General features: G+C 36.9%; 19 protein-coding genes and 1 non-coding gene across 26 annotated transcripts; 16 read left to right on the top strand and 4 right to left on the bottom strand.

Annotated features, from left to right (window-relative positions):
• Positions 1 to 15,954: 15,954 nt before the first annotated feature.
• Positions 15,955 to 19,866, bottom strand: LOC131026645 (2-oxoglutarate-dependent dioxygenase 19-like). Its single transcript, XM_057956561.1, has 5 exons — positions 19,473 to 19,866; positions 18,594 to 18,835; positions 17,513 to 17,718; positions 16,841 to 16,962; positions 15,955 to 16,424 (listed from the first exon to the last, which is right to left on the bottom strand). Exons 1-5 carry the CDS (start codon positions 19,731 to 19,733, stop codon positions 16,179 to 16,181), a joined length of 1,077 nt encoding a protein of 358 aa, XP_057812544.1. The 5' UTR covers positions 19,734 to 19,866; the 3' UTR covers positions 15,955 to 16,178.
• Positions 19,867 to 20,888: 1,022 nt separating this feature from the next.
• TRNAL-CAA (transfer RNA leucine (anticodon CAA)) lies at positions 20,889 to 20,972 on the top strand. Its single transcript has one exon. It is a non-coding gene; the product is annotated as a tRNA-Leu (tRNA).
• Positions 20,973 to 21,565: 593 nt separating this feature from the next.
• Positions 21,566 to 24,990, top strand: LOC131026634 (pentatricopeptide repeat-containing protein At5g09450, mitochondrial). Its single transcript, XM_057956550.1, has 3 exons — positions 21,566 to 21,730; positions 21,817 to 22,102; positions 23,647 to 24,990. The coding sequence occupies exons 1-3, from the start codon at positions 21,693 to 21,695 to the stop codon at positions 24,544 to 24,546; spliced, it is 1,224 nt and encodes a 407-aa protein (XP_057812533.1). The 5' UTR covers positions 21,566 to 21,692; the 3' UTR covers positions 24,547 to 24,990.
• Positions 24,991 to 25,957: 967 nt separating this feature from the next.
• Positions 25,958 to 29,845, top strand: LOC131026629 (serine/threonine-protein kinase PEPKR2). Its single transcript, XM_057956545.1, has 5 exons — positions 25,958 to 26,069; positions 26,165 to 26,317; positions 26,428 to 27,396; positions 28,646 to 28,942; positions 29,291 to 29,845. The coding sequence occupies exons 3-5, from the start codon at positions 26,649 to 26,651 to the stop codon at positions 29,644 to 29,646; spliced, it is 1,401 nt and encodes a 466-aa protein (XP_057812528.1). The 5' UTR covers positions 25,958 to 26,069; positions 26,165 to 26,317; positions 26,428 to 26,648; the 3' UTR covers positions 29,647 to 29,845.
• A 522-nt stretch (positions 29,846 to 30,367) lies between these two features.
• Positions 30,368 to 32,992, bottom strand: LOC131024743 (putative late blight resistance protein homolog R1A-10). The gene has a single exon (XM_057954281.1). The coding sequence runs from the start codon at positions 32,990 to 32,992 to the stop codon at positions 30,368 to 30,370; it is 2,625 nt and encodes an 874-aa protein (XP_057810264.1).
• A 1,326-nt stretch (positions 32,993 to 34,318) lies between these two features.
• On the bottom strand, positions 34,319 to 38,375 carry LOC131026598 (putative late blight resistance protein homolog R1A-10). Of its 4 annotated transcripts, none has more exons than XR_009102348.1 (3): positions 36,660 to 38,375; positions 35,202 to 36,451; positions 34,319 to 34,729 (listed from the first exon to the last, which is right to left on the bottom strand). XR_009102348.1 is itself a non-coding variant. In XM_057956507.1 (2 exons), the coding sequence occupies exon 1, from the start codon at positions 37,824 to 37,826 to the stop codon at positions 35,232 to 35,234; it is 2,595 nt and encodes an 864-aa protein (XP_057812490.1). In that variant the 5' UTR covers positions 37,827 to 38,364; the 3' UTR covers positions 34,319 to 34,729; positions 35,202 to 35,231. The 4 variants fall into 4 exon arrangements, 2 of the variants coding, with proteins under 2 accessions (XP_057812490.1, XP_057812489.1); XR_009102347.1 differs by adding an exon at positions 34,889 to 35,116 and having other exon boundaries at positions 35,202 to 38,361; XM_057956507.1 differs by having other exon boundaries at positions 35,202 to 38,364.
• A 719-nt stretch (positions 38,376 to 39,094) lies between these two features.
• LOC131026630 (uncharacterized) lies at positions 39,095 to 42,484 on the top strand. The gene is made up of 3 exons (XM_057956546.1): positions 39,095 to 39,725; positions 40,579 to 41,050; positions 42,035 to 42,484. Exons 1-3 carry the CDS (start codon positions 39,175 to 39,177, stop codon positions 42,383 to 42,385), a joined length of 1,374 nt encoding a protein of 457 aa, XP_057812529.1. The 5' UTR covers positions 39,095 to 39,174; the 3' UTR covers positions 42,386 to 42,484.
• Positions 42,485 to 45,870: 3,386 nt separating this feature from the next.
• On the top strand, positions 45,871 to 49,893 carry LOC131026612 (root phototropism protein 3). The gene is made up of 4 exons (XM_057956524.1): positions 45,871 to 46,478; positions 46,591 to 46,660; positions 47,021 to 48,337; positions 49,089 to 49,893. The coding sequence occupies exons 1-4, from the start codon at positions 46,372 to 46,374 to the stop codon at positions 49,638 to 49,640; spliced, it is 2,046 nt and encodes a 681-aa protein (XP_057812507.1). The 5' UTR covers positions 45,871 to 46,371; the 3' UTR covers positions 49,641 to 49,893.
• A 1,289-nt stretch (positions 49,894 to 51,182) lies between these two features.
• LOC131026639 (zinc finger CCCH domain-containing protein 6-like) lies at positions 51,183 to 87,353 on the top strand. Of its 2 annotated transcripts, none has more exons than XM_057956557.1 (4): positions 51,183 to 51,554; positions 85,850 to 86,014; positions 86,268 to 86,392; positions 86,492 to 87,353. In XM_057956557.1, exons 1-4 carry the CDS (start codon positions 51,495 to 51,497, stop codon positions 87,231 to 87,233), a joined length of 1,092 nt encoding a protein of 363 aa, XP_057812540.1. In that variant the 5' UTR covers positions 51,183 to 51,494; the 3' UTR covers positions 87,234 to 87,353. The 2 variants fall into 2 exon arrangements, with proteins under 2 accessions (XP_057812540.1, XP_057812539.1); XM_057956556.1 differs by lacking the exons at positions 85,850 to 86,014; positions 86,268 to 86,392; positions 86,492 to 87,353 and adding exons at positions 52,288 to 52,452; positions 52,703 to 52,827; positions 52,926 to 53,787.
• LOC131026597 (late blight resistance protein R1-A-like) lies at positions 55,673 to 58,755 on the top strand. The gene is made up of 2 exons (XM_057956505.1): positions 55,673 to 58,513; positions 58,586 to 58,755. The coding sequence occupies exon 1, from the start codon at positions 55,880 to 55,882 to the stop codon at positions 58,481 to 58,483; it is 2,604 nt and encodes an 867-aa protein (XP_057812488.1). The 5' UTR covers positions 55,673 to 55,879; the 3' UTR covers positions 58,484 to 58,513; positions 58,586 to 58,755.
• Positions 66,648 to 69,656, top strand: LOC131026603 (late blight resistance protein R1-A-like). Its single transcript, XM_057956512.1, has 2 exons — positions 66,648 to 69,390; positions 69,463 to 69,656. Exon 1 carries the CDS (start codon positions 66,778 to 66,780, stop codon positions 69,358 to 69,360), a length of 2,583 nt encoding a protein of 860 aa, XP_057812495.1. The 5' UTR covers positions 66,648 to 66,777; the 3' UTR covers positions 69,361 to 69,390; positions 69,463 to 69,656.
• LOC131026583 (late blight resistance protein R1-A-like) lies at positions 71,228 to 74,498 on the top strand. Its single transcript, XM_057956476.1, has 2 exons — positions 71,228 to 74,088; positions 74,161 to 74,498. The coding sequence occupies exon 1, from the start codon at positions 71,293 to 71,295 to the stop codon at positions 74,056 to 74,058; it is 2,766 nt and encodes a 921-aa protein (XP_057812459.1). The 5' UTR covers positions 71,228 to 71,292; the 3' UTR covers positions 74,059 to 74,088; positions 74,161 to 74,498.
• On the top strand, positions 76,492 to 79,808 carry LOC131026586 (putative late blight resistance protein homolog R1A-10). Its single transcript, XM_057956483.1, has 2 exons — positions 76,492 to 79,233; positions 79,624 to 79,808. Exon 1 carries the CDS (start codon positions 76,577 to 76,579, stop codon positions 79,199 to 79,201), a length of 2,625 nt encoding a protein of 874 aa, XP_057812466.1. The 5' UTR covers positions 76,492 to 76,576; the 3' UTR covers positions 79,202 to 79,233; positions 79,624 to 79,808.
• Positions 87,354 to 90,996: 3,643 nt separating the features above from the next.
• Positions 90,997 to 94,210, top strand: LOC131026602 (late blight resistance protein R1-A-like). Its single transcript, XM_057956511.1, has 2 exons — positions 90,997 to 93,830; positions 93,903 to 94,210. The coding sequence occupies exon 1, from the start codon at positions 91,218 to 91,220 to the stop codon at positions 93,798 to 93,800; it is 2,583 nt and encodes an 860-aa protein (XP_057812494.1). The 5' UTR covers positions 90,997 to 91,217; the 3' UTR covers positions 93,801 to 93,830; positions 93,903 to 94,210.
• A 4,383-nt stretch (positions 94,211 to 98,593) lies between these two features.
• LOC131024742 (putative late blight resistance protein homolog R1A-10) lies at positions 98,594 to 100,639 on the top strand. The gene has a single exon (XM_057954280.1). The coding sequence runs from the start codon at positions 98,594 to 98,596 to the stop codon at positions 100,637 to 100,639; it is 2,046 nt and encodes a 681-aa protein (XP_057810263.1).
• A 1,150-nt stretch (positions 100,640 to 101,789) lies between these two features.
• LOC131026589 (putative late blight resistance protein homolog R1A-10) lies at positions 101,790 to 104,537 on the top strand. The gene has a single exon (XM_057956486.1). The coding sequence runs from the start codon at positions 101,877 to 101,879 to the stop codon at positions 104,490 to 104,492; it is 2,616 nt and encodes an 871-aa protein (XP_057812469.1). The 5' UTR covers positions 101,790 to 101,876; the 3' UTR covers positions 104,493 to 104,537.
• Positions 104,538 to 107,209: 2,672 nt separating this feature from the next.
• On the top strand, positions 107,210 to 110,987 carry LOC131026594 (putative late blight resistance protein homolog R1B-17). Of its 3 annotated transcripts, XM_057956500.1 has the most exons (4): positions 107,253 to 107,316; positions 107,411 to 108,697; positions 110,421 to 110,472; positions 110,570 to 110,987. In XM_057956500.1, the coding sequence occupies exons 2-4, from the start codon at positions 107,519 to 107,521 to the stop codon at positions 110,632 to 110,634; spliced, it is 1,296 nt and encodes a 431-aa protein (XP_057812483.1). In that variant the 5' UTR covers positions 107,253 to 107,316; positions 107,411 to 107,518; the 3' UTR covers positions 110,635 to 110,987. The 3 variants fall into 3 exon arrangements, with proteins under 3 accessions (XP_057812481.1, XP_057812482.1, XP_057812483.1); XM_057956498.1 differs by lacking the exon at positions 110,570 to 110,987 and having other exon boundaries at positions 107,210 to 107,316; positions 107,411 to 110,155; positions 110,241 to 110,540; XM_057956499.1 differs by having other exon boundaries at positions 107,251 to 107,316; positions 110,421 to 110,987.
• A 1,256-nt stretch (positions 110,988 to 112,243) lies between these two features.
• Positions 112,244 to 114,823, top strand: LOC131024741 (putative late blight resistance protein homolog R1A-10). Its single transcript, XM_057954279.1, has one exon. The coding sequence runs from the start codon at positions 112,244 to 112,246 to the stop codon at positions 114,821 to 114,823; it is 2,580 nt and encodes an 859-aa protein (XP_057810262.1).
• Positions 114,824 to 115,343: 520 nt separating this feature from the next.
• LOC130984929 (peptidyl-prolyl cis-trans isomerase FKBP12-like) lies at positions 115,344 to 117,113 on the bottom strand. The gene is made up of 4 exons (XM_057907641.1): positions 116,817 to 117,113; positions 116,682 to 116,743; positions 115,777 to 115,829; positions 115,344 to 115,564 (listed from the first exon to the last, which is right to left on the bottom strand). Exons 1-4 carry the CDS (start codon positions 116,960 to 116,962, stop codon positions 115,463 to 115,465), a joined length of 363 nt encoding a protein of 120 aa, XP_057763624.1. The 5' UTR covers positions 116,963 to 117,113; the 3' UTR covers positions 115,344 to 115,462.
• Positions 117,114 to 117,754: 641 nt separating this feature from the next.
• On the top strand, positions 117,755 to 122,402 carry LOC131024739 (disease resistance RPP13-like protein 4). Its single transcript, XM_057954278.1, has 5 exons — positions 117,755 to 119,388; positions 119,800 to 120,271; positions 120,374 to 120,540; positions 120,825 to 120,936; positions 122,049 to 122,402. Exons 1-5 carry the CDS (start codon positions 117,755 to 117,757, stop codon positions 122,400 to 122,402), a joined length of 2,739 nt encoding a protein of 912 aa, XP_057810261.1.
• The last annotated feature ends 918 nt before the right edge of the window (positions 122,403 to 123,320 follow it).

Below are 123,320 nucleotides of genomic sequence, written 5' to 3'. Positions count from 1 at the left end.
TCCACTATCAATACACTTTACCATTTTCCTTAAAACCCGTGCCGTCCCCAAAGAGGAACTTATTTTAAGGACGGAGGGAGTATATTGCATTTCTTTGCAATGATTGCTATTTTCATAGGGTGGCGGATTAGCCTAAGCTCCTAATAAGAGATTCAGATATGATTGCTTTCCAATAATAACCACTTCTTATGATATATGGCCCCTAGGAGATGGCTAAAATAAAGGGTTAATAGTGTTTTATTTCCTGAATTTTCAGCGTTTTTCATAAAATGTCTCGACTTTTTATTTTCTCCTAAAAGATCTTGAACTTTCAGATTTTTCCATAAAATGTCCCGTTATACAAAATTCGATGACGGAAAGATGATAAAAAAAATTCCGAATTTTCGGCATTTTTTAACAATGGCGGTCCCCAAAATATTTCTTTCGGCGAGATAATTCATCTTTTTGTCATCGAATTTTGTATAGCGGGACATTTTATGGAAAAAACTTAAAGTTCAGGGTTTTTTAAGAGAAGATGAAAGTTCGGGATATTTTGTGGAAAACGCTGAAAGTTCTGGACATAAAACATTATTAACCCTAAAATAAAAATAATTTTTAAAATATAAAATATGAATCATTTTCAGTTATTAGATTATCAAAATCAACGGTTGATTCATTTTGATTATAAAATTTTCATTGGAAAATGATGGATAAGAAAAGATGAGAAAATATATATTATCTTTCTCCTTTGTTTATCATATGTTTACTAGAAATGGAAAGATAAGAAAATATTGAAAAATATTTTCACATCCCTACCTTGTGATAATATTATCCAACATTTGGAGAGAAAATGAGTGAAAATGGGCTGTCTGAGAAAATATTCCACCTTGCCCGGAAACATAAAAATAAAAAAAATCATCATAGTAAACATGTGAAAATGATTATAAAAAAAAAGATGAAAATATAATTTTTCTCCTTTTTTCCATCAAAGTAAACGCACCCTTAACGTTAAGGGATTAATTGCTAATTAAAAGGTACATTATTTAAAACATTTTTTTTTTGTATATTATTGTAATATTACTAAAAAATTTTGGGGTAGCCGCCCCATGCGTTCGCGAATGACATGTGCCTATGTAAACTTGACAAATTATTGCTACAATAATATAATTAATTAAATTACTAGTTTGGTCGTTCTCAATATCATAGTCAACTATGAGCGCCCAAGAAATTAATTAAATTAACACAATAGGTCAATTTTTTATTTTTTATTTTAAATATCAACTCCCAATGATTCGTTTTTAGAACTTTGTTAAAACAAAAATAGAATCAAATTATGATTTAGAGAATCTCTAAATGTTGGGGAATCAAAAAAAGAATCAAATTATGATTTAGAGAATCTCTAAATGTTGGGGAATCAAAAATAGAATCAAATTATGATTTAGAGAATCTCTAAATGTTGGGGAATGGGAGCTGTACCATGCAGATCACTAGCCCTTATAATATTAGTGTTAATAATGTATTATTTTGAGAGATGATGAAGCGCAATTTGTTGGTGTCACGACCGCACTTGCTAAGGATAGCAAATTCGGGGAAACCGCGACTAAGGGAGGGAATTTAGGAGCGGGAGTAAGAAAGGGGCATATTCGGTTTCTTGATGACTCGACTTGTATAAGGAAAATAATTGAAATTAACTAGAATTTCAACGAAGGCCACAAGGGGACCGTACATAATATTATTCAAAGGGGTACTCAACGAGTTTGAGTACATTATTAAATAGTACATATTGTTTTGACAGATAACATAATGTCTTAGTAAAATCAGTGTTTGCAGCGGAATAATAATTTGAATATATGTATGAAGACATATACTCTACTCTGAGGTACTCATCCTAGATTGACAGAAGCTCCGCTTGCACACTACATCCTCGATCACAGCTCAACCTGCACATTTAAAAATACATGCAGGGCTAAGTACAAAAGTACTTAGTGGACACTTGCCGAAATTTACATACATGCATAATATTTTATTGTCAAGCCTTTCAATAGTAGTAATATACGAGGGTTTTCCTTTAAAGACTCGTATTTACCAAACATAATATCATTTCTTTCATCAAAAACCCGCGCAGGTATTTTATATCATTAATCACCATATCAGTAACTCGTGCCGAGAGGGAGGCCTCCCTCTACGGACACTATGATCGGCCAACCCGCTAGATGACTCACGATCACAAGGTGTACACTAATTCCGAAGGGATTTGCGGTCCCATCCAGAATCCGAATTCGATTAACATCAGATAGGCAATTAATAATAAAACATAAAGCATTTAGGCATTGACAATATCATTTAAATTCATAAGCATAAAGTCTTAACAATTCTAATATATAATTTTAGTTTATACGTAGAAAGCCTACCTGAATAGCAGACTCACGGTTTAGCTCTAACTCTGGTGCTTGACCTTTAATCCGAGAAAATAAAATAAGATTCTAATTCTCGAAAAATCTCAATAAATGAGGATGCGTGAAATGATTATGCATGACTCATATTCCTTTAATTAAATTATGAGATGCTAATCCTATTTAAGGAATTAAAGCTCGTCTTATGAGGTCGGATTATTAATCTTTAATAATCTACTCATCTTAAAATAATCTAATTCACTTACTAATTAATAATTAGTAAGTCTTAAAATCTTCTCTAATTAAACTTAATAGAATAATTATTAAGGCCCAATTAAATAAAATAATCAAGGCCCAAAAGGAATTTAATTCGAGCCCAAAAGAATAAATTCGAAGCCCAGTGCATTAATAATATTAGGCCCAACATCAATTAATTTCTAGAGCCCAACAAATGAGGCCCAAGATAATAAAATCATGAAGCCCAATAAGTGAGCCCATCATCATCCTTAAAATAATTAGTAAATTTTAATATTAATCTTATCTCGTCAAAACCTTAGACTCAAAACATTATCACATACTATCATTTAGGTTCGAAACTATTTATTCGAACATCAACATGCGCATTAATCATAACTCGTTCTATTTATGTCATCAAGTCAAATATTCCGTCATTTAAAAACAAAACCTATAATATTACATAGATAAATTATATCATCATAGATCATGCTTTCTCATACATAAAACAATTTAATCCTTTTCAAATAATCCATATTAATAAGTCGTTTGAAAAGAATTAATTTAAATGAGAGTTTAACTCAAAATATTTTATTTTATAATCCCTTTATAAATACTTGAAATAAAGAACTCCATTTAAATAATTAATTTAAAGGTCAATATATAATTAAATTAATCAAGCTCAATTTAAATTAATAATTAAGAGCTCAAATAATTTAAATAGATATAAGCCCAAATTAATTAGATAAATTAAGTCTATCATGTTTTTCTTTGAATAAGGCCCAAACAATTAAATTAAAATAAGCCCAAATAAGAAAGCCCAAAATTTTCGGCCCAAACCCGGCTCAAACCCGGCCCAAACCCGGCTGAAACCCGGCCCAAACCCGGCTCCCTTTTCTAACCTAAATATACACACACAAACACTCAAACACACACATTCAAGCTTCTCTCTCTCTCTAACTCTCGGACCTCTCTCTCTCGCCTTTCCCTCTCTGTTCGGCTGAGGGCGGCGCCGCCTCCGGCGCGCCGCCTCGCCGTCGCCTCCTCCCCTCCTCTCCTTCGGCCACCGCGACCAGCCACCAGGTGTCGCCACCCTCGACTCCCTCGCTCCCTCGGCCGCTGGAACCAGGCGCAGCAGCGCAACCACGCCGCCGCTCCGTCGCCTCCGCCTCTCCTCCATGGCAGATCCGCCGCCGCCGTTCAACGCCGCGGATGTTCACGGCCATCGCCTGGCCGTGGAAGAGCACGGCCGCCGCCTGCCCGCCCTGATTTTCTCTATCCCTAACTCTCAACTTCCTCTCGATCTCTTTTGATTTGGCTGAATCGGAGCAACGGCGACGTCACGGCTGTCACGTTACTGCCGCCGCCGCCGACGACGAGCCACCAAGGCTCCGCCGCTGACCGCCGTCTGAAAATAGGTACTCAAATTTCCTTTCTCTCCTTTTTTTTTTCTTCCCTCATCCTTTCTTTTTCATTTTCTAAATTAAAAATCGGAAATACTCATCTCTTTTTCTTGGCAGATCGGAGACAACCTCGGCTCCGTCGCCGACCGTCGACCGTCGGCAGCCACCGCGGCTGCCGTCCCCTCTGATTTCGACTCACACACACAGTAGGTTCAAGCCACAATTTAGTTCACAAAATAGCATAGGATTTTGAGCAGAAATCAAATACTGTAAATGCTTATTGAAATCTGAAATTCTTTTCTTGAAACTGAACTAGTCTATAAATTTCAGTTCATATGTGCATATGTAAACATGTTGTGAAATATCTGAACAGCCGTATGAATTGATATGAATTGGTGGTTCTCTGAGGGTGATGATATCTTGAGTAGGTGGATATTAGTCTCTGCAGATATTGTATATCACAAAATTAGGAATCAATTTGGGAAGAGAATGGAAAGATGCAGAAATTTCTTTGTTGCATTACCTTAAAATTGGTTGTGAAATTGGGCTGCAGTAGTTGAAAATGGTGGTGTGAGAGTGGTGAAAGTGGCTGTGGTTTTAAAGAAAAATGGGGTGGTTTGGATGGATGAGGATTGTGGAATTTTTTTCAACTTGCAGGTATGAATACTTCCAGCCTGCATGTATGACTGAAGAATTTCTTCAGCATGCGTAGTAAGAATTTCTTCAGCATGCTTAGGATTCAGCATGCTTAGGGTTATTCAACTTTAATTATTAAAAAAAAAATCTAAGAGATTAATATATTAATTATATGGTTCCAAACTCATTTAAATACATTAAGACATATAAGCCTAATTCTTATTGAAGCATAAAATCCATTTGAGCTTGCTTCTAACATAAATTAAATTACTCATGAGCTTAAGTAAAAATCGATAAAAGATTCATATTTAACACTTCAGTGTTAAATTCTCCACAATAAATTAATGGACTCAAAATATATTTTGAGTGCATCATCTATTGAAAATAAAAAAAATAAATCATCACATATATAAATTATCAAATTCATATAAGTTCGTATTTTATTAATGGATGCTGAACTCTAATTACCATAATCAATCCTTAAATCAGTAATTAAAAGTATATAATCCTTAATAAAAAGTCGGGTCGTTACATACTATCCCCCTTAAAAGAAATTTCGTCCCGAAATTTGCATACCTATGTGAAAAGTTCTGGGTATTTTTCTTTCATCTGGTCCTCAAGTTCCCACGTTGCTTCTTCCGGTCCATGGTGTCTCCACAGTATTTTGACTGACGCGATCGATTTATTCCTTAACTCTTGCACCTTTCGGTCCAAAATGGCTTCAGGTTTTTCCTCGTACGTCAAGTCTGGGTTAAGAATCATTTCATCTTGGTGAATCACGTGTTTGGGGTCAAACACGTACCGTCTCAGCTGTGACACGTGGAACACATTGTGGACGTTTCCAAAGCTAGGTGGCAGTGCCAACCTATACGCTACGGGACCTATTCTTTCAAGGATCTCATAAGGTCCTACAAAACGAGGTCTCAACTTACCCTTAACACCGAATCTAACGATCCCTTTCGAGGGTGATATTTTAAGGAAAACCTTGTCTCCAATCTGAAATTGTAGTTCAGTTCGTCGGGTATCAGCATAAGACTTCTGTCTGTCCTGGGCCTCTTTAATTCTTGCTCTAATCTGGCGGATGGTCTTGATCATCTCGCTTACTGCATCTGGCCCAAGGATTTTTCTTTCACCCACTTCATCCCAGTAAAGTGGTGATCTACACTTCCTTCCATACAGCGCCTCATAAGGTGCCATATCAATGGTTGCCTGGTAACTATTGTTGTAGGCGAATTCGATCAATGGCAGCACTGATTCCCAACTTCCTCCTCGGTCTAGCACCACTGTCCTCAACATATCTTCAAGGGTCTGAATTGTCCTTTCTGATTGTCCATCTGTTTGAGGGTGAAAGGCGGTGCTAAAGTTCAATCTCGTTCCCAACTCTTTCTGCAAACTGATCCAAAATCTAGAAGTAAATTTTGAATCTCTATCTGAAGTAATGGATATTGGTATTCCATGTAGCCGTACAATCTCACGAATGTACAGTTGGGCTAGTTTCTCCGATCCATGGGTAATTGGAATCGGTATAAAATGAGCGCTCTTTGTGAGACGGTCTACTATTACCCAAATAGATGTGTTGCCCCTATTTGTCTTGGGTAGACCCGTCACGAAATCCATCGCTATGTGCTCCCACTTCCATTCTGGGATTTCCAATGGCTGCAATTTCCCATATGGTCGTTGATGTAAAGCTTTCACTTGCTGGCATGCAAGGCAACGCTCTACAAACGAGGCTATATCTCGTTTCATCCCGTCCCACCAAAACTTCTGTTTTAGATCTTGGTACATTTTGGTACTTCCGGGATGAGCGGTATAGGGCGTGTCATGAGCTTCACTCATGATCTCGTTTCTGAGTTCCTCGTTATGGGGAACACACAATCTTCCTTCAAAAAGAACTGCGTTATCCGTTGCCTCTTGGTAGCCTCCTGGCGTGCCTGTTCGGATCTTGAGACGAACTTTTTCCAAGCTCTCATCCGCTCTCTGGGCACTGACGATCCTTTCTCTGAGGTCTGGGACGGCTACTAGAGTTGCAATAATTGCTCTTGTCGTTGCCGGTGGCTGAACCACTTCTATCTTCAATTTGTCAAAATCTCTTATAAGCGTGTCTTCTTGAGTGAGAAGAAGTCCTAACTCGGATTGAGTTTTACGACTTAAAGCATCAGCTACTACATTAGCTTTTCCCGGGTGGTAGTTGATACCGCAATCGTAATCCTTCACGAGCTCGAGCCATCTTCTCTGTCTCATGTTCAAGTCTTTCTGCTCGAAAAAATACTTAAGACTTTTGTGATCAGTGAAGATTTCACATCTAACTCCGTATAGATGGTGTCTCCAAATTTTCAAAGCGTGCACAATTGCTGCCAGTTCCAGATCATGAGTGGGGTAGTTCAATTCATGTGGCCTTAGTTGTCGCGAGGCGTAGGCGATGACCTTCCCTTCTTGCATCAACACACAACCTAGCCCATTTTTGGACGCGTCTGTGAAGATCACGTATTCTTTATCGGCTGCTGGAACTGCTAGCACTGGTGCAGTTGTCAATTTCTTCTTCAGCTCTTGGAAGCTGGCTTCACACTCTTCGTTCCACTTATACTTGATTCCTTTGCGAAGTAATTGCGTCATTGGTCTCGCTATTTTAGAGAATCCTTCGATGAATCTCCGGTAATATCCCGCCAAACCTAAGAAACTTCGGATTTCATTAGGTGTGGTTGGTGATTTCCACTCGCGCACTGCTTGCACCTTGGCGGGGTCCACCTTGATTCCATCTGCTGATACGATGTGCCCTAGAAACATTACTTCTTTCAACCAAAATTCGCACTTGCTGAATTTGGCGAACAACTTCTCCGTCTTTAATGTCTCCAGGATGATTCTCAAATGATTTTCATGCTCTTGGTCATTCTTAGAATAGATGAGGATATCATCTATAAACACTAAGACAAATTTGTCTAAGTATGGATGGAAAACTCGATTCATGAGGTCCATGAATACTGCCGGTGCATTGGTTAGACCAAATGGCATGACAACGAATTCATAGTGACCATATCTTGTGCGGAAAGCGGTCTTAGATATATCCTCTGGTCTGATCTTCAGTTGATGATACCCAGACCTTAAATCTATTTTTGAGAATACACTGGCTCCTTTGAGTTGATCGAACAAATCATCTATCCTTGGAAGAGGATATTTGTTTTTAAGCGTCAGTTTGTTCAACTCTCGATAATCAATGCACATTCTCATGGTTCCATCTTTCTTCTTGACAAAGAGTACCGGCGCTCCCCAAGGCGAGACACTGGGTCTGATGAAACCCAAGTCCAAGAGTTCCTGTAGTTGCACCTTTAATTCTTGTAGTTCCTTTGGGGCCATCCTGTACGGTGCCTTTGATACTGGGGCAGATCCAGGTTCTAGATCAATGGTGAAATCTAGTTGCCTGTCTGGAGGTAGTCCTGGCAATATTTCAGGAAAAACTTCTGGAAAGTCTCGTACTATTGCCACATCTTCCACCTTCTTGTCTTCACTAGCTTCCCCGTTTAGGTAGACGAGATAAGCTGTGCTTCCTTCCTTCATCATCTCTTTTCTGGCTTGTAATGCGGATATCACTGGTACTTTTTTCTTCATACCTATGCCATGAAATTCCGTCGGTTCCTTTCCAGGTGGTCGAATAGAAATTTTTCGTTCACTACAAAGGATGGTGGCGTGATTCTCAGCTAGCCAGTCCATTCCTAAGATCATATCTACGTCCCACATGAGCAGAATATTAAGATTGTTCGCTACCATCTTAAGTTCTCCTATTTCAAATTCTACGTTCGAGCAGACATGTGTGGTGGTAGATCTTTCTCCTGAGGGTGTAGTGATTCTTAAGGCACACTTAGCTCGTTCTGATTCGATTTCTACGGTATTTACGCAAGGGGCAGATATAAAAGAATGCGAGGCACCAGTATCGAACAGAATCATTATGGAAAAACCTTTAAGCTTGCCCATACCTGCCAGGTTTCCCTGGTTTTTCTCGGGTTGGTTTTGGGTGAGAGCAAAGGCTCTCGCCTGCTGCGGCAATGGTTGTTGCCGCCTCTGTTGCTGTTGGCGCTGTTGGTTCTTGTGTTGGTATTGCTGCTGGTATGGCTGTTGTTGGCGGGGCTGGTGTTGCCCTTGAACTGCTTGCAGGGGCTGGGCATAAGTGGCCCTGATTGCCGCGCCCTGCTGTTTGTTGGGGCATTGTGAGGAGTAGTGGCCCTTCTGGCCACACGTGTAGCAACTGTCAGTTCCAGCCTTACAGACACCACGATGTGGTTTGTGGCATTTTGGACAAAGGGGAACTTCATTTTGTCTTTGGCTGCCTCCAGCCGGGGCAGGACCCTGTTGCTTCCCTTGTCCTTGTTGCTGATATTGTCCCAACGGCGCATTTCCTTGCCATGGCCTCTTGTTAGTCTGGTTTTCATTTCCTCTATGGTCGTTCCAGTTGCGCTTCCCTTTAAAGTTCTGAGGGCGTGCAGGTGGGTTGGCTGGCGCTGAGGTCTGTGGCGGAGCCAACCTTTCTACTGGCATCGCAGCTTCGATGTCCAGTGCCCTGTTCAAAGACTCAGTGTATGAGAGTCCACCATGACTAGCTAGAGTCATCCGAATCTCGTGCCTCAGACCGGCACAAAATTTCTCCGCCATTTTCTCATCAGTATCCACCTGTTGTGGAGCATAACGCGATAAATCGCAGAACTCTCTGTCATACTCTGTCACCGTCTTCTTCCCTTGTTTCAGGCTATAGAACTCAGCCTCCTTCTTCTTTCTGTAGCTTTTGGGAATATACTTATCATATAATCCCGTCTTAAAGTCTTCCCAAGTGTATGCTGCCCATTGTTCGGGAGTCAGAGTCTTTCGGCGGGCTTCCCACCAAAAGTCAGCCGATCCTGCTAGTTGGAAAGACATACACGAGAGTCGCTCCTCTTCTGTGCAGTGTAGGAAAGTGAAGATACGCTCCAAGGCGCGTATCCAAGCTTCGGCCTCGGCTGGGTCGCCTGTCCCAGTAAATGTGGGCGGATTCTGTCGAAGAAACAGTTCTTCAGTCCTTCTAGCAGGGGGTGGAGGGGGTGGGGTAGGTTCCCTATCGTTTCGCCGCCCTTCAGGTATTTCATCGCGATTTCCATCATTGTTAACGTTTCTCCTAGGGGGGCGACCTCGTTTAGGCGGCATTCTGCAAATTACAAACACCCTTTTTAATACATTCTATACAGGAATCTCTAAGGTAATTAATAAAGAACTGTTTGTCAAATTTAACTTATTATAACTCCAAAACTAAGATATTAACAGGAACCGTTGCATACACAAGTCACATTATTCAAAGTTACTACATTCTTAACTGACTTGTGAAGAATAAAACCCGTAGAGAAACATAAAACATACACGAGATCGTCGTAGAAAACCCATGCTAGGGTCATTTATATCTCATGGAAAATTGTCTCATCGAGGGCTTTTACATTGTCAACCCAAAATGTAAGTAAAGTCTATCCAGTACTCCTTATGATGTACCGGCTTACTAGTTAAGCAATCACAAAAGGGTTTTTATTCACGGAACGTCCTAGAGACCAACATTTCCGTACTAATGCTAGCTAGAAACAACATAAATAAAATCATAGTTATTGGAACGAATCATCGTTTCCGGAGTACATTCACAAGCTAAAACTATCAAATCTGTGAACTCTGAGTCGCGGTACGACTGTTCCTCGGTGACGCCAGGGGGTCCTCTTCTGGATCCTCCTCGGGGTCCTCCTCCTCATCCTCCTCGGGGTCCTCCTCCTCATCCTCGCCCGGCTCCCAGCTGGGCAACGGAGTCTCTCCCTGGCCCTCGTCTGTCTCCTGCATGATCTGGGCTGAGCGGAAGATATCGTCCGCAATCTCACGGATCGGATCGTCTCTGGTGCTGATCCTGGCCGTGGCACGAGGCTTGATCGGAGCTGGAGTTGGCACGGACTCGGGATGAGTACTCCTCATCGTACCATACGGTACTGTACCATCATCCTCCTGCATAGGGGCTTTGCCCCTATCTATGAACTCCCTCAGGTTGGACATGACTCTGTCAGCGTTGGCCATGGCAGTCGAAAGCCTTGCTTCTGCCGTAGGTATCATTGGTGGTGGAGGAGTAGCAGCCCGGGCTGATGAGTCAGGGGGCGATGGAAAATCCCTGCGAGCCCGTGGACGAGAAGGGCCTGCCTCGTCATCGTGCCTACCACGGCGCCCTAGAACTGAGGTACGTGGTGGAGAATCTCGTGGCAAGGCCATCGGAGACTCAGGGGCAGTAGCGGGTGTCTCCGCTGGCAAAGACGTCCCCACTTGTACGTAGTCTCCCGGAAGGATGTAGGGCCCTAGAGGGGCGCGGCCCCACAAAGTGAAACAGATCTGAAGTTCCGCAATAAAGCTAGGGAAGTCTCCCATGAGGTCGTGGTAATCTTCTCGGCGAAAGATGTAGTGGGCAGAGATCTGCCTAGCCCATCCCTGCCACTCGGAAGGTAACAGTAAGATCAACCTCTGGATACCGTCATAACCTGATACTCCATGTGCACTCGCCTCGACCCAGTGTCTGTGAAAACCTGCGAGGAATTGTCCGAGGTTATCCCCGTGACATGGAGCATAGGTGCGGTAGGACCGCTCGACCTCCTCTGGACTAGCCCATGGGGGTAGTGGTCGTCGTCGGGTGAAAACAGTCCTCGCCATCTAACAAAGGAAATTCTATCGTCAAAAGTAGCACACGACAAGTAACTTAAGGCGATAAGGTTCTAAATATCTAAAATCGGAAAACAAGTTCGGTTCAATAACCATAACGTGCAAAAATACCTCATCATCTAAATCTAGCATTTACACAAGTCATACAGGTTCTTAATACTTAATCACAGATTACCTAATTCGACTATCATATAGTTCTAGTGTCGTTGTTTACCGAACTTAGGGCTTGTTATGTGATGATGATATTTTCTTAAATCTAACAACGAGCACTAAAAGTTTCAACAAAATAAGTTCAAAAGGCCAAGCTAATTCGAGATCTCATCGTAGAAAAACACTCGAATATTTAAGCTATGCCCATGCCATCAACGTACTATTGGCGTTCGTTATGCTGCTCAATCTTCATGCTCGTGGTTTCATCATGCGACCCTTCGTGTGATTCTTCTTTCTCTATTTCGACCGTCATTGTCGATGTCATCGTAACATGAAGAAAAAGAATTAAGGCATCTCCCTAAGTTCTCTTCTATGTTCCGTCGTGAGAGTGAGCATATATAACTTAACAGTTCTAAGTTCTTGTGATTCATACAATAGTCATACTTATTCATGCTTCATACATTTCAAGAAATTAACTTAATTAAAACTTGAAAGTACTTACCATAACCTCCGTTGAGCGTGACGAGATGTAGTGCCAAGCTTTTGTCAACTAGTTCAAAGTGTATTTACTTACTTAATCTAGACTCAACTTAGAAGGAATGAGTAGTACTCAGAGCAAAAGAAATGCTCTGATACCATTCTGTCACGACCGCACTTGCTAAGGATAGCAAATTCGGGGAAACCGCGACTAAGGGAGGGAATTTAGGAGCGGGAGTAAGAAAGGGGCATATTCGGTTTCTTGATGACTCGACTTGTATAAGGAAAATAATTGAAATTAACTAGAATTTCAACGAAGGCCACAAGGGGACCGTACATAATATTATTCAAAGGGGTACTCAACGAGTTTGAGTACATTATTAAATAGTACATATTGTTTTGACAGATAACATAATGTCTTAGTAAAATCAGTGTTTGCAGCGGAATAATAATTTGAATATATGTATGAAGACATATACTCTACTCTGAGGTACTCATCCTAGATTGACAGAAGCTCCGCTTGCACACTACATCCTCGATCACAGCTCAACCTGCACATTTAAAAATACATGCAGGGCTAAGTACAAAAGTACTTAGTGGACACTTGCCGAAATTTACATACATGCATAATATTTTATTGTCAAGCCTTTCAATAGTAGTAATATACGAGGGTTTTCCTTTAAAGACTCGTATTTACCAAACATAATATCATTTCTTTCATCAAAAACCCGCGCAGGTATTTTATATCATTAATCACCATATCAGTAACTCGTGCCGAGAGGGAGGCCTCCCTCTACGGACACTATGATCGGCCAACCCGCTAGATGACTCACGATCACAAGGTGTACACTAATTCCGAAGGGATTTGCGGTCCCATCCAGAATCCGAATTCGATTAACATCAGATAGGCAATTAATAATAAAACATAAAGCATTTAGGCATTGACAATATCATTTAAATTCATAAGCATAAAGTCTTAACAATTCTAATATATAATTTTAGTTTATACGTAGAAAGCCTACCTGAATAGCAGACTCACGGTTTAGCTCTAACTCTGGTGCTTGACCTTTAATCCGAGAAAATAAAATAAGATTCTAATTCTCGAAAAATCTCAATAAATGAGGATGCGTGAAATGATTATGCATGACTCATATTCCTTTAATTAAATTATGAGATGCTAATCCTATTTAAGGAATTAAAGCTCGTCTTATGAGGTCGGATTATTAATCTTTAATAATCTACTCATCTTAAAATAATCTAATTCACTTACTAATTAATAATTAGTAAGTCTTAAAATCTTCTCTAATTAAACTTAATAGAATAATTATTAAGGCCCAATTAAATAAAATAATCAAGGCCCAAAAGGAATTTAATTCGAGCCCAAAAGAATAAATTCGAAGCCCAGTGCATTAATAATATTAGGCCCAACATCAATTAATTTCTAGAGCCCAACAAATGAGGCCCAAGATAATAAAATCATGAAGCCCAATAAGTGAGCCCATCATCATCCTTAAAATAATTAGTAAATTTTAATATTAATCTTATCTCGTCAAAACCTTAGACTCAAAACATTATCACATACTATCATTTAGGTTCGAAACTATTTATTCGAACATCAACATGCGCATTAATCATAACTCGTTCTATTTATGTCATCAAGTCAAATATTCCGTCATTTAAAAACAAAACCTATAATATTACATAGATAAATTATATCATCATAGATCATGCTTTCTCATACATAAAACAATTTAATCCTTTTCAAATAATCCATATTAATAAGTCGTTTGAAAAGAATTAATTTAAATGAGAGTTTAACTCAAAATATTTTATTTTATAATCCCTTTATAAATACTTGAAATAAAGAACTCCATTTAAATAATTAATTTAAAGGTCAATATATAATTAAGTTAATCAAGCTCAATTTAAATTAATAATTAAGAGCTCAAATAATTTAAATAGATATAAGCCCAAATTAATTAGATAAATTAAGTCTATCATGTTTTTCTTTGAATAAGGCCCAAACAATTAAATTAAAATAAGCCCAAATAAGAAAGCCCAAAATTTTCGGCCCAAACCCGGCCCAAACCCGGCTGAAACCCGGCCCAAACCCGGCTCCCTTTTCTAACCTAAATATACACACACAAACACTCAAACACACACATTCAAGCTTCTCTCTCTCTCTAACTCTCGGACCTCTCTCTCTCGCCTTTCCCTCTCTGTTCGGCTGAGGGCGGCGCCGCCTCCGGCGCGCCGCCTCGCCGTCGCCTCCTCCCCTCCTCTCCTTCGGCCACCGCGACCAGCCACCAGGTGTCGCCACCCTCGACTCCCTCGCTCCCTCGGCCGCTGGAACCAGGCGCAGCAGCGCAACCACGCCGCCGCTCCGTCGCCTCCGCCTCTCCTCCATGGCAGATCCGCCGCCGCCGTTCAACGCCGCGGATGTTCACGACCATCGCCTGGCCGTGGAAGAGCACGGCCGCCGCCTGCCCGCCCTGATTTTCTCTATCCCTAACTCTCAACTTCCTCTCGATCTCTTTTGATTTGGCTGAATCGGAGCAACGGCGACGTCACGGCTGTCACGTTACTGCCGCCGCCGCCGACGACGAGCCACCAAGGCTCCGCCGCTGACCGCCGTCTGAAAATAGGTACTCAAATTTCCTTTCTCTCCTTTTTTTTTTCTTCCCTCATCCTTTCTTTTTCATTTTCTAAATTAAAAATCGGAAATACTCATCTCTTTTTCTTGGCAGATCGGAGACAACCTCGGCTCCGTCGCCGACCGTCGACCGTCGGCAGCCACCGCGGCTGCCGTCCCCTCTGATTTCGACTCACACACACAGTAGGTTCAAGCCACAATTTAGTTCACAAAATAGCATAGGATTTTGAGCAGAAATCAAATACTGTAAATGCTTATTGAAATCTGAAATTCTTTTCTTGAAACTGAACTAGTCTATAAATTTCAGTTCATATGTGCATATGTAAACATGTTGTGAAATATCTGAACAGCCGTATGAATTGATATGAATTGGTGGTTCTCTGAGGGTGATGATACCTTGAGTAGGTGGATATTAGTCTCTGCAGATATTGTATATCACAAAATTAGGAATCAATTTGGGAAGAGAATGGAAAGATGCAGAAATTTCTTTGTTGCATTACCTTAAAATTGGCTGTGAAATTGGGCTGCAGTAGTTGAAAATGGTGGTGTGAGAGTGGTGAAAGTGGCTGTGGTTTTAAAGAAAAATGGGGTGGTTTGGATGGATGAGGATTGTGGAATTTTTTTCAACTTGCAGGTATGAATACTTCCAGCCTGCATGTATGACTGAAGAATTTCTTCAGCATGCGTAGTAAGAATTTCTTCAGCATGCTTAGGATTCAGCATGCTTAGGGTTATTCAACTTTAATTATTTAAAAAAAAATCTAAGAGATTAATATATTAATTATATGGTTCCAAACTCATTTAAATACATTAAGACATATAAGCCTAATTCTTATTGAAGCATAAAATCCATTTGAGCTTGCTTCTAACATAAATTAAATTACTCATGAGCTTAAGTAAAAATCGATAAAAGATTCATATTTAACACTTCAGTGTTAAATTCTCCACAATAAATTAATGGACTCAAAATATATTTTGAGTGCATCATCTATTGAAAATAAAAAAAATAAATCATCACATATATAAATTATCAAATTCATATAAGTTCGTATTTTATTAATGGATGCTGAACTCTAATTACCATAATCAATCCTTAAATCAGTAATTAAAAGTATATAATCCTTAATAAAAAGTCGGGTCGTTACAGTTGGTAAGACGCTTCTCCTCCGACCAATAGGTCAGGGGTTCGAGTCATCCTAGGAGCACTAGAGTGTTAGTGTGTTTTTTCCTTTCTTTGGTTGTAATAATTTTAAAAATGTATTATTTTGAGTTTATATAAATTAAATTTTGTAACTAGAGAATGGAAAAGGATGTTTGAGGATATGTACAAAAGTGGTGGTACAAACCATGGAATTCATCCATTTTTATTTTATTTTTACTTGAAAAAGAGAAGCAGTGAGATATATCGTAAATATAAACCATTCTCAGTCTTTAGGTAATGATCATCATTTTTTCTTCGTGATGACTCGAACTCCCAATCTAGTCGTTGAAGAGGAAGCTCATATCATCTGAGTTGCATCTCGTTGTCTTTAGATAAGTTGTTGGTCAAGTTGTCTTGGACTATGTCCTTTGTTTTTCCAAGAAGGATTTGTCGCCAAGGCGGGATTTTGTCAGTTTCAACTCCAAGAAGTCTTTATACTTCATAGAATTGTACATTGCACGGCCATCCTTCTCCACCAGCGGCGCAGCCGGGCCGACGACCGCCTCAAACGACGGTCCATTCAGTATTGCGACGGAAACTCTCTCTCTCTCCTTATTCACCACAGCTCTATGATTCAGACTCTTACACCTTCCGTTTGTGAAAATCTTTCCAAGAAACATAAAATAAATAAATAAATAAATAATCATGAATTAGTATTAATACACGATATATACAAGTTAGTACTTTCTGAAATTAAATACACGTACATGAACAAGAATAACAAAATCTATCACTCATTTTAGTGAAAGATATTTGTACTCTTTGGGCTCACAGGCTCACAGCTCGAGCTGGCCACGTGTCTAACGTTTATAAATTGAGGCAAATAAAAATATTTCTCTAGAGGAATTTATTTTTCTTAATTTGTGAACGTTAAATACCTATTTAATTTTATTGTAAATGTTAGAAGTGTTTTTGCTACTTAACTCTTATAATCACGATACATTGTATCGTATACACATATCTGACATAATTAAGAAAATTTATATATTATTTTCAATAAAAAGGTGATAATTAAAATTACCTCTAGATGGTCATCGACATTAACCAAAATTGAATTTGGAGGATAATGGACGTCGAACCACTTGCCATCATGCTGAATTTGTAGACCCACAACTCCATTATTTATGAGAAATGTGAATAAACCTGATTTATTTTATTTTATTTTCAATAAAAGAAAATCGACAAGAAGTTAGACAGTAATCAATAATTAATAAAATTGTACTATATACTAGGAACAAAAAAATTGTATAGACTAATCCATTATTTATTAAGATGAATTGATAATTTATATCATTTGAACATATTCTGCTTGATTCGTATTCCACTAAAATGATAGAATTGGAGAAATCATAGTGATGAGAATAAAAAACACTATAGTTATGATATATCACAAAAAGTGAATGCCCTTAATTAATTCTAGGGTCAATTGCCTGTAAATTCACGAAGTTTTCATTTTTTTTCGAATGTTTCCCGCAATGACAAAATCTGACAATCACTTATGATTGGACCTTCATTTAATCTATTAATTGACAGTTGGGGATGTGTTTTTGCAGGGTATTAAAAAAGAAGATATTATCATCGCGAGAACATTAAGAAGAAACATCCGGAAAAAAATGGAACTTCGTGAATTTACCAGCAATTAATCCTTAATTCTAATTATGATTTATATATTAATTTAATGAGATAAAGCAACCTGTATCAGTATGCGGTGGGATGCCAATTGCTTGATCAGGCTGAGGGCATGGTGGATAATAATTTCCAACAAATATTTGAGAAGTCGAATCCATCTCTAAAACTTGATCCATATATTGTTGATCCAATTCCACAGCATCACAAATGGCTTCCATTAGCTTTCTACACAGTTTTCGGATTCTTTCACTGTAATCCATCACAGCTTCCCTATCATTCATATACAACATATACCTTAAAGTTAGTTTTTTATTTTTAGGGTTAGCTATTTTTCGTGAGAAATTAATGGGAATAATGAATAAGTCAGTATATAGTGTTGAATAAGGTATTCGGTTAATTGATTTAAAATTTGGTCTCTCCAAGATTCGAACTCACGTTGAATTTCGCCAACTCCAGGTAAATATCAGCCATAGAATTTGAAATTTGTTAATACTATTTTAGCCCTCAATTCACAATCTATTTGTGAATTAATTTTAAATAGGGCAATTCACCGGATGAAATTCAGTGTTCCATAGTTTTTTATGTGCCGTCGTGTTCCACTATTATTTAATAATAATTGTTATACAAACTAAATGTATTATAATACTATGTACTACTACTTTACTCTTACTCCAAAAATTTGAAGGTTAGAAAAAAAAATATGTACCCTAACTTTAGATTTATCAACTCTAATAATGAATTATCAACTAATAAGTAATAAAAGTGAATTTAAATGATAAAAAAATATAATTATATTAATTGGATGGAATAATTAATTTAGTAATTAGAAAATTCAACTAAAGTGCACAAAATTGAAATTGAAGAAATTAAAAATGTGAAAGAAGACCAACAAAAGTTAAAAATGAGACACAATATGTGGCACACTGAATCACAAGTGGATAATTTATAACAATGAATTAATTTGGTCGTGAATTGCCTTATTTAATTTAAAGGTCAATTCACGACCAAAAATAGATTTGTTCATTAATTTAGTCTTAAGTTCATTGATTAAAGACAAAACAGTATTTTAAGCCAAAAAATGATAATTTTATTTGAATCTATCCACCAAAATCCAAATATCAAAGTAATCAAAATCCAAATTTTACCTCAAGAGGTACGGTTGGTGAGGGCAGTGAAATTGGGGATGCACACAGAGCTTAAGGTAATCCCTCCATAAAGTGAAGCTCTGGTTTGAAGCAGTCGTCACCTTTAAATTGCCACATTGAATGGGATCTAAAACGCTTTTCGCTTCGAACTGCTTCTTCACAGAATCAGGCAAATAGAAAAATTCTTTTACGGCTGTTAGCGTAGCATTCATCAAGCTCTCAGGTATCCCATGATTCACAAGCTGCACCCACAGACAAATACATATCATTTTTTACGCAAATTCTCTTGTGCGAACGTCCACACTATGCAGACTACACACGTATTCTAATATATTAGAATACGTGTAAGTATCTTATTAAAATCTCTAATATGACTTTTATAGGTGTCTTATTACGATTGTACCCCTTTTACGGATAGCAATGGACTTGATCTGGACTGGATATTGCTAGGATCAACTTTAGATCCAAAATTTTTTAATTTAGAAAAATGAAATTCAGATCTAGATCCAGATCCAGATCTATAAATGGTATCACATCCAGACCCGGATGCATATTTTTCTATCTTCTAAAAGAAATCCTTAATGAAATAGAATTCATAATAGCACCATAACAATTATTTAGAATCTTTGCTATTATTAAAAAATAACTTTTATATAATCAATAAAGTAATCCAAAATAAGTTTATAATATTATGAAAATACACAATCATCTAAGTGTCAACAACACATTCGAGTTCAATAACATATACTTGTAAACAGTAAAAAATCATAATAGTAAAAGTTCATGTACGTGAAGCTAGTAAAAAATTTTAGTTTATATACAAAATCAAAATTTGGTGAAAGTTCGTATATTTAAACACAACGCAACCCTTAATCTTACGATGAAGAAGCCCCATTCCTGACACGTTGTGGCGAGGTGGTCGATTGCTTTGGACCGTTGATGAGGATCGCCGGAGCTAAGGGCGGAGAAATCGACGACGGGGAGTGCGTCGGCAGTGAAAGCAGAGGACTCATTAGTGAAGTTGAATTTGGAAGGGACGGCTTTCAGACATGAAGAATCTGCTACATCTTTCACGCTCTTCTCAAATTCCAATGGCTGAAGAGAATCAGACCATGAATTTTCAGACATTGCATCTGCCATTTTTTTTGCTTTTTTTTGTGGAGGAAGGAAAAGTAGTTGGCTAGTCGGCCGGAAATTTATTAATCGGTAGTTTATAGCCAATACATATATAATATACTATGACAGCTGGTCGAATAATTGATTAATCAATAAGGATTAATTAATATTTGCTTGTTTGCTTCTTCAAGCTTAGTTAATTAAGTGATGAAGAGGAAGATAGGGGTGAGCAATCGGTTGGTTCGGTTGAAACCGATCCGATCTCCTAAAACCAAATTATCCAAACTTTTAAAAAATATCAACCGATCCAAACCAAAAATTTACCTCCAATCGATTCGAACCATACTTAAACTTCAGTTTTGGTTCGGTTTTCGGTTTAACCGAACTTTGACATAATATTTTATTTTTTAATTTTAGAAACCTATTTCCTAACATTAAAAAAAAATAGTAATATAATAAATTAAATCCACCTCAACTCCAATATTTACCATAAAACTAATCACATACAACTCAAAGAGACATGTTTGAGTTGTGCAAAAACAATGGAGCAAACAAAATATATTGGAATCCTTACAGAGTTGGTTTAATTATGATCAAATTGTAAGTAATATATATATATATATATATATATATATATATATATATATAATAAATTATTAAATTAAAAAATTTCGGTCGGTTCGATTTCATCCGAATTTCTTAAATACAAAATCGATCCGATCAAAAAAATTTTGGTTTTTTCAAAAGTAGAACCGATACAAAACCAAAATAGTTCAAAATCGAACCAAACCGACCAAATATCAACGATTCGGTTTGATTATTTGGTTTCGGATCGGTTTTGCTCACCCCTAGGGGAAAAGCCAAAAGAAAAAAACAGTGTTGGTTGAAAATTGAAATTTGGGTACACTTCGTGTATTTACGTGCATGCAGTTAATTATCTTTACAATCCGGGTACACTTCGTGTATTTGCACTTAAATTGATATTTACCTAGTATATAACCTCCACGATTATATTCTATACACTTGAAAGAAACATAAAATTAGATTTTAAATTCAGTGCAAGCACAAACAAGGTTAATTACGGCTATATACATATTTTATTATGTCTTCTTCCAAAGTGAAATGTACTGAGAAAATTAAAAGCTATTTATTATACTAAATTTGAGAAACAAATATATGGTCAGGATGGCCGAGTGGTCTAAGGCGCCAGACTCAAGTTCTGGTCCTCTTACGAGGGCGTGGGTTCAAATCCCATTTCTGACAATTTTTATACTCCTACAATTTATTTCTTTATTTTCCTTTTTTATAATTGAGGAAAAAACTCTAAATAACTGACATTTACATATTCTTATTTTTTTATTTTTTATTTTTCTATTTTTATAATTGAGGAAAAAGCTCTAAATAACTGACATTTTACATATTTTTATTTATTTACTTTTATTTTTTCTGTTTTCTTTTTCTTTTTTCAGAATTGAGGAAAAAATTCAACAAGCAAATAATAGGCCAATTTCCTACTTAACAAGCAAAAACTCTACATAAAGATCAAATAACAATAAAGAGTTCATCCATAGCCAAAATTTATAAAAATTACCATAAAGGATATCATATAGATTTAGTCAAAATTACATAAAGGACATCGCAAAGTAATCACTTTTATAGCTAATTTAATTTTATACTCCCTCCATCTCACTTATAATGGCAAAATTAAAGTTTTGAGTTTATCTATTACGCAATTCTAATTAAACAGATTTATTATTCGGTCGTCGAATTCCGTAAAACATGATAAAATAAATAAATCAATCAAAGTAATTATTTTTTTTAATAAAAAAGATAAGTTCACATATTGTTTGAAGAATTTGAAAAAGAAAAAAAATACTATGATATCCAAAAATATATTTGAGCTATTGCTAATTGGCAATTTAGCCTTCACAAAGTAGAGCTGCTTCAAGCCAAGGAAAAAACATTGGAGCTCAGATCAAATCAATGGCCGCCGCCCGCTTCCTCTTCCACTCTCTCACTCGGTACATCTCCCCCCTCTTCCTCATTTCCAGCTACCGAGTTTCGCTTGCTAAAATCCGCGCAAAATTGTATTGGATTTTGCCTGTAGGAATGCTCGAAGCGACGGTAGAACCCTATCGAGGTCCATTTCTTCAAGCATCGGAGCGATTAAAGAAGAATCCATCACGGCCACGCAGGAAGGGAGCGTAATTGAATACACGGAAGATGAGAAAGATGATTTGAAGAGCAGAATTTTCCGGCTGCGCCTCCCAAAGAGAAGTGTCACTAATGTTCTGCAGAAATGGGCTGGCGAAGGCCGCCCAATTCCCCTTTCTGATCTCCGTAGCATCACCAGAGACCTCCGCCGCTCGCGCCGGTACAAGCACGCTCTCGAGGTCCCCAAACCTTTCCCCCATTTTTTTTTTCATTTCTGTACTTGTTACCTAATTTGTGTGTGTGTGTGTGACTTTAGATCTTTGAAAAAGATGATTGGTTTCTAGGTTTTGCTAGTTATTGCGCCTAAATACAGGAATTTTCACTCAATTATGATTTTGTAGATGAACTAAAAATTATGTCTTCAAATACATGAATTTTCACCTATTTTTGATCTTTCACATTATTGCCAATTTATCGACGAATTAATGCTATTGTGGTTAGCTAAAGTAGCAAATTAATGTCATCGTGACTAGTTGAAGTGACGTAGACATCCAATTACATCATTTAGGTGGCGTTTACTTTTGAGGATTAGTCTTGATAGATAAAATAGTTAGGCCAATCCCTTGTTTACTTAGACAGATTGAAACTTTGGGATAACTTAAGGCCCTTGATTATTTCTATCATTTGAGTTAATTTTTTTGATTTAAATCCCATTGAGAGGGTAAAATTGACGAAAAATCTTAATCTTGAGGGTAAAAATACTCAATCATGCAAAGTAAACCCCCCCATAGTCCATTGGTCGTTTAAGCCATGCAGCCATTTTAATTTGAGGGAAGTTAACAACTGTGTGAAAAATCAAAAACAATTGTTAGTTTGTAAATTTGGAAGCGGAATTTCTTAGTTCACGTGCGCAATCAGATTGGTTGAAAGTTTGTGTGTTTAAATGCAATTATCCCTTGTTCTTATTACTTATATGCCATGGGAAATGATGTGAACTCTATGTGTTTGTTGGTCGTCGTGTTCGATTGGATTTATTGATCTTCAGTTTGAAAAGGTTGGGGTGGTTTATGTTGTTGCTAATCAGGATTATGATGATATTAAGCTTGAGTCGAGGTGTAGGTTTATACGATAAATGGTAAAAGATCAAGTGAAGAAAGTGTTACTTGACAACGAAGCGCAACTCAGATGGTAAGACGCTTCCCCTCCAACCAATATGTTGGGAGTTTGAGTCACCAAGGAGGGAAATTGGGGAACCATTGTTGATCCTCTTTAAATTAGGAAAAGAAAAGAAAATAGTGAAGAAAGTATTACTTTTGTGAGGTTATTATTAGCTCAAAATGATTAAGCTGAACTTTGTTGGAACTGTATGGTGAAATTCTTAAGCTCCAAGAATATGGAGTCACTCATAAGACGAAGAGATAGAAAATCCTAATTAAAGAGATAAATTGAAGACAAATGAAATCGGAAGGGAATGTGATGGAAATAACGAACCACGGTAGAATCATTTTTGTAAAATGATTGGTGCTGAGAAACTTATCTTTTGGGAGCTTATAAGGCGTTGGAGCTATGATTTTCAAACATAATTATCTTGTTTGCTGCTGGAATGATTCTAGTATGATTATGATGGATTAAACATAATGCGCAAGAGACTATTTATTCATTAGATTATTGCTGCAATATATCTCTTTTTGTTTTGGTACTTGATTGTATTCAGATTGTCTCTCTTACTCTATTTATGGAAATTATTCAAGAATTTCAAATTTTTAATGCTATGAACTTGCAGATTTCAGAGTGGATAGTTAGTCATGAGGAGTATCAAATATCCGACTCCGATTATGCAGTCCGCATCGACCTGATGACCCAAGTTTTCGGCATTGATGCTGCCGAGCGCTACTTTGAAGCGCTGCCTTCCTCGGCAAAAACTAGTGAGACATACACTGCTCTCCTTCACTGCTATGCCGGGTCGAAGCAGGTTGAGAAGGCAGAGGCTCTCTACGAGCGAATGAAGGGAGAAAACCTCTCGTTGGAGGCCATCACATTCAACGAGCTCATGACTCTATACATGTCAGTTGGGCAGCTGGAGAAGGTGTCCCTAATCGTCAGAGACATGAAATCCCAGAACGTTGCGCCTAATCTGTTCACGTATAATCTATGGGTAAGCTCTTGTGCTGCAGCTCTGGACATGGATGAGGTAACGAGGATTCTTGACTCGATGGCTGCTGATTCAGGCTGCGACGAGAGCTGGATCAGATATCAGAAGCTTGCTAAGCTTTACATCACCTCTACTCATCTGGTTAGCTCTGATTCCAGCTCTGTAGTCGAGAGCGAGAAAGGCATCACGCAGAGAGAGCTGATATCGTACGACTTCCTTATTATTCTCTACGGGGGCTTGGGGAGCAAGGAGAAACTCGACCAAATCTGGAAATCGTTGAGGATGACCGGGCAGAAGATGACTGCACGGAACTATGTATGTGTGCTCTCGTCGTATCTGATACTCGGATATTTGGAAGACGTGGGCGAAATAGTCGAGCAATGGAAGCAATCTGCGACTTCGGAGCTCAACGGCACCATGTGTATGAAGCTCTTAGCAGCTTTGGAGGAAACTGGTTTGGCAGATACAGCAGCTGGTTTCCTTATGATACTCAGAGAAAAGGGCTGTGATCCGACGGAGGAAACGCGATGAGGGCGAGGCGATGCGATTCGATTCGACAAATTTGGTGTTAGCTGTAGTTTCAAGAGCAGGCTTCAGTTTGAAGAAGTGGTAATAAGTTTGTAACAGAGTAAGGGATATACACATTGCTCGGGGTGTACTCTCGTGCTGTTAATTTTATCGTTGGACGCGTTGAACTACAACTCGAAGCATCGGAAAACTTGCATTCTTCCGTGCGCTCGTGGCAACTCTTGACTCAATTCAGCTCGATTAGCACGAATCGGAAATAGCCCGAGCCAGATAGGGATGACCCGAAAATCAAGTGGGTTGACCCGATTGATCGAAATTTTCTTCAGTACTTCCTCGTTAAACTTCACTACTCTGATTTTGAAAGATAACAAAAACTTTTATTCAGTTGCTTGTAGAATGTGTTTTGATATTATATCCCGAAGCTATATTCATGATTTCTCTTCTTTATTTTATTTGTCTTTTTAACTCAAGGCTTATTGAAAATTTGTTTGATGCAAAAATTAAATAAAGATAATTATTTAGGAAAATATTTGTTCATTCCTTTTTTTTTTTTGATAAACTACTTAAAAAAAAAATTGTATCACGGTGAACTTGAACCTAGAATCTTAGTCATTGAACATTAATCACTTACTGCTAGGCACACACAATATTCGTCTGTTTCTTGTTTCTCAGGTTGAAACGACATTTATTTTTGTATTTAATACGATGTTGATAGTCTTAATTAAGAAAACATGATTACTTTTTGTTAGAAGAAATTGTTTTCAAGAAAATTTATTATATATTACTCCTTCCGTCTCACAAAAACATGAACAAAGAGAAATGCACGGGTTTTAAGAAATGTTAGTTGAGAGTTAAAGTAAGTGAAAAATGGAACCCACTTTAAAAGGTGTTGTGAGAGTAATGAATTAATTAAGGAAAAGTAGTGGTGGGCCATGATGTACTAAAATGGATAGGTTCATGTTTTTGTGAGACACCCCAAAATGGAAAAACGTTCATGTTTTTGTGAGATGGAGAGAGTATACTCCCTCTGTCCTAAACGAAATGTTCTATTTCTTTTCGGCACGGAGATTAAGAAATGTGTATAAAGTAGATAAAGTGGGTTGGTGGAAATTATTTAAATATTAAGTATAGAGAGAGAGTGTATTGCCAAAACAGAAAACATGACATTTCGTTTGGGACAGTCCAAAAAGAAAAAACAGGACATTTCGTTTGGGACGGAGAGAGTATTTATTTTGAGAGTTCGAGTCATCATCAAAAAATTGATGAATCATAGTACTAATTATTTTGACTAGATTAAATTGATTAATTAGTTAAAATATAATTTTTTAAAGTATATTGAACATATACTAGTAATAATTAAATTAATTGCTATTAATGACGATATTAATGAAGTTTTAATAGAAAATTTATAGGTAATTGGTTTAGCTTTTCTATTTCTATATATTGATAAAGATAGCTTACACTAAACGAAGCGAGTGAATGTATAAAGATCTAACCAATTTCATCCTTTTCCTTCCGGCGACGAGGTTTCCATTACATCCAGCTATAAATTTCATCACCAACATTTGATTAATCTTTTCTTTTTAATTCGAATTAATTATCCTCTTGTGTATTCTTGAAGATTTCATCGGGGAGATATTTTTGTGGGATCACTGCAGATATTTCTAGAATTCCTCGAAGATTGAGCTTTAAGTTTGAGAGAAAGCTTATACCTTGGCCCGTAATCTGCAAATGGGGCGCAGGAAAAAGTACAAGATTTGTCCTAGATTTCAAGGTATGAATATTGGAATCTCTAGGTCTTTTTTTTTATATCTGGAATGTCGTTGTGATGTTGCTTTCTGTTAAAGAACTGTTTTTGATACAACATATTGGCTTAAATTGCAGGATTGCACCAAGAATTGGTGCCCTAGTTACATCGCTTGTGACTGTAATTTTATTGATTGTTATGTATTTAGATGGAAGTGGGTGAAAAGGGATAATCTTGGGGCTAATCTAGGGTTTGATTTTAGTATTTTTCTTTTTTTGGAGAATTTGGGTGGAGGCGGAATTAAGTTGATATAGCTTCTCTATGATAACTTGGGACAGGTTGGGAATATAGGCTTTATATGGAGTGTTTGGGGAAGAAGAGGAAGGGAGCTGAGATCTCGGAAGGGTGCCAAAATGATTTCGAAGAGGAGACTCAATTGGCATTCCGGTGGTCACATTTGTCGCTTGAGGATTATTTCAGAAGGAAAAAGAAATGTAGGGAGGGGGTAGTCTCGAAGATTGATTCACGTAGGAGTGTTATTAATGGAGTTGTTACTGCCCCAGCGTGCGGGGCTGCAAGCTTGGAGTTACCGGGTAGGGGTCTTAAGCGGAAAATTGGTTGTATTGATGCTGTGACTCGGTTAGGCAGGAAGAAGAAGATTGCCCAGGATTATGAGCTGGATAAGACAATAGGGAAGGGGAAGTTTGGATCGGTGGTGTTGTGTCGGAGCAAGGCGACCGGGGAGGAGTTTGCGTGCAAGACATTGCGGAAAGGGGAGGAGGTTGTGCATCGCGAAGTGGAGATTATGCAGCACCTTTCTGGGCATCCGGGGGTTGTGACGCTGAAGGCAGTGTATGAGGATAGTGAGTCTTTCTATCTTGTGATGGAACTATGTTCTGGAGGGCGTTTGCTCGATGAAATGTCTGGAGAAGGCTTGTATTCTGAAAGAAAGGCTGCTAACGTGATCAAGGAGTTGATGCTGGCTATACGGTACTGCCATGAGATGGGTGTGGTTCACCGGGACATTAAGCCCGAGAATATTCTCCTCACATCCTCGGGACAAATGAAGCTTGCCGACTTTGGATTGGCTGTGAGGATCTTGGATGGTAATACGACGTAACCATATTCCCCAATGTCTCTAATGTTATAATCTCCAATTTTTTTGTTGTAATGACCTCATTTAAAATCGTGATGCGGTTAATTACTCATATTTTCTTCCCTTCTGTGAATCTGTGTTTATTTTTCTTTTGTCTCCTTTTGAAATGGTCACTGACAGTTGCTAACTGAAAAATTATCTACTGACTTAAGTTTAGGGCGTTATGGCAATGGTCGCAGAAACATAATGCAGTCTTTCTGAGCAGTTCTTCGACATGGTACATGCTGGAAGTATTTATATTGTTTTCTATTCTTTTCTGTTTCTCTTTTGAATTGCAACTGTCGATTATAGTATCTGGACAATGTTTTTTCTTACTACTAACTGGCTTCTAGCACTGAGCTGACTGTAGCTAGTATAATACATGCTTACGATTTCTAATCTTACCTTTCTGTTACTTCCACAAAATCCTTTTGTTATTGATGTTTGCATAATTATTGTTTTGCTTCTGTCTTGGCCATTACCTTGGTTCTTGGTGAAGCTGTTGTTAATTTCCTTTTTATTGCAGTAATTGCTTCTGCATTTTACGTTTTTGAATTTTAATTGCTTGTGTTTGTAACACCTCTGCAGTTGAGCTACACAGTGAGAAAGTCAATTAGTAGACCTGCATAAATTAAATATCATGTTCTCTTAGAAAGTAAATGGATGTTCATCCGAGTGTACATTAGTTAGATGTTGAAGTGTTGGGACAGTGCTAAGAGCAAAAAGTGATGCTGCAGAAAGTTGTGATCAAGGTTTTGAAAGGTGTTTCTATGCCTCGAGCATTAAACCCAAAAAACAGAAAAAACCTAAGATGCGAGGCATGCGCCTCAGGTTCATTTTCCGGGCACCTTGCACTGAGGCGAGCCTCAAGAACGCCTTTTAAAACCATGGTTGTGATTTGCTCCCCTTGAACAGAATTTCTTCTGTGAAATTGGTGGAACATGTGATGTGATTGAATTTAGGATAGTACGTTCTATTAAGTTTTTCGAAGAGACTAGAGAAAGTGGTACCTATGTTCAGAAAGCAAAAGAGGCGACAGTTGGTTGTAGTGACCAATTTCTTTCGAGGACGATCTATTTTTATTCCTGATCACCAAATAGTTATTAATTTATTGCTCATGTTTGACGAATGGTGCTTCTGCAGTGCTATGTGGAGGAGTAATGAATATAGACGGAATGAGGTGAGTTGAGAACTAAAATATTTTCATCTATGCATTGCAGGTCAGAGACTGTCTGGTATTGTTGGAAGTCCTTCTTACGTTTCTCCGGAAGTTCTGACGGGTGATTACTCCGAGAAAGTGGATATTTGGAGTGCCGGTGTCCTTCTTCATGCACTTTTAGTCGGTGTTCTTCCATTTCAAGGCGATTCTTTGGAGACAGTGTTTGAGGCCATTAAGAAAGAAAAACTTGATTTCATTGGCGGTAGTTGGGAGTCTGTTTCGAAACCTGCTCGCGATCTGCTCTCCAGAATGTTGACCAGAAGTACATCAACGAGGTTTACGGCTAACGAGGTTTTAAGTGAGTTTCTCTTTCTACACATGAGTGCTAAATATCTGCTGTGGTCATTCCAAAGATTATATGCCTTTCTTTTGTTTGTGTGAATCAATAAGTTTGCAAATTTAAATATCTGAATATTAAAAAAAAAAACACCGATTAAAGCGAAGTCCGTTGCTTCAAGTCTTAGTCCCATAAGTAGCTTCTGTGGATACTCAATCATACTGAAATACAATTAGATAGTAAATGCATGATCTTGATAACGTGTTCTATGCTTTCAACTTATTCATCACTTACTGTGGTTTCGATCCACGAGTTGCTATTCCTGCTGTCTGCTGATGCCTGGAATCGCCTCTCGTTTCTTGTATACAGAACATCCATGGATTTCATTCTATACCGAACCTACACTAAAGACGTATTCTGACAGACCAAGTAACAACAGCACGAGGCAGCTAACTTGTATTCGAGGCAAAGAGTCGGAGAGAAAAAGGACAACATCGTCTAACCATCTCCATCTCAGTGACGACTCTAGCTCAAGTTCAACGTCGGGTGAAGTAGCTGGTGGCGGTGAGAGTGAGAGTGGTGGTTTGGTTGACATGTTAGCGGTGGCGATTTCACATGTCGAGATATCGGAGGCGAAACGTAGCAGGATATGCAGCCCCTCGAGGGAGATCCAGCAGGAGTGCTCATCTAACTTGAAGACTAGCAACCTCTGTACAGCATTCTAAGCTCACGGTACAACCATGCTGCTTTCACCACTCATATTCTATAGTTTTTAATGCTTTAACTTCACCTCATATAAAATTGATGTTTGCTTGAAAACGTTGTAAATTATATGTGGTCTAACACATATAGGAGTTTGCTGATATATAAAATTGATGTAAATAACAGTGTTTTCTTCAATGATATCTTGGTGAGGTTTTAATAGTTTGCTGATATATAAAGTTTGATTTCATGATGATTTTTTAATTCGAACTTAAAAATATTACTGATATAGCTTGTACTAGAAATGTTGGGTTATAGTGAGATAATTGTGTTACGCTTTTGGTGGATGGAGGGAGTATTATACTTGCCAGAATCTCAAATTTTTAAGCTATTAAAGAAATACATCTCAATTGATTACACACAATATCAAAACAAAGTGAAAATCATGCATAATAAGTAATGCTTTCACACAAATCCAACTTACAACAATTTTGGTTACAAACTACATACATAATTCAACACTCATGTTTCATGATCCTCAACAAAATCCAAAGTGAAATCCTAATTAATCCTTAGATTCATACAACAATGTGGTAATACAACAATTGAAATTATGTTGTTTGAAAATTGATAGAACTATGACTATAACGGAAATGAGAGAGGCGAAGGGCATAAACATTAAGACGTTATGCTGCAAAGTAGGTAAGACTAACCCGTTAGGCAAGTTGCAGAGTTACTTGACCCTCAAAAAGAAGAATTGACGACAAGTTCAAAGGGAAACATGTTTCTTAATTGATTGGCACAAGCGACAGCTAAAGGATTGCAATCAATTAATTCAATCGTGATCCAACAGTGATCATACGGCCAATCAAGTTGTTCTAATTTGTAGCAATGCTTCATGCTTACACTGTGAAGCACTGGGAAGCTTCCACGTTGAGGTCTCCATCGCACCAAATCGGTGTCTTCGATTGCAAGAACATGAAGTTTCAAAAAACTGTCAGGTGTTATTTCCCACTCCGCGCCTTGAAAGGCATAACATTCTAATATGAGAACCTCAAGATTTGGCAGCAGCGAACCAATATCATTCATATACTCCCAATGATACCCCAACCCGCCCAAATTTAGCACTTCGAGACTTGATGGGAACATTGAAAGAGGAATAGTATTAAACTCATACTTCAGTTCGGGATTCTTGACGCAATATGCAAGTGAAGCCAAATTCTCGAGTTGTGAGATATAACTCAAGCAAACGAATGAGTTGCTTTCATCATCATCAGCGTCACCATCATCATCATCAGGCTTCAACTCTACTTCAATTCCTAATCGTCTTAAATTAGGAATTCTTTTGACAACTTCCCTTGTACAACTATTTGCACTCACACCAAGAAGTGTGATGAGTTTGTTCAAGGAAGCATCAGAATTAGGGGTTGGTAGGTCCCTTCCCCATATCTCAAGATGCTCTAGTTCTTGCATGTCCCAGATTTGCACAGGCATATATGACTGAACTCCATGCTTTTTAATGTTCTTATGTCTTGCAATAACCAAGAATTGAAGTTGAAAAAGGTTGGATATGGAAGGAGGGAGGTCCCCGTCGCAAGTTAGGCCAAGGTACCGCAGACAAACTAGTTTCAAAATTTCAATTGGGATATCGTAAAATCGTACTGTCAAAGCATGTAGTATCCTAAGCAGCTTGAAACCCATGGCATGTATTGGGATTGGATATGAGTGATAAGGACCAACACAAAGGATGGAACGGGCAGTGGATGCACAATCACTTTCTATAGAATCATACACTTGATTGAAGCAGAATAAACTGTTCCAATGCGCACACAAGCGACGCTGGTCTTTTATAATATCGTCATAACTTTGTAAGACATGTAGAAACTTGATCCTACTAGCTTCTACCTTACACACATGCTGCCAACAAGAATGCACACGATACTTCCCCATCAAAAACCAAAATTCCTCTGGCTGTGATGTGTCAAGAACAAGATGATACCACAGAGAAAGTTTTTTCAAACATGTCTTAGAAAAATCTTCAAAACTTTCTTCTCCAATTGGTTCAAGAAACCCCTCAACACTCAACAAATTGTTGAGCGTGATCAGACGGATATCAAGATATGGAGGGGAAGCTCCCATATAGAGAAAAAACATTTTTAAATATTGGGGTAAGTAGTCATAGCTTGGGAAAAATACCTCTGATATTTGATTATATGCATCCTTGAAGACTGAAGAATGTATGGCTACCTTAGTCCAGTATTCTTCTGGGGTCTTGTCGTTTGCTTTTGATAGGAGCTCTGCAATCGTGACTATCATAAGTGGAAGACCTTCGCATTTCCAGGCAATCATCTCTCCTTGTTTTTCAAGTTTAAAAGGGAAACGCTCTTCACCAAACACCTTCTCACTAAGTAATTCCTTACTTTCTTGTGGATTCAAGAAGCGCACTCTTCCATACCCATCCTCCCTGTGTGCTATTTCTAGTCTACTTGTAAGTAAGAATCGAATCCTTCCAACAATATTCTTTTCTCTGAAGCAGTTTGTCAAGCAATTCGCTACTTGTACCTCCCAAACATCATCCAACACGATAAGACATTTTTTACCCTTCAATCTTTCTTTCAAGTGTCCAACTATTTCCTCCTCATTGTCATCTCCTTGGGTAAGCCTTTGGTAAGTGTTGGGATCCACTTGAGCTAGAACACATTGTAATAGTACATTCGGTTCACATTTTCTGCCCACATTGACCCATGCTCGAAACTCGAAATGGCTCTGAATTGATGGATCTTCAAAAATATGCTTAGCAAGAGTTGTCTTTCCAATGCCCGCCATCCCCACAATCGAATAGTTTTTATTGTAATTTTCTTCAAGAAGATAGTTTCTGGCCTTTTCAAGTTCATCAAATAATCCAATCATCTTTGACTTAATTCCACCATAATCAATTCTTGAGGAAATAGGCTCGCCTTCTTCTTCAGCCATATTCTCCATTTCATGAGTGTACTCCACCTCCATCATCTTCATCTTCTCGACGAAGCAATCAACACGGTGTTGCAGGCTGTGCAGATCTACAGAGAATGACAAGTTGCTTCTCTCGCTTTCGAGTTGTGGAAGAATCTGATGCAAGACATGGGATTCGAGCAAATCTTCAAATTCCCAAACTGACTCTTTGATTCGTTCATCCACAGCATTCACCTTCGTCCTGATCTTGCTGCAGCTGGTCTCGTCCAATTTGAGCAGAACTTTCTGCAATCGATCCATCTCGTCGTAGGCAGGTTGCAAGATTTGTGGAGAGTGGGAAACGAGAGAAATGCGAGACGATTGTAGAATACGCTGAATCGTATTCTTCAGAGAAGCCGCTGCACCATAAGCCGCCATACCCAAATTATCAGCTCAGAATGAAATTGCTTTGCTCTGCAATTTTCCTCCAAACTGAAGCTTAAAATCAACTGCAATTAGCCAAATTTCCTAACAAAGAAACAGAGAAGAAGAAGGAATTATAATAAGCAAATAGAGATGAAACAAATGATAGATCTCAGCTCTCTGCTGTACCACTCTGCTGGTTTTGATACAAATTCAGAAACATTCAATACCACATTCAAGAATTTTAGTAAATGATTTGGAAAGATGTGTATAATGTAATGGTAAATGGATCTATTGATGATTTTGAAGGCAATTGTGTAGAAGAATAGTAGCAAGAGATTATGAAGATTGAGCAATCAAGCAGTTGAAAATTATGAGAGCTGCTTCAAAATCAACTTTGCTTTTAATGTTTATCAACTACCAAATTAAATGAAACAGTGTCACTTCCCCACTTCAATTGATAGTTTGTAATATTTCGCAAAATGATAAGAGTTAGAATAAGTCCAAGTACATATATCATTATCTTTTACTATATTCACTCGTAATATTTACGAAAAACTCATATCAAAACTATTTATTAATTACCTAACAAATCAACTCAATGAGATAATTTTCCACTTTATACATATATTTTAATATTTTATAAAACTCGTGTTCTTTCAGTACCGCGCTTATCCTGGACGAAAAGAGTATAATGCAAATTCTATGTTCAACTCTTAGTTTATGAAAAATCTAAGATAGATTCATCATTTAACTAAATAAATTTGAATTTCACAAGTAGCTAAATTCCATTCTTTTAAGTGGAATTCATATTGTTTTAAAGCAAATTTATAGAGGAATTATTTTTATACAATAAATTTAGTTAATCTAATAGCCACTCACTCTGATGCTTTATAGAGGAGTATTTTGCATTGCCTAAAATAATTTTAGAAATATACTACAAAAAAATTTGAGTACAACCGAGTATACTATACAATCGGATTGACCCTGCATCCAGAATAGTGTCATTTATATAATTCGGGTGATGATACGGATTCGGATCAAGATGCGGTCAGGGTCTACGTGTGAGTACAACCCGATTGTATGTTGTACGGTGCCTCATAGACTTATCATTCTAATTCGAGGCAAATAACTAAATAACTTGAAGACTAGCAACCTCTGTACAGCATTCTAAGCTTACGGTACAACCATGTTGCTTTCACCACTCATATTCTATAGTTTTTAATGCTTTAAGTTGACCTCATATAAAATTGATGTTTGCTTGAAAACGTTGTAAATTGTATGTGGTATAACACATATAGGAGTTTGCTGATATATAAAGTTGATGTAAATAACAGCCTGTGACTTAAAATAGAACATATATTATTACCACTACTTAAAGAAACAAATATTTATGTCCAATAAAATTAACATCAAATCTTGATGTCTACAACTCGAGCTCAAGTCAAGAGCACTTCATATGAGTTAGCAACATCTACACAATGGCTTCTGTAGAGTGGAAGAGATGAACCTCATTTTACGAGCACAAACACGCTATCCAACGAGGAAGGAGATCGTGCATCGAAGATCCTTTCAGTTGGCTAGAATCCGTTACTCCAACGAGTCTATCTGCGCCAGCTTCTAGTCCGAGATGACGGTGAGCTTGAGGAATCTACTCGACTTGACTCAGCTCGATTCGTTTGCTTCTTTCTGCGTCTCCACGCGAGTTGGATCCATCTAGCTGCAATTCCACACCAGTAAGGCGATTCATACCTACAACGCAAAGAAGGCAACGAGTAGCAATACGAGCCCAATACTTTCAAGTTACTCGATTCATTTATAGGTTATGCATTATAAAGATGAGTCGATTTTAGTAGACATGAAGCAGTAATTCTTAAATTAAAAAAACCAACGCAGACAGCAGAGACTCACCTGCGGCAGGGGAAGCAACTCTCGATTCAGAAGCAACATAAGTTAGCCTGAACTGCAACACGACGACGTACCCTTCACTTGTAAAACATGTTTTCACATAAATCCTTGAACAAGGGACTAATGTTTTCACACTAATCCAACTTTCAAACAATTTTGGTTACAAACACAATCCAGCACTCAGGTTTTCATAACCATCGACAAAATCCTTCGATCGGCTCTTTCATTTGCCTGAAAATCGATAGATGGACAATCTCAAACACTGTGACTATAACACAAACATTAAGACGTAATATTGCAAAGTAGTAACACTAACCTGTTAGGCAAGTCGCAGACTCACTTGACCTCAAAAAGAAGATTTGACGAAAAGTCGAAAGGAAAACTTGTCTTTTAATTCCTTGGCACAAGCGACGGCTAAAGGATTGCAGTTGCGTAAATGAATGATCTCTATCCAAGAGTGGTCATACGGCCAATCGAGCTGTTGTAATTTGTAGCAATGACTCATGCTTAGTCTACGAAGGTTCGGGAAGCTTCCACGTTGAGGTCTCCATCGCACCAAATCGGTGTCTTGAATTTGAAGTTCAATAAGTTTCAAAAAAGTCCCTGGTGTTATGTCCCACTCTAGGCCTCGAAATGCATAGCATTGTAATATGAGAATCTCGAGATTTGGCAGCAGCGAACCAATGTCATTCATGTAATTCCAAGAATACCCCCCTAATCCAGACAACCATAACGCCTTGAGACTTGATGGAAACATTGAAAGAGGAATCGTATTACACTCATACTTTATCACGGGATTCTTTACCCGATAATGAAGTTTCTCCAAATTCTGGAGTTGGGAGATATAACCCAAGCAACTCAATGGGTTTCTTTCATCATCATCATCATCATAAGGCTTCAACTCCACTTCAATTCCTAATTCCTTTAAATTAGGAATTCTTTTGAGAACTTCCCTTGTACAACTGTTTGCACTCACACCAGAAAGTGTCTTGAGTTTGTTCAAGGTAGCACCATCAGTATTAGGGGTTGGTAGGTCCCTTCCCCAGACACCAATACGCTCTAGTTCTTGCATGTCCCAAATTTGAACAGGCATATAAGACTGAACTCCACGCTTTTTAATGTACATATGTGGATCGATAACCAAGAATTGAAGGTGAAAAAGGTTGGATATGGAAGGAGGGAGCTCCCCGTTGAAATTTAGGCCAAGATACCGCAGACAAACAAGTTTCAAAATTTCAATTGGGATATAGTAAAATCGAATTCCAAGAGCATATAGTACCCTGAGCAACTTGAAACCCATGGCATGTATTGGGATTGGATATCGGTGATAAAGACCAAAACAAAGGAGAGAACGGGTAGTGGATGCACAATCACTTTTTATCAAATCATACACTTGTTTGAAGCAGAATAGACTGTTCCAATGGGCACACAAGCGGCGCTGGTCTTTTATAACATCATCGCAACCTCGTAAGACATGTAAAAACTTGATCCTACTAGCTTCTACCTTACATAAGTGCTGCCAACAAGAATGCACGCGATAGCGACTATTGAAATACCACAAATTTTCTGTGTCGAGAACAAGATGATACGAGTTAGAAAGCTTATCCCAGAAATCTTCATAACTTTTTCCAACATCCAGTTCAAGAAAACCCTCAACACTCAACATAGAATTGATAAAGACTGAACTCTGATCAGCATATGGAGGGAAAGCTCCCATATAGAGTAAAAACATTTTTAAATGTTGGGGCAAGTAGTCATAACTTGGAAAAAGTACCTCTGATATTTGATTATATGCTTTCACGAAGACCGAACTATGTTGTTTGAGTACCTCAGTCCAGTATTCGGGGGTCTTGTCGGCTTTTGATAGGAGCTCTGCGACTGTGACTATCATAAGAGGAAGACCTTCACATTTCCAAGCAATTTTCTCTCCCAGTTTATCAAGTTGGAGAGGGAAACCGTCTTCACCGAACACCTTCTCACCAAGTAATTTCTTACTTTCTTCTTCATCCAACAAGCTCACTCTTATTCTCTCATGCTGCGGGAATGTCCATTGTCTACTTGTAACTAAGTATTGAATCCCTCCACGAATATTCCCTTCTTTCAAGCAATTTATCATGCGACTTATTGCTTGTGTCTCCCAAACATCATCCAACACGATGAGACATTTCTTTCCCTTCAATCTTTCTTTCAATAGTCCAACTAATTCCTCATCGTCATCGTCTCCTTGGGTAAGCATTTCGTAAGCATTGGGATCCACTTGTGCTAGAACGCTTAGTAATAGTTCATCAAATTCGCATTTTCTGCCCACTCTGACCCATGCTCGAAACTCAAAATGACTCTGAATTGATGGATCTTCAAAAATATGCTTAGCAATAGTTGTCTTTCCAACGCCCGCCATCCCAATAATAGAATAGGGTAGATTGTTATTTTCTTCAAGAAGATAATCTCTGGCCTTTTGAAATTCATAAGATAATCCAACCATCTTTGAGTTGATTCCACCAAAATCAATTCTTGAGGAAATAGGCTCGCCTTCTACTTCAGCCATATTCTTTACTTCAATGATGTACTCTTCCTCCATCATCTTCACCATCTCGACGAAGCAATCAACATGGTGTTGCAGACTCTGCAGATCTACACAGAACGACAAGTGATCTCTCTCGCTTTCGAGCTGTGGAAGAATCTGAGGTAAGATTTGGGATTCGAGTAAATCTTCGAATTCCCAAACTGCCTCTTTTATGAGTTCATCCAAAGCATTCACCTCCGTCCTGATCTTGCTGCAGCTGGTCTCATCCAATTCGAGTAGAACTTTCTGCAATCGATCCATCTGGTCGTAGGCAGGTTGTAAGATTTGTGGAGAGTGGGAAACGAGAGAAATGCGAGACGATTGTAGAATACGCTGAATCGTATTCTTGAGAGATGTGGCTGCACCATAAGCCGCCATTGAAATATGATTGTGGTGGTGGTGGTGGTGGTGATGGTGGTAGAAGGTGTGAAGCGGGAGGAGTTGGCAACGGCGGCAGGTGGTGGGAGGATAAGGTTTTGAAAGCGCACCTGTTAAAATGAGTGGTTATCCGAAAATTTCAAAACACTCAAATACTCTTCATTTTCTTATAGTCAAGCTTCTCCCTATACAATCAAATAAATTTCAAACTTATGTGATGATGAATTCAAAACTAATAATTCGAGTTACAACTTTCGAAATTAAGAGAGTTTTCATGGTTTTTTTTAGCTTTTTAAAAAAAGGTAAAAATATCATATTAAATCTTGAGCTATACATGTTTTATCAAAAATACCCTGAACTATAATAAGTGTTTTCTTAAGTCCTCAAACTATCAGATTTGTATCAAATATATTCTACGTCTATTTTTCAATCACCAGAAATGTGACATGGGCCGGCCTTCGACCATTGGTTTAGGATCGGCGTTGATGGAGTGTTTTGAGAATTCTCTTCAGTTAATTCTTAGTTGTAACCGTAGATTTTAATTTATAGTGTGGAGTCCAAATTCCAACGTGGAATTTAATTTTTTTAATGATATGGTACAAAACGACCCATGCCATTTAAAAAATAAATATAAATTATAGTGTGGCATCTGGCGAGCTACGTCACGTTTTTGGTAATCGAAAAATGGATGCGGGATATATTCTAGTGATTGAAAAATGAACAGGGGATATTTTAATACAAACCCGATAGATTGAGGGTTTAGAGAACATTAATTCAATGCATTTTTGATAAAATTGGTATAGTTCGGGTTTAATATGATATTTACCATTTTAAAAAACACTCTAAATTGCATACAGACATATCATTATTCTAAATTATCCAACTTAATTTATATAAACCACTATTTTGTATTTAGTACTCCCTTCGTCTCGTCCCACTAATATTAATATTTTTGAGCATATATGTAAATTAAGGACAATGTAGTTAATATATAAAATGAGTTAATGGAAAATATTTAAGAATTATTTTGACTTAGTTAGCGGAATGAGCTCATTATTAATAATATTTTAAATAATTAACTTTTTACTTAAAAAGTATCAATATAGTAATTGAGACATTACTAATAAGACGGATGGAGTATAACTTTTTCGTGCATAAGACAATTTAACAAATCTGAATCAAATTTGTGGTTAATAACTAAATTAATTTGCTAAACGCCGGTCACGTTTTATTCACCACGATATGCCATAAACATTCAATAAAAGCATAACCAATAATGATTATAATGTTCCCATCAAATTAATCATCTTCCAAATTACTCCAATCTAATTAAAAACCTTCATCTCCCATGGCGGCCAAGCCTTCTTCACAAACGGCCGCATCCACCTGCACCAAATGCCGCCGCAAAACTCCCCCTCTCCTCCTCCTCCTCCTCCCCGTCTCCGCCGCGCTCCTCCTCCTCCTCCTCCACCTCCACCTCACCACCTCCCCGGACCTCATCCATCAATGGCGACGAGACCCAACCTGCATCCAACGCCTCCGCGACGCCGTCACCTTCCTCCCCCTCAAGGACCTCCGCTTCGCCGGCAAGCCCCTCGACGGCCACACGTGGTTCATGAGCTCCACGCGCGACGCCCACGAAGACGGCGAGGTCCAGTTTCAAGAATTCCCTTCGAACGCATCCAAAGCCCGAATTCTCTGCCTCAAAGGCCGAGACACGCATGATGGGTCACGCAACTCGTACGCATTGGCGTGGCCCCACGCCTTGCCGCCCGGGGCCGCCTTCCTCCGCGGCCTCGCCTTCGTCTCCTACAACCACTACGACTACGACAACATGTGGCACGGCCTGTCCGCCGCCGTGCCCTTCGTCGCTTGGCACATCCGCAGCGGCGGACGCTGGTGAGGAGAGGGGGCTTAAGCCCCCACCAAACTTTTTTTTTTCAATTTTTATTATTTTAAAATAATCAAATTACCGGGTTTTTTTTGAGAATTTTTATCACTCGATATCTAATGCATCACAAGTGTGTCTCACTTTCAATTTTATTTATTTTTTCATATATATGGTTTTTCCAATTTCAACTTTATATGTTTTAATTTAATTTTGTCATTATTAACTATTATTTTCATCTAGTATATAATTATTTTTTATCATTTAATTTTAGTTTTATTAGCTAATTAATAGATTGATAAACTCAAAGTTATGGTATATATATTTTTTTTAAATTTTAACTTTTGAATTAAAAATTCAATATAATTCATAGTGTTATAATAAATTTTATTTTTATAAAAAATATTATTAAAATAATAGATATAAGAGTGGGACATAGAGTCACACAAAATTGTGAGACACTGGATCCCATCTCTGCATACTTTCATTTTCTTTCTTTAACAATTTCAGTTTTATATGCTTTAATTTAATTTTATAATTACTATTTTATTCCATTAAATTAGTTTATATAATTGTTTTTATTATTTAATTTCACTTTTGTTAATTAATAATATATTATTAAGTTTGATAAATTTAAAATTAGTATATATATATTATTTTTAATTTCAATTATTTAAAATATAAAGTAGTATCATTCATAATACTATAATACTCCTACATTTTATTTTTATAAAAACTATTACTAAATCCAAAAAATTGTGGGACACCAAAATTCATTTAAAGTTTTGTGTTTATCATCAAACGAAAACATAATACAATTTGTTATTTAAAAATCTCAAACTAATAAATTTTTGAAAAATGCAGCCCCTATCAAGATATTACTCTGCGTCCGCCGCCGCCGCAGCGGTGGGTCCTATACCACCACGGCGAGCTGAGGACGAGAGCGGGGCCGTGGCTGAGCACGCTGATGGAGGCGGCCTTCGGGGGGCCGATGAGCGTGGAGAGGTTCGACACAGTCGCCGGAGATGGGACGGCTCCGGCGGCTTGCTTTGAGAGGGCGGTGGTGATGAGGCATAACGAAGGGGGAATGTCGAGGGAGAGGAGGCTGCAGGTTTATGATTTCTTGAGGTGTAAGGCTAGGGTTTTCTGCAACGTGACATCGTCGTCGGAGGAGGAGGGTGCTCCGGTGATCGGCATGACCTTGTTGATGAGGAATGGGGCTAGGTCGTTCAGAGACGAGGCGGCGGTCGTCGGAATCTTCGGCAAGGCCTGCCGGGAGGTGGCGGGATGCCGCCTCACGGTGGCTTATGCAAATAACCTCACCTTTTGTCAACAGGTGATTGATTAATTAGATGCATATGCTAGTTCAACTAATTTCATAATTGCATATTCATTTCTTAATCGGAAAAAATTAAAATAAGGGGTAATTGTGTCTGAATATACGAATTTTTATCAAATTTTAGTTCTGCATATAATTAAACTAAAGTATGTTTTCAAATACATAAGCTTTTAATTGCTCTGATTTTCACACGAGTTGTCAGTTTTCGATAAATTTGTGTATTTGGGATATAATTTTATTCGTGTATAAAATTAGAATTATGTGAAAGTCCGTATATGTAGCTAGATACAATTACCCCATGGTCCCCATATATAAAATAAAGTAAAGTAAAAGAAAATTATCCACATGTAAAATCAAGAATCTGCATTATTAGCTAGTTTACCTTCATCCTCCTAGCTCATATCATAAGATCTAGGCAAAATATGGGTGGGTAGGTGTAGGTAAATTTTAATTTTGGTTATATATGCATAAATTTAGAGAATTACAAACTTATTAGGTGTCTCGAACTTCAAATTACTTATTATAGGAGGGGAAGTGTCCCTGAGTTAAAAGAACATCAACTTAAATTGTGGCTAAACATAGAAACCTGATTAGATTAATTTGGTAATTTAAAATCCTCTATTGTCAATTTGTGTAGGTGGGATCCTCTGTTTCATAATTTATTGTGCCGGTGGGACACAATATATATTGTGGGGCATGAGGATCCCAATCCATCCATAATTCGTGTCACATCTCTTATTGCATATTTAAATGAATGACATGTGACAATTATAAGAGCTTAAGATTATTCAATATCAGGGTACATGTTTTCTTTATATAAATCTTAAGTCATATTGTCACATGTCAATCATCCACGAATGCAATAAGAGATGTCACACTAGAATTCAATAGAGGATCTGATAATTTAAATGCATGTACACAAATACCAAAATTTACATGAATTTCAAGACGAACAAATCAATGTAACACGCACGCACGCAGGTGAAATTAATGAGCGTAACGGACGTATTAGTGTCGCCGCACGGGGCTCAGCTGACCAACATGTTCATGATGGATAGAAACAGCAGCGTGATGGAATTCTTCCCAAAGGGGTGGCTCAACCTCGCCGGAATCGGCCAGTACGTCTACCACTGGCTGGCCAATTGGTCGGGGATGAACCACCGGGGGGCCTGGCGGGACCCCGGTGGCGAGCCCTGCCCCTTCCCCGACAACGACCGCCGCTGCATGTCCGTTTACAAGAACGCAAGAATCGGACATAATGAGACCTACTTTTACGAATGGGCGATGAATGTTTTGAGCGATGTTAAGTTGAGGAAAGGCACATCAATCTAGCTAAGTTGATTCATGAATTAATTAATTAATTAATTAATTAATTAATTAATACTTTGTTTTTATTTAAAGTTCCAAGTTATACTTGATTAATTGGTTGGACATTTGAATTTGTTTGCATTCATAGATGGGTGAAACAACATATTCTAATATAAAAATAGATCTATTTAATTTTTAAAATATTAAAAACATAATCATCTACATAATGGAGTATCTACTAATTTTATTTTTTCAGAATCTCAATGGGGCCTAATGCCCCCCTATCCCTTCGTCACTGCATGTAAAAAAAAATAAAAAATGAGACCCTTGGTCTCTAAGTGTTCATATGTAAATCAGATTCAGTGTCTCAATATTTTATGCGTGTCTCATTATTAAACTCGTTATTTTAATAAGGCTTATTTTATAAATAAAATCCACTATAATATAATGAATCATAATTAATATTTGAAACTAAAAATAAATTTTAAAAATTATATACCATACTAATTATATATGAATTTATCAACCCAAATAATTAATTATTACTAACTAATAAAACTGAAATTATATGCTAAAAATTGATTCATATCAATAATTAATTATTTTTCTTCTTAATGCATCAAGCATTAATTTACTAAATGCAAATTTGTTTTACAAATTCTCAAAGCAAATAATCTAAGAACATGATCAATCAATCGTAAAGAATTTATCAAAAAAAATATAATCATAAATGTAAAAAAATAATTGCATTTTAGGATGATGGGGTCATTTCTCAAAAAGAAAAAAAATAATAATATTAAAACTATGATGTGGGTCCTTAAGATGTTGAATGAACATGTGATCATGTCATACTATGAAAATAATAGTACTACTATATATACTTTTCAAATTATAGTGGAAAATTCAAAAACAAAAAATTAGAAACTCTTTGAAACTGACCTGTAAGGCTGCGAGCATTATTACTCTTGAGTTGTGTTATTTCGATGTGATAGGAGTTATATTTCGTTATTTCAGCTTATCACCATCAATCATTATATAATTTAATTGATTGGCATCTCACTTTGTTGATGCTTTCTACATGTTACTTCACTCCGTCCCATTTCAAATGTCTCAAAATTATAAAACAATTACGGAGTATATAGTTATGAGATATTTGGATATTTAAAATGTCTAATCTCATAAGTTATACGTGGGAAATGCGTACAAATTAATATTAAAATATGTAGAAAATATTCAAATTAAAGTGAAGGAACTAAAAATCCTTGAATTTGACAAAATTTGTATAGAGAAATCAGTGATACTTTGATATTGATTGTTCGATTTTTTTTATTTGTCAGACAATAAATCAAGTAGCCACCGTCAACTAGTCAGTCTTGGCTAGCCGCTCTATTAATTGATTTATTGGCCGATACAAAATATTTTGAACAATCAATGTTAGAGTATCACTGATTTTCACGCAAATTTTTTAAATTCAAGGACTTTTTGGCCTCTTTAAACATTATTTATATGCTTTTATGGATTAGGAAATTTTTATATATGCTATATATTAAATGTAAGCATTTTTACCTATTAACACAAAGAGGGCTTTTAAAACAAAATTGTTACACTCAAGAAAAAGAAAAAGACGTACACTTACATTCTAGCCTTCAAGGTGACTCAAACCCTCAACCTAATAATTGGAGGAGAAACGTTTTACCAACAGACTGTGCTTCATCGTCATTAACACGAAGAGGGCTTACAAAAGTAGAATAAAGTTTTGGTTGACGAGTGGCCCTAATACAAACATACAGCTTACCGTGGCCCATCTTATCTCTACAATGTCCATTGCCTGCTAGCTTGGTTTGTGCAAAACAATAGATAAAAAAGAATATTTTTCCAAAGTTTTTTTTTTTAACTTAGTATGTCAATATACATACCATATAAAATTTTACCCAAGAAATATTATCTCAACAATTCATAGTTATGAGCTTCCAATGAGGGATCTCATAATTTTTAGTGATAAATATTAATTAGAGTTTATTATATAGTAACAATTTTTTATCTTTGTTATCGGTTCATTATTTTTTTTTATAATTATATAAACCTCAATTTAAATATGGTTAGGTTGGATAAAATATTAGTGATGTGGAAGAGGGAGAAATTAATTAAATATTAAAAATATTGGATAGTTGGATGGTTGGACCGATCATTATTAAAGATAGTCTTATTGCTTACCGGCTATTATACTTTTTTATTTTATTTTTATTTTCTTACAAAATACTCCATAAAAACAAAAAATAAAATTGAAACTTTACACCATAAAAAAGTACTATATATATGTCTATATGACTTTTGTCAGTAAATAAAACAAAAGTCATTAAAGATTATGCTTAGGATCCCAAATACAGGACCTACTATTGTCTCCCTCTAGAGCCTTCACGTATTAATTTTCCACACGCGCTGATAACGACAAATTAATAATAATTAAAAAAAATACTTAGTTCGTCCCATTATAAGTGGTCTGTATTTTATTTTGGGTCGTTCCATTATAAGTGGTCTATTTTCATAAATAGAAAAATTTAACCCTTAAAGAAGTATAGGACCTACCACTTTTAACCAATTTACACTTTCTCCTTAATTCTCGTGTCGAAAAGTTTTGAGCCACTTGTAGTGGATGGAGGGAGTAAATGACAAGATAGGGTCTTCATTTATTTGGGCTTAAAAGGACAATAGCATATAAAAAATAAAAAAATAAAATTATATTTCATGAATAGCATTAGCAACATAAAAGCATCGACATGAATATGTAGTCAAATCGGTTTACATGTACCAAATTCTTGCCTCCTCTCAAGCTATATAGCCATCAATTTTTAGCTTATGGTAGACTACCTATTTTGATATATTCTTTCAATTTCATTTAATAGCCTCAATTCTGAACTTTGATACGATGTTCATTTAAGCACATGATTAAACATCTGATGACAATGCAGACGGCAAAAACATAATCTTAGAAATGGACAACACAAGTTTTAATAAAATAATTGAATGTATTGTGAGCAGAGAATAAATCGCACATAATTAAAAAGTAGTGTTAATAATGATAATTAATTGTATTGTAAGTAGAGAAAGAGACCCATTATGTAATAAAAAAAATTCAAAAATAGAAAATGATTAATTATTATGAACGTCCCAAAAATGATTTAAAAAATGCTATTTTTTATGGACTGAGTGAGCCCATTTTAACGCCTATAAAAATTCATAAGTTAAAGTACTCAACTATTTTACATATTTTTCCATACGGTGGATCCATTTCTTCACCTATAATACAATTAATTAATCATTCTAACAGTACCCTTAAAGAGATCGAACTTTTTCTTTACTCAAAATACAATCAGCTATTTTTATTAAACCTCGTACCGTTCCCTTCAAAGACTATTTTTTGAGGAGGAAGAAAGTACTTTAACTTATGTATAATGTGAGGCATAGGGAACTTCTCCTAATTAATCAAAAAATCAAGATCCAAAAATTGCAATAGTTTGAGACATATCTACCACACTTTCAAGATCATCTTTGTAGGTGGTCCTCTCCTCCAATCACAACCATAACATACCAAAATCATTGCAAAACATTCTTTTGCAGTATATACTGCACCAACTTTGTTTCATGTTCATCTTGGATAGTGATAAGTCAAAGTAGAGAGAGAGAGAGAGGTTAAAGGTGAAGATGCATTGTTGCTAAAATGAGAAATAGCATCTGAGTTTGATGGTTTAAGGAAAACAAGTCATGTTTATATAACTTATATTAGTGCAATACATCCAAACAAGATTGTTAGTCTGCCCCATTCCTTCACAGCCTGTGGGAGCATTGAAATCAGTGAGAGAGAGAGAGAGAGAGCCGACAACTAGAGATAATTCCTTATTATCCCCCATGTGGGATTTCTTCTTCTTCTTCCTCTCTCTCACTCACTTCTGCAGTCTCTCTCTCCTCATTCTCTCTCTCTAACTCAGACTCCATCCTCGCCCGTCGCCGCTATGTGGGATTCGGAGATGGAGTCCGGCGGCGGACAGGACTTCGGCGTCCTGTCCGCCACCAAATCTGGAGTCAGAACCGATGGCTTCGAGCAAAGAGGCCAGTCTTGGTATGTATAAATTATTACTACTTTGAATTTCATGACTTGACTTCATTAGTCATGAGTTAGTTAATATGGTTACTTATTTTTCAATGATTTCTTTTTGAATCTGCAAATATAGGTATGTGGCAACTGATATTCCTAGTGATCTCTTAGTCCAAATTGGAGACATCAGTTTCCATTTGCACAAGGTATATATCCAAACTCTACCTAACTATAAAATTAAATGTGGATATATTTCGAGACGAGTTCAAATAAAAACCTTCTTATTGTGAAATTTGTAAGAACTATGTATTGAATCTATACAGTAACTGACCGTAGAATTCGGTGCAGTTACTTAATAGGTTCAATGCAGAGTTCTCACATTTCTCACGAATTTTTTTATTGATAATTATAATGTTATTGACTTATTCAGAATAATTATTGAGCGTAGAATTCAGTGCAGTTATTTATTGACGACTATGATATTATTAACTTTCTATAAGTAATTTTAAATATATGCTTATAGACTCAATGCGGAGTTCTCATGATAAGAAGGTTTTTATTTACAGTATCCGCTCCTCTCGAGGAGCGGGAAGATAAACAGAGTGATATACGAGTCGCCGCGGGAAGTGGAGTCGAACAGAATCAACCTCGACGATCTCCCCGGAGGCGCCGAGGCCTTCGAGCTGGCGGCGAAGTTCTGCTACGGAGTCGCCGTGGATCTCACGGCCACCAACATCTCCGGCCTGAGATGCGCGGCGGAGTATCTGGAAATGACGGAGGATTTGGAGGAAGGCAACCTGATCTTCAAAACCGAGGCCTTCCTCAGCTACGTCGTTTTGTCGTCGTGGAGAGACTCCATATTGGTGTTGAAGAGCTGCGAGAAGCTCTCGCCGTGGGCGGAGAATCTCCAGATCGTGCGGCGGTGCAGCGAGTCGATCGCGTGGAAGGCCTGCTCGAACCCGAAGGGGATCCGGTGGCAGTACACGGGGCGGTCCGTGTCGAGCCCCGGGTGGAACGAGGCGAGCAGCCCCGTTCCGCCCGACTGGTGGTTCGAGGACGTGTCGATCCTCCGGATCGACCACTTCGTGCGCGTGATCACCGCGATCAAGGTGAAGGGGATGCGGCACGAGCTGCTCGGGGCCGCGGTCGTGCACTACGCGACGAAATGGCTCCCTGGGTTCACATCCAGGGAGACTGCAGCTGCTGTGGCTCCCCTGGAGGAGGGGAGCTACAGCAGCACCAGCAGCAGCAGCAGCGCTGCTGCGGCTGCCGCTGCCGCTGCTGCTGGCGGGGGCTGGAAGGGGGGGCTCCACATGATCGTCGCGGGCGGCGTCAAGGACGACGCGCACGCGTTGCAAGCGAAAGAGCAGAGGATGATCGTCGAGAGCCTCATCAGCATCATCCCGCCGCACAGGGACAGTGTCCCGTGCGGCTTCCTGCTGCGGCTACTGCGGACGGCCAACATGCTGAAGGTGGCCCCCGCGCTCGTCACGGAGCTGGAGAAGCGGGTCGGGATGCGACTCGAACATGCAACCTTATCCGATCTGCTCATGCCGGCCTACGGCATGAGCGAGACGATGTACGACGTTGACCTGGTCCAGAGGCTCCTGGAGCATTTCCTGGTCCAGGAGCAGTCGGAGGACTGCAGCCCCGGCCGGCGGCAGTCCTTTTCGGATACCAAGATGTACGACGGAGCTGCGGGGAGAGGGGCGAACCCGAACGCTAAAATGAGGGTGGCGAGGCTCGTCGACGGCTATCTGACGGAGGTGTCGAGAGATCGGAACTTGTCCTTGACCAAGTTTCAAGTGTTGGCAGAGGCGCTGCCGGAATCTGCTAGGAGCTGCGACGATGGATTGTACAGAGCCATCGATTCATATCTTAAGGTATCAACCTATATATTTCCTTTTGGCAAAGGGATGATATCCAAATTCTAATTTTACACATCATGAAATAAAATGATTTTGCAATAAAAATATTACTCCATCTGTCCCGTTATAATAGGCTCGTTTTCTATTTTGAGTAAAAAAAATGTACTTAATTAGTGTAAACGATACAACTTTTATCCTAAAAAGTAAGTTTATTAATCTATGTGCCCAAAAAAATGAACCTATTAGAGTGGGACGGATGGAGCATATTTTTAATGATTTTGATTTTAGAATTGAAATGGATTTACCCCAAATTGATATGTGATCATCAATTTGAAATAAATCAATTATGGTCAAAATAATTTTATGGGATGTAAAATCAGAATTTGGTGAAAATTGGGTAGTTTAGAAGTTATTATGTAGTATAACATTCTGTATTAATTATTGAACTTTGACCAAATTTTGATTTTGGTGACAAGTTGAATTTTGGCTCAATTTAACGATTTTGCCGCTTAATATTCTTGTGGCCAAATCGGCCGACGAATAAAATGATGTCGTCTTTACTTATCATAACGTGACATGTATATTAGTGACATATAAGTTATGTTATGGCAAATAAATAGCTATGAATTATGACTTCGTTAGCAAAATCATATTAAATCAAGAGTTCGATAATTATTTGTAATATCAGAATTTGATCAAAGTTTAGTAATTTGTAGACTTTATCTCTATAGAAAATTTGAATATTATCTCTAAATGTCTCTGGCAGGCCCATCCGACGCTGACGGAGCACGAGCGGAAGCGGCTCTGCCGCGTGATGGACTGCCAGAAACTCTCGATCGACGCTTGCATGCACGCGGCGCAGAACGAGAGGCTCCCTCTGAGGGTGGTGGTGCAGGTGCTCTTCTCCGAGCAGGTGAAGATCAGCAACGCCATAGCCGGAAGCAGCCTGAAAGAGGGCGGCGGCGAAGCCCAGTACCAGCCGCTGATACCCAACCGGAAAACGCTGCTGGAGGGAACGCCGCAGTCGTTTCAGGAGGGGTGGGCCGCCGCCAAGAAGGACATCAACACCCTCAAATTCGAGCTCGACAGCGTCAAGGCCAAGTACTTGGAGCTCCAAAACGACATGGAAACGCTGCAGCGGCAGTTCGACAAGCTCGCGAAGCCGAAGCAGGCGTCGCCGTGGACTGCCGGCTGGAAGAAGCTCAGCAAGCTCGCCAAGGCCCACGAGCAAAACGACGTCAGCCCGCGCACGCCGGCGGCCGCCGGAGATGTGCCCAAAAAGATGGCTCCGAGAAGATGGAGGAATTCTATTTCATAAAATTATATATATAGGGTTGAGATCTAATGAGAATTGCACGTGAACAAATTTATGAAATTCTTGAATACGACGTGAACAAATCAGTGTAATACGTGCGTTTGTTCATGTGTTATATTGATTTGTTCATGTCGGGTTCACGTGTTTCATAGATTTATTCATGAATTCTTATTTCTCACGAAAGATAATTTATTTTCATTGGATCCATTATCTATATATATATATATGTTAGCTTTGTGCATTTTGTGTTTTTTTACCTTTGATTTTTGTTGGTTAGAATATATGTTTGTCGTGTTTCTTGTGCTCCACCACACCAATTGTTTTTGACAGAATATTAATTACTCCATCCGTCCCTAAAATAACTTCCTCTTTTTCCATTTTGGGACGTCCCCCAAATAACTTCCTCTTTCTTTCTTTCCATTTTTGGAAACCTACCCCACCACAAATAATACTTTATTTATTCTTACTTTTTACTTTTCACCACTCCCAATACTAATTATAACACTTTTCACAACTTCCAATAATAATTATATCACTTTTTCTCCACTATCAATACACTTTACAACTTTTTATTAAAACTCGTGCCGTCCCCAAAGAGGAAGCCATTTCAGGGACGGAGGGAGTAGAATAATATTCTTCAATATCCAATCTTTGTCTTCGGATGATTTATTTGTGTTTTAGTGTTTCTCATGCTTTAATTTCTAGCTAAGCTTCACAATATGAAGAATTGAAGATGGAAGCTTTAGTTGATTTTGATCATGAATAATGTTCTTGAGATCAGAATTTATAATGTTGGAAATTTATTAATTGTTTAAAAAACTTAATTCTTAGAGTTAAAAAAAAGTATAATTTCACAATTTTTAAAATTATAATTTTAAATTGTTGTCATTCTTCCTTCCCAACCCTCAAAGCCACAATACAGCGCTGTGGTTGCTGTGGTTGTAAATTAATCAAATATTTCATATTCAATTGGATTTTTTTTATTCATATTGGATAAATAATTGATTCCTATCCGAATCCAAATATTTACTCCGATTCGATCAGTTTTCACTAATACGATTTGATTTGTATATTCAAATACAAATTCGATTTGTTTATTCAAATATAAATACGATTAATATATTCAAATACAAATATAAATACAAATACAAAATCATGAATTTCCAACTCGATTCTATGTCATATATAATTAATGTTTAAGGTCGCAGGTCTCATAAAACATTAATTGTTACTCCGTATTTATCAAAAAAATAATAAGTAGAATAATATTAATTAACCCAAAACCTAGCTGGTTAGCCCAATTAATTGACCACCCTAATGGCCGCCTTAAATTAAGCTTAGGTGAATTTATTACGTGTACATTTATATAATACTTGACATGAATACATATATATATATACAGAAAAGGTTAGATTTGAATAATCATAAACATCTTTATTTAAGAAGTAAAAATAAAATAAAAAAAATAACCAATATATAGACGCCATTAAAAATAAATAAATAAATGCCTATATAAATATACCACGTTTAGGACTCCTTCTCCTTATAAACATCCAAAAACAAAAACCGCTGGAACCGAAACACACGCTGAATTGGAGAAGAATTTAGGGCTTTCTCTCTCCCTCTCTACATCTATATAAATCACGACGCTTGATTGAATGCGGCGATCGATTTCTACGAAGTAAAGCCTGGGACAATTCTAGGGTTTCATTTTTTCTATTTTGTTTTTCGCGGAAGAGCTTTGCGTAACCGGAAGTCTGGCGATTTGATTGCTAAATAGCTGATTGAATTTATAAGATAAATCTGTTTATTTGTGAATTCAACACAATCGACAATCGAATTATTTGATTTGTGAATATGGGGGGATCGCGGAAATCTAAAAGGATTACTTGGGCTGCAGAGGTTAATCTTTGTCAGGTAAACAGAGATCCCTAATTTGTCTTTGAAGAATTGTTGTGAATTTTCTTAACAAATCGAAACGCGGTGAGATTTGCGGAACACTACGAATTCGTTTATATGTTTTGTTTTATTTTTTGGATTGAAGAAACTCGATCAATTTCGCTCACGGGAAATCGATTAAACCGTAATGTTGATTCGAAATTGTTTATTGATCGGTTTCGGCATTAACCTCGATCTCGAATGATTTAATCGGTGGAGAATTTTTCGATTTTCGAATTGACTCTGAATCTCATTTACTTCCGATTTTACAAGTGGATAGTAAATGTAAATGAAAAAATTATTGCTTCATTTTTTCCCCACAATTGATGTTGCTTATCGAGATTTGATTGAGGCGATTTTCCTAAATTGAGATGAAATTTGATGTGATTCTGCCAAACTGAGAGGAAAATCAATGAACATTAAGAAAGTAAAGTCTTTTAACTCATTGTGATAATCTACATATCTGGGATTAATTACAGAGCTTAAGTGAGCTTAAGTAAAATCTACTCATTGTGATAATCTAAATATCAGGGATTAATTACAGAGCTATAGTTATTTATTGATTGAAAATTATTTGCATTTGCCAATTCTTGTTCACTTCATTGATTAGTTCATGCAGCCATTATAGAGCTCTTCTACTTATTCTGCTTGTTTTAAAAAAAATTCCCTCAAATTCTTGTTTAGCATAATCTAAGTTTGAATCTGTTAATAGGTGAGGCTGTTTTCATCAGCAAAACCTCCTTCAGAAGTAGGAATCGCGTCGCGATTGGGTGGTTGTGAAGCTGATGAGAGCTTGCCACCAGGCTTTGAAGATATGAAGCCTAAAATTCTCAAGTTGCCTCAAAAAACCTTCAGCAAATGGAGATGCCCTCCAAGAGTAAGTCTATTTTCATTTCTTGTCAATATGAAATTTCATGTATCTATGCTTGATCATTACTATAGTTTACTAGAAAGTTTCATGTGTCCAATGCTCCCCTATGTTGTGCTTGATCATTTCTATTTATGCTTAATGAAATAAACACAGAATGTGAGAAAAATACCTGCTTTGAATGAGAAGAATAACAGATAAACTTGATGTATACATGATGAAAGGGCTTGAATGATGTATGTCTCTTGTTGTGTTCCAGTTTGAAGTGAATAGGGAGTGGCAAGTGGTCTCTGGGGAAGAGAGCAAAGAGATTGTGTGTGAGAATCAACGCGAGAGGAGAGTGCTCGAAGCAATTTATCCCCAGCCCTCAGCAATTCCTCCCAAGTAAGATGCTGCATAGCTCTTTCCTCTCTCTGAGTAGGATGCATATGTTTTCTCTGCTTCTGTTTGATAATCTAACCGCGTTTGTCATCCCCATCCAGCCCTCGTCTGCCAGTGAATCCGCAAGAATCAATTGGTGGCGACCACTGCATTCCTCTGATTCCCCTCACTCCAATTGAAGATGCCGATGCTGCACTTGCAGTTGCAGATAGTAACCCGATGATCCCACAACCAGCTGTTTCCTCTCAATGCAGTGATATTGCACAGGCCGCCTTGGCAGCAGTCCTATCAAACGTAGATCGAAGAAACCTAATTGATACCGACTTGCTTATCAGAATCCTCACCAGCCCGAACCTGGTTCAGCAGCTGCTCACCACCGGCCACGCTGCACAGGAAACACCGCCCATCATCAGCACGCAGCACGTTCCAACTACGGAGACGAATGCAGGAGGGGCATTGCTCTCTGCTCCTCAAATTACCAAGCCGGAACTCACAACGTGTTGCCCTCCCGATGTGAGCTCAACACAATCCCCGCCATGTATGGCGAAGGACATAAGCTATTACAAGAGCCTGATTCAGCAGCACGGAGCAAGCGGGGGTGGGCCCCCGAGACAATCGTGTGGTAAATCGAAAAGGGTGATGGGAGCAACTACTCAAGAATATGCAAAATCTAGAGAGGTGTTGAAGTCAAGAGCTTGTATGTATTTTAATACCCCCAGGGGGTGCAGGAATGGGGCCAATTGTGCCTATCAGCATGATGTTAATATGTTGTCGTCGTCTCGAAAAAGGATGGGTTGTGTTAGGGAGGTTGTTGGTGCAAAGAGAGTTAAACTGGGAAGATAGATGGATTGGAACTCTTGTTTTCTCCTTTTTGAAGAAAAAATCATGGCTTATGATTCCATGCGTTTCACTTGTATTTTTTATGTTTTGCGATGAAGATATATCAATGTGTTTTTTCATTAATTCGTGCATCTTTGTGAATTATGGTATTTTTGAAGATTTTAAACGAACAGAAGTTGAAAATGGTGCATAATTCTGAGGGCCGTAAACAAACCAAGCCGCTCGCGAACTATTCGGAGCTCGTCTCGAAAAAAGCTCGTTCAAGTTCGTTTAGAGAAGCTCGATAAATAAACAAATCAAACTTGAGCTTAGTAGTATTCGGCTCGATAGCTCGTGAACATGTTCGTCAAGTGATTCAGCTTGAAAAATATAAATTATTAGTAGATACAACTTATATTTATCCACTAAAATGAATAATAATTGTACGTACAACTTATATTTATCCACTGAAATGAATAATAATTGTACGTAGGGGGTGATTTTTGGACACCAGGTGTCTTAGACACTTCCATAAAAAAATCGATTTTTGCTTAGTATTTAATTTGATCGATTTTTTGCTATTTAGTGATTTGTTTAAAATATTATTTCTAAAAATAAATTCAACTGATTTTGTTATTATTTTCGATTTTTATATATTTTTTATATAAAAAATAAATAAATTAGTGAACTTGAAAAAAATATATAAAAATCGAAAATAATAACAAAATCGATTGAATATATTTTTGGAAATGATATTTTAGACAAATTACTAAATAATAAAAAATCGGTCAAATTAAATATTAAGTAAAAATCAATTTTTTATGAAGGTAGACACCTGGTGTCCAAAAATCTTTTCCCTTGTATTAAATCTCTAATTAATTTTGTTTGTTATAAGAAAATAATTAATATATTTAGTATTTTGAATAAAATAATTTATTTTTAAAATAAAATAATCAATATTTTGAATATAAATATAAATTCATAAAGTTCGTATAGGCTCGTGAGCCTCAAACTATTTGATAAATAAAGTTCGGGATTCGATTCGATACTAAATAAACTAAACTTGAGTACACCGCTATTCGGTTCGGTTCGATCACACCCCTTTCTATTACACAAATATTGTAACTTAGGATACATATGTTATCTTTAATCTGTGATGTGCACATGGCCTCAACAATGTCGAGGCATCTGTCTGGATCAAAAATACAATTTAAAAATAATATAGCAGCTGACTTATAGCGTTAATGGTGACTTTGTGCAAACCACTCTCATTTAAACAATTGCACCTTCTAAATCCTTATCCTCCTCCCACCACCTACTCTGCCTTGATAACTCATATTTCAATCAAGGCGGCTTATGCTGCAGCGGCTTCTCTCAAGAATACGAAATGAGTACCCATTTGTGGACGGCACGAGTTTTAAGAAATGTATGGAGTGTAGTATAAATAGTTTAAGGGTTCCACTTTTTGAGTGTATTAATTAAAGAGATGTGTGGAGTACACTTGCCAAAAAGGGAAATGGGTACTCATTTCGTGGACGGACGAAAAAGGAAATATAATAATTAAACATTAAAATTAAATATTTATTTATTATATTTAATAAAATAAAATAAATATTTAAAAAAATTGTAATCATATAATAATTAAACATTATCATATATTATAATTGATATTTAACTCAATCACAAATGAAGATTACAAGAATTAAACACATAATTGAAATTAAATACTATATCAAATACAATACATGAAACTTAAATTGAGAAGAAATAATGAGATTTGGTTTGTGTGTGAAAATATAATTATGTTCTATTTATAGAGCTGAAAATAATATAAATTTTAATATAATTTAAATATACTTTTAATAAAAAAAAATTATTGTAAAAAATTATTTAAATAAAATTTAACCCACCAATCAAATGTTGACACATGGCACTTCAAGATAAAATGGAGAAAGGCATGACTTGCCGGTCACCAAAATTGCATGACTTTCTATTTATTTTAATAAATTTTTGTCTTATACGGGTGACTCCGTTGGGAATGGTCTAAGCTGTAGGCATTGATGGTGGTTTCTTTAATCAATACACATGACTTTGTGGAGAGCCTCAACTACTCATTTTATCAATTGCACCTTCAAAATCCTTATCCTCCCATCGCCTACCGCCGTTGCCAATTTCTTCACCTTCTACCACCACCACCACCACCACCACCACCACAAACTCATATTTCAATCAAGTTATGGCTGCTTATGGTGCAGCGGCTTCTCTCAAGAATACGATTCAGCGTATTCTACAATCGTCTCGCATTTCTCTCGTTTCTCACTCTCCACAAATCTTGCAACCTGCCTACGACCAGATGTGTCGATTGCAGAAACTTCTGCGATTATTGGACAAGACCAGCTGCAGCAAGATCAGGACGAAGGTGAATGCTGCGGATGAACTCATCAAAGAGGCAGTTTGGGAATTCGAAGATTTACTCGAATCCCATATCTTACCTCAGATTCTTCCTCAACTCGAAAGCGAGAGAGACAACTTGTCATTCTTTGTAGACCTGCAGAGTCTGCAACACCGTGTTGATTGCTTCATCGAGATGATGGAGATGATGGAGGTAGAGTACTTCATTGAGATGTTGAATATGCCAGAGGAAGAAGGCGAACCTATTTCCTCAAGAATTGATTTTGGTGGAATCAACTCAAAGATGGTTGGATTATCTGATCATATTGAAACAGCAAGAGATTATCTTCTTGAAGGTAATAACGATAACAACTATTCGATTGTTGGGATGGCGGGTGTTGGAAAGACAACTCTTGCTAAACATATTTTTGAAGATTCATCAATTCGGAGCCATTTTGAGTTACGAGCATGGGTCAAAGTGGGCAGAAAATGCGAGTTCAGTGAACTATTACGATGCATTCTAGCTCAAGTGGATCCCCACGCTTACCTAATGCTTGCCCAAAGAGATGGTGTCGATGAGGCAGAATTAGTTGGAATCTTGAAAGAAAGATTGAGCGGCAAGAATTGTCTCATCGTGTGGGATGATGTTTGGGAGGAACAAGCAATAAATAGCTTCACAAGTTGCTTGCAAGAAAATAATATTGTTGGAAGCATTCGATTCTTGGTGACAAGTAGGCAACTAGGATTCACGGGGGTGTACCAAAGAGTGCGCTTGTTGAATCTAAAAGAGAGTAAGAAATTACTTGGTGAGAAAGTGTTTGGTGAAGAGGGTTTCCCTCTTCAACTTGAGGAACTAGGAGAGAAGATTGCCAAGAAATGTGAAGGTCTTCCTCTCATGATAGTCACGGTTGCAGAGCTCCTATCAAAAGCCGACAAGACCCCAGAATACTGGACTGAGGTACTCAAACAACATAGTTCAGTCTTCGTGGAAGCATATAATCAAATATCAGAGGTACTTTTCCCAAGTTATGACTACTTACCCCAACAATTTAAAATGTTTTTTCTCTATATGGGAACATTCTGTCGATCTACTGATATGATCTTTCGAGGCGTTCTCGAAAATCTGTTGAGTGCTGAGGGGTTTCTTGAACGGATTGGAGAAGAAAGTTTTGAAGATTTTTTTGCGGAATGCTTGAGACGTCTTTGTTTTTGGTATCATCTTGTTCTCAACACAACAAATATTTTCTCAATGTATACAGAGTATCGCATGCATTCTTGCTGGCAACACTTGTGTAAGGTAGAAGGCAGTAGGATCAAGTTTATGCATGTTTTACAAAGTTGTGATGATGCTATAAAAGACAAGCGTCGATTGTGTGCGCATTGGAATACTTTATTTTGCTTGAAACAAGTGTATAATTCGATAAAAAGTGATTGTGCATCCACTACCCGTTCTCTCCTTTTTTATGGTCCTTATCACCCATATCCAGTGCCAATACATGCCATGGGTTTCAAGTTGCTCAGTGTACTTGATGCTGATCTTGTCCGATTTTACCATTTCCCAATTGCAATTTTGAAACTAGTTTATCTACGGTACCTTGCCCTATGTTGCAACGGGGAGTTCCCTCCTGCCATATCCAACCTTTTTCAACTGAAATTCTTGATTATTGTACGTCATATGAGCATTAAAAAGTGTGGAGTTCAGTCATATATGCCTGTGCAAATTTGGGACATGCAAGAACTAGAGCATCTTATGATACTAGGAAGGGACCTACCAACTCCTAATACTAATGATGCTACCTTGAACAAACTGCTCCTTCTTGGTGGTGTGAGTGCAAACAGTTGTAGAAGGGAAGTTCTCGAAAGAATTCCTAATTTACAGAGATTATTCATTTATGTGGAGTTGAAGCCTTATGATGATGATGATGAAACCAACCCATTGAGCGGCTTGAGTTATATATCACAGCTCCAGAATTTGATGCTACTTGGTTATATGATCCGGAATCCCGAGATAAAACATGTGCTTAATACTATTCCTCTTTCAATGTTTCCATCAACTCTCACAGCTTTATATTTGACTGGGTTGGGGTATCCTTGGAAGTACATGAATGACATTGGTTTGCAGCTGCCGAATCTCATGAAACTCGTGTTACGATGTTATGCCTTTCGAGGCCCAGAGTGGGAAATAGAATCAGGGAGTTTCTTGAAACTTAGAGAACTTCGAATCGAGGACACCGATTTGGTGCAATGGAGACCTCAACGTGGAAGCTTCCCAGAGCTTAATGTTGTAATCATGAAGCATTGCTACAAATTACAGCAACTCAATTGGTCGTTTGATCATTCTCAGATCAAAGAGATTGGATTAGTTGACTGCAATCCTTTAGCTGTCGCTTGTGCCAATCAATTAAAAGACAAGTTTTCATTTGAACTTGTCGTGGAATCTTCTTTTTGAGCTCAAGTCACTCTGCAACTTGCCATACAGGTTAGTCTTTCTACTCTGCAATATACATCACTGTCTTAATGTGTTTGAAGTTGTCCATCTATAAATTTTCAGGTCAATGACAGAGACGAAGGAGCCGCGTTATCCCGGATATTGTATTGCCACGTCGTCGTGTGAATTTAAGGATTGTGACTTGTATTGGATTGTGCTAAATTTTTGTATGTTGGATTTGTGGAAAACATTAGTCCCTTGTTCAATTCAAGGATTGTAATCTTTTTGTGTTATGCATGATTTTCACTTTGTTTTTATATTAGCTTTGTATTTCAGTGGAAGCTCATCAATATGAATTGCTGAGAGAATATTTGTTGTGATGAAATTCCTGATGAGCTTATTTCCAATACTATGTTATTTTTTAGAACTCATGTTGCTGTTGTCTTCTTTCTATTATTTTGATTACTTCGAGGAATAGTTTACAATTTCTTTCAAATTTAAAAGCTATGTAAAATCATTATTGGGTTGAGTTGAACAGTTCATAAAAATTTATTTTAGTGGGAATAAGTGACATTCAAATATGGTTGAGTGTTCTGAAATTTTTCCATTGTATAAAGGTCAAATAAATAACTGTAGGAGTTGTGAGGTTAAAATTCTTATTGGTTTAGGTATGAAGTAAATCTGATAAGAGCTCTTGCTGTCAAAGAGAAAAGAATTGATTAATTGTCATTAATTAATAAAAGGGAAAAGGTGCAGATTGGCCCCCGAAGTAGTAGCCCCTATAGCGTATAACCCCTCTTACTCACTGTGTGTGCAACTAAACCCCTGAACTCCGAGAAAAGGGTGCAAATTCCCCCCTCTGACTAACGGCTGTTAACGACGTTAGGTCAGAGGGGGGAATTTGCACCCTTTTCTCGGAGTTCAGGGGTTTAGTTGCACACACAGTGACTAAGGGGGGTTTTACGCTACAGGGGCTACTACTTCAAGAGCTAATCTGCACATTTTCCTTTCTTTTTTAAATTATCTCTCATCTCTCTTTTCTCTCAAAAAGTCACGCACAAAAAAACAGGGAGCCCTCCTCCTCCAAAATCTGATCGCCACCGCCGCTGATTTAAGCTCCGGCAAGGCTGGCCGAGGGCGCTGCCCCTTTCCCTCTCTCCTGGGCCCTAAACCCCAGAGCTCTCTCGGCTGCACACGCTCAACGTCAAGGGCGAGCCCTAATTCCCCCCTTCCGTCCGAAATCGCCGCCGCGATATCCGGCAAACCGGCCGCCTACTGCCAATGACACCCACCACATGCTCTCTATCTCAATCTGTGATAGTTCGCGAACCCTAGCTTTTCTCGATGAGGAGTCGCCTCTTTCTCTCAAATACGGCGAAATCGCCGCCACCGCTGCTAAAAGGCCGGCAAGCAGCCAATCCATGGCTCCAGTGCAGCCACACCCAGCCGGAGAGCCGTCTCCTGCTCGATTCTCCTCAGAAGAGGACGAAGGATTGAACCTTAGCATCGGCCTGCCTCCACCGCTCGAATTTCGAACGAAGAGCGCCGCGCACGCTCTCCATCACCACTGGCTACTCTCTAGCAAACTTGCGGTCGTCCTCTGTGCTTTGCTTCAATAAAAGACAGCGCGAAGGTCGCCCCCAAATCACGCCGCAGAAGCAAGCTTGCCGCCTCGAAGCTTCACGAGTTTGTGATGTTTGGCAAGGCGTCGGCGCCATCGCCAAATTTGACGCCTCTCACAATGTAACGATCATAACCTCCTCATTTTCGCTATTTCTATATAATGTCGATTTGATGGATTAATCGTTTGTGTTGCTGATAAAAGATGATCCTACAACTTGGTGATTCAACCACCGTTAGCGGCGGTGTAGTGGCCGAGAGAGAAAGAGGGCTGAGTGAGAGAGATGAGAGTTAATTAAAAAAGGGAAAAGGTGCAGATTAGCCCCTGAAGTAGTAGCCCCTATAGCGTAAAACCCCCTTTAGTCACTGTGTGTGCAACTAAACCCCTGAACTCCGAGAAAAGGGTGCAAAATCCCCCCTCTGACCTAACGTCGTTAACAGCCGTTAGTCAGAGGGGGGAATTTGCACCCTTTTCTCGGAGTTCAGGGGTTTAGTTGCACACACAGTGAGTAAGAGGGGTTATACGCTATAGGGGCTACTACTTCGGGGGCCAATTTGCACCTTTTCCCTTAATAAAAATATCTTAAGCATTTCTCAACTAACATATGAATTGACATGGACCAATTGGGCTTCTCCATATAATAAACAAAATTTCGGCCCAATACAAAAACTAAGGCCCAACTCCATTATTCCTCTTTAAAATTATGCCTAACTGTTAAAAGTCATCAAATTCAACTCAATTTCTTTGAGGCCCACTTGAAGATTTACATTAAAAACTTTTTTTTTGAAAGGAAGATTTACATTAAAAACTTAATACGTCAGAAATCTATCGTTTTAATCTCACACCAAACTAACAATCAAAGAGCAATTTAATATCTGATATGGGTCTTAAATTTAATACTTTGACAACTTTTAATTTCATGTCAAAATAATTTAGATTGAGAACACTATTTCTAAATGTAGTATTGAATGATTAATTTAGATTCATTGGCTCGGGTTGCAAGTATTGAATAATAATATTCAAAAAATTAATAAAAATTTTGTTCTCTCCAAGATTCGAATATCGGTAAAAAAATTCTCCCTCCAAATAAACATCAGCCATATGATACATTAAATTAACACCTACAAATCAATCTATGATCGCATCATATATGAAAGATTTCATTGTAACCATCATCTCAAATTGTAGGGTAAATTATTTTTCGGGCTTGTAATTGCAGGACAAATTGTTAAAAATTCGGCATAAGCAGGGACAAATTGAGCCCGAAAAAATAATCTGTACTACAATTGTATGCCCCAAAAAAAGTTATCCCACATTTGTAAAACGGTCAAAGTTACGGGCCTAAAAAAATGAGGGAAAAGAGAGTTTTTTTAATTAATCTCTAAATGAATATAACTTTTACATTTCAAATCAAATATTTACATAAAATATAATAAATTAAAGCGCTTATGGTGATCTTGAATTTGATATGCATATTAAATATTTTATGATTAGTCGAAGTTCATAATTTTAGAAAGAAACAAAACAGAAAAAGAAAAAGAAAAAAATGAAATAAAAAGAAAAAAAAATTATATAGTTTATAAATAAACCTTCAATTTTATTATAACTCTAAAATTGCCACTCAATTTTGAAATCAATTTGAATTAATTTCAAATTTAAATATTATCTTCTTAATATGGTATAGATTTTGATCTAAGTGGGTCCGACTCAATGTATATATAATCTTTCTCCACTAGAGATGTCAAAATCGACTCGGCCCGATGGGCCGGTCCGGCTCGCCCGGGTTAGGAGGCGGGCTGGACTTGAAAAAATAGAGCCCAAAAAAAATCGGGCCTAAAAGCCCGGGGTTTTTGGCCCGTCGGGCTTATCGAGTTTCGGGCTTTTAAGCCCGGGGTTTTCGGGCTTTTTTGGCCCGCACATTTATTATATATATATATATATATATATATATATATATAAATTATATTTATATACATTAAGGAAACTTTAAAAGACTAAATTATCTCAAGCTGGATTACAAAAACAAAATTTTATTCATGTTTATTTATATTTAACAATGATATGATTTATGCTTTTTATTTTTTTATGAGAACTATCTTGTCGATTAATAATGCACTAATTAAATACATCATTTGTTATGAATTTTTAATTGCTGCATTTGTGTAGAGCAGCAATGCAGCATATGGTGTATTCTAGCTCAAATTTGAGATGTTTGTGCCGAAATTAAGATATAAGAGCTCGAGTTTATTAATTTAAATTTGAGTTAATTTTTTTAATTTAAATTATTTTTTATTATTTTTGTAAAAAAATAATATTAAAAAAATTATGGGCCGGTTTAGCCCGACCGCCCAATGGCCCGAGAGGGGCTGGGCTGGGCCTAGAATTTTGTAGCCCGATTTAATTTCGGGCCGGCCCGACCCAGCCCGAAAAAATCGAAAGCCCAGTGGGTTCGGGCCGGGCTGGCCCGACCCGTACCATTTGACATCTCTATTCTCCACATATATTAACTTGTTTTCTTCCCCTAATTTTATTTTCTTACATGGGGAGCCAAGACCAACTTGAACAAAATACTATCGATTTAACTTGGTCAATATTTAGGATTTAAGGATTATTTAAAAAGTAGTGGAAACCATATACTATTTGTAAACTTTTTTCATTGTTTTCACATGATCTTTAATCTGTGATGTGCTGCATGTCCACACAGCTTTAATGTCGATGCATCATTACAATTTAGCAGCGGAGTATACGGCGTTGATGGTGGTAAGTATATATCATCAATCACTTTAAGAATTGCACCTTCAAAATCCTTATCCTTCACCGCCTACCGCCGTTGCCACCACCACCACCACCACAATCATATTTCAATCTAGTGATGGCGGCTTATGGTGCGGCGACTTCTCTGAAGAATACGATTCAGCGTATTCTACAATCGTCTCGCATTTCTCTCGTTTCCCACTCTCCACAAATCTTACAACCTGCATACGACCGGATGGATATGTTGCAGAAATTTCTGCTAGGATTGGATGTCACCAGCTGCAGCAAGAGCAGGAAGAAGGTGAATGCTTTGGATGAACGAATAAAAGAGGCAGTTTGGGAATTTGAAGATTTACTCGAATCCCATGTCTTACCACAGATTCTTCCACAACTGGAAAGCGAGAGACACAACTTGTCTTTCTGTGTAGATCTGCAGAGTCTGCAACACCATGTTGATTGCTTCGTCGAGATGGTGAAGAAGATGGAGGAGGAGTACTTCTTTGAAATGCTGAATATGGCTGAAGAAGAAGGCGAGCCTATTTCCTCCAGAATTGATTCTGGTGGAATGATCAAGTCAAAGATGGTTGGATTATCTGATGAATTTGAGAAAGCAAGAGATGATCTTCTCAAAGGTAAAAACTATTCGATTATTGGGATGGCGGGCGTTGGAAAGACAACTCTTGCCAAACATATATTTGAAGATCCATCAATTCAGAGGCATTTTGAGTTTCGAGCATGGATCAAAGTGGGCAGAAAATGCGAGTTCAATGAACTATTACGGTGCCTTCTAGCTCAAGTGGATCCCAACGCTTATGAAATGCTTGCCCAAGGAGATGATGACGAGGAGGAGTTAATTGGATTCCTCAAAAAGAGATTGAAAGACAAGAATTGTCTGATCGTGTTGGATGATGTTTGGGAGGTACAAGCAATAAATCGCTTACGAGTATTGGTGGTAGAGAATATTTGTGGAAGTATTCGAGTCTTACTTACAAGTAGAAGAAATATAGTAACTATAATGAGTGGGTGTGAAAGATTGGACTTGTTGAATCTAAAAGAAAGTATGGAATTACTTGGTATGAAGGTGTTTGGTGAAGAGGGTTTTCCTCTTCAACTTGAGAAGCTGGGAGAGAAGATTGCCATAAAATGTGAAGGGCTTCCTCTTATGATAGTCACAGTTGCAGAGCTCCTATCGAAAGCGGACAAGACCCCAGAATACTGGACTGAGGTACTCAAACAACGTAGTTCAGTCTTCTTGGATGCATACAATCAAATATTAGAGGTACTTTTCCCAAGCTATGACTACTTACCCCAACATTTGAAAATGCTTTTTCTCTATATGGGAGCTTTCCCTCCATATATTGATATGATCAATCCACGCATGCTCAACGATCTGTTGACTGCAGAGGGGTTTTTTGAATCGATTGGAGAAGAAAATTTTGAAGATTTTTTCTATACAAGCTTGAAAGATCTTTCTATGCAGTATCATCTTGTTCTCAAAACAACAAATTCTTCAACATATCGCATGCTTTCCTGCTGGCAGCACTTGTGTAAGGTAGAAGCTAGTAGGATCAAGTTTTTGCATGTCTTACAAAGTTGTGATGATGTTATAAAAGACCAACGCCGCTTGTGTGCCCATTGGAATAATTTATTTGGTTTCAAACAAGTGTATGACTTGATAAAAAGTGATTGTGCACCCACTGCCCGATCTCTCCTTTGTCATGGCCCTTATCACCAATATCCGATCCCAATACATGCCATGGGTTTCAAGTTGCTCAGGGTACTATATGCTCTTAATGTTAGATTTTACCATATCCCAATTGAAATTCTGAAACTAGTTTGTCTGCGGTACCTTGCCCTAAATTACAACGGGGAGCTCCCTCCTTCCATATCCAACCTTTTTCACCTTCAATTTTTGATTATCCAAAGATATATGAGCATTAAAAAGCGTGGAGTTCAGATATATGTTCCTGTGCAAATTTGGGACATGCAAGAACTAGAGTGTATTGGTGTATGGGGAAGGGACCTACCAACCCCTAATACCGATGATGCTACCTTGAACAAACTCACCACACTTCTTGGTGTGAGTGCAAACAGTTGTACAAGGGAAGTTCTCAAAAGAATTCCTAATTTAAAGCATTTAGAAATTGAAGCGGAGTTGAAGCCTTATGATAATGATGATGATGAAACCAACCCATTGAGTTGCTTGAGTTATATATCACAACTCCAGAATTTGGTCGCACTTAGATATAGCATAAAGAATCCCGAGATAAAGCATGAGTTTAAGACTATTCCTCTTTCAATGTTCCCATCAAGTCTCACAATGTTAAATTTGAGTGGGTTGGGGTATCCTTGGAAGTACATGAATGACATTGGTTCGCTGCTGCCAAATCTCGAGTTTCTCACATTAGAATCCTATGCCTTTCGAGGCCCGGAGTGGGAAATAGAATCGGGGAGTTTCTTGAAACTTATTCAACTTGAAATTGAAGACACCGATTTGGTGCAATGGAGACCTCAACGCGGAAGCTTCCCAGTGCTCTGCGAATTAATCATGAAGCATTGCTACAAACTACAACAATTCGATTGGCCGTACGATCATTCTTGGATCAATCGTATTGTATTAGTTGATTGCAATCCTTCAGCTGTGGCTTGTGCCAATCAATTAAAAGACAAGTTTTCCTTTGAACTTATGGTCGAGTCTTCTTTTTGACCTAACTGGTTAGTCTTCTGAATTTTGCAATATCACATCTTAATGTTTATGTTATAGTCATAATGTTTGAGATTGTCCATCTATCAATTTTCAGGCTTATGAGATAGAAGAAGGGGTCAAGCTGCATTATCCCATAATTTTCAATTGTTGTATTACTACATTGTCGTATGAATTTAAGGATTGTGACTTGTATTGGATTTTGTTGAGGATTTTTAAACCCGAGTGTTGGCTTTGCGTGAAAACATTAGTCCCTTATTCAATTCAAGGATTGTAATTTTTCTGTGCATGATTTTCACTTTGTTTTGATATTGTGCGTAATCAGTTGATGTGTTTTATAATAGCTTAAAAGTTTAAGATTCTGGCAATATACTAATTAATTTTTGGCTTGATATGAATTGGTGAGGGAAAATTTGTTGAGATGTCCAAATTAACAATCTAAGAGCAATTTTAATTCACATAATAATGTAATTGCATTTAATTTAATATTGCAATTTACAAAGTATAATAATCGAGTAACTTGATTTTAAATTGAATCATCGTAAGTTCTCTTTTCGGAATAAAAAAAATACTATAGATTGAAATAATTAATATCACTAAACATAAAGAATCACAGATGCAAACATAAATAAAGTAGTATAAAGAATAAACTAGATCTCACAAAATAATCTTGTTGGTGCTTTCTTAATTATTGCCGAAAAATAAATTAACTAGAACTCATAATAAAATAAAACAAGAAAAAAAAAATGAAGAACAATGAAAAAAAGAAGTAACTAAAAAAACAATGAAAAAGAAGAAGAAGAAGAACTTGTAGTAGGAACGGCGTCGCGATCGGGTGGTTATGAAGCTGATGAGAGCTTGCCACCAGGCTTTGAATATATGAAGCCTAAAATACTCAAGTTGCCTCAAAAGACCTTCACCAAATGGAGATGCCCCTCCAAGAGTAAGTCCAATTCCATTTCTTGTCATTCCAATATATGTGCGATTTCATGTATCTACTGTGTGCTTGATCATTCATATATTATCTTTAATGTCAAAGCATCTGTCTCGATCAATACAATTTAAAAACAATAGAGCAGAGTAGTATATGGCGTTGAAGAGCTTAACCACTCTCATTTAACAATTCCACCTTCAAAATCCTTATCCTCCCATCGCCTACCGCCGTTGCCAATTTCTTCACCTTCTACCACCACCACCACCACCACCACCACCACAAACTCATATTTCAATCAAGTTATGGCCGCTTATGGTGCAGCGGCTTCTCTCAAGAATACGATTCAGCGTATTCTACAATCGTCTCGCATTTCTCTCGTTTCCCACTCTCCACAAATCTTGCAACCTGCCTACGACCAGATGGATCGCTTGCAGAAAGTTCTGCTAAAATTGGAGGAGACCAGCTGCAGCAAGATCAGGACGAAGGTGAATGCTGCGGATGAACTCATCAAAGAGGCAGTTTGGGAATTCGAAGATTTACTTGAATCCCATGTCTTACCTCAGATTCTTCCACAACTCCAAAGCGAGAGACACAACTTGTCTTTCTCTGTAGATCTGCAAAGTCTGCAACACCATGTTGATTGCTTCGTCGAGATGGTGAAGATGATGGAGGAAGAGTACACTAATGAAATGGAGAATATGGCTGAAGAAGAAGGCGAGCCTATTTCCTCAAGAATTGATTTTGGTGGAATTAACTCAAAGATGGTTGGATTATCTGATGAATTTGAAAAGGCGAGAGATTATCTTCTTGAAGGTAATAACAATGAACCCCTTTCGATTGTTGGGATGGCGGGTGTTGGAAAGACAACTCTTGCTAAACATATTTTTGAAGATTCATCAATTCGGAGCCGTTTTGAGTTACGAGCATGGGTCAAAGTGGGCAGAAAATGCGAGTTCAATGAACTATTACGATGCATTCTAGCTCAAGTGGTTGCCCAAAGAGATGATGACGATGAGGCAGAATTAGTAGGAATCTTGAAAGAAAGATTGAGCGGCAAGAATTGTCTCATCGTGTTGGATGATGTTTGGGAGGAACAAGCAATAAATAGGTTGACAAGTTGCTTGCAAGAAAATAATATTGTTGGAAGCATTCGATTCTTGGTGACAAGTAGACAACTAGGATTCACGGGGGTGTGGCAAAGAGTGCGCTTGTTGAATCTAAAAGAAAGTAAGAAATTACTTGGTGAGAAAGTGTTTGGTGAAGAGGGTTTCCCTCTTCAACTTGAGGAACTTGGAGAGAAGATTGCCAAGAAATGTGAAGGTCTTCCTCTTATGATAGTCACGGTTGCAGAGCTTCTATCAAAAGCCGACAAGACCCCAGAATACTGGACTGAGGTACTCAAACAACATAGTTCAGTCTTCGTGGAAGCATATAATCAAATATCAGAGGTACTTTTCCCAAGTTATGACTACTTACCCCAACAATTTAAAATGTTTTTTCTCTATATGGGAACATTCTGTCGATCTACTGATATGATCAATCCATTCATTCTCAACAATATGTTGAGTGCTGAGGGGTTTCTTGAACGGATTGGAGAAGAAAGTTTTGAAGATTTTTTTAGGGAATGCTTTAGACGTCTCTGTTTTTGGTATCATCTTGTTCTCAACACAACAAATATTTTGTCAATGTCTGAAGAGTGTCGCGTGCATTCTTGCTGGCAACACTTGTGTAAGGTAGAAGGTAGTAGGATCAAGTTTCTGCATGTCTTACAAAGTTGTGACGATGCTATAAAAGACCAGCGTCGATTGTGTGCGCATTGGAATACTTTATTTTGCTTGAAACAAGTGTATAATTCGATAAAAAGTGATTGTGCATCCACTACCCGTTCTCTCATTTGTTGTGGTCCTCATCACCCATATCCAGTGCCAATACATGCCATGGGTTTCAAGTTGCTCAGTGTACTTGATGCTCATCAAGTCCGATTTTACCATTTCCCAATTGCAATTTTGAAACTAGTTTATCTGCGGTACCTTGCCTTATGTTGCAACGGGGAGTTCCCTCCTGCCATATCCAACCTTTTTCACCTGAAATTCTTGATTATTGAACGTCATATGCGCATTAAAAAGTGTGGAGTTCAGTCATATATGCCTGTGCAAATTTGGGACATGCAAGAACTAGAGCATCTTGTGATACCAGGAAGGGACCTACCAACTCCTAATACTGATGATGCTACCTTGAACAAACTGCTCTTTCTTGGTGGTGTGAGTGCAAACAGTTGTACAAGGGAAGTTCTCGAAAGAATTCCTAATTTAAAGAGATTAGTGATTTATGTGGAGTTGAAGCCTTATGATGATGATGATGAAACCAACCCATTGAGCGGCTTGAGTTATATATCACAGCTCCAGAATTTGATCACACTTGGTTATGTGATCCTGAATCCCGAGATAAAACATGTGTTTAATACTATTCCTCTTTCAATGTTTCCATCAACTCTCACAACTTTACACTTGAAAGGGTTGGGGTATCCTTGGAAGTACATGAATGACATTGGTTTGCGGCTGCCGAATCTCATGAAACTCGTGTTACAAAGTTATGCCTTTCGAGGCCCAGAGTGGGAAATAGAATCAAGGAGTTTCTTGAAACTTAGAGAGCTTCAAATCGAAGACACCGATTTGGTGCAATGGAGACCTCAACGTGGAAGCTTCCCAGAGCTTGCTTTTGTAATCATGAAGCATTGCTACAAATTACAGCAACTCAATTGGTCGTTTGATCATTCTCAGATCAAAAGTATTGGATTAGATGACTGCAATCCTTTAGCTGTCGCTTGTGCCATTCAATTACAAGACAAGTTTTCATTTGAACTTGCCGTGGAATCTTCTTTTTGAGCTCAAGTCACTCTGCAACTTGCCATACAGGTTAGTCTTTCTACTCTGCAATATACATCACTGTCTTAATGTGTTTGAAGTTGTCCATCTATAAATTTTCAGGTCAATGACAGAGACGAAGGAGCCGCGTTATCCTGGATATTGTATTGCCACATCGTCGTGTGAATTTAAGGATTGTGACTTGTATTGGATTGTGCTAAATTTTTGTATGTTGGATTTGTGGAAAACATTAGTCCCTTGTTCAATTCAAGGATTGTAATCTTTCTGTGTTATGCATGATTTTCACTTTGTTTTGATATTAGCTTTGTATTTCAATGGAAGCTCATCAATTTACTAATCAATCTCTGGCTTCATATTTCAAATTTATGAGATCTCTTAGTAGAAGCTCATCAATTTGTTGAGTATTTGGATGAGCTTATTTATAATACTCTTGTTTTTGCTATCTTCTTTCTTTTATTTTTATTTCTTTGAGGAACAGTTCATAAAAATTGAAAACCACCTTATCAAAACAATTCATTAAAATTGATAGTTCAATTAATATATATGGTTGAGTTTTCTGATCTCTTCGGCCTAATCAAATTGGAATAGCTAATGAAATTGCACGAGACATTACCTATGAACTACATCGACCAATTGGGCTTCTTCATATAATAAACAAAATTAAGGCCCAATACAAAAATTAAGGCCCAACTCCATTTATCTTTTAAATTCTGCTTAACTATTAAAAGGCTTCAAATTCAACTCAATTTATTTGAGGCCCACTTGAAGATGTACATGCAAAAATTAATACATCACAGTCCATCTTAGATGGTATATTAATAATAACACTTCACACATGTATGATATGAAAAGTGACATTTTAACATAGTATGGAACACTTATTTACCTAAAAGTTACCCTTGGACACACTTACATATATAGCAAAATACTCATACGGGTGTGCGTGTGTTGGCCTCGGTAGAGTGGTTAGGTTTGGGTACGAGTCCATCATGGCGCAATCTTTGAATTTATTTATTTAATATTTGTAATTTATCAAAAAAAAAAAAGTGCAACGCACGTTATTTCTGCAAGTATATGTAAAAGAAATCATTTCTTCATTAACAAAACAAAGAATTTCATATATTTAATGATACTAATGCACGTAAAAATGAATTATTTTAATAAATAATTTCTTATGAATATAAATTTATATTTTATGTCATTTTAACATTTATCATTTTAATCACCCAAAAAAAATATTTATCGTTTTAATTAATACTCCCTCCGTCCACGAAATGAGTACCCATTTGTGGACGGCACGGGTTTTAAGAAATGTATGGAGTGTAGTGTGAATAGTTTAAGAGTCCCACTTTTTGAGTGTATTAATTAAAGAGATGTGTGGGGTACACTTGCCAAAAAGAGAAATGGGTACTCATTTCGTGGACGGACGAAAAAGGAAATATGGGTACTCATTTCGTGGACGGGGGGAGTATATGTTTTGAACCAATTATTGCATAATATTTGAAAATTATAATATTATAAAGTTAAAAAAATCATCAAAATTTAATATAAATAATTAATATTAATTAATTAAGCATCACCTAATGTTGTCATCATTAGAAAAAAAAAAAAAAAAAAAAAACACACACCCAGAAAGAAAAGAAAAATTCATGTTTATTTTTTATGTTTCGTTTGTACATACTAATAGTTAATTTTAACGAGGCCTGACCTTTGACTCGTTGATCGTTTTCTTGGGTTGCTTGTACTTCGTTTTTTTTTTTTTTTTTCCTTTTTTTCTTCATTAATAAAATCTCATTTTAATTAATACATTAATAAGTCTGCATTTTCCACATCAAATACACATCTTAATTAAGTTTGTGAACTGCTATTGTGCTTTAATTGCTGGCAAATTTGTATGAGTAAAAAGTGAACGATACTAAGCTGTAGGCATTGATGGTGGTTTCTTTAATCAATACAAGACTTTGTGGAGAGCCTCAACCACTCATTTTATCAATTGCACCTTCAAAATCCTTATCCTCCCATCGCCTACCGCCGTTGCCAATTTCTTCACCTTCTACCACCACCACCACCACCACCACCACCACCACCACCACAAACTCATATTTCAATCAAGTTATGGCTGCTTATGGTGCAGCGGCTTCTCTCAAGAATACGATTCAGCGTATTCTACAATCGTCTCGCATTTCTCTCGTTTCTCACTCTCCACAAATCTTGCAACCTGCCTACGACCAGATGTGTCGATTGCAGAAACTTCTGCGATTATTGGACAAGACCAGCTGCAGCAAGATCAGGACGAAGGTGAATGCTGCGGATGAACTCATAAAAGAGGCAGTTTGGGAATTCGAAGATTTACTCGAATCCCATCTCTTGCCTCAGATTCTTCCACAACTCGAAAGAGAGAGAAACGACTTGTCATTCTCTGTAGATCTGCAGAGTCTGCAACACCATGTTGATTGCTTCGTTGAGATGGTGAAGATGATGGAGGAAGAGTACATCATTGAAATGGAGAATATGGCTGAAGAAGAAGGCGAGCCTATTTCCTCAAGAATCGATTTTGGTGGAATCAACTCAAAGATGGTTGGATTATCTGATGAATTTGAAAAGGCGAGAGATTATCTTCTTGAAGGTAATAACGATAACAACTATTCGATTGTTGGGATGGCGGGTGTTGGAAAGACAACTCTTGCTAAACATATTTTTGAAGATTCATCAATTCGGAGCCATTTTGAGTTACGAGCATGGGTCAAAGTGGGCAGAAAATGCGAGTTCAATGAACTATTACGATGCATTCTAGCTCAAGTGGTTGCCCAAAGAGATGATGACGATGAGGCAGAATTAGTTGGAATCTTGAAAGAAAGATTGAGCGGCAAGAATTGTCTCATCGTGTTGGATGATGTTTGGGAGAAACAAGCAATAAATAGCCTGACAAGTTGCTTGCAAGAAAATAATATTGTTGGAAGCATTCGATTCTTGGTGACAAGTAGACAACTAGGATTCACGCGGGTGTTCCAAAGAGTGCGCTTGTTGAATCTAAAAGAAAGTAAGAAATTACTTGGTGAGAAAGTGTTTGGTGAAGAGGGTTTCCCTCTTCAACTTGAGGAACTTGGAGAGAAGATTGCGAAGAAATGTGAAGGTCTTCCTCTTATGATAGTCACGGTTGCAGAGCTCCTATCAAAAGCCGACAAGACCCCAGAATACTGGACTGAGGTACTCAAACAACATAGTTCAGTCTTCGTGGAAGCATATAATCAAATATCAGAGGTACTTTTTCCAAGTTATGACTACTTACCCCAACAATTTAAAATGTTTTTTCTCTATATGGGAACATTCTGTCGATCTACTGCTATGTTCAATCCAGTCATTCTCGAAAATCTGTTGAGTGCTGAGGGGTTTCTTGAACGTATTGGAGAAGAAAGTTTTGAAGATTATTTTAGGGAATGCTTGAGACGTCTCTGTTTTTGGTATCATCTTGTTCTCAACAAAACAAATATTTTGTCAATGTCTGAACATTGTCGCGTGCATTCTTGCTGGCAACACTTGTGTAAGGTAGAAGGCAGTAGGATCAAGTTTATGCATGTCTTACAAAGTTGTGATGATGCTATAAAAGACCAGCGTCGATTGTGTGCGCATTGGAATACTTTATTTTGCTTGAAACAAGTGTATAATTCGATAAAAAGTGATTGTGCATCCACTACCCGTTCTCTCCTTTGTTGTGGTCCTTGTCACCCATATCCAGTGCCAATACATGCCATGGGTTTCAAGTTGCTCAGTGTACTTGATGCTGTTCGTGTCCGATTTTACCATTTCCCAATTGCAATTTTGAAACTAGTTTATCTGCAGTACCTTGCCCTATGTTGCAACGGGGAGTTCCCTCCTGCCATATCCAACCTTTTTCACCTGAAATTCTTGATTATTGAACCTCATATGAGCATTAAAAAGTGTGGAGTTCAGTCATATATGCCTGTGCAAATTTGGGACATGCAAGAACTAGAGTCTCTTACGATACCGGGAAGGGACCTACCAACTCCTAATACTAATGATGCTACCTTGAACAAACTGCTCATTCTTGCTGGTGTGAGTGCAAACAGTTGTAGAAGGGAAGTTCTCGAAAGAATTCCTAATTTAAAGAGATTAGTGATTTATGTGGAGTTGAAGCCTTATGATGATGATGATGAAACCAACCCATTGAGCGGCTTGAGTTATATATCACAACTCCAGAATTTGATCGTACTTGGTTATGTGATCCTGAATCCCGAGATAAAACATGTGTTTAATACGATTCATCTTTCAATGTTTCCATCAACTCTTACAACTTTACATTTGGGTGGGTTGGGGTATCCTTGGAAGTACATGAATGACATTGGTTTGGTGCTGCCGAATCTCATGAACCTCAGGTTACAATGTTATGCCTTTCGAGGCCCGGAGTGGGAAATAGAATCAGGGAGTTTCTTGAAACTTAGAGAACTTCGAATCGAGGACACCGATTTGGTGCAATGGAGACCTCAACGTGGAAGCTTCCCAGAGCTTGATGTTGTAATCCTGAAGCATTGCTACAAATTACAGCAACTCAATTGGTCGTTTGATCATTCTCAGATCAAACGTATTGGATTAGTTGACTGCAATCCTTTAGCTGTCGCTTGTGCCAATCAATTAAAAGACAAGTTTTCATTTGAACTTGTCGTGGAATCTTGTTTTTGAGCTCAAGTCACTCTCCAACTTGCCATACAGGTTAGTCTTTCTACTCTGCAATATACATCACTGTCTTAATGTGTTTGAAGTTGTCCATCTATAAATTTTCAGGTCAATGAGAGAGACGAAGGAGCCGCGTTATCCCGGATATTGTATTGCCACGTCGTCGTGTGAATTTAAGGATTGTGACTTGTATTGGATTGTGCTATAAATTTTTGTATGTTGGATTTGTGGAAAACATTAGTCCCTTGTTCAATTCAAGGATTGTAATCTTTCTGTGTTATGCATGATTTTCACTTTGTTTTGATATTAGCTTTGTATTTCAATGGAAGCTCATCAATATGAATTGCTGAGAGAAGATTTGTTGTGATGAAATCCCTGATGAGCTTATTTCCATTAATACTCTGTTATTTTTGAGAACTCATGTTGCTGTTGTCTTCTTTCTATTATTTTGATTTCTTTGAGGAATAGTTTACAATTTCTTTCAAATTTAAAAGCTATGTAAAATCATTATTGGGTTGAGTTGAACAGTTCATAAAAATTGATTTTAGTGGGAATAAGTGACATTCAAATATGGTTGAGTGTTCTGAAATTTTTCCATTGTATAAAGGTCAAATAAATAACTGTAGGAGTTGTGAGGTTAAAATTCTTATTGGTTTAGGTATGAAGTAAATCTGATAAGAGCTCTTGCTGTCAAAGAGAAAAGAATGGATTAATTGTCATTGATTAATAAAATATCTTAAGCATTTATCAACTAACATATGAATTAACATGAACCAATTGGGCTTCTCCATATAATAAACAAAATTTGGGCCCAATACAAACTAAGGCCCAACTCCTTTATTCGTCTTTACATTAAAAAGTTAATACGTCAAAAATCCATCATTTAAATCTCACGCCAAATTAACAATCTAAGAGCAATTTTAATAGTATCTGATATGGATCTTAAATTTTATACTTTGACAAAACTTTTTATTTCATGTCAAAATAATTTAGATTGAGAACACTATTTCTAAATGTAGTATTGGATGATTAATTTAGATTCATTGGCTCGGGTTGCAAGTATTGAATAATAATATTCAAAAAATTATTAAAAATTTTGTTCTCTTCAAGATTCGAATATCGATAAAAAAATTCTCCCTCCAAATAAACATCAGCCATATGATACATTAAATTAACACCTACAAATCAATCTATGATCGCATCATATATGAAAGATTTCATTTGAACCATCATCTCAAATTGCTGGGTAAATTATTTTTCGGGCTTGTAATTGCAGGACAAATTGTTAAAAATTCGGCATAAGCAGGGACAAATTGAGCCCGAAAAAATAATTTGTACTACAATTGTATGCCCCAAAAAAATTTATCCTACATTTGTAAAACGGTCAAAGTTACGGGCCTAAAAAAATGAGGGAAAAGAGAGTTTTTTTAATTGATCTTTAAATGAATATAACTTTTACATTTCAAATCAAATATTTACATAAAATATAATAAATTAAAGCGCTTATGGTGATCTTGAATTTGATATGCATATTAAATATTTTATGATTAGTCGAATTTCATAATTTTAGAAAGAAACAAAACAGAAAAAGAAAAAGAAAAAATGAAATAAAAAGAAAAAAAATTATATAGTTTATAAATAAACCTTCAATTTTATTATAACTCTAAAATTGCCACTCAATTTTGAAATCAATTTGAATTAATTTCAAATTTGAATATTATCTTCTTAATATGGTATAGATTTTGATCTAAGTGGGTCCGACTCTAATTGCATTTAATTTAATATTGCAATTTGCAAAGTATAATAATCGAGTAACTTGATTTTAAATTGAATCATCGTAAGTTCTCTTTTCGGAATAAAAAAAATACTAAGATTGAAATAATTAATATCACTAAACATAAAGAATCACACATGCAAACATAAATAAAGTAGTATAAAGAATAAACTAGATCTCACAAAATAATCTTGCTAGTGCTTCCTTAATTATTGCCGAAAAATAAATTAATTAGAACTCATAATAAAATAAAACAAGAAAAAAAAATGAAGAACAATGAAAAAAAAAAGTAACTAAAAAAACAATGAAAAGAAGAAGAAGAACTTGTAGTAGGAACGGCGTCGCGATCGGGTGGTTATGAAGCTGATGAGAGCTTGCCACCAGGCTTTGAATATATGAAGCCTAAAATTCTCAAGTTGCCTCAAAAAACCTTAACCAAATGGAGATGCCCCTCCAAGAGTAAGTCCAATTCCATTTCTTGTCATTCTATAAATACTTGTCAATATATGTGTGATTTCATGTATCTACTGTGTGCTTGATCATTCATATATTATCTTTAATGTCAAAGCATCTGTCTCGATCAATACAATTTAAAAACAATAGAGCAGAGTAGTATATGGCGTTGAAGAGCTTAACCACTCTCATTTAACAATTCTACCTTCAAAATCCTTATCCTTCCACCACCTAAAGCCGTTGACAACTCCTCCTGCTTCAGACCTTCTACCACCACAATCATATTTCAACCAAGCCATGGCGGCTTATGGTGCAGCCACTTCTCTCAAGAATACGATCCGGCGTATTCTACAATCATCTCGCATGTCGCTCGTTTCCCACTCTCCACAAATCTTACAACCTGCCTACGATGAGGTGGATCGCTTGCAGAAAGTTCTGCTAAAATTGGACGACACCAGCTGCAGCAAGATCAGGACGAAGGTGAATGCTGCGGATGAACGAATCAAAGAGGCAGTTTGGGAATTCGAAGATTTACTCGAATCCCATATCTTACATCAGATTCTTCCACAACTCGAAAGCGAGAGAGATCACTTGTCATTCTTTGTAGATCTGCAGAATCTGCAATACCATGTTGATTGCTTCGTCATGACGGTGAAGATGATGAAGGCGGAGTACACGAAAGAAATGAAGAATATGCCTGAAGAAGAAGGCGAGTCTATTCCCTCAAGAATTGATTTTGGTGGAATGATCGAGTCAGAGATGGTTGGATTGTCTGATGAATTTGAAAAAGCCAGAGACTACCTTCTTGAAGAAAATAACAATCTACCCTATTCGATTATTGGGATGGCAGGCGTTGGAAAGACAACTCTTGCTAAACATATTTTTGAAGATCCATCAATTCGGAGCCATTTTGAGTTTCGAGCATGGGTCAAAGTGGGCAGAAAATGGGAATCCGATGAACTATTACGATGTGTTCTAGCTCAAGTGGATCCCAATGCTTACCAAATGCTCCCCCAAGGAGATGATGATAAGGAGAAATTAGTTGAACACTTGGAAGAAAGATTAAAGGGTAAGAAATGTCTCATTGTGTTGGATGATGTTTGGGACATAAAAGTAGCAGATCGCTTGATGAATTGCTTGCGAGAAGAGAATTTTGTTGGAAGCATTCGATTCTTACTTACAAGTAGACAACAAATAATATACATGGACGATGGGTACGTAAGAGTAGGCTTGTTGAATGAAAAAGAAAGTAAAGAATTACTAGGTAAGAAGGTGTTTGGTGAAGAGGGTTTCCCTCCTCAACTTGAGGAACTGGGAGAGGAGATTGCGTGGAAATGTGAAGGTCTTCCTCTTATGATAGTCACGGTTGCAGAGCTCCTAATAAAAGCCGACAAGACCCCAAAATACTGGACTGAGGTACTCAAACAACAAAGTTCAATCTTCATGGATGCATATAATCAAATATCTGAGGTACTTTTTCCAAGCTATGACTACTTACCCCAACAATTAAAAATGCTTTTTCTCTATATGGGAGCATTCCGTCCATATATTGATATGATCAGTCCATCCGAGCTCTTGGATCTGTTGAGTGCTGAGGGGTTACTTGAACCGATTGGACAAAAAAGTTCTGAAGATTTTTTCGATATATGCTTGGATAAGCTTTCTTTGGTGTATCATCTTATTCTCGACACAACAGGCTCATTGTCTGTGTTGAGAGCGTATCGCATGCATTCTAGCTGGCAGCACTTGTGTAAGGAAGAAGCTAGTAGGATAAAGTTTATGCATGTCTTACAAAGTTGTGATGATGTTATAAAAGACCAACGCCGCTTGTGTGCCCATTCCACCTCTTTATTTGGGTTCAAACAAGTGTATGATTTGATAAAAAGTGATTGTGCATTCACTGTCCGTTCTCTCCTTTGTTTTGGTCGTTATCACCCATATCCAGTGCCAATACCTGCCATGGGTTTCAAGTTGTTCACAGTACTATATGCTCATCAGGTGCGATTTTACCATATTCCAATTGAAATTTTCAAACTAATTTGTCTGCGGTACCTTGCCCTAACTTGCAACGGGGAGCTCCCCCCTTCCATATCCAACCTTTTTCACCTTCAATTCTTGATCATCAATCCACATTTGTACATTAAAAAACGTGGAGTTCAGTCTTATATGCCTGTGCAAATTTGGGACATGCAAGAATTAGAACATCTTGATATTTGGGGAAGGGACCTACCAACCCCTAATACTGATGATGCTACCTTGAACAAACTCACCACACTTTTTAGTGCGAGTGCAAATAGTTGTACAAGGGAAGTTCTCAAAAGAATTCCTAATTTAATGCATTTAGGAATTGACGTGGTGTTGAAGCCTTATGATGATGATGATGATGATGATGATGAAACCAACCCATTGAGTTGCTTGAGTTATATATCACAACTCCAGAACTTGGAGTCACTTGGATATGGCATCAAGAATCCTGAGACAAAGTATGAGTTTAATACTATTCATCTTCCAATGTTTCCATCAAGTCTCACAACGTTAGTTTTGAGTGGGTTGGGGTATCCTTGGAAGTACATGAATGAGATTGGTTCGTTGCTGCCAAATCTCAAGATTCTCAAATTAGAATGCTATGCCTTTCACGGCCCAAAGTGGGAAATTGAATCAGGGAGTTTCTTGAAACTTTATCTACTTCTAATTGAAGACACCGATTTGGTGCAATGGAGACCTCAACGTGGAAGCTTCCCAGAGCTTGAAATTCTAATCATGAAGCACTGCTACAAATTGCGACAACTCGATTGGCCGTATGATGATCATTCTCATATCCAACGTATTGGATTAGGTGACTGCAATCCTTTAGCTGTCGCTTGTGCCAATGAATTAAAAGACAAGTTTTCCTTTGAACTTGTCGTCGAATCTTCTTTTTGAGCTCAAGTTACTCTGCAACTTGCCATACACAGGTTAGTCTTTCTACTTTGCAATATGTATCATGTCTTAATGTGTGTGTGTTCCCTGCATTCCCTTCTTTTCCTGGACAAAGCAAATTTAAATTAGTGTTAGTTTTTCTGTGTTATGTATGATTTTCATTTTGTTTTGGTATTGTGTGTAATCAGTTTATTTGTGTTTTTTAATAACTCAAAAACTTCAGATTCTGGCAATGTACTAATTAATTTCTGGCCTCACATTTCAAATTTTATGAGATCTCTTAGTAGAAACTCATCAATATGAACATTTGTTGAGTATTTGGATGAGCTTATTTCCAATACTCTTGTTATTTACTTTCTTCTTATGTTACTTTTATTTCTTTGAGGAAGAAAAGTAATCAATTGAAGATGCTGATGCTATTCCAGTTTGAAGCATTGGATGTTTGGCGGGAAAGCCATGTCAGACTCTCTCTGAGTCACCCATCGACGGGAGGGTTTCTATCGCACTGTGGGTGGAATTCGACTGTAGAGACTCTAGACTTGTTTTCAACAGCAATTTATGACTGATCAGTTTTACTCTTTTTGGTGATTAGTATGAATTGTAGCACAATTTGTTGATCGTGTGTAGCAACTTCTAAACGTTTTATGATTTATTACTATATATAAAGGTGTTCAGTGTTTCATCTCCGAATATCAAACTAGCTTTGCAAACACACTTAGATGAACAAAAGCAGGGATGAATAGAAACATAAAATACATGACAAAAAATAAAATATATAAGAGAAACCAGTATAGTATATTACTTGATCCAACACCAACTTTCAAGACCGAACTGAATTGTAAGATATATAAAATGTTATGCTACATACATTATGTGAGCACCGCTCACATTTAACATTCGTTAGCGTTATCTTTTTTGTTTTAGACATTTACTTTTATTCTAATACTTCATAAAATGTTATTGAGATCATTAATTTTATAAATTACATAAAAATCAAAGTTCAATTTGTTCTTTTTATTAATTATTTGAAGTTCAATTTTTTATTAAAAGGCAAGCATAATAATAATAATAACAAACAACATGTTCATAGATTATATATTTTCTATATATTACAAATTAGTTTCAATACATTATAATTTTTTCAGCATTTCATACATATTAGGCATTTTTTTATTAAAAGACAAGTATAATAGTAATAATAACAAACAATATTTCATAGATTATATAGTTTTAAATAACAGAATTATCCTTAAATTAAGTATATATGAGAGAATATAATAATCAAATGTTTTTTTATAAAATAAAATTATTTTATAATAGGTATAAACATATATCTATATAAAAAAAAAAAAAAAAAACTCAAAATTTGGGAGGGGGCTCTAGCCCCCCTGGCTCCGTCCCTGGATGAATACATAAATCTGAATTTTTGAATAATTTTATGAATTGACGTATGAATCATGTTGTGATGAACACATGAATATGTAATTAAGTGATTTCCATACATTATGATTTCAATCAAATCAAATCTTTAATTCGGAATAAATGACGACGCCAAAATCGGAACAATGTTGCTGGGGTAAATAGAAAGTCAAACGGCAGTACCAATTTTGCCCTTCAATCGAAATTAAATGTGAATTTTTTAGTTCTATTGAACGAATCAAAAGATATGTATAATAATTGATCTCAGCCGTTCAATACCTTAACATCTACGGTCTTAATCAGTTCTTAATTTATATGCTAAGGGGAGTTTTGTGAATAAACGCCCCCAAAATTTCGATAGCTATATATATCATTAATAAATAATTAAATTGTAAATATAACAATTATTTTAAAATAACATTTATTTTTAGGACACATGTCTCGCATGCATCGTGCAAACGCAAAACTAATTCATGTAATATATGATACAAATTTGTTAATTTACAATCATAATTTATTTAAATCGTAATTGGAATACATATGTCATCTTTATTCTTTAATTAGTGATGATGTGCAGATGGCCTCAACAATGTCGAGGCATTTGTCTCCATCAATACAATTTAAAAAACAATATAGCAGCGGCCGGCGTTGATGGTGGAGAGCCGCCTCAACCACTCTCACTTTAACAATTCCACCTTCAAAATCCTTATCCTTCCACCACCTACCGCCGTCGCCAATTTCCTCACCTTCTACCACCACCACCACAAACTCTCGCCACCTATTTTGCCTCTATTGATAACTCATAAATCAACCAAGTTATGGCGGCTTATGGTGCAGCCACTTCTCTCAAGAATACGATTCAACGTATTCTACAATCGTCTCGCATTTCTCTCGTTTCCCACTCTCCACAAATCTTACAACCTGCCTACGACGAGATGGATCGATTGCAGAAAGTTCTGCTAGGATTGGAGGAGACCAGCTGCAGCAAGATCAGGATGAAGGTGAATGCTGTGGATGAACGAATCAAAGAGGTAGTTTGGGAATTCGAAGATTTACTTGAATCCCATATCTTACCTCAGATTCTTCCACAACTCGAAAGCGAGAGAGATCACTTGTCTTTCTCTGTAGATCTGCAGAGTCTGCAACACCGTGTTGATTGCTTCGTCGAGATGGTGAAGATGATGGAGGAAGAGTACACTAATGAAATGGAGAATATGGCTGAAGAAGAAGGCGAGCCTATTTCCTCAAGAATTGATTTTGGTGGAATCAACTCAAAGATGGTTGGATTATCTCATGAATTCGGAAAAGCTAGAGATTATCTTCTTCAAGAAAATAACAATCTACCCTATTCGATTGTTGGGATGGCTGGCGTTGGAAAGTCAACTCTTGCTAAGCATATTTTTGAAGATCCATCAATTCAAAGACATTTCGAGCTTCGAGCATGGGTCAGAATGGGCAGAAAGTGTGAATCCAATGAAATATTACGATGCATTCTAGCTCAAGTGGATCCCCACGCTTACCAAATGCTTACTCAAGGAGATGATGATGAGGAATTAGTTGGAATATTGAAAGTAAGGTTGAAGGATAAGAAATGTCTCATCGTGTTGGACGATGTTTGGGAGATGCAAGCAACAAATCGCTTGCAAGAAAATGATATTATTGGAAGCATTCGAGTCTTACTTACAAGTAGACAAGGAATAGTATTCAAGGAGGATGGGTTCCAAAGAGTGGGCTTGTTGAATGAAGAAGAAAGTAAGGAATTACTTGGTGAGAAGTTGTTTGGTGAAGAGGGTTTCCCTCCTCAACTTAAGGAATTGGGAGAGGAGATTGCCGAGAAATGTGAAGGTCTTCCTCTCATGATAGTCACGGTAGCAGAGCTCCTATCAAAAGCCGACAAGACCCCAGAATACTGGACTGAGGTACTCAAACAACATAGTTCAGTCTTCGTGGAAGCATATAATCAAATATCAGAGGTACTTTTCCCAAGTTATGACTACTTACCCCAACAACTTAAAATGTTTTTTCTCTATATGGGAACATTCTGTCGATCTACTGCTATGTTCAATCCACTCATTCTCGAAAATCTGTTGAGTGCTGAGGGGTTTCTTGAACGGATTAGAGACGAAAGTTTTGAAGATTTTTTTGCGGAATGCTTGAGACGTCTCTGTTTTTGGTATCATCTTGTTCTCAACACAACAAATATTTTGTCAATTTTTCAAGTGTGTCGCGTGCATTCTTGCTGGCAACACTTGTGTAAGGTAGAAGGCAGTAGGATCAAGTTTATGCATGTCTTACAAAGTTGTGATGATGCTATAAAAGACCAGCGTCGATTGTGTGCGCATTGGAATACTTTATTTTGCTTGAAACAAGTGTATAATTCGATAAAAAGTGATTGTGCATCCACTGCCCGTTCTCTCCTTTGTTATGGTCCTTATCACCCATATCCAGTGCCAATACATGCCATGGGTTTCAAGTTGCTCAGTGTACTTGATGCTCTTCATGTCCGATTTTACCATTTCCCAATTGCAATTTTGAAACTAGTTTATCTGCGGTACCTTGCCCTATGTTGCAACGGGGAGTTCCCTCCTGCCATATCCAACCTTTTTCACCTGAAATTCTTGATTATTGAACGTCATATGAGCATTAAAAAGTGTGGAGTTCAGTCATATATGCCTGTGCAAATTTGGGACATGCAAGAACTAGAGCTTCTTATAATACCGGGAAGGGACCTACCAACTCCTAATACTAATGATGCTACCTTGAACAAACTGCTCCTTCTTGCTGGTGTGAGTGCAAACAGTTGTACAAGGGAAGTTCTCGAAAGAATTCCTAATTTACAGAGATTAGTGATTCACGTGGAGTTGAAGCCTTATGATGATGATGATGAAACCAACCCATTGAACTGCTTGAGTTATATATCACAGCTCCAGAATTTGATCGTACTTGGTTATGTGATCCTGAATCCCGAGATAAAACATGTGTTTAATACTATTCCTCTTTCAATGTTTCCATCAAGTCTCAAAGTATTAAATTTGAGTGGGTTGGGGTATCCTTGGAAGTTCATGAATGACATTGGTTTGGTGCTGCCGAATCTCATGAAACTCGTGTTACGATGTTATGCCTTTCGAGGCCCAGAGTGGGAAATAGAATCAGGGAGTTTCTTGAAACTTAGAGAACTTCGAATCGAAGACACCGATTTGGTGCAATGGAGACCTCAACGTGGAAGCTTCCCAGAGCTTGATGTTGTAATCATGATGCATTGCTACAAATTACAGCAACTCAATTGGTCGTTTGATCACTCTCAGATCAAACATATTGGATTAGTTGACTGCAATCCTTTAGCTGTCGCTTGTGCCAATCAATTAAAAGACAAGTTTTCATTTGAACTTGTCGTGGAATCTTCTTTTTGAGCTCAAGTCACTCTACAACTTGCCATACATGTTAGTCTTTCTACTCTGCAATATACATCACTGTCTTAATGTGTTTGAAGTTGTCCATCTATAAATTTTCAGGTCAATGAGAGAGACGAAGCGGAGCCGCGTTATCCCGGATATTGTATTGCCACGTCGTCGTGTGAATTTAAGGATTGTGACTTGTATTGGATTGTGCTAAATTTTTGTATGTTGGATTTGTGGAAAACATTAGTCCCTTGTTCAATTCAAGGATTGTAATCTTTCTGTGTTATGCATGATTTTCACTTTGTTTTGATATTAGCTTTGTATTTCTGAGAGAACATTTGTTGTGATGAAATTCCACATGAGCTTATTTCCAATACTATGTTATTTTTGAGAACTCATGTTGCTGTTGTCTTCTTTCTATTATTTTGATTTCTTTGAGGAATAGTTTACAATTTATTTCAAATTTAAAAGCTATGTAAAATCATTATTGGGTTGAGTTGAACAGTTCATAAAAATTTATTTTAGTGGGAATAAGTGACATTCAAATATGGTTGAGTGTTCTCAAATTTTTCCATTGTATAAAGGTCAAATAAATAACTGTAGGAGTTGTGAGGTTAAAATTCTTATTGGTTTAGGTATGAAGTAAATTTGATAAGAGCTCTTGCTGTCAAAGAGAAAAGAATTGATTAATTGTCATTAATTAATAAAAATATCTTAAGCATTTATCAACTAACATATGAATTAACATGAACCAATTGGGCTTCTCCATATAATAAACAAAATTTGGGCCCAATACAAACTAAGGCCCAAATCCTTTATTCGTCATTACATTAAAAAGTTAATACGTCAAAAATCCATCATTTAAATCTCACGCCAAATTATGTTAACAATCCAAGAGCAATTTTAATATCTGATATGGATCTTAAATTTTATACTTTGACAAAACTTTTTATTTCATGTCAAAATAATTTAGATTGAGAACACTATTTCTAAATGTAGTATTGAATGATTAATTTAGATTCAATGGCTCGGGTTGCAATAATATAGTATTGAATGATTAATTTATTTAAATCCTAATTGGAATACTAGACTATTCGTCCAATGCAAATGTACACATGGAATTGATAGGTTTGGGCTACGGCCCATATAATTATATATGGGCCCTATTGGGTGGGTTTTACTTACGAATAAAAATAGTGGAAACGTTTTCTTTAATTTAAAGTAATTGGCACAAACGAACCAATGTCATTCATGTAATTTATAATCAAAATTTACTAATTTATAATTATTTATTGATCGGTTTCAGCATTAACCTCGATCTCGAACGATTTAATCGGTGGAAAATTGTTCGATTTTCGAATTGACTCTGAATCTCATTTACTTCCGATTTTACAAGTGGATAGTAAATGCAAATGAAAAAATTATTGCTTCATTTTTTCCCCACAATTGATGTTGCTTATCGAGATTTGATTGAGGCGATTTTCCTAAATTGAGATGAAATTTGATGTGATTCTGCCAAACTGAGAGGAAAATCAATGAACATTAAGAAAGTAAAGTCTTTTAACTCATTGTGATAATCTACATATCTGGGATTAATTACAGAGCTTAAGTGAGCTTAAGTAAAATCTACTCATTGTGATAATCTAAATATCAGGGATTAATTACAGAGCTATAGTTATTTATTGATTGAAAATTATTTGCATTTGCCAATTCTTGTTCACTTCATTGATTAGTTCATGCAGCCATTATAGAGCTCTTCTACTTAGTCTGCTTATTTTAAAAAAATTCCCTCAAATTCTTGTTTAGCACCATCTAAGTTTGAATCTGTTAATAGGTGAGGCTGTTTTCATCTGCAAATCCTCCTTCGGAAGTAGGAATGGCGTCGCGATCGGGTGGTTATGAAGCTGATGAGAGCTTGCCACCAGGCTTTGAAGATATGAAGCCTAAAATTCTCAAGTTGCCTCAGAAAACCTTCAGCAAATGGAGATGCCCTCCAAGAGTAACTCCATTTTCATTTCTTGTCAATATGCAATTTCATGTATCTATGCTTGATCATTACTATAGTTTACTAGAAAGTTTCATGTGTCCAATGCTCCCCTATGTTGTGCTTGATCATTTCTATTTATGCTTAATGAGATAAACACAGAATGTGAGAAAAATATCTGCTTTGAATGAGATGAATATAACAGATAAACTTGATGTATACATGATGAAAGGGCTTGAATGAATGTATGTCTCTTGTTGTATTCCAGTTTGAAGTGAATAGGGAGTGGCAAGTGGTCTCTGGGGAAGAGAGCAAAGAGGTTGAGTGTGAGAATCAACGCGAGAGGAGAGTGCTCGAAGCAATTTATCCCCAGCCCTCAGCAATTCCTCCCAAGTAAGATGCTGCATAGCTCTTTCCTCTCTCTGAATAGGTTAATTCTATGTGTTTTCTCTGCTTCTGTTTGATCTAACCGCGTTTGTTATCCCCATCCAGCCCTCGTCTGCCTGTGAATCCGCAAGAATCAACTGGTGGCGACCACTGCATTCCTCTGATTCCCCTCACTCCAATTGAAGATGCTGATGCTGCTCTTGCAGTTGCAGATAGTAACCCGATGATCCCACAGCCAGCTGTTTCCTCTCAATGCAGTGATATTGCACAAGCCGCCTTGGCAGCAGTCCGGTCAAACGTAGATCGAAGAAACCTAATTGATACCGACTTGCTTATCAGAATCCTCACCAGCCCGAACCTGGTTCAGCAGCTGCTCACCACCGGCCACGCTGCACAGGAAACACCGCCCAGCATCAGCACGCAGCACGTTCCAACTGCGGAGACGAATGCAGGAGGGGCATTGCTCTCTGCTCCTCAAATTACCAAGCCGGAACTCTCGACGTGTTGCCCTCCCGATGTGAGCTCAGCACAACCCCTGCCATGTATGGCGAAGGACATAAGCTATTACAAGAGCCTGATTCAGCAGCACGGAGCAAGCGGGGGTGGGCCCCCGAGACAATCGTGCGGTAAATCGAAAAGGGTGATGGGAGCAACTACTCAAGAATATGCAAAATCTAGAGAGGTGTTGAAATCAAGAGCTTGTATGTATTTTAATACCCCCAGGGGGTGCAGGAATGGGGCCAATTGTGCCTATCAGCATGATGTTAATATGTTGTCGTCGTCTCGAAAAAGGATGGGTTGTGTTAGAGAGGTTGTTGGTGCAAAGAGAGTTAAACTGGGAAGATAGATGGATTGGAACTCTTGTTTTCTCCTTTTTGAAGAAAAAATCATGGCTTAGTATTCCATGCGTTTCACTTGTATTCTTTATGTTTTGCGATGAAGATATATCAATGTGTTTTTTCATTAATTCGTGCATCTTTGTGAATTATGGTATTTTTGAAGATTTTAAACGAATAGAAGTTGAAAATGGTGCATAATTCTTAGGGCCGTAAACAAACCAAGTTGCTCGCGAACTATTCAGAGCTCGGCTCGAAAAAAGCTCGTTCAAGTTCGTTTAGAGAAGCTCAATAAATAAACAAATCAAACTTGAGCTTAGTAGTATTCGGCTCGTTAGCTCGTGAATATGTTCGTCAAGTGATTCAGCTTGAAAAATACTCCCTCCGTCCACCAAAAATATGTCACTTTACTTTCGGCACGGGTTTTAATAAAATGTGAGTAAAGTTGGTAGTGGATAAGGGTCCCACTTTAAATGTGAGTGGAGTTGTGTGGACCCTACTACTAAAAATGGATGTGGCATATTTTTTGTGGACGGACGAAAAAGAAAATTGTGGCATATTTTTGGTGGACGGAGGGAGTATAAATTATTAGTAGATACAACTTATATTTATCCACTAAAATGAATAATAATTGTACGTACAACTTATATTTATCCACTAAAATGAATAATAATTGTACGTAGGGGGGTGATTTTTGGACACCAGGTGTCTTAGACACTTCCATAAAAAAATCGATTTTTGCTTAGTATTTAATTTGATCGATTTTTTGTTATTTAGTGATTTGTATAAAATATTATTTCTAAAAATAAATTCAACTGATTTTGTTATTATTTTCGATTTTTATATATTTTTTATATAAAAAATAAATAAATTAGTGAACTTGAAAAAAAAATATAAAAATCGAAAATAATAACAAAATCGATTGAATATATTTTTGGAAATGATATTTTAGACAAATTACTAAATAATAAAAAATCGGTCAAATTAAATATTAAGTAAAAATCAATTTTTTATGAAGGTAGACACCTGGTGTCCAAAAATCTTTTCCCTTGTATTAAATCTTTAATTAATTTTGTTTGTTATAAGAAAATAATTAATATATTTAGTATTTTGAATAAAATAATTTATTTTTAAAATAAAATAATCAATATTTTGAATATAAATATAAATTCATAAAGTTCGTATAGGCTCGTGAGCCTCAAACTATTTGATAAATAAAATTCGGGATTCGATTCGATACTAAATAAACTAAACTTGAGCACACCGCTATTCGGTTCGGTTCGATTACACCCCTTTCTATTACACAAATATTGTAACTTAGGATACATATGTTATCTTTAATCTGTGATGTGCACATGGCCTCAACAATGTCGAGGCATCTGTCTGGATCAAAAATACAATTTAAAAATAATATAGCAGCTGACTTATAGCGTTAATGGTGACTTTGTGCAAACCACTCTCATTTAAACAATTGCACCTTCTAAATCCTTATCCTCCTCCCACCACCTACTCTGCCTTGATAACTCATATTTCAATCAAGGCGGCTTATGCTGCAGCGGCTTCTCTCAAGAATACGAAATGAGTACCCATTTGTGGACGGCACGGGTTTTAAGAAATGTATGGAGTGTAGTATAAATAGTTTAAGGTTCCCACTTTTTGAGTGTATTAATTAAAGAGATGTGTGGGGTACACTTGCCAAAAAGGGAAATGAGTACTCATTTCGTGGACGGACGAAAAAGGAAATATAATAATTAAACATTAAAATTAAATATTTATTTATTATATTTAATAAAATAAAATAAATATTTAAAAAAATTGTAATCATATAATAATTAAACATTATCATATATTATAATTGATATTTAACTCAATCACAAATGAAGATTACAAGAATTAAACACATAATTGAAATTAAATACTAGTATATCAAATACAATACATGAAACTTAAATTGAGAAAAAATAGTGAGATTTGGTTTGTGTGTGAATATATAATTAGGTTCTATTTATAGAGCTGAAAATAATATAAATTTTAATATAATTTTAATATACTTTTAATAAAAAAAATTATTGTAAAAATTTATTTAAATAAAATTTAACCCACCAATCAAATGTTGACACATGGCACTTCAAGATAAAATGGAGAAAGGCATGACTTGCCGGTCACCAAAATTGCATGACTTTCTATTTATTTTAATAAATTTTTGTCTTATACGGGTGCCTACCGCCGTTGCCAATTTCTTCACCTTCTACCACCACCACCACCACCACCACCACCACAAACTCATATTTCAATCAAGTTATGGCTGCTTATGGTGCAGCGGCTTCTCTCAAGAATACGATTCAGCGTATTCTACAATCCTCTCGCATTTCTAACATTGTAGAACATGTTGCTTTTACATGGGATTAACATCTAACATCTCATATGTATTCGAAATATTGATATCAATCATCTAAAAATAAAAGGAAAGTGCAGATGTAAAAGCTTATGGCAAATGACTTATTTCATGGTATAGCTTTCGATTGTAAATGAAAAGAGAAAAAAAAATGAACGAAAATAATGCCAAACCTAGTGTTGCTTGACTCATGTTGATGCTGTTCGAAAATGCCGCGATTTTCGTCGATGGAAGGAGGCTGCTGAACTTCAAAAATAGAGAGCGTCGTATGCTTCAATGGAGGGCGTCTGTTCCTCTTCCTGGTGGGCGGGAGTTATTTTCTGAAATGGGGTATTGAGAGTGATAATGGGGTGGGATCGAATTACTCCAGAGGACACGCTGGAATTTCTTAAATTTGCTGAGGACAATTTTGTCATTTTTTAGGTTAATCCAACATGCTAATATGAGTACCAAACAAAAATTGGGAGTAATTAGACACAATATCAAACGCACAATCTGTATTAGTAATACCAGCAACTCCACGCTATTTATCCTGATAAAAATTATCCTGCCTAATCTCATACACAAAACCAAACGGGCCCTTAAAGCATTAAAAAATGGTGACTTTGTGCAACCACTCTCATTTAAACAATTGCACCTTCTAAATCCTTATCCTCCTCCCACCACCTACTCTGCCTTGATAACTCATATTTCAATCAAGTTATGGCGGCTTATGCTGCAGCGGCTTCTCTCAAGAATACGAAATGAGTACCCATTTGTGGACGGCACGGGTTTTAAGAAATGTATGGAGTGTAGTATAAATAGTTTAAGGGTCTCACTTTTTGAGTGTATTAATTAAAGAGATGTGTGGGGTACACTTGCCAAAAAAGGAAATGGGTACTCATTTCGTGGACGGACGAAAAAGGAAATATAATAATTAAACATTAAAATTAAATATTTATTTATTATATTTAATAAAATAAAATAAATATTTAAAAAAATTGTAATCATATAATAATTAAACATTATCATATATTATAATTGATATTTAACTCAATCACAAATGAAGATTACAAGAATTAGCACATAATTGAAATTAAATACTATATCAAATACAATACATGAAACTTAAATTGAGAAGAAATAGTGAGATTTGGTTTGTGTGTGAAAATATAATTAGGTTCTATTTATAGAGCTGAAAATAATATAAATTTTAATATAATTTTAATATACTTTTAATAAAAAAATTATTGTAAAAATTTATTTAAATAAAATTTAACCCACCAATCAAATGTTGACACATGGCACTTCAAGATAAAATGGAGAAAGGCATGACTTGCCGGTCACCAAAATTGCATGACTTTCTATTTATTTTAATAAATTTTTGTCTTATACGGGTGACTCTCCATGAGAGTCACCGTTGGGAATGGTCTAAGCTGTAGGCATTGATGGTGGTTTCTTTAATCAATACACATGACTTTGTGGGGAGCCTCAACTACTCATTTTATCAATTGCACCTTCAAAATCCTTATCCTCCCATCGCCTACCGCCGTTGCCAATTTCTTCACCTTCTACCACCACCACCACCACCACCACCACAAACTCATATTTCAATCAAGTTATGGCTGCTTATGGTGCAGCGGCTTCTCTCAAGAATACGATTCAGCGTATTCTACAATCGTCTCGCATTTCTCTCCTTTCCCACTCTCCACAAATCTTACAGCCTGTCTACGACGAGATGGATGAGTTGCAGAAATTTCTGCTAGGATTGGATTACACCAGCTGCAGCAAGATCAGGACGAAGGTGAATGCTGTGGATGAACGAATCAAAGAGGCAGTTTGGGAATTCGAAGATTTACTCGAATCCCATGTCTTACCTCAGATTCTTCAACAACTCGAAAGCGAGAGACACAACTTGTCATTCTTTGTAGATCTGCAGAGTCTGCAACACAGTGTTGATTGCTTCGTTGAGATGGTGAAGATGATGGAATTTGAGTACTTCATTGAGATGTTGAATATGCCAGAGGAAGAAGGTGAGCCTATTTCCGCAAGAATTGATTTTGGTGGAATCAACTCAAAGATGGTTGGATTATCTGATGAATTTGAAAAGGCGAGAGATTACCTTCTTGAAGGTAATAACGAAAACAACTATTCGATTGTTGGGATGGCGGGTGTTGGAAAGACAACTCTTGCTAGACATATTTTTGAAGATTCATCAATTCGGAGCCATTTTGAGTTACGAGCATGGGTCAAAGTGGGCAGAAAATGCGAGTTCAATGAACTATTACGATGCATTCTAGCTCAAGTGGTTGCCCAAAAAGATGATGACGATGAGGCAGAATTAGTTGGAATCTTGAAAGAAAGATTGAGCGGCAAGAATTGTCTCATCGTGTTGGATGATGTTTGGGAGGAACAAGCAATAAATAGCTTGACAAGTTGCTTGCAAGAAAATAATATTGTTGGAAGCATTCGATTCTTGGTGACAAGTAGACAACTAGGATTCACGGGGGTGTACCAAAGAGTGCGCTTGTTGAATCTAAAAGAAAGTAAGAAATTACTTGGTGAGAAAGTGTTTGGTGAAGAGGGTTTCCCTCTTCAACTTGAGAGACTGGGTGAGAAGATTGCCAAGAAATGTGAAGGTCTTCCTCTTATGATAGTCACGGTTGCAGAGCTCCTATCAAAAGCCGACAAGACCCCAGAATACTGGACTGAGGTACTCAAACAACATAGTTCAGTCTTCGTGGAAGCATATAATCAAATATCAGAGGTACTTTTCCCAAGTTATGACTACTTACCCCAACGATTTAAAATGTTTTTTCTCTATATGGGAACATTCTGTCGATCTACTGATATGATCTTTCGAGGCGTTCTCGAAAATCTGTTGAGTGCTGAGGGGTTTCTTGAACGGATTGGAGAAGAAAGTTTTGAAGATTTTTTTGCGGAATGCTTGAGACGTCTTAGTTTTTGGTATCATCTTGTTCTCAACACAACAAATATTTTCTCAATGTATACAGAGTATCGCATGCATTCTTGCTGGCAACACTTGTGTAAGGTAGAAGGCAGTAGGATCAAGTTTATGCATGTCTTACAAAGTTGTGATGATGCTATAAAAGACCAGCGTCGATTGTGTGCGCATTGGAATACTTTATTTTGCTTGAAACAAGTGTATAATTCGATAAAAAGTGATTGTGCATCCACTACCCGTTCTCTCCTTTTTTATGGTCCTTATCACCCATATCCAGTGCCAATACATGCCATGGGTTTCAAGTTGCTCAGTGTACTTGATGCTGATCTTGTCCGATTTTACCATTTCCCAATTGCAATTTTGAAACTAGTTTATCTACGGTACCTTGCCCTATGTTGCAACGGGGAGTTCCCTCCTGCCATATCCAACCTTTTTCAACTGAAATTCTTGATTATTGTACGTCATATGAGCATTAAAAAGTGTGGAGTTCAGTCATATATGCCTGTGCAAATTTGGGACATGCAAGAACTAGAGCATCTTATGATACTAGGAAGGGACCTACCAACTCCTAATACTAATGATGCTACCTTGAACAAACTGCTCCTTCTTGGTGGTGTGAGTGCAAACAGTTGTAGAAGGGAAGTTCTCGAAAGAATTCCTAATTTACAGAGATTATTCATTTATGTGGAGTTGAAGCCTTATGATGATGATGATGAAACCAACCCATTGAGCGGCTTGAGTTATATATCACAGCTCCAGAATTTGATGCTACTTGGTTATATGATCCGGAATCCCGAGATAAAACATGTGCTTAATACTATTCCTCTTTCAATGTTTCCATCAACTCTCACAGCTTTATATTTGACTGGGTTGGGGTATCCTTGGAAGTACATGAATGACATTGGTTTGCAGCTGCCGAATCTCATGAAACTCGTGTTACGATGTTATGCCTTTCGAGGCCCAGAGTGGGAAATAGAATCAGGGAGTTTCTTGAAACTTAGAGAACTTCGAATCGAGGACACCGATTTGGTGCAATGGAGACCTCAACGTGGAAGCTTCCCAGAGCTTAATGTTGTAATCATGAAGCATTGCTACAAATTACAGCAACTCAATTGGTCGTTTGATCATTCTCAGATCAAAGAGATTGGATTAGTTGACTGCAATCCTTTAGCTGTCGCTTGTGCCAATCAATTAAAAGACAAGTTTTCATTTGAACTTGTCGTGGAATCTTCTTTTTGAGCTCAAGTCACTCTGCAACTTGCCATACAGGTTAGTCTTTCTACTCTGCAATATACATCACTGTCTTAATGTGTTTGAAGTTGTCCATCTATAAATTTTCAGGTCAATGACAGAGACGAAGGAGCCGCGTTATCCCGGATATTGTATTGCCACGTCGTCGTGTGAATTTAAGGATTGTGACTTGTATTGGATTGTGCTAAATTTTTGTATGTTGGATTTGTGGAAAACATTAGTCCCTTGTTCAATTCAAGGATTGTAATCTTTTTGTGTTATGCATGATTTTCACTTTGTTTTGATATTAGCTTTGTATTTCAGTGGAAGCTCATCAATATGAATTGCTGAGAGAATATTTGTTGTGATGAAATTCCTGATGAGCTTATTTCCAATACTATGTTATTTTTTAGAACTCATGTTGCTGTTGTCTTCTTTCTATTATTTTGATTTCTTTGAGGAATAGTTTACAATTTCTTTCAAATTTAAAAGCTATGTAAACTCATTCTTGGGTTGAGTTGAACAGTTCATAAAAATTTATTTTAGTGGGAATAAGTGACATTCAAATATGGTTGAGTGTTCTGAAATTTGTCCATTGTATAAAGGTCAAATAAATAACTGTAGGAGTTGTGAGGTTAAAATTCTTGGTGGTTTAGGTATGAAGTAAATCTGATAAGAGCTCTTTCTGTCAAAGAGAAAAAAAATTGATTAATTGTCGTTAATTAATAAAATTATCTTAAGCATTTATCAACGTAGCATATGAATTAACATGGACTAATTGGGCTTCTCCATATAATAAACAAAATTTCAGCCCAATATAAAAACTAAGGCCCAACTCTATTAGTCCTCTTTAAATTTTTGCCTAACTATTAAAAGTGATCAAATTCAATTCAATTTCTTTGAGGCCCACCTGTAGATTTACATTTAGATTCAATGGCTCGGGTTGCAATAATATAGTATTGAATAATAATATTCAAAAAATTAATAAAATTTTAGTTCTCTCCAAGATTTGAATTCACCTAAAAATTTTCTCCCTCCAAATAAACATCAGTCATATGATACATTAAATCAATACCTACAAATCAATCTGAAATCTCATCATATATATATATATATATATATATATATATATATAGGGTGGTGCTATTCAATGGACTTCCCTTAGTCTATAATATAAGACTAATTTATAACCATAGATTGTACATGATCTACGGATGGATTTTAATTTAAATGTGTTGTATAGTGCATTTACTTAATTAAATTGTGCATACGGATATGTGACGTAAGGGTATAATTGCCCATATCAATTTGACTCCCTAAATATTCTATATGGTAGTTACGATTATCAAGCAACAATTAAAAAGGAAAATTAAGATTTTCAATCATTACTTTTTGGTATTATCAATAGAGTGAAGAAATTATAGTAGTAAATGAATCACACCTAATTTTTCATCGAATCATCAGAGGGATATGAATTAAAATTTGAATTTGGGGTTAATTGTATCTACTCGAAACAATTAATATCATATGAATCAAAAAATAATTGTTCATCTTCCCACACTCAACACAAAGCTCTTAAAAGAAAAATAAGGGTTTTCGTTCCGGTGAGAAAGCGACGTACGTCAATGGCAGGGTCTGTTTTGGTTATGACGCATGGGTCTGTTTTGTATGAATTATAATATCATTTGTAAGAATTTTATTTAAGTATTTAATGAATATTTTGTTGATAATATGCATGTGATAGTGGTATAGTATGAGATAAACGATCTAATGAAATCATGCTTGTTCTAAACTGTTGAAATATATGTATTTGAGTGATTAATATAACATGTGGATTGAACAGTTAGGTGTGATTGTATGAATATTTTAATTGCGGTGCTATTGTGTGAGAACATAAACTAGATGATTTTTTTATTTATTTTGTTACTTGTGTAGTGTAAATAGCATGCATATTCATGTGTAGCCTAATGAATTATAAATGATGTGAGTATGAATTTTTTAAGTAGTGTATGTACTTTTGAGAAAGTTCGTGCATAAATAAAATTTGAGAAAGGCCTACACTAAGAATTTGAAATAATATGAAATGACTCATAAAAGGGATTATAGTAGATGCAAATATATTCATGTAAGTATTGCAGACAGAAAAATCGAGGAAAATGCCATAGTCATAGACTCATCAACACGCGTATACATTAAATTTTAAAATTATCATAAACATGAAATGCATACAAATTTAATAAAAATGAAAATATTCATGTGTAGTTGGGAAAACATTCACGAGTATACATTTAAAAAATCGTGCATACAAATTTAATAAAAGCATTTGTACACAAACTATGTAAAGTTCGTGGATAGAGATAATTAGAGAAATACACACCTGAAACATTTGAAATAATATGAAATGAGTCATAAAGAGATTAATGGAAATGAAAATATATTGATGTAAGTATTTCAGACAGAAAAATAAAAAAATCCCATAATCATAAACTCGCATATAGATTAAATTAAAATATGATAAGAATTGTGGAAACATAAATTGCATCGAAAATTAATATTCATGCATAAGTAGGGAAAAATTCATGAGTATACAGTAGAAAAATTCGTGCAGTAGAAATTTATTAATCAACAGGATAATGTATAAAGCAAACGGATTAATCATCATCACTTTCATCCTCGTCAACCTTCCCGCAGTTGCGTGAATCATGTCTGGCCAAACACCCACATTTCTTGCATCGTCTCTTCGGCTTCTTTGCCTTGTTAAGCTCTTTCTCATAGGTAGACTTCAACCGCTTTCCACTACCCTTTGTTTTAACAGGGTCAGGCGGATGGATGGTAATTTCAGAAGGGAGTTTGGAGCTGTCGAACGTCTGAAACATACGTTCCTTGGCAACTGCAGAAGTTGTAGAATTAATAGAGTTCGTGTCAGCCCATCTCTTAATGTATTTGGGTATGAACACTTCACTATTTTACATGAATTATTTCGTATACACTCGTGCACTTAAAAACAACCAATAATAAAAAAAAAACATAACAGAAAATTGATATAAATAATTGTGCAGTAAATGTTACTAATTCAAAAGGAATACAATCAAGATTTATATGAAGTTAAAAAATAACAAATAATCAAGAATTGATTACCGGTGAAGCGTGAGTTCAAACTATACAACATTAACAAACAAAAACAATAAAAAAATTCGAATGATGAAAATATACAATTGGTATTAACAACCCTATATTTGGGTATGAACACTTCACTATTTTGCATGCATTATTTCGTATACACTCGTGCACTTATAATCAACCAATAAAAATAATAAAAAATATCATAAAATTGAACTAAAGAATTGTGCAGTAAATGTTACTAATTCAGAAAAGAAAAAAAAATGAATGAAATCTTGATTACCAGTAAAGCATGAGTGAAAATTTCCATGAAAATTCTCCAATAAAAAAACATGAATGAAAATTCATACATGTATTCTTCATAAAAACTTATTGCAGAAAATTGATTAAAACTCTCGCGTCTTCGTCTCTGTAAGCAGACCTGGGAGATTATATGTTTGTGCAGGAAACTTTCGGTTGCTTCTCTAAAAAATAATAACGGCGCAAATAACTTGGATGATGAAGATATGGGAAACATGATCCCATGATTCGTGGGATCCATATTAATTAAAGGAATGCAATTACATTATTAGCCTCCTAATACAATTCGGCTAACCAATTTAAAAAAAGATCTGGCCGTTAATTCAATTAAGATCAAAAGTTGAGATTGAGTCTTATTTTATAGTATAATATTCAGTCTTATTTTAGCGCAACCCTATATATATATATATATATATATATATATATATGAGGGATTTCATTTGAACCATTCTCTCAAATTGCAGGGCAAATTGTTTTTTCAAACTTGCCAGGACAAATTGAGCCCGAAAAAACAATTTGTCCTGCAAGTATACGTCCGAAAAAAATTGTCCTATATTTGCACTATGAATAATTACGTACACATATGTACGTATGTTGCCCTAGCGGTAGGTGGTTAATGCCTAAGATCTGAAGTCTTGGGTTCAAGTCCACCATGACGCAAATTTCTTTATTTATTTATGTAATTCATCAAAAAAAAAAAAATTGCATACATATGCAATTGATTCTTAATAATAAAAGTAATATGAAGCTACCACCGCATGCCAAGATACTTTTATATTGGTATGAGACATTTTAGGATTAGCTTTATCGGAGTTCGTTTTATTTGACGAAAAGTAGTGGAAACCATATACTATTTGTAAACTTTTTTCATTCTTTTCACATGATTTTTCAAAGTGAGCATTCAACGATGCAGGATACATGATGTTGATCTTTAATCTGTGATGTGCTGCATGTCCACACAGCTTTAATGTCGATGCATCATTACAATTTATCATCAATCACTTTAAGAATTGCACCTTCAAAATCCTTATCCTTCCACCGCCTACCGCCGTTGCCACCACCACCACCACCACAATCATATTTCAATCAAGTGATGGCGGCTTATGGCGCGGCGACTTCTCTCAAGAATACGATTCTGCGAATTCTACAATCGTCTCGCATTTCTCTCGTTTCCCACTCTCCACAAATCTTACAACCTGCCTACGACCAGATGGATGAGTTGCAGAAATTTCTGCGATTGTTGGATGTCACCAGCTGCAGCAAGATCAGGACGAAGGTGAATGCTTTGGATGAACTCATAAAAGAGGCGGTTTGGGAATTCGAAGATTTACTCGAATCCCATATCTTGCCTCAGATTCTTCCACAACTCTTCGATTATTGGGATGGCGGGCGTTGGAAAGACAACTCTTGCCAAACATATATTTGAAGATCCATCAATTCAGAGGCATTTTGAGTTTCGAGCATGGGTCAAAGTGGGCAGAAAATGCGAGTTCAATGAACTATTACGGTGCCTTCTAGCTCAAGTGGATCCCAACGCTTATGAAATGCTTGCCCAAGGAGATGATGACAAGGAGGAGTTAATTGGATTCCTCAAAAAGAGATTGAAAGACAAGAATTGTCTGATCGTGTTGGATGATGTTTGGGAGGTACAAGCAATAAATCGCTTACGAGTATTGGTGGTAGAGAATATTTGTGGAAGTATTCGAGTCTTACTTACAAGTAGAAGAAATATAGTAACTATAATGAGTGGGTGTGAAAGATTGGACTTGTTGAATCTAAAAGAAAGTATGGAATTACTTGGAATGAAGGTGTTTGGTGAAGAGGGTTTTCCTCTTCAACTTGAGAAGCTGGGAGAGAAGATTGCCATAAAATGTGAAGGGCTTCCTCTTATGATAGTCACAGTTGCAGAGCTCCTATCGAAAGCGGACAAGACCCCAGAATACTGGACTGAGGTACTCAAACAACGTAGTTCAGTCTTCTTGGATGCATACAATCAAATATTAGAGGTACTTTTCCCAAGCTATGACTACTTACCCCAACATTTGAAAATGCTTTTTCTCTATATGGGAGCTTTCCCTCCATATATTGATATGATCAATCCACGCAACGATCTGTTGACTGCAGAGGGGTTTTTTGAATCGATTGGAGAAGAAAATTTTGAAGATTTTTTCTATACAAGCTTGAAAGATCTTTCTATGCAGTATCATCTTGTTCTCAAAACAACAAATTCTTCAACATATCGCATGCTTTCCTGCTGGCAGCACTTGTGTAAGGTAGAAGCTAGTAGGATCAAGTTTTTGCATGTCTTACAAAGTTGTGATGATGTTATAAAAGACCAACGCCGCTTGTGTGCCCATTGGAATAATTTATTTGGTTTCAAACAAGTGTATGACTTGATAAAAAGTGATTGTGCACCCACTGCCCGATCTCTCCTTTGTCATGGTCCTTATCACCAATATCCGATCCCAATACATGCCATGGGTTTCAAGTTGCTCAGGGTACTATATGCTCTTAATGTTAGATTTTACCATATCCCAATTGAAATTCTGAAACTAGTTTGTCTGCGGTACCTTGCCCTAAATTACAACGGGGAGCTCCCTCCTTCCATATCCAACCTTTTTCACCTTCAATTTTTGATTATCCAAAGATATATGAGCATTAAAAAGCGTGGAGTTCAGATATATGTTCCTGTGCAAATTTGGGACATGCAAGAACTAGAGTGTATTGGTGTATGGGGAAGGGACCTACCAACCCCTAATACCGATGATGCTACCTTGAACAAACTCACCACACTTCTTGGTGTGAGTGCAAACAGTTGTACAAGGGAAGTTCTCAAAAGAATTCCTAATTTAAAGCATTTAGAAATTGAAGCGGAGTTGAAGCCTTATGATAATGATGATGATGAAACCAACCCATTGAGTTGCTTGAGTTATATATCACAACTCCAGAATTTGGTCGCACTTAGATATAGCATAAAGAATCCCGAGATAAAGCATGAGTTTAAGACTATTCCTCTTTCAATGTTCCCATCAAGTCTCACAATGTTAAATTTGAGTGGGTTGGGGTATCCTTGGAAGTACATGAATGACATTGGTTCGCTGCTGCCAAATCTCGAGTTTCTCACATTAGAATCCTATGCCTTTCGAGGCCCGGAGTGGGAAATAGAATCGGGGAGTTTCTTGAAACTTATTCAACTTGAAATTGAAGACACCGATTTGGTGCAATGGAGACCTCAACGCGGAAGCTTCCCAGTGCTCTGTGAATTAATCATGAAGCATTGCTACAAACTACAACAATTCGATTGGCCGTACGATCATTCTTGGATCAATCGTATTGTATTAGTTGATTGCAATCCTTCAGCTGTGGCTTGTGCCAATCAATTAAAAGACAAGTTTTCCTTTGAACTTATGGTCGAGTCTTCTTTTTGACCTAACTGGTTAGTCTTCTGAATTTTGCAATATCATATCTTATTGTTTATGTTATAGTCATAATGTTTGAGATTGTCCATCTATCAATTTTCAGGCTTATGAGATAGAAGAAGGGGTCAAGCTGCATTATCCCATAATTTTCAATTGTTGTATTACTACATTGTCGTATGAATTTAGGGATTGTGACTTGTATTGGATTTTGTTGAGGATTTTTAAACCCGAGTGTTGGATTTGCGTGAAAACGTTAGTCCCTTATTCAATTCAAGGATTGTAATTTTTCTGTGCATGATTTTCACTTTGTTTTGATATTGTGCGTAATCATTGATGTGTTTTATAATAGCTTAAAAGTTTAAGATTCTGGCAATATACTAATTAATTTTTGGCTTGATATGAATTGGTGAAGGAAAATTTGTTGAGATGTCCCAGCTCATGATGAGTATTTGTTGGCTTTGATCATTTTTAATCTCATGCCAAATTAACAATCTAAGAGTAATTTTAATTCACATTCTAATGTAATTGCATTTAATTTAATATTGCAATTTGCAAAGTATAATAATCGAGTAACTTGATTTTAAATTGAATCATCGTAATTAAAAAAAAAATACTATAGATTGAAATAACTAATATCACTAAACATAAAGAATCACACATGCAAACATAAATAAAGTATAAAGAATAAACAAGATCTCACAAAATAATCTTGCTAGTGCTTCCTTAATTATTGCCGAAAAATAAATTAACTAGAACTCATAATAAAATAAAACAAGCAAAAAAAAATGAAGAACAATGAAAAAAAAAAAGTAACTAAAGAAGAAGAAGAACTTGTAGTAGGAACGGTGTCGCGATCGGGTGGTTATGAAGCTGATGAATATATAAAGCCTAAAATTCTCAAGTTGCCTCAAAAAACCTTCACCAAATGGAGATGCCCCTCCAAGAGTAAGTCCAATTCCATTTCTTGTCATTCTATAAATACTTGTCAATATATGTGCGATTTCATGTATCTACTGTGTGCTTGATCATACATATATTATCTTTAATGTCAAAGCATCTGTCTCGATCAATACAATTTAAAAACAATAGTATATGGCGTTGAAGAGCTGATCACTTTGTGGAGAGGCTTAACCACTCTCATTTAACAATTCCACCTTCAAAATCCTTATCCTTCCACCACCTAAAGCCGTTGACAACTCCTCCTGCTTCAGACCTTCTACCACCACAATCATATTTCAACCAAGCCATGGCGGCTTATGGTGCAGCCACTTCTCTCAAGAATACGATCCGGCGTATTCTACAATCATCTCGCATCTTGCTCGTTTCCCACTCTCCACAAATCTTACAACCTGCCTACGACGAGGTGGATCGCTTGCAGAAAGTTCTACAAAATTTGGACGACACCGGCTGCAGCATGATCAGGACGGAGGTGAATGCTTTGGATGAACTCATAAAAGAGGCAGTTTGGGAATTCGAAGATTTACTCGAATCCCATATCTTACATCAGATTCTTCCACAACTCAAAAGCGAGAGAGATCACTTGTCTTTCTCTGTAGATCTGCAGAGTCTGCAACACCATGTTGATTGCTTCGTTGAGATGGTGGAGATGATGGAGTTGGAGTACTTCATTGAAATGCTGAGTATGCCTGAAGAAGAAGGCGAGTCTATTCCCTCAAGAATTGATTTTGGTGGAATGATCAAGTCAGAGATGGTTGGATTATCTCATCATTTTGAAAAAGCCAGAGACTACCTTCTTGAAGAAAATAACAATCTACCCTATTCGATTATTGGGATGGCGGGCGTTGGAAAGACAACTCTTGCTAAACATATTTTTGAAGATCCATCAATTCGGAGCCATTTTGAGTTTCGAGCATGGGTCAAAGTGGGCAGAAAATGGGAATCCGATGAACTATTACGATGTGTTCTAGCTCAAGTGGATCCCAATGCTTACCAAATGCTCCCCCAAGGAGATGATGATAAGGAGAAATTAGTTGAACACTTGGAAGAAAGATTAAAGGGTAAGAAATGTCTCATTGTGTTGGATGATGTTTGGGACATAAAAGTAGCAGATCGCTTGATGAATTGCTTGCGAGAAGAGAATTTTGTTGGAAGCATTCGATTCTTACTTACAAGTAGACAACAAATAATACACACGGATGATGGGTACGTAAGAGTAGGCTTGTTGAATGAAAAAGAAAGTAAGGAATTACTAGGTAAGATGGTGTTTGGTGAAGAGGGTTTCCCTGCACAACTTGAGGAACTGGGAGAGGAGATTGCGTGGAAATGTGAAGGTCTTCCTCTTATGATAGTCACGGTTGCAGAGCTCCTAATAAAAGCCGACAAGACCCCAAAATACTGGACTGAGGTACTCAAACAACGAAGTTCAATCTTCATGGATGCATATAATCAAATATCTGAGGTACTTTTTCCAAGCTATGACTACTTACCCCAACATTTGAAAATGCTTTTTCTCTATATGGGAGCATTCCGTCCATATATTGATATGATCCGCCCATCTAGTCTCTTCGATCTGTTGAGTGCTGAGGGGTTACTTGAACCGATTGAACAAAAAGGTTCTGAAGATTTTTTCGATATATGCTTAGATAAGCTTTCTTTGGAATATCATCTTATTCTCGACACAACAGGTTCATTGTCTGTGTTTAGAGCGTATCGCATGCATTCTAGCTGGCAGCACTTGTGTAAGGAAGAAGCTAGTAGGATCAAGTTTCTGCATGTCTTACAAAGTTGTGATGATGTTATAAAAGACCAACGCCGATTGTGTGCCCATTCCACCTCTTTATTTGGGTTCAAACAAGTGTATGATTTGATAAAAAGTGATTGTGCATCCATTGTCCGTTCTCTCCTTTGTTTTGGTCATTATCACCCATATCCAGTGCCAATACCTGCCATGGGTTTCAAGTTGTTCACGGTACTATATGCTCATCACGTGCGATTTTACCATATTCCAATTGAAATTTTCAAACTAATTTTTCTGCGGTACCTTGCCCTAACTTGCAACGGGGAGCTCCCTCCTTCCATATCCAACCTTTTTCACCTTCAATTCTTGATCATCAAGCCACATATGTACATTAAAAAGCGTGGAGTTCATTTTTATATGCCTGTGCAAATTTGGGACATGCAAGAATTAGAACATCTTGATATTTGGGGAAGGGACCTACCAACCCCTAATACTGATGATGCTAGCTTGAACAAACTCACCACACTTTTTGGTGCGAGTGCAAATAGTTGTACAAGGGAAGTTCTCAAAAGAATTCCTAATTTAATGCATTTAGGAATTGACGTGGAGTTGAAGCCGTATGATGATGATGATGATGAAACCAACCCATTGAGTTGCTTGAGTTATATATCACAACTCCAGAACCTGGACTCACTTAGATATTTCATCAAGAATCCTGAGACAAAGTATGAGTTTAATACTATTCATCTTCCAATGTTTCCATCAAGTCTCACAATGTTAGTTTTGAGCGGGTTGGGGTATCCTTGGAAGTACATGAATGACATTGGTTCGTTGCTGCCAAATCTCAAGATTCTCGAATTAGAATGCTATGCCTTTCGAGGCCCAGAGTGGGAAATTGAATCAGGGAGTTTCTTGAAACTTTATATACTTCTAATTGAAGACACCGATTTGGTGCAATGGAGACCTCAACGTGGAAGCTTCCCAGAGCTCGAAATTCTAATCATGAAGCACTGCTACAAATTGCAACAACTCGATTGGCCGTATGATGATCATTCTCGGATCAAACGTATTGGATTAGGTGACTGCAGTCCTTTAGCTGTCGCTTGTGCCAATGAATTAAAAGATAAGTTTTCCTTTGAACTTGTCGTCGAATCTTCTTTTTGAGCTCAAGTTACTCTGCAACTTGCCATACACAGGTTAGTCTTTCTACTTTGCAATATGTATCATTTCTGGCCTCACATTTCAAATTTATGAGATCTCTTAGTAGAAACTCATCAATATGAACATTTGTTGAGTATTTGGATGAGCTTATTTCCAATACTCTTGTTATTTACTTTCTTCTTATGTTACTTTTATTTCTTTGAGGAAGAAAAGTAATCAATTGAAGATGCTGATGCTATTCCAGTTTGAAGCGTTGGATGTTTGGCGGGAAAGCCATGTCAGACTCTCTCTGAGTCACCCATCGACGGGAGGGTTTCTATCGCACTGTGGGTGGAATTCGACTGTAGAGACTCTAGACTTGTTTTCAACAGCAATTTATGACTGATCAGTTTTACTCTTTTTGGTGATTAGTATGAATTTGTAGCACAAGTAGTTGATCGTGTGTAGCAACTTCTAAACGTTTTATGATTTATTACTATATATAAAGGTGTTATGTGTTTCATCTCCGAATATCAAACTAGCTTGCAAACACACTTAGATGAATAGAAACATGGAATACATGACAAAAAATAAAATAAGAGAAACCAGTATGGGATATTACTTGATCCAACACCAACTTCAAAGACCGAACTATATAGTAAGATTCGAGACTTGTTCGTTTATATGTTGTTTCGATTATCAACCTTAATATATATACTAGTGACCGAATAGTAAAAATAGAACCGTAACTTATCAATATTTTCAGAAAGAGGACTATATGTTACGGAATTTGAAAATGAAGACTATAACTTTCATTTTTTATAATTACACTCATATTTAACACATCAAAATAAGGACTATGGCTTTCATCACGGTCTGAAATAGGAGTATAAATGTAAAAAATGAAAATTATAGTCCTCATTTTCAAATTCTGTAACATATAGTATTTTTTTTCAAATTTTGTAATATATAGTCCTCTTTCTGAAAATATTGAAAGTTACAGTCTTGTTTTTACCATTAGGTCTATACTAGTAATTCAGCTTTATTAGGTATTTAGACCAAGGAAACTTCACAAAAATGACAAATTAAACTGCTAATTACTCTCTTTTCACATCCTTTGGTATATTCTTTCAGTCCCATGTATATAGGCTGATTAAATTTTGCACAACGTAAGAAAATCATTAGAGTAAAGAAAATATTTCTAATATGCCTATATTTATTTTTTGAAAGGCTAAAGTTAATCAAAGTGCTAAACAAAAGTTCGTTAATTAGTAAATAGGTTAAAAGGTCATTACCATACATTTGAGACATTTGGAAAAAAAAATATAATTGGGGCGGATATAGATTGAAATAATTAATATCACTAAAACCCAGAAACTACAAATAACAAAAATTTAATAATTCACCACTATGTATAAACTATTTATTTAGAAAAGACATTGTTGTATATTATAATTCAGCACTATATATAAACTAGGGTGAGGACACGCAGTCGGACAAAAATAACAAATAAGAAGATGTTTTCGTGGGTGGAGGGAGCATAAAAATTTCGATACATATATATCATTAATAAATAATTATATTTTAAATATAGCAATTATTTTAAAATAGTGCAAGCGCAAAACTAATTCATGTAATATATGATACAAAATTGTTAACTTATAATCATAATTTATTTAAATCCTAATTGGAATACATGTGTCATCTTTTAATTAGTGATGTGCACATGGCGTCAACAATGTTGAGGCATTTGTGTGGATCAATACAATTTAAAAATAATATTGCAGCGGCGTTAATATGATGATGGAGACCCTCAATCAACCACTCTCACTTTAACAATTCCACCTTTAGATTCTTCTACAACTCGAAATCAAGTGGTGGCGAGTATATACAAAATAAATTTTTTTAATTAAATTTAATAATTTACGACGGATTAACAACGACGGATATATAAAAAATAAAAAAAAATAGTATATTTTTATAAATAAAAAGTTCTCGACGGATTTGGGATAGATTTACGACAACACTAAACTCACGTCATTAATCCGTCAAGAACGCCACAATTTTTCTCGACGGGATGTTCCTGCCGTTAATTTTCATTGTTAAGTCCACGTTTGGTTGGTTGTTTTTCGAGGTTGGAAAGTGATTTAATTAATTGAATCAATTATTTGTTGTTTGATTTGGTAATGAGTTAACAATTACCCTTGCTTGAGGGTAACTCAATCACCCAATTTGTTACCTCTCAAAAAAGAGGGGAAACAAAAGAAAAGGAATCCCTTACTAATGATTCTTTTTTATTGTTAAACCAAAAACTTAATAAAAGTAATAGTTATTGTTTTATAGAGTTTATTAATTTCTTTGAGTATTATTATTTTAGAGAGGTTTTAATATAGTTATAGAATTAAATAGACCAAATTGCTAATTAAAAATTTAAATATAATAAATATTAATATAAGGTTTGGTTCAAATATAAACTCTATCTTACTGTGAAAATTAGATCCTATGAACAAACACATAAAATACGTGAACACGAGATAGTCAAATCGTGAACAAAATGTTCACGTGTATACAAGATTCGATCATCTTTGTTCATGTATTTTATGTATTACAATTGTTCACAACTTGATTTCTCTTGTTCACATATTTTATGTGTTTGTTCATAGGATCTAGTCTTCACCGTAAGATAGAGTTTACACTTGATCCTTCCACTATTAATATATCTATATTTTTTTGTTTTGATCAAATAAATTAAAGCAAAGTTGATTCGAACCAGCTGTGATCATTTCCAACGCGCTTGAATGTTATATTGAATGTTTCTGAAATTGTATCAAAACCACTCCTCCGAGAGGTAAGCAAAGAGCTCAGATCTATCATTTGTTTCATCTCTATTTTTGCTTATTATAATTCCTTCTTCTTCTGCTTCTTCTTCGTTTCTTTCTTAGGCGATTTCTACCACCGGTTTTTATTCCGGGTTAATTGCAGTTGACTTTAAGCTTCATTTTGGAGTAAAATTGGATAGCTAACTCGTATTCTGAGCTGATAATTTGGGTATGGCGGCTTATGGTGCGGCGGCTTCTCTCAAGAATACGATTCAGCGTATTCTACAATCGTCTCGCATTTCTCTCGTTTCCCACTCTCCACAAATCTTACAGCCTGTCTACGACGAGATGAATCGCTTGCAGAAAGTTCTACTCAAATTGGATGACACCAGCTGCAGCAACATCAGGACGGAGGTGAATGCTTTGGATGAACGAATCAAAGAGGCAGTTTGGGAATTCGAAGATTTACTTGAATCCCATATCTTGCCTCAGATTCTTCCTCAACTCGAAAGCGAGAGAGACAACTTGTCATTCTCTGTAGATCTGCAGGGTCTGCAACACCATGTTGATTGTTTGGTCGAGATGGTGAAGATGATGGAGGAAGAGTACATCATTGAAATGGAGAATATGGCTGAAGAAGAAGGCGAGCCTATTTCCTCAAGAATTGATTTTGGTGGAATCAACTCAAAGATGGTTGGATTATCTGAAGAATTTCAAAAAGCCAGAGATAATCTTCTTGAAGATAAAGACTATTCGATTATTGGGATGGCAGGCGTTGGAAAGTCAACTCTTGCTAAACATATTTTTGAAGATCCATCAATTCGGAGCCATTTCGACTTTCGAGCATGGGTCAAAGTGGGCAGGAAATGCGAGCCCAATGAACTATTACGCTGCATTCTAGCTCAAGTGGATCCCAACGCTTACCGAAGAATGCTTGCCCAAGGAGATGACCATGATGTGGAATTAGTTGGACTATTGAAAGAAAAATTGCATGATAAGAAATGTCTCATCGTGTTGGATGATGTTTGGGAGGTACAAGCAATAAATCGCATGACAAATTGCTTGGAAGAAGAGAATACTCTTGGAGGGATTCAGTTCTTACTTACAAGTAGACAAAATATGACGTTTCAGCATAGGGGCATAAGAATGAGCTTGTTGAATGAAGAAGAAAGTAAGAAATTACTTGGTGAGAAGGTGTTTGGTGAGAAGGTGTTTAGTGAAGACGGTTTCCCTCTCCAACTTGAGGAACTGGGAGAGAAGATTGCCAAGAAATGTGAAGGTCTTCCTCTTATGATAGTCACAGTAGCAGAGCTCCTATCAAAAGCCGACAAGACCCCAGAATACTGGACTGAGGTAGCCTACAAACAACACAACTCACTTTTCGAGGACGCATATAATCAAGTTTCAGAGGTATTTTTCCCAAGCTATGACTATTTAGCCCAACATTTAAAAATGCTTTTCCTCTATATGGGATCTTTCCCTCCATATATTGATCAGAGTCCACTCGCGATCAATAATCTGTCAAGAGTTGAGGGCTTTCTTGAACTGAATTTTGAAAATAGTTTTGAACATTTCTTGGAAAGGCTTTCTAAGCGGTATCATCTTGTTCTCGACACAGAAAATTTGTGGTATTTGAATAGACGGTGTTGCGTGCATTCTTGTTGGCAGCACTTGTGTAAGGTAGAAGCTAGTAGGATCAAGTTTCTACATGTCTTACGGGGTTGTGATGATGTTATAAAAGACAAGCGTCGATTGTGTGCGCATTACAACAATTTATTTTGCTTCAAACAAGTGTATGATTCGATAAAAAGTGATTGTGCATCCACTGCCCATTCTCTCCTTTGTCATGATCCTTATTTGCCATATCCAATCCCAATACAAGCCATGGGTTTCAAGTTGCTCAGGGTACTATCTGCTCTTCCAGTTCGATTTTACCATATCCCAATCGAAATTTTGAAACTTGTTTATTTGCGATACCTTGCCCTATCTTGCAACGGGGAGCTCCCTCCTTCCATATCCAACCTTTTTCACCTTCAATTCTTGATTATCAATCCGCATATGAAGATTAAAAAGCGTGGAGTTCAGTCTTATATGCCTGTGCAAATTTGGGACATGCAAGAACTAGAGCATCTTGAGATTTGGGGAAAGGATCTACCAACCCCTAACAATACTGATGATGCTACCTTGAACAAACTCATCACACTTCATGGTGTGAGCGCAAATAGTTGTACAAGAGAAGTTCTCAAAAGAATTCCTAATTTAACGCATTTAGGAATTAATGTGGAGTTGAAGCCTTATGATGATGAAGATGAAACCAACCCATTGAGTTGCTTGGGTTATATCTCCCAACTCCAAAATCTGGAGGAACTTGAATATTGGGTTATTTATACCGAGACAAAGTATGAGTGTAATACGATTCCTCTTTCAATGTTTCCATCAAGTCTCAAGGTGTTATGGTTGTCCGGGTTAGGGGGGTACCCTTGGAATTACATGAATGACATTGGTTCACTGCTGCCGAATCTCGAGATTCTCACATTAACAGACTATGCATTTCGAGGCCCAGAGTGGGACATAACACCAGGGAGTTTTTTGAAACTTATTGAACTTCGAATTGAAGACATCGATTTGGTGCGATGGAGACCTCAACGTGGAAGCTTCCCGATGCTTCGTAGACTAGGCATGAGTCATTGCTACAAATTACAACAGCTCGATTGGCCGTATGACCACTCTTGGATAGAAATCATTGATTTACGCGAGTGCAATCCTTTAGCTGTCGCTTGTGCCAATGAATTAAAAGACAAGTTTTCCATTGTCCTTTTCGTCGAATCTTCTTTTTGAGGTCAAGTGACTCTGCAACTTGCCTAACAGGTTAGTGTTACTACTTTGCAATATTACATCTTAATGTTTCTGTTATAGTCACAGTGTTTGAGATTGTCCATCTATCGATTTTCAGGCAAATGAAAGAGCCGATGGAAGGATTTTGTTGATGATTATGAAAACCTGAGTGATGAATTGTGTTTGTAACCAAAATAGTATGAAAGTTGGATTAGTGTGAAAATATTAGTCACTTGTTGAAGGATTAGTGTAAAAACATGTTTTGCAACTAAGTGAAGGGTACGTCGTCGTTTTGCAGTTGAGGCTAGCTTATGTTGCTTCTGAATCGAGAGTTGCTTCACCTGCCGCAGGTGAGTCTCTAGCTGCTCTCTGCGTTGGATTTTTTAAATTTAAGAATTACTGCTTCATGGGCACCTCACAGTCGCTTCAACTGGCGAGGAATTGCAGCTAGACGGATCCAACTCGCGTGGAGACGCAGAAAGAAGCAAACGCATATAGATTCATTGGAGTGACGGATTCTAGCCAACTGAAAGGATCTTCGATGCACGATCTCCTTCCTCGTTGGATAGCGTGTTTGTGCTCGTAAAATGAGGTTCCTCTCTTCCACTCTGTAGAAGCCATTGTGTAGATGTTGCTAACTCATATAAACTGCTCTTGATTTTAGATCGAGTTATAGAAATCAAGATTTTGATGTTAATTTGTTTGGACATAAATATTTTGTGTAATCAGCTAATTTGTTTTTGTAATAGCTTAAAAACATCAGATTCTGGAACAATAAGCTTATAAGTAGTTGAAGCTTATAAATCTCTAAAATAAAATTAGTCGAGCATCTTCTAAAGATAATGAAGTGCAGCCTAGTTGGTAAGACGTTTTTCCTCTCACCAATGGTTCGGGAGTTCCAATCACAAATGGGGGAAATGGGGAACTTATTATTGATCCACAACTAATAACTTTTTTCAATTGACGTTTGGTTAAGCTTATAAATTCTTTAAAACATTTTATAAGCTGTTGTTTATTATAATTCATCACTATATATAAACTAGGGTGAGATTACGCGACAAAAATAACAAATAAGATATTTTCGTGGAAGGAGGGAGCATTAAAATTTCGATACCTATATATATCATTAGGGTAAATATCATGAAAATCCTTGAAGTATACCCACTTTATCAAAAATACCCTGAAACTTTCGAAATGTTCTCTAAACCCTCAAACTATCAGGTTTTTATCAAATAAATCCCGCATCTATTTTTTGGTTACGGAAACGTGATGTGGCTCGCCGGATGGCACAATGTAATTTATATTCTATTTTTTGAAAAATGACATGGAAAAAACGACTTCATTTCGTACCATATTCAATCGTGTTTATCCCTAATTCTAGGTTACTAGCATGAATTTCAAACACGATAGGAGTGAATTTAAATTTTAGAGCGAATTTTTTTAAATGATATGGTACGAAACGACGTCGTTTTTGTCATTGTATTTTAAAAAAATAGAATATAAATTATATTGTGGCATCCGGTGAGCCACATCACGTTTTTTGTGACCGGAAAATAAATGAGGGATATATTTGATAAAAATTTGATAGTTTGAGGGTTTAAAGAACATTTTGAAAGTTTCAGGATATTTTTGATAAAGCGGGTATACTTCAGGGGTTTTCATGATATTTACCCATATCATTAATAAATAATTAAATTGTAAATATAACAATTATTTTAAAATAACATTTATTTTTAAGAAATATGTCTCGCATGCATCGTGCAAACGCAAAACTAATTCATGTAATATATGATACAAATTTGTTAATTTACAATCATAATTTATTTAAATCGTAATTGGAATACATGTCCCATCTTTATTCTTTAATTAGTGATGATGTGCAGATGGCCTCAACAATGTCGAGGCATTTGTCTCCATCAATACAATTTAAAAACAATATAGCAGCGGCGTTGATGGTGGAGAGCCGCCTCAACCACTCTCACTTTAACAATTCCACCTTCAAAATCCTTATCCTTCCACCACCTACCGCCGTCGCCAATTTCCTCACCTTCCACCACCACCACACCACAAACTCTCCCCACCTATTTTGCCTCTATTGATAACTCATAAATCAACCAAGTTATGGCGGCTTATGGTGCAGCCACTTCTCTCAAGAATACGATTCAACGTATTCTACAATCGTCTCGTATTTCTCTCGTTTCCCACTCTCCACAAATCTTACAGCCAGTCCTCAACGAGATGGATCGCTTGCAGGAAGTTCTGCTAGGATTGGAGGAGACCAGCTGCAGCAAGATCAGGACGAAGGTGAATGCTGTGGATGAACGAATCAAAGAGGTAGTTTGGGAATTCGAAGATTTACTCGAATCCCATATCTTGCCTCAGATTCTTCCTCAACTCGAAAGCGAGAGAGACAACTTGTCATTCTCTGTAGATCTGCAGAGTCTGCAACACCGTCTTGATTTCTTCGTCGAGATGCTGAAGATGATGGAGGAGGAGTACATCATTGAAATGGAGAATATGGCTGAAGAAGAAGGCGAGCCTATTTCCTCAAGAATTGATTTTGGTGGAATGATCAAGTCAAAGATGGTTGGATTATCTCATGAATTTGAAAAAGCCAGAGATTATCTTCTTCAAGAAAATAACAATCTACCCTATTCGATTGTTGGGATGGCTGGCGTTGGAAAGTCAACTCTTGCTAAGCATATTTTTGAAGATCCATCAATTCAAAGACATTTCGAGTTTCGAGCATGGGTTAGAATGGGCAGAAAGTGTGAATCCAATGAAATATTACGATGCATTCTAGCTCAAGTGGATCCCCACGCTTACCAAATGCTTACTCAAGGAGATGATGATGAGGAATTAGTTGGAATATTGAAAGTAAGGTTGAAGGACAAGAAATGTCTCATCGTGTTGGATGATGTTTGGGAGATGAAAGCAACAAATTGCTTGCAAGGAAATGATATTATTGGAAGCATTCGAGTCTTACTTACAAGTAGACAAGGAATTGTATTCAAGGAGGATGGGTTCCAAAGAGTGGGCTTGTTGAATGAAGAAGAAAGTAAGGAATTACTTGGTGAGAAGTTGTTTGGTGAAGAGGGTTTCCCTCCTCAACTTAAGGAATTGGGAGAGGAGATTGCCGAGAAATGTGAAGGTCTTCCTCTCATGATAGTCACGGTAGCAAAGCTCTTATCAAAAGCCGACAAGACACGAGAATACTGGACTGAGGTAGCCTACAAGCAACACAACTCACTTTTCGAGGATGCATATAATCAAATATCAGAGGTACTTTTTCCAAGTTATGAATACTTACCCCAACATTTAAAAATGTTTTTTCTCTATATGGGGGCATTCCCTCCATATATTGATATGATCGGTCCAGCCATGCTCAACAATTTGTTGAGTGCTGAGGGATTTTTTGAACCGATTGGAGAAGAAAGTTTTCAAGATTTTTTCAATATATGCATGGGAAAGCTTTGTTGGCGGTATCATCTAGTTCTCAACACAACAGATTCTTTGTTTGTATTGAGAAAGTATCGTGTGCATTCTTGCTGGCAGCACTTGTGTAAGGAAGAAGCTAGTAGGATCAAGTTTCTACATGTCTTACAAAGTTGTGATGATGTTATAAAAGACCAGCGTCGCTTGTGTGCCCATTGGAACAATTTATTTTGCTTCAAAGAAGTGTATGATTGTGCATCCACTGCTCGTTCTCTCCTTTGTTACGGTCCTTTACACCCATATCCAATCCCAATACATGCCATGAGTTTCAAGTTGTTGAGGGTACTATATGCTGGTTATGTCCGATTTTATCATATCCCGATTGAAATTTTCAAGCTAGTTTGTCTACGGTACCTTGCCCTAACTTGCAATGGAGACCTTCCTCCATCTATATCCAACCTTTTTTTCCTTCAAGAATTGATTATTGGTAGACATATGAACATTAAAAAGCGTGGAGTTCAGTCATACATGCCTTTGCAAATTTGGGATATGCAAGAACTACGGCATATTCAGGTCATGGGAAAGGACCTACCAACCCCTAATACTGATGATGCTACATTGAACAAACTCATCACACTTCTTGGTGTGAGTCCAAACAGTTGTACAAGGGAAGTTCTCAAAAGAATTCCTAATTTAAAGGAATTAGGAATTGATGCGGAATTGAAGCCTTATGATGATGATGAAAGCAACCCATTGAGTTGCTTGAGTTATATATCACAACTCCAGAATTTGGTCACACTTGGATATCTCATCAAGAATCCTGAGATAAAGTATGAGCTTAGTAGTATTCCTCTTTCAATGTTTCCATCAAGTCTCACGCTGTTACAGTTGAGGGGGTTGGGGTATCCTTGGAAGTACATGAATGATATTGGTTCACTGCTGCCAAATCTTGGGATGCTCGTATTAGAATGTTATGCCTTTCGAGGCCGTGAGTGGGAAATTGAATCAGGGAGTTTCTTGAAACTTACTAGACTTGTAATTGAAGACACTGATTTGGTGCAATGGAGACCTCAACGTGGAAGCTTCCCAGTGCTCCGCAACCTAATCATGAAGCATTGCTACAAATTACAACAACTCGATTGGCCGTATGATCATTCTTGGATCACACGTATTGGATTAGTTGACTGCAATCCTTTAGTTGTTGCTTGTGCCAATCAATTAAAAGACAAGTTTTCCTTTGAACTTATCGTCGAATCTTCTTTTTGAGCTCGATCAAGGCACTCTGCAACTTGCCTAGCAGGGTTAGTCTTTCTACTTTGCAATATATATCACGTCTTAATGTGTGTGCACTGCATGCATCCCCTTTTCTTCCCAGGCAAACCAAATCAATTCATGTCACAATAAGCTTTTAAATTAGTGTTTGAGGTTGTCTATCGATAAATTTTCAGGCAAATGAGAGAGCCGAAGGGGCCGCGTTATCCCATAATTTCGAATGTCGTATTACCACATTCAAGGATTGTGACTTGTATTGGATTTTGTTGAGGATTGTGTTAAATTGTTGTAAGTTGGATTTGTGTGAAAACATTAGTCTCTTATTCAAGGGTTGTAACCTTTCTGTGTTATGCATGATTTTCACTTTGTTTTGATATTGTGTGCAATAAGTTAATGTGTCTTTTTTAATAGCTTAAAAACTTCAGATTCTGGCAATATACTAATTAATTTTGTCTTCAATTCATATTTCAAATTTATGAGATTGCATTACAAAAATATATTTGCTACACCAAAGTATTTTGAAATGGATGTCATCCATTCATTATTCCTTGAATTGATAACAAAGTATTTCATCAGTTCATACAAGAAGCAATGAAACGATAATTCAATAATGCAAAGCATTACACTACCAATTTACTCAACGCTCAACAATTCAACATCAAAAACCAGATCTGAGTTGGGCTGAATTCCCCATGATATAAAACCACTTGAACCATAGGCATAATCCGGCGAGCACTAGACACCATTAAAAACGAAAAATCAATGTTATCTTTAGGCATGAATTTTCAGAGACGTACCAATATGATAATAAGACCATAATTTTCAGGACAGAGATAAAATTAATACTTCTTTAAAATAATAAAAATTTCACAGTACCTACAGTATTAATTTATAAAGATTCTACTGTATTCCGAAAGATAAGAAAATAGAAAAGATTTGCATGTTACCTTCAATCGAGCAACTTCTCCCACTTGCATTCCCAAGACGCCTTCATCCCAACCTACAACAAAGGCCACAGCTTCAAATCCTCTATTACCTTAAGGGGCGTTTACTTTGAAGGATTAGCCTTGATAGATAGAAATAGTAAGACTAATCCTGTATAAGTAGTTGAAGCTTATAAATCTCTAAAATAAATTTAGTCAAGCTTAGTTGGTAAGACTATTTTCCTCTGACCAATAGGTCAGGGTTCCAATCACAAATGGGAAACCATTATTGATCCTCTTTTTTGTTTCCTTAAAAATAAGCATCCTCTAAACAAGCTTAATTTGCACCAACTCTTCCTTTTCCATACAACTAATGATTCATATGTTCCTATGTTGGCAATTGGCATCATCTGTTTACTTGACTAAACTCACAACTAATAACTTTTTTCAATTGGTCTTTGGTTAAGCTTATAAATTCTTTAAAACAACTTATGTTTAGGAGCTCACTGTAAACTTAAGCTCCCAAAAAATAAGTTCATTTGCCCCAATTGATTTTCTCAATACCATTTTACAAATATTATTCAATTATGGTTTGTTATCATAATCATATACACTTTCAAGTTATCTCTCTTCAATTTTTCTCACTCTATCACAAAATTCTTTCTCTTAAACTCAATTATCCAAACACTTTGACAACTTATATGAAACATCATACAAATTGTTGGAGCTCAACAGCTTATAAGCTCTTTAAAATAAATTTAGCCTAACACCCTCTGAATCTAACATCACATTGCAAAACTTATCACTATCTTCAATTGATTCCCTCAAAAAAAAAAAAAAAAACTATCTTCAATTGAGGTCCGAAATCAAAATGGGAAACATGAACCAGAAACAGAGTAAAAGTCTGAGATAAGAGAAACACAAATTACCCTTAATAACTTGGCCTCGACCGATTTGGAAAGTGAAAGGCTTCTGCCCAGGATCCTTGGTGCTGTAACCGCAGAAAAATTCAATAATCATGAAATTGTTGTGTGAATTGGAAGGGGGAAACGGTGTTTACTTACCTCCAGAATTTTTTGGTGAGATCTCGATTTTTGCCGAATCCGGTGCAGTGAACGGTGACGTTTTGACCGGGAAGGGGCTTCGGGCCGCTTCCCGGTTTCAGCAACTCCTTCTCCACTCCCATTGCTCTGATTGGGCAAGCAAGCATTGCATCCAACTCTGATCACAATATTTTTCTCTCTCGTCTTAATCTTCTTCAGTGTTTCAACTTTCAGCTTTGAAGTGAGTGAAGCGCAACGGATAGTGCACGTGTTCATTGGTAGTTGGTAGGAGATATTTTTTTTATTCAATAAATCTATGCAGCCCACAAACTAGTTTAATAGGAAAAATTTCAATTTATTTAATTTATATTTTTAAAATAAAAATAGGATTTAATTATTTTATTGTGTTTTCTACACTGTACTTATTTTTCTTAATTTTTTGCATTTTTTTATTTTTACTTTTTTAATAAAAATAATAAATTACAAAAAAATAACTATAATACAAAGAATACAATGAAATAACTAAATCTTATTTTTATTTTAAAAACATAAATTAAAACTTTTCTATTTAAGTAGTTTATCGATACAGAGGTGGGCTAAAATAAAAATATTTTTTAGAATATAAAATATGAACTATTTACGATCCTTAGATTATCAAAATCTATGATTGATTTATTACATTGTTGGATGAATTCATGGTCCCGAGTTCGAATCTCATAGGTAGCAAAAAATTTATTTTTTGCAATTCATATATTTACACAGCGAATTCATATGTGTTTTTACATAGAATTCATACATATTAGCTAGTTCGTATTTTATATGTTAAATAAGTATTTATACACTAGCCCTCCCCTATCGATACATATGTTATTTTTAATCAGTGATATGTGCAGTCGGCCTCAATGTCGATGCATCTGTGCAGATCAATACAATTTAAATATAATATAGCAGCGGAGTATATGGCGTTCATGGTGGTATCATCAATCAATACATGTGTAGAGCTGACTTTGTGTAGAGGCACAACCAATCTCATTTTAGGAATTGCACCATCAAAATCCTTATCCTCCCACCACCTACCGCCGTTGCCATTTCAGACCTTCTACCACCACCACCACCACCACCACAAACTCTCCCCACCTATTTTTGCCGTTGATAACTCATATTTCAATCAAGTTATGGCGGCTTATGCTGCGGCGGCTTCTCTCAAGAATACGATTCAGCGTATTCTACAATCCTCTCGCATTTCTCTCGTTTCCCACTCTCCACAAATCTTACAACCTGCCTACGACGAGATGGATCGCTTGCAGAGAGTTCTGCTAGGATTGGACGAGACCAGCTGCAGCAAGATCAGGACGGAGGTGAATGCTGCGGATGAACGAATCAAAGAGGCAGTTTGGGAATTCGAAGATTTACTCGAATCCCATATCTTACCTCAGATTCTTCCACAGCTCGAAAGCTCGAGAGATCACTTGTCTTTCCCTGTAGATCTGCAGAGTCTGCAACACCATGTTGATTGCTTCGTCGAGATGGTGAAGATGATGGAGGAGGAGTACACTATTGAAGTGGAGAATATGGCTGAAGAAGAAGGCGAGCCTATTTCCTCAAGAATTGATATTGGTGGAATGATCAAGTCAAAGATGGTTGGATTATCTCATGAATTTGAAAAAGCCAGAGACTATCTTCTTGAAGAAAATAACAAGCTACCCTATTCGATTATTGGGATGGCGGGCGTTGGAAAGACAACTCTTGCTAAGAAAATTTTTGAAGATCCATCAATTCAGAGCCATTTTGAGTTTCGAGCATGGGTCAGAGTGGGCAGAAAATGTGAATCTGATGAACTATTACGATGCGTTCTAGCTCAAGTGGATCCCAACGCGTACCGAATGCTTACCCAAGGAGATGAGGAGGAGGAGGAAATAGTTCGACTCTTGAAGGAAAGATTAAAGGGTAAGAAATGCCTCATTGTGTTGGATGATATATGGGACAAAGAAGCAGATCGCTTGACAAATTGCTTGCTAGGAAAGAATATTGTTGGAAGGATTCGATTCTTACTTACAAGTAGACAACAAACAATATACACCGAGGATGGGTACCAAAGAGTGCGCTTTTTGAACGATGAAGAAAGTAAGAAACTACTCGGTGAGAAGGTGTTTGGTGAAGAGGATTTCCCTATTCAATTGGAGGAACTGGGAGAGATGATTGCGTGGAAATGTGAAGGTCTTCCTCTTATGATAATCACAGTTGCAGAGCTCCTATCAAAAGCCGACAAGACCCCAGAATACTGGGCTGACGTACTCAAACAACGCAGTTCAGTCTTCATGGATGCATATAATCAAATATCAAAGGTATTTTTCCCAAGTTATGACTACTTGCCCCAACATTTAAAAATGCTTTTTCTCTATATGGGAGCATTCCGTCCATATATTGATATGATCCTTCCATCCATGCTCAACAATCTGTTGAGTGCTGAGGGGTTTCTTGAACTGATTGGAGAAGAAGGTTTTGGAGATTTTTTCAATATATGCTTGGAAAAGCTTTATTTGCGGTATCATCTTGTTCTCAACACAACAAATTCTTTGTTTGAGTTGAGAAGGTATCGCGTGCATTCATGCTGGCAGCACTTGTGTAAAGTAGAAGCTAGTAGGATAAAGTTTTTGCATGTCTTACAAAGTTATGATGATGTTATAAAAGACCAACGTCGGTTGTGTACCCATTGGAATAGTTTATTCTGCTTCAAACAAGTGTATGATTTGATAAAAAGTGATTGTGCATCCACTGCCCGTTCTCTCCTTTGTTATGGTTCTTATCACCCATATCCAATCTCAATACATGCCATGGGTTTCAAGTTGCTCAGGGTACTATTTGCTCTTAATGTCCGATTTTACTATATCCCAATTGAAATCTTGAAACTTGTTTGTCTACGTTACCTTGCCCTAACTTGCAATGGGGACATCCCTCCTTCCATATCCAACCTTTTTCACCTTAAATTCTTGATTATTGGTAGACATATGTACATTAAAAAGCGTGGATTTCAATCATATATGCCTGGGCAAATTTGGGACATGCAAGAACTAGAACATATTCAGATTGGGGGTAGGGACCTACCAACCCCCCACATTACTGATGATGCTACCTTGAACAAACTCGTTGCACTTATTGGTGTGAGTGCAAACAGTTGTACAAGGGAAGTTCTCAAAAGAATTCCTAATTTAGCACATTTAGGAATTGAAGTGGAGTTGAAGCCTTATGATGATGATGAAACCAACCCATTGAGTTGCTTGAGTTATATATCACAACTCCAAAACTTGGTCTCACTTGCATATCGTATCAGGAATCCCGAGATGAAGTATAAGTTTAATACTATTCCTCTTTCAATGTTCCCATCAAGTCTCACAGTGTTAATTTTGAGTGGGTTGGGGTATCCTTGGAAGTACATGAATGACATTGGTTCGTTGCTGCCAAATCTATTGACTCTCGTATTAGAATGCTATGCCTTTCGAGGCCCAGAGTGGGAAATAGAATCAGGGGGTTTCTTGAAACTTACTAAACTTCAAATTGAAGACACCGATTTGGTGTAGTGGAGACCTCAACGTGGAAGCTTCCCAGATCTTGTAGTTCTAATCATGAAGGATTGCTACAAATTACAACAACTCGATTGGCCGTATGATCATTCTTGGATCACACGTATTGGATTAGTTGATTGCAGTCCTTTAGCTATCGCTTGTGCCAACCAATTAAAAGACAAGTATTCCTTTGAACTTATGGTCGATTCCTCTTTTTGAGCTCAAGTCACTCTGCAACTTTCCTAAGAGGTTCATCTTTCTACTTTGCAATATCACGTCTTAATGTGTGTGCCCTGCATCCCCTTTTATTTCTTGTTATTGCTGTCTTCTTCTGTTAGTTTTTTCTCTCTGATGAATAAAAGTAATATAGTTAATATTGGTGGCAATTAACCACGTCATTCCTCTATTTCCCCTGACTCAATTGAAGATGTTGATGCTATTACTTCATCTGTTGCTGTAATTCCAGTTTGAAACGTTGGATGTTTGGCGGGAAAGCCACGTCAGACTCCCATGAAGAAGAGGAAGAAGAAGAAGGGTATCTGGAAGAGAGAGATGGGAATGGAGGGCTTATGATAATGGTGAAGAAGATTGATATAATTGGAGGGATAGAATGAATTTGGTGGTTATATAGTATGAATTTGTAGCACATGTAGTTGATCATGTGTAGCAACTTCTACACGTTTTATGATTTATTACTATATATAAATCATGAATTTAATTCCAAGTGTACATGGCTTGGTTTATGGTCTACATCGAACTTCACGAAAATGATAAATTAAGCTGCTAATTACACCCTTTTCATATTCTTGGATATATTATCAGAGTCCAAATTATATAGCTTGATTGAATTTTGCATAAGATAAGAAAATCATTAGAAAAGAAAATTATACAAAGAACTTTCTAATATGTCTATATTTATTTTTTGATAACTAGCAGAAAGAACCAACGTGGTACGTGTAATTAATGTTATTTTATTTGATAATCTATTATTTTAGAAAATCTATTAATTCATTACTTTTATTAGATAATTTATTGAATGGATATATTTATCTATAAGCCTTATCAATAGCTATATATATATATATATATATATATATATATATATATATATATATATTATGTATATCACATAGATTAAGTGTAATAATCAGGCCAGTCACTAAAAACGAAAATAGAGTAATATCTAATGAATTTATATTCTTATAAATATATAATATGTAAAATAAGTTTAAAATAAAATATATAATAGGGATGAAATAGACAATTCACAAGTTGTGCCTTAGAATGCCTTAGTCTCTTTTTCTATTAGTATAGATATGCATTAATGCTAAAGTTAATCAAAGAGCTAAATAAGTATATAGATACTCACTAAAAGAAAAAAGCCTAATAATATGGAACGTTTAGGCCCACAAAAGAATAAAAAGCAGCCCACTAAAAGATAAAAGAAGTAGCAGCCCACTAATCTTGTCGTCAACTTGAGTCCAGTTTGAAGTAAGATGCTGCACAAGTCACAACCCCAATCTTTCACGAAACCATATATTTTTACACTTTTTTCAGATGATTTTTGAAGTGGATAATAATATGGAAAAATAATTCAGGTGGGCATGCTTTTATTTTTTATTTCCCTCCAATTCACAATAATATTATTATAAAAATTTTATATGATGATATTTTTCCATCTACTCCACAGGTGAAGATGATGGAATTTGAGTACTTCATTGAGATGTTGAATATGCCAGAGGAAGAAGGCGAGCCTATTTCCTCAAGAATTGATTCTGGTGGAATGATCAAGTCTAAGATGGTTGGATTATCTCATGAATTTGAATATGCCAGAGATTATCTTCCTGAAGAAAATAACAATGAGCCCTTTTCGATTATTGGGATGGCGGGCGTTGGAAAGACGACTCTTGCTAAGCATATTTTTGAAGATCCATCAATTCAGAGACATTTTGAGGTTCGAGCATGGGTCAGAGTGGGCAGGAAATGCGAATCTGATGAAGTATTACGATGCATTCTAGCTCAAGTGGATCCCAACACTTACTAAATGCTTACCAAAGGAGAAGATGATGAGGAGGAATTGGTTGGACAATTGAAAGGAGGATTGAAGGGCAAGAAGTGTCTCATTGTGTTGGATGATGTTTGGGACACTAAAGTAGCAAATCACTTGACAAATTGCTTGCGAGATGATCAGGATATTCTTGGAAGAATATGTTTGGGATACTTAATTACAAGTTGTTCGCTATTTTATTTAACACGCCGCAAGTGTACGGGTGCAATTGAGTATAGCAGTGACAAGGTCGAATCCACAGGGACTAATTGTTATCAATGCCTAATCGTAATCACTTTACTCTATCTGGAAAACCGAATTGTAAAGGTTTAATTTTTGAAAACAAATTTAAAATGAAATAAAGGAATACTGAAAAGAAATCAAGCTGTAAGAATTACGAAGTAACAGAAGAAAGAGAATTTCCCAAGGCAAAGGTTTCAACAGATTCTCCTAACTAACACGTTTTAATTCAATTAATGAGATAATTCCTAAGACAATCTCAAAACTAGTCTATACCCACTCCCGTGGCATACAAACCGTTGATTACATGCAAGGCTACCGTCCCCGGATCACACTTCTAACATGTAACTCCTAAAAGTTCCTAGGATTAACGCCCTCACAATTATTAATTCCCTTTAGAATTAGAATAAATGTGTTCTATGTTCTATGTTCAGGTATTAATTATCATCTCCCGATCTCAAATTAAAACCTATGATTATGCTAAATTGGTGATCAAGCAATAAAGCAAGCAATTAAATCAAGAACATAGAAAGGAATGTAAATCTCAATTAATTAAATCAACAGTCAGAAATTTGAATCATGTTTACTCCCTAAACCCTGGGAAAAAGGGATTTAGCCACACATAGACATATGACTAACAATCACAATCTCAACAAAAATAATAAACATAAAACT

The sequence above is a fragment of the Salvia miltiorrhiza genome, chromosome 5, assembly GCF_028751815.1.
Source record: "Salvia miltiorrhiza cultivar Shanhuang (shh) chromosome 5, IMPLAD_Smil_shh, whole genome shotgun sequence".
NCBI lineage: Eukaryota > Viridiplantae > Streptophyta > Magnoliopsida > Lamiales > Lamiaceae > Salvia > Salvia miltiorrhiza.
This window is presented reverse-complemented; position numbering and strand designations above follow the sequence as displayed.

What these genes read in the sequence shown, in the direction of transcription:
- LOC131026645 (XM_057956561.1), bottom strand. Translation starts at nt 19,733, where the DNA reads ATGGCAGATGCAATGTCTGAAAATTCATGGTCTGATTCTCTTCAGCCA. An exon ending in AGGAATGGGGCTTCTTCATC is followed by an intron (nt 18,836 to 19,472) that starts GTAAGATTAAGG and finishes CTGTGGGTGCAG; the next exon opens with CTTGTGAATCATGGGATACC. An exon ending in CCCACCGCATACTGATACAG is followed by an intron (nt 16,963 to 17,512) that starts GTTGCTTTATCT and finishes AAAATAAATCAG; the next exon opens with GTTTATTCACATTTCTCATA.
- LOC131026634 (XM_057956550.1), top strand. Translation starts at nt 21,693, where the DNA reads ATGGCCGCCGCCCGCTTCCTCTTCCACTCTCTCACTCG. An exon ending in CTCTTCCACTCTCTCACTCG is followed by an intron (nt 21,731 to 21,816) that starts GTACATCTCCCC and finishes TTTTGCCTGTAG; the next exon opens with GAATGCTCGAAGCGACGGTA. An exon ending in GGTACAAGCACGCTCTCGAG is followed by an intron (nt 22,103 to 23,646) that starts GTCCCCAAACCT and finishes ATGAACTTGCAG; the next exon opens with ATTTCAGAGTGGATAGTTAG.
- LOC131026629 (XM_057956545.1), top strand. Translation starts at nt 26,649, where the DNA reads ATGGAGTGTTTGGGGAAGAAGAGGAAGGGAGCTGAGATCTCGGAAGGG. An exon ending in GGCTGTGAGGATCTTGGATG is followed by an intron (nt 27,397 to 28,645) that starts GTAATACGACGT and finishes TATGCATTGCAG; the next exon opens with GTCAGAGACTGTCTGGTATT. An exon ending in TACGGCTAACGAGGTTTTAA is followed by an intron (nt 28,943 to 29,290) that starts GTGAGTTTCTCT and finishes TCTTGTATACAG; the next exon opens with AACATCCATGGATTTCATTC.
- LOC131024743 (XM_057954281.1), bottom strand. Translation starts at nt 32,992, where the DNA reads ATGGCGGCTTATGGTGCAGCGGCTTCTCTGAAGAATACGATTCAGCGT.
- LOC131026598 (XM_057956507.1), bottom strand. Translation starts at nt 37,826, where the DNA reads ATGGCGGCTTATGGTGCAGCCACATCTCTCAAGAATACGATTCAGCGT.
- LOC131026630 (XM_057956546.1), top strand. Translation starts at nt 39,175, where the DNA reads ATGGCGGCCAAGCCTTCTTCACAAACGGCCGCATCCACCTGCACCAAA. An exon ending in ATCCGCAGCGGCGGACGCTG is followed by an intron (nt 39,726 to 40,578) that starts GTGAGGAGAGGG and finishes TGAAAAATGCAG; the next exon opens with CCCCTATCAAGATATTACTC. An exon ending in ACCTCACCTTTTGTCAACAG is followed by an intron (nt 41,051 to 42,034) that starts GTGATTGATTAA and finishes GCACGCACGCAG; the next exon opens with GTGAAATTAATGAGCGTAAC.
- LOC131026612 (XM_057956524.1), top strand. Translation starts at nt 46,372, where the DNA reads ATGTGGGATTCGGAGATGGAGTCCGGCGGCGGACAGGACTTCGGCGTC. An exon ending in GAGCAAAGAGGCCAGTCTTG is followed by an intron (nt 46,479 to 46,590) that starts GTATGTATAAAT and finishes CTGCAAATATAG; the next exon opens with GTATGTGGCAACTGATATTC. An exon ending in CCATCGATTCATATCTTAAG is followed by an intron (nt 48,338 to 49,088) that starts GTATCAACCTAT and finishes TGTCTCTGGCAG; the next exon opens with GCCCATCCGACGCTGACGGA.
- LOC131026639 (XM_057956557.1), top strand. Translation starts at nt 51,495, where the DNA reads ATGGGGGGATCGCGGAAATCTAAAAGGATTACTTGGGCTGCAGAGGTT. An exon ending in AATGGAGATGCCCTCCAAGA is followed by an intron (nt 86,015 to 86,267) that starts GTAACTCCATTT and finishes GTTGTATTCCAG; the next exon opens with TTTGAAGTGAATAGGGAGTG. An exon ending in CCCTCAGCAATTCCTCCCAA is followed by an intron (nt 86,393 to 86,491) that starts GTAAGATGCTGC and finishes ATCCCCATCCAG; the next exon opens with CCCTCGTCTGCCTGTGAATC.
- LOC131026597 (XM_057956505.1), top strand. Translation starts at nt 55,880, where the DNA reads ATGGCTGCTTATGGTGCAGCGGCTTCTCTCAAGAATACGATTCAGCGT.
- LOC131026603 (XM_057956512.1), top strand. Translation starts at nt 66,778, where the DNA reads ATGGCCGCTTATGGTGCAGCGGCTTCTCTCAAGAATACGATTCAGCGT.
- LOC131026583 (XM_057956476.1), top strand. Translation starts at nt 71,293, where the DNA reads ATGGTGGTTTCTTTAATCAATACAAGACTTTGTGGAGAGCCTCAACCA.
- LOC131026586 (XM_057956483.1), top strand. Translation starts at nt 76,577, where the DNA reads ATGGCGGCTTATGGTGCAGCCACTTCTCTCAAGAATACGATCCGGCGT.
- LOC131026602 (XM_057956511.1), top strand. Translation starts at nt 91,218, where the DNA reads ATGGCTGCTTATGGTGCAGCGGCTTCTCTCAAGAATACGATTCAGCGT.
- LOC131024742 (XM_057954280.1), top strand. Translation starts at nt 98,594, where the DNA reads ATGGCGGGCGTTGGAAAGACAACTCTTGCCAAACATATATTTGAAGAT.
- LOC131026589 (XM_057956486.1), top strand. Translation starts at nt 101,877, where the DNA reads ATGGCGGCTTATGGTGCAGCCACTTCTCTCAAGAATACGATCCGGCGT.
- LOC131026594 (XM_057956498.1), top strand. Translation starts at nt 107,519, where the DNA reads ATGGCGGCTTATGGTGCGGCGGCTTCTCTCAAGAATACGATTCAGCGT.
- LOC131024741 (XM_057954279.1), top strand. Translation starts at nt 112,244, where the DNA reads ATGGCGGCTTATGGTGCAGCCACTTCTCTCAAGAATACGATTCAACGT.
- LOC130984929 (XM_057907641.1), bottom strand. Translation starts at nt 116,962, where the DNA reads ATGCTTGCTTGCCCAATCAGAGCAATGGGAGTGGAGAAGGAGTTGCTG. An exon ending in TCGAGGCCAAGTTATTAAGG is followed by an intron (nt 115,830 to 116,681) that starts GTAATTTGTGTT and finishes CCTTTGTTGTAG; the next exon opens with GTTGGGATGAAGGCGTCTTG. An exon ending in GAGAAGTTGCTCGATTGAAG is followed by an intron (nt 115,565 to 115,776) that starts GTAACATGCAAA and finishes AATGGTGTCTAG; the next exon opens with TGCTCGCCGGATTATGCCTA.
- LOC131024739 (XM_057954278.1), top strand. Translation starts at nt 117,755, where the DNA reads ATGGCGTTCATGGTGGTATCATCAATCAATACATGTGTAGAGCTGACT. An exon ending in TGCCAAATCTATTGACTCTC is followed by an intron (nt 120,272 to 120,373) that starts GTATTAGAATGC and finishes GATTTGGTGTAG; the next exon opens with TGGAGACCTCAACGTGGAAG. An exon ending in ATGGAGGGCTTATGATAATG is followed by an intron (nt 120,937 to 122,048) that starts GTGAAGAAGATT and finishes TCTACTCCACAG; the next exon opens with GTGAAGATGATGGAATTTGA.